The sequence below is a fragment of the Haliotis cracherodii genome, unplaced genomic scaffold (assembly GCF_022045235.1).
Source record: "Haliotis cracherodii isolate W230 unplaced genomic scaffold, xgHalCrac1.p SCAF_4, whole genome shotgun sequence".
NCBI lineage: Eukaryota > Metazoa > Mollusca > Gastropoda > Lepetellida > Haliotidae > Haliotis > Haliotis cracherodii.
Window position 1 is genome coordinate 67,079,137 of NW_027266297.1, and position 116,304 is coordinate 67,195,440.

Consider the following 116,304-nt stretch of genomic DNA (forward strand, 5'->3'; position numbering starts at 1 on the left):
GACTTCGCCTTATACCAAGCAAAAGTTAGAAATTTTACAACTATGGTATCGTCTACAAAACTGTGACAACATTCGAGTGAGTAGTAAAGTCCATCTATGGTCACGTAATTATCGTAAATCATGGACTAATAAGGTTTTTACACTTATCAAGTCGTGGCAACTACCTATTTTAGATATATTTAATTTAACACCCCCTGACATGGACTACATAAAGACTTGGCTTATATCCAATGATTACCACGACTGGCTACGTCAGCTGTGGAACGATCGAGGGCTTATGAACGGTAACAAACTTAGAACATATAGACTCTTTAAGGGCTCGCTTAACACTGAACCATATGTTCAACTTATAATGGACCGATCTTATCGAAGCACACTCGCCAAAATACGTACAGGAACTTTACCTCTTGAAATAGAGACCGGTAGATTTTCACGACCGATTGTCCCCTTGGAAGAAAGGATATGTAAAATGTGTGACTCTAAAGTAATCGAAGATGAAATCCACTTTCTAACTGAATGTACCTTTTATTCTGATTTAAGATATGATTTATGGAATTATATTACCTCCTTGGAGCCCTCCTTCCCAACCTTTTCTCCACTGCAACAGACCTGTTATCTTATGAATACTACATGTATAAGTAAATCCCTAGCCTCCCTTGTCTACAGAATGTACAGGCGTCGTAAACTTTATATAAACTGTTAGCTTTTATTTTAATTACTTTTTATCCCATCCATAATGTTATGCATTGTCTTATATATGCACGTAGGTGTGTAGGCGGGTGTGTTTATGTACGTTAGTACACAGTGCCTCTCATTTATATCATCTGTTGTATTTAATGTATGTTCATACTGTATTCAGTACGACACTTGTATGGCTGTATGTGTGTATGTATATATGGATCGATATGTGTATGGATGGATATAGGTATGGATGTATGGTTGTATGTGTGTTAGTATATTTGGATTGAGGTGTGTTTGAATAGATATAGGTATGGATGTGTGTTAGTATATTTGGATTGAGATGTGTTTGAACGGACTTAGGTATGGATGGACCTGTGTATGTTTAATACGGATTGATTTATGTTTGATGGATATAGGTATGTATGTAGGTTGGTATGTTTGTATGTATGCTGGTTATACATGTAGGTGAGTATACACGATTGATGAATTAAGTTGTGTGTATATGGATGCATATGTGTATAGATGTATGACATGTATGAGATTGCCGTGAGTGTTTTGTATGAGATTGCTGCGAGTGTTCTGAATGAGATTGTTCTGAGTGTTCTGTGTGAAATTGTTGTGAGTGTTCTGAATGAGATTGCTGTGAGTGTAATGTATGAGACTGCTGTGAGTGTCCTGTATGAGATTGCTGTGAGCGTCCTGTATGCTTACCTGTTTGTATGCTTACCTGTTTGAATGCTTTGAGCGGGATTTTAATGCGGATGTGTGTGTAGGTGTATCGGTGTGGGTGTGGGTGTGGGTGTGGGTGTAGTAATTTATAAAGTTGCAACTAATTTTTCCTTTCTTTTTTTTTAATATATTTTAAATGTACCATTATGTAAATAGTGTCTCGTAGGCCAACTGGCCGGGTGCTGTTTTTTTAATGAAATGTTTATATGTCCATATATTTAGTACTGCAGCATGTGACACTTTAATAAAATAATTTTCTTCTTCTTCTCTTCAATATCAAGATAATCTTGTTCCAAGGTATCAAATATTTCATTATAGAAATACTTACTATTGTCTGGGGGAATATATGCACAACATATTATGAGGTCATCAGTATCATGCATTAGAGTTTTTGATACTTTGCACCATAATGCGAAATCAAGGGATTTGTGAAGTAAGGAGATATGTTTAGCGAGTTCAGTTCTCACCGCGATCATTACTCCACCAGAAGCTCTCGCTAATACATTTTTGTGACGGTTATTTGTAAAAACATGAAAACCAGGTAGATCATTATCATCTATATCTGTTAGCTTTGTCTCCGTGAGGCAAAGAATGTCAGAGTGACTTAAATTCTGAATAAAATCAGGATTTAACAATCGAGATTTTATGCCACAGACATTGAGGGAGAGTACCTTAAGTTTACCACAGTCCACAGCATACTCACACTGCAAAAAAAATCCATATATACAAGCTTGTATATCCTTTGGAAAGATGATATTTCCAAAGGATATACAAGATTGGAAAGATGATATATACAAAATATACAAGTTTGTATATATGACATATACAAAATATACAAATTTGTATAGATGGTGTATCCAAATTTGTTTTGTTTGTATATATTGGTAAAGGGAGATAATTATTATGTATTTGTGTATAATTATTATATATGTGCAAATTGAAGTGTTTTAAGTTGAGCACTGTGTTTCTTTGTATATGTTGGTAAAGGAGGATAATTGCTATGTATTGCTCTATAAATGTTTTGTATGTGCAAAATAGTATCAGCAAGTTACAAAAAACTGATTTAGTGGCGGGTAACATTACTGGAAGGTTTAATTAGTACTCCACACTGTTAGCGGGAGTACATACTGTCCTTACAATGATATTGACGGGTGGGCGGTTGAGGCGTCTGGTACTTTTCCTGGCGCGGTTCTTGGTATGTGAGTAGACTTTATGGTCAAATGCACAGAGAGGATTAGCTGTCGGGGGCGATTGCTTTGGCGGTAACTTCTGTATTGAAAGTGTTTGAGCTTGGATTTGTTTTACGGGGAGGCCGCGATGTGTTTTGTAACATGCTCTCGTGCACATATGCCAACAGAGTGGATTGCACAGAGGATGAAAACTATTTTATAACTACTTAAAAGTGTTGAATTTGGTTTGTTCTGAGCTGTCGGTTTCATTGTAGATATACATTGTTATAATGTGAAATCTCGGCGGAAACGCGGAAAATCGCGTTTTGTAAAACGGTAGTCCTTGGAAACATCATCTACAAAATATTATCAAAGATTAGTTTTTAAAAATACTACGAAAATATTGTGTTTTCTTTGTATATATTGGTAAAGGGAGATAATTATTATGTATTTGTGTATAATTATTATATATGTGCAAATTGAAGTGTTTTAAGTTGAGCACTGTGTTTCTTTGTATATGTTGGTAAAGGAGGATAACTGCTATGTATTGCTCTATAAATGTTTTGTATGTGCAAAATGGTATCAGCAAGTTACAAAAAACTGATTTAGTGGCGGGTAACATTACTGGAAGGTTTAATTAGTACTCCACACTGTTAGCGGGAGTACATACTGTCCTTGCAATGATATTGACGGGTGGGCGGTCGAGGCGTCTGGTACTTTTCCTGGCGCGGTGCTTGGTATGTGAGTAGACTTTATGGTCAAATGCACAGAGAGGATTAGCTGTCGGGGGCGATTGCTTTGGCGGTAACTTCTGTATTGAAAGTGTTTGAGCTTTGATTCGTTTGTACGGGGAGGCCGCGATGTGTTTTGTAACATGCTCTCGTGCACATATGCCAACAGAGTGGATTGCACAGAGGATGAAAACTATTTTATCACTACTTAAAAGTGTTGAATTTGGTTTGTTCTGACCTGTCGGTTTCATTGTAGATATACATTGTTATAATGTGAAATCTCGGCGGAAACGCGGAAAATCGCGTTTTGTAAAACGGTAGTCCTTGGAAAAATCATCTACAAAATATTATCAAAGATTATTTTTTTAAAAATACTACGAAAATATTGTGTTTTCTTTGTATATATTGGTAAAGGGAGATAATTATTATGTATTTGTGTATAATTATTATATATGTGCAAATTGAAGTGTTTTAAGTTGAGCACTGTGTTTCTTTGTATATGTTGGTAAAGGAGGATAACTGCTATGTATTGCTCTATAATTGTTTTGTATGTGCAAAATAGTATCAGAAGTTACAAAAAAATGATATAGTGGCGGGTAACATTACTGGATGGTTTAATTAGTACTCCACACTGTTAGCGGGAGTACATACTGTCCTTGCAATGATATTGACGGGTGGGCGGTTGAGGCGTCTGGTACTTTTCCTGGCGCGGTGCTTGGTATGAGTAGACTTTATGGTTTAATGCACAGAGAGGATTAGCTGTCGGGGGCGATTGCATTGGCGGTGACTTCTGTTTTGAAAGTGTTGAAATCAATTTGTGCTGAGCTTGGATTCGTTTGTACGGGGAGGCCGCGATGTGATTTGTAACATGCTCTCGTGCAACAGTGTGGATTGCACAGAGGATGAAAACTATTTTATTATTAATTTAAAGTGTTGAATTTGGTTTGTTCTGAGGTGTCGGTTTAATTGTAGGGAAAACATTGTTATAATGTCAAATCTAGGCGGAACGCGGAAAATCGCGTTTTTTAAAAAAGGCAGTCCTTGGAAAAATCCTCTTCCAAATATAATGAAAGATATTTTTTTAGAAATACTCCAAAAATATCGTGTTGCCGGGGGGGGGAGGCGCCACACAGAAATTGTTAATAATCCAATAATGACTTTTTTAAAGATAAAGTTGTCTTTTATAAGTGAATGAGATGTTTTACAGTTGTTCATGTGAAAAAACTATGAATGTTTATTCAGCGTCCGAAAACCCATAACACGGGGATATATGTTGTATTAATGTTTTATGTTTTACAAAAGATAATAAGTACAAAGGTATGCTTTTCTCAATATGCTTCAACATGGGGAAAGGGACATTGCACGTTTGTGGCATACAAAATACGCAAAAATCAAATTCAAATTTATTCCGATAACCCTTAAGCAACGTGTCAGTATTATAGCTTGATGTATTAGAACAACACTATTTGGGAATGCCAGGTGCTACTGGTAGTGTTGGGTATGCTTACCCTTTTTGAAGATTCACTCTTTGTAATTCGACATCAAACGGATTACATCACACTCTGAGTAGACAATCTCATTTAACCCTTAATTAGTTAATTAATCTGCAGTATATTGTATCACTTAGTATGGCCTTAACGAGGAGTAATCCCTTGTCAGTTGTTGGTGAGTGATCAATTTATGTCTGGAGAAAGGGATTAGCCTTACTCACAATAAATTAACATTTCACACTGCAACAGAAGAGATTATCGATCATTATGCCTTTATAAGAAAGTGAGAAAGATAAAGATTGAATGATACATAAAGGGCCGTGCCTGCATTATATAGCCTGCAAGAATCGTCACTGTAAACTAATAGAGGATTAATTTCAATTTTACAGAATATTCAACTGCTAAGTATATGATAAAGTGTTGAAGTAGCATTAGATATGTTTGAGATTACAGTTTTCAATTAACTGTATAATGTAGCTTGCTGTCTTTGAGAGAGTCAGTATCTGTAGAGCTGGCTTGGTCTAATTGGTATTCAGTCCCTAGGACACAAATATTGTTTAATAGCATTGTTTTGTGAGCAGCCGGATGCGTAAATGATATGTAATATATTTCCGTATTATATTGTATAGTACTTGTTGTTTTAATATTGTTAACAACAGAGAGAACGAAGATTTTTTTTTGAAAAACCATAACAGCATGCATATGTTCTAGCAAAAGTAAACTTGATAAATATTCATTTTGCTTAATTTCTACTTTGGAAAACTTATTTGGAGCTCTGAAAGCTTGACGCCGTATAATTTGGGACGCGCATGGTTGGATGCAAACTAAATGTTCTCGCAAATTAAGACACCAGCGGCGGTATAGGAGCATATATCTAATGTCATTCAATACAGAATAATACATGAAGATGTTTCAATGTTAAGATTAAATATATCTAACGATATGGAAATTAAATCTTGATAACTGTTTTTAATCTTTGATCTTTTGGGAAAATAATAGTGGAACTGGTTGAGTGACTAACTTATTCTACATTAAAAAGTGACAGATACGTGATTTACATCATTAAAATTTAAAGTGATACAGTGATACAATTATAAGTGAGGGTTGTGATTTATTTAGGAACGAAGTCAGTATTTGGGGATTTAACTTGCGCTTTCCGACATTATGCGTATTTCGCACACGATTAAGAAAATAATGTAATTCATTTATTTATATGAAGTACAAATGCATCAATCCTAAATCACCCGACTTGTTGAATGTTATTTCGTGAATACACAAATTGCATAACACATTCCCTGAGGACAAACCCAAATGGCCCGTCCCTTTGTGACAGGTGTTAATTAGAGAATGTATTGCCACCACATTATGTCCCGGCACTTTTATGACATGTTATGAACCTAGTCGGTCCCTGAATCTGTAACAACAACATTGGTCTTATAAAATCAAAGTAGCATAAATGTTACGTAATTCGTATTAAAAAAATGACTGATAAATATAACATGAATATAATTGCCCTTTTGGGGATAACATAATATTGGGAAAATATACTTAAAAGTACATGATTAAAGAATTTCAGAATCAACTGTTTCTTGTATTTATGACCGACTTCACACAAACTGAATAATTAAACATATGTTTATATAGCTATAATTACATGCATGACACCTACATTATCATGAAATAATAATGTTGGTCATGTTTGTTAATTTGTACATTTCGCTGTTATTGGTATCCTGGGGATGTTGTCATTATACACGTGTTCTGATCTTATTTGACGTAGAATACATTAATTTGTACATTTCGTTGTTATTGGTATCCTGGGGATGTTGTAATTATACACGTGTTCTGATCTTATTTGACGTATAATACATGAAAAACGATTGGTCAACAGTTTGGTGCGGTCGATGGAAAGGTGTTCAATTACTAAGAAAAGCTATTTAACTGTTTAATACTGAATACGTGTCTTAAAATATGAATTAATTCTTAAGTTATAACATTAGTGCAAATTCACCCGAACGTAGGATGTACATGGACCGATTTCAAAATAGCTAAATTGACATATTGTTTCCCATAAACCACTGAATATAAACTCACTTAGCCTTTAGAATAGAAAGGCGAATCGTTTCTTAATATATTGTCTTTTAAGCCGATGGAAGTTTAAATCACTACAACCGAGTCCGAGGCGATAAAGGGTTATGTGACGAAATCTGGTATCATGGCTTAACTGTATATAAGTCACACTGTCCAAGTTTAATAATCCTCTATATCAAATGACTATTCCAATTATTAATGGTATCAGGTAGGAATAACTTGGCAAAGCATTCTGTTCTACAACATATAGCCTGTATATTGGTTTGATTTCTATAAATGTAATTACTAACAGCAAAGATGTTTTCCATCTTGTAAAAAGGTGTAATGGCTGGAAATACCAAATATACAAAATTGTATATTTTGTATATATGGGTATTTTTTCTTGTGTCATGCCTGTCCTATGTCGAGTCCATGGACCCCTGTGCTGGCCTCATAGCGTCGCGTCGGAACTCTTCTAGACTGTGATTTCTGGCGATAATTCTGGACATAGAACCTGGTATGGCCTTGCCTGGAATGTACAGGGTGTTATTAATAAAGAGTTTGTCTACACTCAGAGCCGCCCGGTCTCCTGCTTGCAATGCAGCACGTCTAATTGGGTAGAGAACCTTGCGTCTCTCTTCAATCTCTTTAGGGAATTGTTCATTAACAAAGAACTGTCTGTTACCCTTCAGATGATCGAAAGCTGCTTGCCTGACACTTTGTCTGTCTTTATAATCGTTAAACTTAGCGACAATAGGCCTAGGTCTGTTGTTTCGTCTTTGCCCTACCCTGTGCACTCTTGCAAACGGAATCTCACGCTCAATTTTCAAATGTTGACGAATGAAGTTTTTTATGAGATTCTCAGTATCTTCATCACGTGCTTCGTCTATGCCAATGAAAACCAGATTGTCTCTCATTGACCGTGCCTGTAGATCCAGTACAGTTTCTTTCAAAGTGTCAATCTCTATCTTACTTGTTTCGTTTGTGTTCCTCCTGAGTTTGTCCATCTCTTCCTTGTTGTTCTCGAGTGTGTTCTTCATATCTGTGAGCTCCTCCGACTGAAACTTTACACTTTCCTCAAGATCACCTGTTAAACTCCTTAATGAATTAACATCCTCTTCTATTCTGGTCATCCGAGTATCCATTAGGGACAGCTTTGTTTCAATCTTGTCGAGTGTAGCAAGTTTCCGATCAATATTCTCAATATTATTCTCCATTTTCCCAATTCTTTTAAGTAATTCTTCCACCCACGTCGGTCGTTCATATACTTGATTTGGGGGGGTAACAGGGGTGATATTCTGCACCGGGGTTGGTATGTTTGGGGGTGGCGGATTGTACGGTGATCCCGGGTACTGATTTAGTCCATGGCCGGGTATAGCGGCGCCATATCCATGTGCATACGCCATATTTCTGATCTCCAAACTTGCTACTCTGGTAGTATCTTCACATCGGTTTTTGGGCTGGGAGTCCGTTTGTGGGGGGCTGTCATTGTTCTTCTTTCTCTTAGGTTTCTTTTTGTTTGTCATTACATAATGTGTAATCTATGACCACTGTCCATTCATGGTAGGATGAACACTGGAACTCAGTCCGGTGCGTCCGCTCACTACGCCAGCCAGCTTACAATCTCGATGACACACGAACCTAAATAACCACCTAAAAAAACTTAAAAGACACACCACAGGCAACTGCCCCCACTGCAAACAACCCGAAACAACAGAACACGCACTCATCCACTGCACCCACTACCAAACACACAGAACCACACTACAAACCACCCTCAATCTAAATAAGGTTCCTACTCTAGAGGAAATACTAAACCCTCAAAATAAACTAGAAAACTTCAAGGACCTAAGCGTATTCCTAATCAAAACAGACCTAATTAAGCGCATCTAAAAACTAATTAATCTACCAATCCAAAATCCAAAAAACATACAAACACCCATCTCACCCGGCTCCCTTAGTTCCCTCCTCCACCCACCTCGGCATTTATTCCAAATTTTAAAATTCCAAAAATTCAATATAAGCAACCCCTAATAGCCCCCTCTTGGGTTGCACACACCACTTTCACCCTTTTCGGAATACACTAAATGGTCCGGCCAGGCCCGTGTGCGAAATACGCTACAGTCGGAAAGCGCACGTTAAATCTTCTATATCAGTCAGTTAATTCGCTGTACAGAGTTCGTTATGTACGTAATTTTTATATGATGATATATAAGAGATAAATCGGGGATTTTTTAACAGTTCATTGTATCCGTGTTCGCTCTATCCGTGTTCGTTATATCCATGTTCTACTGTAGTTTAAGAGTAATACGTTCAATAATAATAGTCAAACGATGGAAACAGCAAACCAACATATAGTGACGTAAGGAGGTATTTTAATAAAACTTGCGTCACTTCACAAAGAAGTAAAGTTATTTCTCAGGAGTCCTATTATCGTGAATTTGAAAATAAATAACACGTTTTCCGTGATATGTCTTTTTTCTCTCTTGTGAATTGTTATTATTCGTTATCGAATATTATGTATTATTCCAGCTACAAGTAGTACAAGAGTAATAAATTCATTTATATTCAGAACATTGTTAGGCTTATGTGTAAGGAATACCTACACTTCATAATGAGATTCATTGAATGATGAAATTTGATACTAATTGCCCGTAAGCATATGACATGTCGTGTTATACAAATCAATTATTTACCATGTGATGGCATTAATCTGCTGAGACAACTTTGCAAAAGGACAGATCAAAAATCGATGTAAGAAAAAACATTTAAAACCTATTTTCCTCATCCTAGAAATAATGTCATCACACATCTTATAGTAATGATATAACTTTTGTGTCGTGTTTGAACCGATTTTTCCGACTATTTTTCAAGTCAAATTAGCTACATCATTGATATCAACGATAGAAACAGCAAACCAACAAATAATGACGTAAGAAGGTATTTTAATATAAACTTACGACACTTCACAAAGAAGTCAAGTTAACATCTTGGGAAATATGTTCCGTTATCTGGTTGAATAAAATGCATAGACAGAAACAGCATACAATCGATCAAGGCCGTATGGTTATAATTTAGATAATAAACGCAAATGCAAACAATGCCTCGTTAATTGGTTGCACGGTTGGATGACACTCTATTGATATCACTCAAAAACGATTGATCATGTTGTCAGTGCATATTTTTAACGCAGACTGTACTGATGACAGCCTAAAGCTGCTTTTACAGTTTTAACATTTGTCACATCAAAATTGTTTCAGCCAAACGGCTTGAGAGTGACCCCTACCTGCGCAGTCGTTTCTAGTCTGGCTTCTACTGTTGCAACGGCATTGAGGAATGCCGTATGATCAGATATTTTCCAATGATGTTGATATTTTCTCCCATATTATCGTTGGGAGGCGTTTGCTTTGCAACATTCCTTTACGCTGACAATTGCTGGAGTAAATGAATGAATATGGTAAAATTCATTACAACTGAATAATTCATGTTTCGTCCACAATTCATGTGTCGAAACACAAGCACAACTAAGAGTCCAATCATATGGCGAGCTAACTTAAAAGCACGTGACGCATTCAAACTGTCTGCTTGTGGGTGACTCAGCTCTCAGATTTCAGATAGCAGTGTACATTCTGCTTAGTTCACTTGGATGGATGCAACGCCCACTGGGAAATCCAACTGAAGGCATCTGATTTGACAATTTAAGTAACAAAGAGAAACAGGTCAGCCACAAGCAGATGCAATGGTGTTGATGCAACAATATTAAGACTCGGCTTGGGTCTCTCGTGAGTCCCAGCCATTGGGTTCAAATCATACAAAACCCTGATATTTTGTGTAGATGTTACTTACTTACTTTCTTTGGAGATTTAACGTGCGCTTTCCGACTGATGCGTATTTCGCACACGGGCCCGGCCAGGCCATTTAATGTGTTTCCGAAAGGGGCGAAAGTGGTGTGTGCAACCCAAGAGGGAGCTTTAGGGGTTGCTTATATAGAATTTTGGCATTTTGAGATTTGGAATAGATGCCGATTGGGTTGGGGAGGAGAACTAAGGGAGCTGGGTATGGTGAATGTTTGTTTGTCTATGTAATTTTGATTTGGTAGATTATAGTGTTTTTAGATGCGTTTTATTAGTTCCGTTTTGATTAAGAATACGCCTAAGGCCTTGAAGTTTTCTAGTTTATTTTGTGGGTTTAGTTTTGCTTCTAGAGTGAGAGCCTTGTTTAGATTGAGGGTGGTTTGTAATGCGGTTCGATGTGTTAGGTAGTGTGTGCAGTGGATGAGTGCGTGTTCTGGGGTTTCTAGTTGTTTGCAGTGTGGGCAGTTACCTGTAGTATGTTTTTTTATTTTTTTTTCAGGTGGTTATTTAGGTTGGTGTGTCCTGTTTTGAGTTTAGTGATTACTCTGTGGATTTTTTTTGATGGATGGAGAATGTTTGGTTTGGTTAGTGGTTTGCTGAGTACTTTTTTGATTTGGCTATTTGAGTTTAGATATAGGTTATGCCATTTTTTGGTGGTTTTTTGCTTGTTTACACTTTTAATTTCTGATTTTGAGATGGGTAAGTTTAAGCTTATTTCTGGGATTTTGAGGGATAGTTTAGCTGCCTTATCGGCGTTTTCATTACCGTATATTCCTACGTGGGCGGGTATCCACAAGTAGGTTATTTGTTTGCCTGCCTTAGTTAGGTCGTTGGAGCTTTTAAGTATTTGATTTGTTATTTTAGGTCGGTTTTGGGTATTTTTGTTTTGGAGGGCTTGCAGTCCACTTAGGGAGTCGGTAAGTATTAGGATTTTTTTTGTGGTTTTTGTATTCTCACTATGGAGGGCTGAGGCCATGCCCATTAGTTGTTGGGGTGGGAACTGCATTTATACTGTTTATTAATTGGTATGTTAGTATGTATGCTGGTTATACATGTAGGTTAGTATACACGATTGATGAGTTAAGTTGTGTGTATATGGATGCATATGTGTATAGATGTATGACATGTATGAGATTGCCGTGAGTGTTTTGTATGAGATTGCTGCGAGTATTCTGTATGAGATTGTTGTGAGTGTTCTGTATGAGATTGCTGTGAGTGTTCTGTATGAGACTGCTGTGAGTGTTCTGTATGAGATTGCTGTGAGTGTTTTGTATGAGACTGCTGTGAATGTTCTGCGTGAGATTGCTGTATTTTGTATGAGATTGCTGTGAGCGTCCTGTATGCTTACCTGTTTGTATGCTTTGAGCGGGATTTTAATGCGGATGTGTGTGTGTGTGGGTGTGGGTGTGGTTGTAGTAATATACAAAGTTACAACAATTTTTTTTTTTTTTTTTTTTTTTTTTATATTTTAAATGTACCATTATGTAATTAGTGTCTCGTAGGTCAACTGGCCAGGTGCTGTTTTTTAATGAAATGTTTATATGTCCATATATTTTGTACTGCAGCATCTGACACTCTAATAAAACAATTTTCTTCTTCTTCTTCTTCTTATATATTAGACAGACAGATTTCAGTACAAATTTCAGTACAAAAACGCCAACTAGGACAAATTCCAAGAATTATGCAACCAAGCTAATCTAAACGATTTAAAAACAAAAGACCTCGAAACATTCTGTCAAAATCTAACTAACTTCATAATTAACGCAGCCAAATCCGCAATCCCCTTGAAATCATCCAACCCAGGAAAACCCACTGTCCCTTGGTCGGATGAGAAAATAGAGCTAACTAGACTAAAACGCAAATCAGCTTTCAACAGAGCTAAACGAGACCCCTCTCATCTCAAAACAGCCCATGAACTTAACCACCAAGTCCAAAACCTAGTTAAAACTGCTAAAACCAAAAACTGGAAAAAAATTATGTGAGGAGCTAAACCACCACACCAACGCTAGGAAGGTGTGGCGCAAAATTCACGCCATCAGAGGCATCAAACGGCACACAAAAAAGCCCCAATATAAACAACTCAACTAACCACACCCAAAAGGCCAACAACCTAGCCAAACACTTCTCTAAAGTTAGTAGCAACAGTAACTTCAGTAAGAAATTCCAAGATAAACTAAAAAAAAGAAAACAAATTCTCCAAAGAAAACAGACAAGACAACCTAGAAATAAACCAACCTTACACCATAGAAGAACTACATCACGTACTAAACAATAGAAAAAAAGGAACAGGCCCTGGCCTAGACCTCACCTCTTACCAAATAATCAAACACTTACCTACCAAACTACTCCAAACTTTACAACTATACAACCTAGTCTACCTAAACGGACAGGTCCCATCCTCTTGGAAGGAAGCTCTAGTAATCCCAATACCTAAACCAAATAAACCAGCAGATCAGCAGACCATAACAACATCATAAACCCCGACCAAAGCGGCTTCACTCCTGGCCGTTCAACTCTCGATAACCTCGCCCGACTAGAACAGGACATAATAAAACAGGACAGCTAAACAAGCAATACACCATAGACATATTCATCGACTTATCTAAAGCTTTCGATATGGTATGGCACCACGGGCTAATACAAAAACTAAAAAAAATAGGACTAAAAGGCCAAATAATAAACTTCATCCAAGATTTCCTAAACAATCGCAAAATAACCGTGGGTATAGAACATATGCTATCGGACCAGTGTCCCCTAGAAAATGGCACTCCTCAGGGCAGCATCCTCAGCCCAACCCTCTTCAATATAATGATAAACGATCTATTCGAGGGCTTATCCCCTAAACTAAACACTTCAAAATTTGCGGATGACGGAGCCCTATGGATCCGCACTAAAAGCATTAAAATGGCAGAAAACTTAATCCAAAAATCTCTAAATAAAATACAACAATGGGCAGACAAATGGGGCTTCTCCCTTAACTCAGATAAAACAAGAGGAGTAGTATTCAAACATAAAAACATGAAACCTGCCTTCCCAATCCTCCAGCTAAACAACCAAACAATTAAATTCCAAAAACAAACCAAATTCTTAGGACTCATTTTCGATCAACACCTCACCTGGGAGGCTCACGTCCAAAACGTAAAAACTAGATGCAGCAAAGACCTTAACACACTACGATGTCTCACTGGCTCTAACTGGGGAGCCTTCAAAGATACCCTCCTCTCACTCTATACAGCACTAATTAGATCAAAACTAGACTACGGCTGCGCCATATACAATACCCTAAACAACTCTCTATCTAAAAAACTTGACTCAATACAATACCAAGCCCTTAAACTAATTACACGCACCCAACATGGCACCTCCAACACCTCACTTCAGGCACTTACAGGGGAATGCCACTAGATCTACGCAGGGAACATCTAAGCCTTAATTTCTGGGCCGCGTCCCAAACAAACCCTCTCATCCAAAACTTTATTAAACAAACCATTAGCCCAAGAAACCAAGCTCTAGCTCGCAAACACCCCTTACTCACCCCAATATCCAAAAGAATAACTAACTACCTCAATGAACACCTAACTCAAAATCTTAAACAAAACTGCAAAAAATCAAATATCTTCACCCCTAAACTAAAATACCCAAAATAGACACAACGTTAGCTAACCAAATAAATAAACAAACTGACCCAAACATAGCTAAAACCACCACACTTGCATACATACACGAAAATTGGCCAAATTGGTGTCACATATACACTGACGGATCTTCAGAGCCGATCTCCAACAATACAGTCTTCGGAGTCCATACCACACAACCAGTTATATCCACACAATCTTACCGACTCCCTAACAACCAATCTATATTCACGGCCGAACTTATGGGCATGGCCTCAGCCCTGCATAACCAACAATCTAAAAACAACAATAAAATCCCCACCGACTCCCTTAGTGGACTACAAGCCCTCCAAAACAAAAATACCAAAAAACGACCTACATTAATAAACCAAATACTTAAAAGCTCCAACGACCTAACAAAAGCAGGCAAACAAATAACCTTCTTGTGGATACCCGCCCACGTAGGAATTTACGGCAACGAAAGCGCCGATAAAGCAGATAATTATCTCTCGAAATACCAGAAATAAGCCTTAACCTACCCATCTCAAAATCAGAAATTAAAAGTGTAAACAAAGAAAAAATAACCAAAAAATGGCATAATCAATATCAAAACTCAAATAGCCAAATCAAAAAAGTGCTCAGAAAACCACTAGCCAAACCTAAAATCCTACACCCCTCTAAAAAATTGACAGATTGATTACAAAACTTCAAACAGGACACACGAACCTAAATAACCACCTAAAAAAACTTAAAAGACACACCACAGGCAACTGCCCCCACTGCAAACAACCCGAAACAACAGAACACGCACTCATCCACTGCACCCACTACCAAACACACAGAGCCACCCTACAAACCACCCTCAATCTAAATAAGGTTCTTACTCTAGAGGAAATACTAAACACTCAAAATAAACTAGAAAACTTCAAGGACCTAAGCGTATTCCTAATCAAAACAGACCTAATTAAGCGCATCTAAAAACTAATTAATCTACCAATCCAAAATCCAATAAACATACAAACACCCATCTCACCCGGCTCCCTTAGTTCCCTCCTCCACCCACCTCGGCATTTATTCCAAATTTTAAAATTCCAAAAATTCAATATAAGCAACCCCTAATAGCCCCCTCTTGAGTTGCACACACCACTTTCACCCTTTTCGGAATACACTAAATGGTCCGGTCAGGCCCGTGTGCGAAATACGCTATAGTCGGAAAGCACATGTTAAATCTTCTATATCAGTCAGTCAGTCAGACATTTTATTATTCAACCAACCAACGGTGGTACATGAGAATTTGGATTATTTACATCATTTAACAAATATATACATGGCAAGTGACGGGACAGGATAATATGAATATTACCTTAACAAATTTTATAATATACTACTCAAAATTTGATAAGGATCGTAGATATTTTTCTTAATAAAAAAACAAAATAACTGCATAACTGGCAATATTGTGTTCAGGTGAAATCAAAAACGTCTCCAACACACGTGCACGTGCATTTCATGCCATGGGAAATGCGTTTCACATCACAGTTCATGCTTTTGCTACCATTGCACGATTTCCAATCAGGCAACGGTGTCTGATTCATTCTGAAACTGTAAACTCAATTGAGTGTTTACAATACGTTTATCTACGCAATGCCCCCTCAACGTGTAAGGCGTCGCCTGACGACAGAACAACTGGGCAGATGTATTGGAATGCTTGATGCTGGCTATTCACAACGTGACGTTGCCAATGCACTAAACGCCAACGCCAAGATCATTTTGTGGCTCTTCAGGCACGACGTCATCCCTTCTGGACAGCAACCAGCCTACGTAACGACCTCCTGAACGCCTCGGGGGTGAATGTGTCCACTCAGACGATACGGAATCGTCTTCACAATGCAGGTCTCTACTCGAGAAGGGCATGTGTCCGAATCCCCCTGACTGTTCGACACCGGCGGGAGCGATTGGAATGGGCTGAAGATCATGTCACTTGGACACGGAACGATTGGGTTCCAGTTCTGTTCACCGATGAGTCCAGGTATTGTTTGGACTTTACAGACAGGAGGCACCGGGTGTGGCGACGACAACGTGAACGTTTCCATGATGCCAACATCAGTGAACATGACCGTTATGCTGGTGGTTCCATCATGGTCTGGGGTGGAATCAACAGAGATGGAAGGACAGATCTTCATGTCCTGGAGAGAGGAACAATGACGGGGGTGAGGTACCGGGATGAGATCCTCGATGTGTACGTCAGACCCTACGCTGGTGCTGTTGGCCCTGAGTTCATCCTCATGGATGATAACGCCCGTCCTCATCGCGCCAGGGTGGTTGAGCAGTACCTTGAGCAGGGAGACAATTGTCAGCATGGATTGGCCAGCGCGCTCGCCGGACTTGAACCCGATTGAGCATGTCTGGAACATGCTGCAGGTTGCCCTTTCACGCCGTAGAGCACAACCCACGACTTTGGCAGAGCTCAGACATGCCCTCGTGGAAGAGTGGAACAACCTTCCCATTGGGAACATCCGGTCGCTTATTGACAGCATATCTCGACGTTGTCAGGCCGTCTTGATGCAAGGGGAGGTCATACTCGATATTGACACTTCATCGACGAAGTGTAATGATGGACTATCCCTCATAACTGTGTAATTCTTTCTTTTGTTTGCAGTTAACATTTTTTAATGAAATGCCTTTTGGTGTTTCCATATTGATACAAGTTCATGCCGTTCATGAATTTTCATTCATAACATGATTAAACACGTTTCTGAGTCAGAGTCATGTCTTTTGTTATGTTTGTGGTAACTTACACACATATCACCTAGTGATCCTTATCAAATTTTGAGTAGTATATATTCATATATGACTTAAGATTCTTTAAATCCTTCGTGGTTTTATTACAAAAGAGTTTTCTAATCATTGGATATTTTTGGAAATGACATATTTGTATCGAGAGGTAGGTATTTCGGTGTTGGAGAAGGGCTTCACACCAGAAGAGATAGTGAAACTCATCTCCAACAGCATTAGCATTACATAGTTTACATAATCTTTCTTCTTTTGGTATAGAATGCCATCGGCCGGTTTCAATAGGTAGATTATGGTTACTGGTTCTTAGTTTTAATATAGGAAAATATATGTCTTTTGGTAAATATAGGTATTTTTCAAAACATAGATTATATTTAAAACATTTATAGAATTGACCTTTTAAACTGCTTTCTCTTGAGCTACGCCAATGTTGTAGAAACTGATCTATTAGAATAGTCTCAACCTTTAAAACCAGCCATGACGTAGAGAAATAGTGTGGTTTGAAAAAACATTTGATAAACCACAATCGTTAAGTATTTTTTTAACTAAACGTATCCATCGAGGATGACAGCTAACACGTTAACAGCAATACTACTATATAGCAATGAGGAATATTGACAGTGTTGATTATTTGTTGCTAATTTATGCCAAAATGAGATAACCCGTTTGTATACTTTGATATATAGCGGTTCTCGACCAAACTCACCATACACCATAAAGTTTGGAGTCGAACTTCGAAGACCAACAGCAAGTTTAATAAATTTAAGATGTATTTTTTCAACAAGATTTAATTTTTCAAATCCCCATATTTCACAGCCGTGAAGCAGAATCGGACTTATCATAGCATCAAATGCTTTAAGGGTGCAATCAATTTGTAGGTTTAGATTTCTAGCCTTTTTTAAAAGCGCAAACACTCCAGTAATTGACCGTATTTGTAAATTATGTGAAATGAAAGATCTAAAATATTTCCGCTCAGAAAAAAGACTTTGTAAATACATGTACATATACTGATATCAAGAAAGCTGTTGAAGCCCCCGGCTAATCCTTTGTCCGCCTCACTATGTTATTTCTGTTTGTACCTCGTTTGCCGAGGTCCTCGGCCTGGGTGGAATAAAGTTTGGTTCTGTTCTGTAGAAAGGTGGTTGCTGAGTTCCGGCCTGTAATCTAACCAGTGAAAGCTCGAGAAATATATTCTACCAAAAAAAGTGAAAATCATTAAGCCATGTTCTGATCTATATGGTATTGGCAAATATGAAATGATATGATCATATCTGCTTGGGAGTAGGCGATCAGATTTAATGGGTTCTAATGGTTGGTGTAGTGAGATGGTGAGCACGTGCAGTATTATTTTGAAAGATGGAACGTTACACAACACATTGTGTATATGGCACAACGGCACCAAATTGTGCAAATGGCACCTCTGATATGGTCAAGATAGTGACCTGTCACTCTACCATGGATGCAACCCGATACCATTATGGACCCGCCTCCAAAATCATCCTGTACGACATTAATGTCCCTAAAACGTGATTGCTTTGATTATCGAAGTCGAGAGTTAACCTCGATTCATCAGAAAACATGACGATTATTCCAGTGATGACGCTCCTATACCACTGACGCCTCTGATTCAAATGACGTGTTTTTGGAAACGTTGCTGTTATTTTCTTACTTAATGATTAAATGTGTTTTATAAAGTATCATTGAGTGTTTGGTTCCAAGAAAACAATATGCGTCTGCTCACAACCGAGCCTCAGTGACCACCAGCATACCACCCCTTGCACGTGCTGTCCGACGTCACGTGCTTTATGGCTGTCACAATGTTGTGTTTGGGAGCTTGATTTCTTCGTAAATGTTCTTGCCAATAACATGAAATAGCTTGATAACATCGTTTTCGTGGAGTAACTTTCGACGGGTTTTCGTGGCAAAATCGAAAGCATCCAAAAAGCCTTGAATGTCGCCCAATGCCCATTTTCGAGAGAAAACGTGTTTGCCTTTGCAATGTGAGTGAATAAAGTTTTACACTGCTTTTAACAGTATTTCAGTTATGTTACAGTGTGAGCTTGGTGCTGACAAACCTAGAATCATAATCAGGGTGAATTGGGATTATAACTAAAACATAGGATCCTGGAATGTCTTCTCTCTCTCTCTCTCTCTCTCTCTCTCTCTCTCTCTCTCTCTCTCTCTCTCTCTCTCTCTCTCTCTCTCTCTCTCTCAGAAAACATACACATGATCTTGAATATTTTATTCAGCGCATGCCAATGCCATGTTTTAACGAAACTTACTCTCCATTTCATTGTTCTTGTCTGTAGTACACAGACCACTTAAAAGAGTGATATAATTATTTGTGACCTCAGTTTAGTTGTAACATTGCATACAGAGAATGGGTTTGGTTTAGGGGTGGTAGACTATTAACGTTTTATCACGGCGTGTCAGCAACATGTGAGGGGGAAGCCAAAAGTAACGCTGGGACTCTGACCTTTACCACATTGGTTAAGCCCACGACAACAGCTTTGTTACTGATAAATCAAAGATCTGGTTTTGAACCACGATCATCGTATAGTTGTACGACTCTGGCAAGTTTGTTGGTTGGTTTGTTGTTTAAGCCGCACTCAGCAACATTCCAGCAATATGACGGCGGTCTGTAAATAATTGATTCGGGACCAGACAATCCAGTGATTGACATCATGAACATCGCAATTTGGACACGATGACATGCATCAATCAAGTCAGCGAGCCTGACCTCTGGCAAGTAGTGCCCCCACTATATATAGAAAAAAAACATTATCAATCTTTACAAAAACGACATCCAAGTATTCTCTGTCTCTGTGGGGACTGTCTTTGCAAAACATTCAAACACATAGTTCATGCTGTCATTGTTGTCCCAGAACACAGCACTGCTGGTGGAATAGGAGATGGCGAATTCCAACCTGAATCCAACATCGAAGACTGCAGGTGCCACAATACTGAAGGAGAACCTGTCTGTAGGTCCGTCGCAGGAGTTCAGGACATAGGATGCTGCTATGTCATGAAAGGTGGCCCAGCTGTTGGTGCTGTAGCGCACTTGCACCAGTTTGTTAAAGGAAATGTTAGCCACCCGTATCACCCCCGTGATCGTCATCCCTTCAATCATTGCATTCTCCAAACACACCTTTTGAGCAAAAACTTTTTTTCTGAAATCATCTCTAGCCCCGGGCTGGGAAAAGCAGGCAGTTAGAAAGCTGCTTCCTGTTGCACGTCTGTCCTGTTCCAGTCCTACACGCAGGTCGGCCAGGGCAGACGCCGGCACTTTGGGCGGGATGTCTACGTTGCCAATGTTTTTCACAAAATTTAGATCTAAACCCATAGCGTCCGCGAAACGGACAACTTTCTTTTTGCTTCCCGGTGTTCCGGGTGGAGTCTTGTTTGTCTTAAGAGATGATGATTTTCTAAACTCACTCCGTGAAAAGTTACTTTCTGTATCTTTGCTTGCTGGACCTTTCGAGGACACAAATTTGAGAAAAGCTTCCAGCGTTGTGTAGTAGTCATCGACTTCATGTCCATCTTCTGTAGCTGCACTTGGAGTATCCGGCTCAATCACAGGTGTGCTATCATCATCCTGGTCCTCCGAAGACCTATTGGCCTCCGTTTCCTGTTTGCTCATAGCTTCCCCCTCCTCCACCATCGCTTGGAAAAGACGCACAAATTGCGGACGATCTTTTCTGGATTGACACACTTCTCGAGGGTTTTGTACGAATGCCGAACAGATACTATATTCGTCCGTGTAGCCCTCCTGCACATACGACAGACTACGTGGAAGGTAGTGAGCCATATCTTCTTCCCTGTCTCCGGTCATTGCGGATTGTGGATTGTGACCTAAAAATTAAAAAGACAGGCGAAGGTACGTACGAGGATTGTGCAAATATTGTCACATTTGTAAGAAGTACTGCACTGTGACTGTTCATCTAGTCCAGTAACATATATGCTACATAATATACATATGTTCAAAAGTAAATCTATCAAATGTAAATCTAAAGATCACTCATAATTGTATACATGATTAGTTTGCCAATTATATATATATATATATATATATATATATATATATATATATATATATATATATATATATATATATGTAATGTATATATATATATATATATATATATATAATGTATTTAGCATTAAACAGAAAATGTGTGTAGAAACAGAATACGTGTGTGAATATGTGTTTATTTTGTATGTATACATATAATATATGTTTTGAAAGCAAGCAGGCAAAGTCTGTGTGTGTGTGTGTGTGTGTTGGGGGGGGGGGGGGGTGGAGAGTTGTTCTGTTCGCAGGCCATCAGCCCGTTACAACTGTATTTTAGTCACATTTCATTTCATAATACATATACGATTCATAAGGTGTCACATCGTACATTCAAATACGCGATATAATATCACCACTAACCTGACACGCCGCATGCAATATATTTAAATCCTCCGTCCCGACACTATCGCTGACCCAGCTGACAGTCTCAAGGTCACATGGTTGGCGGCCGGGGCCTGCTCATGGATGTCGCGGCTCGCTTCGGCTGTCATGTTCCCCTGTCATACGCTCCATCCATTCACAAGGGTCACCACCTTCTATAGGGTATCACAATGGGAACCTCTACAGGCAAGGGAGAGCATGTTTCCCACAAAGTCACTCAAGGTTATTCGAATGGCCCACATTATACCTACGGTTATGCTACGTCACACAAGTTGAACTCCGGTAGGTCAGAAGTGCAAAGGGTACCATACGTAAACATTTCCACGTGTATGTGACGCTCTGTCGGCGGCTCAGTGTGAAGAGAGTTAATAATAACTGTGACAGCGCACTGAACAATATTCTGTTTCAGCGTTAGTATATAGTGCGACCGTATTATTTCGCTTGCACAGTTCATACAAACATGATTATAATGATAACAAGTAATAACGTGTCGTCCCATTAAAACCCCCATCCCTATCCCACTATTCTTTTTATAACATTTTTTACAATATATCTAATAGATTGTGCATTGTTTATCTCGTAGATCGCCCCAACTATAGACGTAGTCATGTGTGTGTGTGTGTGTGTGTGTGTGTGTGTGTGTGTGTGTGTGTGTGTGTGTGTGTGTGTGTGTGTGTGTGTGTGTGTATTCATGGATGCATTCATCGCGTCGGTTATTTGTTTGGTAAACAATCATGCTACTACCATAAAATCGACATCATTTGGTAATACGTTTACTAACATATATGTTCACTGTTTCTATCAAACTTAATCCCGGTCTACTTCTTTTATAATCCTCTCCAGGGGCGGTGGTCTAGTGCTTAAAGCGTTCGCTCGTCACGCCGAAGGGTCGGGTTCGATTCCCCTCATGGGTACATACTAATGTGTCAAGCCCATTTTTGGTGTCCCCCGCCGTGATAATTGCTGGAACTGGAATAGTGATGAATGACTGTCACCACGAGGCTGCTTGGGTCTTCGGGCGTCTTTTAATGCTCTCCTCCTTGTGTTGAATAATACGTTCTGATATTCTAGTCAGTCGTTGACAGCTCTTTTATATATATATAAATGTATCTTGTCACAATACGGTTTACTGCGTAGAATTCAATTAACTGTAAGGCAATGCAAAAGTACACTCATACAGGTTTGTTGTATATTCAAAGTGGATATTTTATGTTTCAATGTAGAATTCTATGCAGAACTGGTCCATAAAATATATAGACGATAGCAATCAGTTTTCAACTGGCAATATAATTATGTTTATAAAAAAGAGAAAATGTTTATTTCAGGGGAAATCCATAGAATGTTTAGATAAAATGGAAGGAGGTATTTTCCACGGTTCACGATCGCCTGATATCCCATTGAACATTTGTGGGATTTGTGTTGCACAGCCCAGGGGACGGCGAGTACAACGAGGGAACATTGAAGAAGCCCTGGGGGTGAAGCGTGATCCAGTGTTCGTCACCCGACACCTGACGGCACATTGCATGGTTCTATTGATAAGTGGGAGGGGGCAGGGTGGCCTTGTCGCCTGAGAACCCGCAATTCGCTATGCAGAGGTGCGTCCCTTGGGCACGTCAGAAACCTATAGATGATTGTGGGTTCGCCCCGATTATGTTTCTAGCTTTGTCAGCTAACTTACTCGTGGTCTTGGATTTCACCAAAGTGGTAAACATTTTAGACCTGCATTACGTCCGGCTTTATATGCCGTGATATAACTGAAATACTGTTCAAAGCGGCGTTAAACCCAACTCACACAATGATGCGCAAGGAGGACACACGCGAATTGCGAGCGGGCCACGCATGACTTAGATGAAACAGACAAAGACGTTTCTGAACGGTAAGATTTACACATGCAATAAGAAACTTGAGTTTATTACAGTGATACAGGTACTATAACATTTAAGACACTATCCAAATGACCATGCTAGAAAATACACTAAGCATTCACTCATTATTTATGTGGCCACCTGTCCATGTGCATGTTATGTGGGCTTCCCTCTGTCTGTATGTGTCTTCACCTGTCTGTGTGCCTTCTATGTGGGCTCCCCTCTGTCTGTATGTGTCTTCACCTGTCCGTGTGCACTCTATGTGGGCTTGCCTCTGGATGTATATGTGCTCACCTGTCCGTGTTTATTCTATGTTGGCTTCCCTCAGTGTATAAATGTGCTCACTTGTCCCCCTGTATGTATATGCTTTCCTGTTCATGTGTCTTCTATGTGGGCTTCCCTCTGTATATATGTGCTTTCCTGTCCATGTGTCTTCTATGTGGGCTTTCTTCTGTAAGTATGTGCTCACCTGTGCATGTGTCTTCTATGTGGGCTTCCCTCTGTATATATGTGCTTTCCTGTCCATGTGCCTTCTATGTGGGCTTGCCTCTGTATGAATGTGCTCACCTGTCCGTGTGCCTTCTGTGTGGGCTTCCCACTGTATGTACGTGCTCAGCTGTCCGTGTGCCTTCTATGTGGGCTTCCCTCAGTGTATAAATGTGCTCACCTGTCCGTGTGCCTTCTATGTGGGCTTCCCTCAGTGTATATATGTGCTCAGCTGTCCGTGTGCCTTCTATGTGGGCTTCCCTCAGTGTATATATGTGCTCAGCTGTCCGTGTGCCTTCTATGTGGGCTTCCCTCAGTGTATAAATGTGCTCAGCTGTCCCTGTGCCTTCTATATGGGCTTCCCTCTGTATGTATGTGCTCGCCTGTCCGTGTGTCTTCTATGTGGGCTTCCCTCAGTGTATATATGTGCTCACCTCTCCGTTTTTATTCTATGTGGGCTTCCCTCTGTATGTATGTGCTCGCCTGTCCGTGTGTCCTCTATGTGGGCTTCTCTCTGTATGTATATGTTCTCGCCTGTCCGTGTGCCTTCTATGTGGGCTTCCCTCAGTGCATATATGTGCTCACCTGTCCCTGTGCCTTCTATATGGGCTTCCCTCTGTATGCATGTGCTCGCCTGTCCGTGTGTCTTCTATGTGGGCTTCCCTCTGTATATATGTGCTTACCTGTCCGTGTGCCTTCTATGTGGGCTTCCCTCAGTGCATATATGTGCTCACCTGTCCGAGTGCCTTCTATGAGGGCTTCTCTCTGTATGTATGGGCTCGCCTGTCCGTGTGTATTCTATGAGGGCTTCTCTCTGTATGTATGGGCTCGCCTGTCCGTGTGTCTTCTATGTGGGCTTCTCTCTGTATGTATGGGCTCGCCTGTCCGTGTGTCTTCTATGTGGGCTTCTCTCTGTATGTATGGGCTCGCCTGTCCGTGTGACTTCTATGTGGGCTTCCCTCTGTATGTATGGGCTCGCCTGTCCGTGTGACTTCTATGTGGGCTTCCCTCTGTATGTATGGGCTCGCCTGTCCGTGTGACTTCTATGTGGGCTTCTCTCTGTATGTATTTGTGCTCACCTGTCCGTGTGCCTTCTATGAGGGCTTCCCTCAGTGTATACATGTGCTCACCTGTCCCTGTGCCTTCTATATGGGCTTTCCTCTGTATATATGTGCTCACCTGTCCGTGTGCCTTCTATGTGTGCTTCCTTCCGTATGTATGTGATCACCTGTCCGTGTGCCTTCTATGTGTGCTTCCATGCTCGCCTGTCAGTGTGCCTTCTATGTGTGCTTCCCTCTGTATGTGTGTGCTCGCCTGTCCGTGTGCCTTCTATGTGTGCTTCCCTCTGTATGTGTGTGCTCGCCTGTCAGTGTGCCTTCTATGTGTGCTTCCCTCTGTATGTGTGTGCTCGCCTGTCCGTGCGCATTCTATATGTGATTCCCTCTGTATGTATGTGCTCGCCTGTCCGTGTGCCTTCTATGAGGGCTTGCGTGCTCGCCTGTCCGTGTGCATTCTATGAGGGCTTGCGTGCTCGCCTGTCCGTGTGCATTCTATGAGGGCTTGCGTGCTCGCCTGTCCGGGTGCATTCTATGAGGGCTTCCCTCTGTATATATGTGCTCGCCTGTCCGTGCGCATTCTATATGTGATTCCCTCTGTATGTATGTGCTCGCCTGTCCGTGTGCATTCTATGAGGGCTTCCATGCTCGCCTGTCCGTGTGCATTCTATGAGGGCATATTCCTTGTTACCTCTGCATTCTATGAGGGCTTCCGTCAGTATATATGTGCTCACCTGTCCGTGTGCATTCTATGAGGGATTCCCTCTGTATATGTGTGCTCGCCTGTCCGTGTGCCTTCTATATGGGCTTCTCTCTGCATGCATGTGCTCACCTTTTCGTATGCGTTCTATGTGGTCTTCTCTACTGCCATAAGACGTAGGCCTGTAAAACGTCGAGTCTGGACAATAGTTTTTTTCAAATCTTATGTGAATTGCGTGCGACAGGATCTACCAATACAATACAAAGACACTATGACTATGACATCTCCACTGACTAAGGTATTACACAGGTAACGAAAAGGGAAGATTGGACTCGAAGAGGAATAACAGTCGATGTCTCTGTGAACTGCTGGGCAAAGAAAGTACACACCCATGTTCAATGGTGGCTAAAAATGAAACAAACGAGAAATGGTTATTCGATGGTGATGTATTTGATACGGATATCATATTTCATGCATTATATCAATGATAACGTCCAGGCATTTATCTCTATGTAAGTGGTCCGACTGTATGCATACATCACATGTGTTACTGTTAGAAATTCCGATGTGTGGCATGTAGCTCACAGACAGTCTTTGGTCCTTTGCCCGTGCACGTCTCTTCCCGAGGGGTCTGCGATGTGTTTATGGATTTGTGTGCGAACACAGCAAGTTTCCGGATGGGAGAAGGGATGCCTTACCCTGGACTCTATATGAAAAGAGTATGGATATTTTTACGACAGTCTAAAAGAAGCTTGTGTAATATGGCTGTGTATTCTATTGTTTAACAATGATTGTAACGCTGCTACATTGTTTTGATTGAGATTCGGTAGACACTCATTGTATTGTGTTTTGGCAGTGATTAGTCGTCAAGTATGTAGTACCATTTAATCTTAGCAGTCGTCAGGAAGTTACTATTTTTAAATGTTTATGTTCTATGTAAACTCCCGGTTACCGTGGACGATGATAGAATGTTGTGGAAATTACTTTAATGTTCTCGTGCCGATGGATTGGTGAGGGCAAGGTGAAACGTTCCGGTATCTGGTAAAACTGTACATATAGTGGGACAAGAGAGTGTTTATTGATCTCTCACACATTTCGTCTCTCACGCATGTTCATCACTTTTGTACCAGCTTCATGCGAGAATCGCTCATCATCCCTCATTTCCTGCCTAGCCCATCTTGGAAGCTTGACCACTGTCACCGGTGGGTGAATTTATATTATTATCACTGAGTTTTGCTGTCACCACTGTATTTATGTATTTGATAATGACCACTGCCATCACATCAGTTATTGTCATTGAATATTTTACTACCACTCTTTTGTTTACTACCATTTAAATTGCCGTGCAGTAATTTGTATAGGTTTGTAAACTTTTAAATTTTATTTTGCAATACATTTGTTGATTGTATACCAATTGTTGGTTGTTTTTTTGTTTCACAGTAGGTTCTTTTACGTACTGATTTCTGGGTTAAATATTGTTTCAATTTGGAACTCGACAGGTAACACGTGCCTGGCAATTTCCCGTGGCCTATGATGTCAGTCTCACGGTTTTTATTTCTCATTGTAGAGCAAAACGTACAGTACGTTTTGGTGTTTGACTTGATATTTCCATGCCCACATGGTTTTCGCCCAGGCGTTCACTGAAGCAAGTATGGTAATACGGTTGACAGATACATACAGCATTGTGGCTTGTTGTTTTGAGTGTGCTTGTGTGCACCGCCACCTCTGAGTGATATTACCTGCCTCTTTGTTTTTGAATCTAAGTACCCTCTTCCAGTCGGTGTGTCTCATCGCGTGTATTGTGTAAATGGTCGGGTAGTGTTCTCTATTGTGAGCGGCATTTGTTCACGTAGCCGGCGTCGACATATATACATATGTATATACATGATATGTTAATAAACTAATACGTGCATAGATTTATCTTTTGTATTTTATTTCATTATTAGTATTTGGGGGTTTAAAATAGAACCACTGCCTCGCACATGTGTGGTCACAAAACTGGTTTATCCAGCGAAAGTAAAAGGCTTACATTATAATCTCTGAGAAGAACTACGGAACTTACAACAGAACATGGCTCTGATATTCTCCAAGGTAACTTTGTACGTGATAGTGTCTATGGGCGACCTACCACATGAAGTTGGATAGCACAATTAAACGCAATGGCCACCTCCAAAAGAGGGCGAGATATGGCAGGTGGTTTGGGGAGAAAAGATACTGAAAATCGCCGTCAGAATTGTGACAAAATTCCGGAAATGCAAAACTTAACCACCTGCTCATAAAATAGTCTTGTCCAACATTGCCGCAATATCATAGTTAGACGACTCGTGATCGTTGTTTATCGTACAATAAAACACTGCAGGGACAATAAACCTCTTGGGGCGACCCCGCGAATGTCTTCCATGACATTGAAGAATACTTGATTCTGATTGGTTAAAAAGAGGTTTCCCTTTTTCTACGGAACCCCTTTTAAATATATTAAGTCTTTTCACAAATCTTTGTGCGTATGAATACATCGATATCCATTATACCGATCCATGAAAGATGGCAGCCAACAAACAATCGTTTGATATCAGATTGCTAACGGATGTCATTGGCGCCAATTTTGACATCCAAGAGGTTGACCCTGACTGGTTTGATGATGGGATGACAATGAATGAGACAATCGATCTGAGTGTACTATTTGTACCTAATTGTGGAATCTGACACAGATCTGAGAATCCGCCCACGGATCATATTCCTACCAAAGATGTACATCATAGTCCTACATATATATGACTCTACGCATTGGCGGCCATGTATTACGTGTCAATCAGACCAAAAAATTATTCATATCACATTCTGTGAGCTGCTCGGATAATTTATGGATGTGTTGCATGGCATACCTATCCCTTCTTTATGTTCACTGTTGCCTGTGTAACATGACATTATGATGTATAGTCTGATAAATGTGCACATCCTAACGAGCTGTAACAGACTTTACTACTGTTGAGATCGTCTCTTCCACCTTTGAAACCGCCTTTGTACAAGCTGCAAGGTAAGACGGGTTACCTGTAGATTTACAGTCCACTTGAACCGGGCTGCATCAATAGGAGGCATGTAATGTCTGGTGAGTTGCAGGTTGTATCCTACTGTATCATGCCCAATGCACTATGTTTCATAAGCTTTTCCCACTGTATCGCGAAATAGTATCTCGAATAGTTAACGATACCGCACAGGGACAAAATGCCGGGTACACAACAGTTTAGAACTGCTAACATTGGTTGCATCCCCTCTATCGGAATCGAAAATACGGATATATACTCGTTCTTTTTTAGAAATATGGTAGCGAGTCACGTCCATTAACAATATCAAGCTGTCATTGTTCATGTTCTTAACAATGGTGTATACCCGTATTGCTACAATCTGTTGGACATGCACGCTTTTTTGAACACTGGTGTCATCGCTGATTTTCCGTGATCCATTCATATAATTGTGTACAATGGTATATCTCGTGTAAACTATTAACCTAGAGTATTTGTCACTGCGGTTAAACCCTATCAATTGATTTGTGAATGAAAGCGGAAATTTGACAGATGGCGTTGGAGAATTACAATGTATATGCCTGCCGGGATATTGCTGGAATATTGCTAAAAGCAGCGTAAAACCATACTCAATCACTCACTTGAAATAGGACCAGTCAACTGGAGAAGTTTGGCTTGAGCTGTAAGAACACAAAAGAGATTTACCTCAAAATAGATCAACCCATATAGGCTTAATACCCTTAAACCTAAAATGAATCAGCCCTGTGTTGCAAAGGTATAGACCTTTTTATGAGGGATTCTTTCGGGATTTTACCTGGTAGGATGATGTATAAAACATAAATATATACATTGTAAACTGAGCACTAGGTTTGTGACTAAGCCCAAGGCGAAGTAGATGACCAACAGTATCGAGATACAGGAGTGTAGTCTTCTGTGCCTCTGATGCTCAGGAAGGACTGCAACTTCGGAAGCTGAGTATATGACTTGGTCTTCTTACAGCGTTGTTTCATCTTTTGCCTGTTTGCCTATTAAAGAAAATCTCCGACAGTCATGATTTACCGTTGCAGGTCTTGACTACACAATCTCCAGCGAGTGCAAGTCTTGTCTTTCGCGATAACAGTTGAACAGGTTACCAAATGAGAACAAACGAAATCGTAGAGCGTCATTGATAACAGGTTCTGGTGTATTGCATTGGCGATGTTTGACATATATTCTTAAACCGTTCTCAAGCCAGACTGAATAGAGTAGGAATCTACATCAATCTCACTAAAGCAATAAACAAGAAGTTGTTATCAATAAATTGTGCAGTTTCTTTTTTAATCAACAATTTCTAGAATGCCAATCAAACAGTTAGGTTACCAAATGTACCGTCATATTTACACCTTGCATTCTTGTATTGAGGATAAAACGTGAGCTGCAAGTAAATAATTTATGCATGGACAATCTTGAAGAAAAGCAAAAACTTGATCTGTAGTTTGAGTAAAGGAATACGGATAATCTGTGGTCACAGTTCACAACCTAGATATGTCAAGTGCACAAATCTGCAAATAACTTGTCACGGTACACCTCTCAGGATAAAGCACTCTGATTAGGGCTGTTCCATTACACCTGTGGGTAATGTCCTCATTGATGCCCTACCTCGCTTGCTGAGAATGTAACCTTGAGTGAATTAAATTCCATTCTGTTCTGATTGTCTAACTTAATAGGTGTCTATCTAATGAGATCATATCATATAGACCATACATTGCGATCTTACACTGCATTTATAAGGGGTGGACGTCACATTTGTATTAATCGTTGAGTAATTACACAGCAACATTAGAGCAAGGAACACATGTCAAGGATAAATAGACTGGAAACTAAGCAATGATGAGACTTAATGTGTATTCGGATGCTAAAATCATGTAAATTAGAAACATATTTTAGAAGACTTATAAAAGGTGAATAAGAAGTTATTGCGTGCGGTTACAGAATAATTATTGTACAAAACCAATCGTATTTAGACTTTACAGTATATGTACATGCAAAAGTGCAATTGCTCGATAAAGGTACTATCTTCTGTACGGATACGTCGCATTGAAAGAATAAAGAAGTGGAAACACACAAGTCAACATGCTCTTCACCAAAGGAATAATGACCTATGTGGCTTATTATTTTGCCTTAGGACTTTTAACAGTAACTTTTACATAAGATGGTACATGAGTTACTGTTTATCTGTTTGTCAGTAGTGACGTTTGATCATAATCCAAATCATCTAATAACTAGATAGCACCCCAAGCGTTAGATTGTATTATGGGGAAGAAGTTCATCGATGACAAAGAAGACGCATTAGGCAAAGAAATGACTGTTGCTTGACAACGGTATAAGGTTCTACGGCTAAACGTCGCTTTTATAGTAAAATAAAGATGTTGTTATCCATAATAAAAATAAATCAATTTTTGTCTAGATTGTCTGTTTGCTAAATTAATTGTTCGTTACCCATTCGCCAGTGGGTCAATTCAATTCAATTCAATTCCTTATTTATCTAAATCCTTACAGCTTATAGTATATAAATATACTGTGGAAAAATACAGTTTTGCTCCCTCATACAGATAAGTTGTGTAGGGTATTTGGTGATATATAAGCATATGTTACAAGTTTCAAATTTCAAATGGAGAATTCACATACTCATATGCTTAACTCACATCTGAACCTACTAGCATGATACACGACCTTTCCTAAATTACATAATTGTTTTACATTCTGTAACATAAGTAATTGGATAAGTTTGAATACAGAAGGTTTTCCAATAGAACGGTCTTATATATTTCTTTCTAAAATCCAAATATAATTGTGATTTCAGTATGACATGGAACTCATCTTCAACATCCAAACGACATTTTCTTTCAATAATATCTAAAACTTTGTATGCTCCAGGTTCTATATGTGAATTTGGCCGAAAATTATCTTAGAAGAAAAAGAAATGATTATAAAATTGTAATAAATGAGTATTATATAGGTGTGTTTACAAAGCACATTTTGGGGAATACATGAGATTAATGAATACATGAATAATAATAGGCAAAACATTTCTGCAATTCTTGTTTCATCTGGATAGCTCTGTAACCAATACTGTTTAATATCTTCATAACATAATTTGCCCAATTGCTAACATTTTCATATTCAGCTTTCATATGCAAAGCTTCATGACAGACTTTTAATATACAATTATCGGTATCCAAAAGTTTACACCAATCTAAAACCACATTCAACATTCTATTATACTGCAAACTACATCACCCAAATTTTGAACACAGTGTTTATTTTATTATTACATGTAGACCTCTTTATGTATGTTGGGGTTTTTTTCAATCAAGATAGACTGTTTCAATCTTATTAGCCTTATGCGAACCCCATACTTCAGAAGCATAACAAAGTTTACTACCAAAACGACAGTCAAATAATGATTACATGGTTTCAATATTAAGAAAGGATTTAATTATATAATATTGTGATATATAGACAAAATAATGCTTTCCATCCCGATACGCCAACTGTTTTGCAACACAAGTAAATATATTGGTATTAGTATTATTAAACATTTCCAAGCATGAAAATTATCAACCACCTCGATTGTTTTCATATTATAAAACCACTTTTCCGTACTCCTTATTGTACCACTTTTCGCCACATCATAATTTTTTCCACACTGACTCCTAAACTCCACACCACTCCACTGAGATACTGTCTCGGAGGCATTTTTATATGTGTGCTTAGCTCATTTGCATTAGTGATTGTTTTTTCCTCTGTTGGCGCACACACAAAGTCTGTTGTGTCCAGCCTGTTGTTCATGCATGATATGGAATAATTGATATGTGATTAGATATTGCATTCAGGAGCATCACAACAGTATTACAAATGTACACACACACATTTGTACGTGGGTGTACATGTTGACTTGTCTTCATAGATGATTGAGCTGCTACAACAGAGTATAACTGATACATGTGTGGAACAACGATACACTTTATGTCTCCATATAGCATCTTAATACACATAATATGTTCGCAGCGCCAATGGAGTCTCACACATTTGGAAAATGGGATTACACAGTGTTTGGTGTCATGGTGGCCGTCTCAGTGTTTATTGGCATATACCACGCCATAGTCGGCAGACATGGTAAACTGGAGGAGTACTTTCTGGCTGGGCGAAAACTGACCTTCTTCCCCGTCGCGATGTCGATAATGGCTACGTTGACGTCTAACATTAAATTGCTTGGGGCATCAGCAGAGGCATATGATTATGGCATCATGTGGATTCTCAGTGAAATAGCGATCTCCGTGGGAAAACTTCTGGAAATGTACCTTCTATTGTCCCTTCTGAAGAGACTGAACATATCAAGCCCATTTCAGGTAGTGTTGTATTTAATATTCTCGATGACCATGAACAGTCAGTCGCCAGGTAGTATCTTAGTTGTAGTGCACTCATTTGTCTGGCAAATGGGAGGTTATATTTCCATCTGCAATTATTATGAGAATAAAAGACGAGCTACGAGAAATTATGGTTCCTCATGTCATCTATGAAAAAATGAACCATAATTTCGAGTTTCTGGTTGGTTATTCTCTTTCTTACCCATAAACAAATTAACTGCAAACGACCCAGGATATCCAGTTCCTCACGACTTTTGACCTTTCTATTGGCTGAAACTCAAAACAAATGTTTCCCTTTGCAACAGTAACTGAAAACTTCGGATTGTGTAAAATAGCTCGCCATGGCCATTCAAATTTAGTTTATTTGTATCACTTAAAACTTGTACAAAAACAACATGCAAAGTAAAGTTGAATTTAATTTATTAACTTTCACATATGCAAGTTAACTTTCTTATGAGTCAACATCATCGAGAGCCAGAATTTCAGTTTAAGTGGGTCACACGTGTTGACTTAATGTTACAGCGGCTCTGTAAGCTAATTTTAAAGTTATCCCACACTACCAAGCTGATGCCAGAAATGCATACTGGGCGTTGGATGGAAGGATGGGTATGTAATATGTATCAAGCTGCAGTTATTTATTCAAAATCAGAATCCAGAATTATGCGACGTCTCGTTCCATATCAGCGTGACATGAATCAGATGATTGTTCAATTTATGCACATAACTTGACACGCCCAAAAAGTCAGTAGCCAAGCAACGGAGAGTAGGATTGAAACAAATTAGTTGATTGGTCTCCATAGTAAATATTTTTCAATTGCAAATCTTAATCTTGTCATTACCTTGTAGCATTTATATTTGTCAATACTTGTATCTTTTCCAGTATATCCAGGGCCGCTTCAAGTCCAGACTTCTCAGCCTCATAGTGATGGGAGCGTCTTGTGTCGAGAATGTAAGGCTCATGTGGACATTAAAAACCGATTTCTTGAGGCCAGAGACATAGCATTATTTGTTTAGTTGCATGATCTTTTTTTATTTTTCTTAAATAGTGTTGAGATTTTCTTTGGAAAAACATTCTTTATATCACCAAGGAATAAATAGAAAGCCGGATGAAAATTATTCCATTTACTTTGCAAATTCAAATTTGAAATACAGTCATGTTTTATCTGTTGTACAAATTCACTGGATTTATATTTTGCATAAGAAGTCTGTTTATCCTACTTTTTTGGGGTGTGTGTGGGGGGGGGGGGGGGGGGGCGGTCGTCGGGTAGCCGAGTGGTTAAAGCGTCGCTAGAAGACTCCGGGGTAGAATAGGCCTTCAGCATCCCATGCTTGCCGTAAAAGGTGACTATGCTTGTCGTAAAAGGCGACTAACGGGATCAGGTGGTCAGGCTCGCTGACTTGGTTGATGCATGTCATCGATCCCAATTGCGTGGATCGATGCTCATGAGATTAATCACTGGATTGTCTGGTCCAGACTCGATTGTTTACAGACCGCCGTCATACAGCTGGAATATTGCTGAGTGCGGCGTTAAACATCAAACCAACCAACCAACCAAATCGCTCGTCACGCCGAAGACCCGGGTTCGATTCCCGACATGGGTACAATGTGTGAAGCCCATTTCTGGTGTCCCCCCGCCGTGATATTGCTGGAATATTGCTAAGAGCGGCGTAAAACCAAACTCACTCACTCACTCAATTATCCTACTTTGATGAATGTTAATCATTTGCATTCATTATGAAATCCTCCAATAGTAAGTATATTGTAAAACTGTTAAATAGTTTTCAAAGTATGTTCCAATGACAATCATACTTGTTGAGGATCCTTGAGTCTGTAGTCTGCAGCCAAGACGTTTGTTAAACCTTTGAAATATGAATGGCGGCTAATAAAAGTTAATTTGACCACCTCTACTGACAAAACACTTCCCCCGCTCTTTTTGTTGCATACCTCGATCAAAAATCGCATCGCATTTTTCATTACACAATTGCTGTTCAAGATGACGTCATCACTAATGAAAGAAATGGGATGGATGAATAGGGGTTTTGTTTAATGCCGATTACATTCCAAACCTCATGAGAAAATAGTCAGGAAAGCTAGTTCGGGTTTTGGGTATGGATGTATTGAAATTATTGCCATAAATGATAAGAATCTGTTTGAGTGCGAGTGTTGTTTTGTGATTTAAAGGGGACATACTCCGACATGTATTGCACATTGGGCACCAGACTGTAAGAACGTAAAGAAAGACTTTTCAGATACATTGCATAACCATATACTGCAACTGTGAACATCTTGTTAAATGAGTGTGGTTTAAAGGATCGAATAATGTATATAAGTTTTGATAATCTGGCCAGCCGCTGGCCTGCTGTATGGCCATATCCCATATGGAAACCCATGTCGTGGGGTTAAAATTAATCGCTGTTACAAAACTATGTACTACACAGTGCCGCCTGTGCGGACGTCGCGGCTTCAATCCCGACAGATCTAAGACATTCAAAACAGGCAATACAATGAGTCAAATACGTTGCAGCAATAAGTAACAGGCACTGTTATTAATGAAAGTGCACTCATGAATGTCCAGAATTTTGTCATTTTTGAATGCCTTAAAAAATCCGAAACTAGTTGGCAGGTATTCGGAGTTTTCAGATAGGTATCGAACCTACACTTGGCAAGTAGAAAAGACGCAATGTAGGTCGTAAATGTCATCGAATCGCCCTCGTTGTAGCTGGTATATATACGTACAGCCAGCCTTCTAGAAAATGTCATAAAATTTCACGAACAAATATGTCCGCCATGTCCATAAACAAAAACCAGGGTAGGTAACTCTGAATTTCATTCACTCGACATTTTACCAATGCTTCAATCACGTAATAGTACTGACATTCACTACCATTAAACGTACAACAATCTCAACTGCCACAAAACGACAATAAACGTTGTCGCCTGTCCTCGTAGATACACATTTGTTACCAGTGACAGTATGGGTTGTTGGAGCTGATGGCTGGAACCAATTTCATGACTGGTTCGAATCCATATGTCTTGGCGACGGGTTGTCACTACGAGGGTGGTCGTCGAAGTGGTTGTTGATGCCGTCGCAATAAGTGCTGTAGGGTGTTCCATTGGACGTTTGAAGCCCTTTTTTGCAAAAAAGCATGTACTACCAGCGACACTTGTTTGACTGCAGTTCTACAACGTTGTTTTTCATAAACATTTTCCCGGGTTCATTGTTTTATCATTTTATCAAACAATCATATGTAGGTTCATAAGTAAGAGGGATTCCAATTCGAACGCCACAAGAACCTTCGTCTTGGTGTGTACTTTGAATGCAGCCGGACAAGCCAGCGAGATGTATCGATAGGATTATCATACTTTTGGCCTTAATTCATGCTGTTTAATACTTCTATCAATACTTTTAATGAGAATTTCTTACACAGTCCACCAACAACAACATGAGTGACTAATGTGTGGGCTCTTCGGCAATCTGGTGATACCCATAACTACCGTATCACACATGTATCATATGGAAGAAATGTTCTAGCTGTAATGCCGTGGAATGGGTAAACATACCATAACATGTTTTTTTCATGTTTATATAGACAATTATACTTACCAGTCAAGTTCACCGTCTTTATCATCATCGCGTTGTTTCAACTTTAGACTTCACTCCCAAGGAACCAGACACATAACGTGCGATGATGATCCTAGGTATTACAACCCCGACAACTTCCCCAGGGCTCTTACATATTTATTAGATATAGATATATATATATTCTTTATTGCGTATTTTTCAGGTCTTCTACATGAGCATAATCTTGTTTGGGCAGGGCATAGCATTACAAGCTGGTAAGATGGAAGAACGATATTTATTATAGACATCCTTTGTTGTGTATTGCGGAATTGACTGAACGAACTTGCAGAGAGTGGAAACATTCTACCCTGAACAACATACCTGTACAACCACTAACTCTACCAGAAACATACAACACTAACAATACCATAAAACCATACCCAGTACCAACACTGGCACCAAATCATCGATACCACGTGTTTACTGGTACACATTTTGTACTTATATCACACCTGCATAAAACAATGAACCACTCATGTTTCAAGTGACCGCCACATTTGTACATTTAAAGTTCGGACGCATTTTACTACCCAAGATGTAGTAAATTCTCTCCATCTATGATAGCAAATATACATTCAGAGACGTAGTGAGTTTGTACATTTGTAAATATTTTGACAGGGGCCTCTAATAACGTTTAATGTTGTATATTTCTCTTTTCCTGAAATTACGTTTAGTGCTTCGGCCAAAAACGTTATAGACTTTACCCAATGTATTTCTTTCCTACTTGTGTATTCTTACATAATATCCATATACAACACGTCTACACCCTCACAAGTGTGACTGTTTGTTATATATTCTTCACTCAGAAATATTCCAGTTACATGGCGGTCTGTAAATACTCGAATGTGGGCCAGACATTCCAGTAATTGACATCGTGAGCGTCGATCCGTGCATTTGAGACACTCACGTCAGACATACCAACAACCAAATCACCGAACCTGACCACCAATTAGTTGCCTCTAACGACAAGCATAGGTTGCCAAGAACCAATATTCTTACCCGGAATCCCCACTTGTGACGACTCATGACAAATTACATCTTGTGTACATGTTTCAGTGACAGGGTTCTCCGCGGTGGAGTCAATCCTTGTGACGTCAGCGGCAACTGTTCTCTACACAGCTATAGTGAGTTATTCTCAGGTCACGGTCTCAAATAATGCTGTGGAATTCCCTCGGATGTTTTGGGGGAACTGTGTTTAAAAAAAAAAACGGTTCTTGAAAAAAAATATTATTTGGCTATTCTGAGGAAAACATAGCATGTCTTGGAGCTGTGACTTCTCTCCCAACCCCTGAATATAATATCAAGTGGTCGGTCCCCGATTAGTTTGATTGTGTAAGCTTGATCAAATTCATTTGTTGATCCAGCGTATCTTGAAAACGTCTTATTTTTATATATAATATCTACTTACATTAAAAACTCACAATTTTAAATAACTTTAAGTCAGGCCTAGGCATACGTGTGACCTATAACTTGAGCAAGGATCCATTGGGCCACCCTTTGTTTGTACCTTATCCTTATTATTATTCCTTTCTTCGCAGAAATACTGGCAGTGACGTGGCATTGATAGAATTAGCATCGTTTATTTATTTATTTATTTATTTATTTTATTTTATTTTATCATGTATTTATTTGTTTGTTTGTTTGTTGTTTAACGCCACACTCAGCAATGTTCCATCGATATGACGGCGGTCTGTAAATAATTTAGTCTGGACCAGACAATCCAGTGATTGTCATCATGAGCATCGATCCAAGCAATTTGGACACAATGACGTGCAGCAACCAAGTCAGCGAGTCTGACCACTCGAGCCCGTTTGTCGCTCTTACGACAAGTCGCCTTTTTACGGAGAGCATGGGTTGCTGGAGACCTATTCTACCCCTTCTTCACGGGAGAGTTAGCATCGTGTATTCCTTGGTTTCGTATGTACCGAACGTCTATCTTTTGTAAATATCTAAACAACACATTGATCTTATTTTCATAAATGTATGAGATAGTTTCAATGTCTGGTGAAAACAAATTGTACAAGACAATCGTATATTGTTCGGAATATCAGGTCCAGGTTTTAAAATATGTTACATTTTACTTACATTGTTATCGATAATAATATAATTATTATGTTCCCAGGGTGGACTGAAAGCGGTGATATGGACAGATATGTTCCAGTACATGATAATGTTTGCTGGGATACTAGCTGTTACAATAAAGGTGAGAAGTAGTGCTTCACATGTAAGTAAAGAAACATTTTACATCAATTATCATATAACGGGTGGGTCTCTCTGCAGGATAAAGCCAACGGATAAAAACGGGGTCATATGCGGATAGAGATGCAAATATCAAAGGTCAAGTTGGGACTACTTTCACTGTTTACAAACATTCGGCGCATTCGGCGATCGAGTCAGAATTAACCATCGGGAATCTGGAGAAACTACTTGGATAATTGCTATCGTTATCAAACGAACTGTCCAATATACTGAGAATCGGTGTCTAACTGTGACGTAGCTAAGGCATTTTACAAGTTTGGGCAACATGGTGACATAAATTGCGAAACAATTTTGCGAGGGCACTAGTCCTAGCCAAGCGGGATCAGTAGCCTTATCTGTGCTCGTAGACCTCTGCGGCTTCGAACCTTTTCCACAATTAATATAGTTGGATTTGGCCGAAATGTGTTTGAATTGTTACCTTGTTTCGTTTTGTCGCTGTGTGTACATCTGACTGCACTTCGTAACGTTATGACAGGATAGACTGTCAACAACGTCTGACCGTGGCCGTGACGTCTCATAGAGTAGGGTTAGAGTAGCTTTCCTTTGACAAAGGGCAGGTACTCTAGCGGACAGACCGATGGATTGCCGCGAAAGGCAATTAAAAACAATTCGTGTATATGTTGTTTCGCCACTGTATAAAACAATGTTTCAGTTGGAACTATATTGGCTACTGTCACTGTCCGACTGACACATCACTAACCCTGTCACGTAATCACAGGGTTAGTGGACAGATCAGTGGACATTGGGTAGGCACGTGACACTCAAGGCCCGTGTTCGAATCCCCAAATGTGTATAAAGTATGAAGCCCATTTCTGGTGCCCTTCCTCCCTGCTATGATATTGCTTTCCTTGAATATTGTTGCAGCAAGCCTCTACTCTATTGTTAAATGGTAATTAAATCTTAAATTAAATAAAACAGGGAACCATTGACGTAGGATTGCAGGAGATATGGAGCAGGATAATGTCAGGAGGAAGACTTACTTTCATGTGAGTACTTGTGTTGTCGTTAGAATTGTGGATTTGCTCAGGCACATGTTGTGTACTTCGACCATGTACTTCGACCATGTGAAGGTCAGAACCGATTAATGCAAAAATAGAAGCTTTTTCAAATATCCCAGAACCGGCAAACAAAATAGAATTTATGAAATGCCTGGTTATGACTGGTCACTACATATATTTTGTCACCATCTCGCACTATTTTGGGATAACCAATGCCGGACTGCTTTAGTGAGAGTTAAAGTTATACTCATGAATGATCCAGTCTTCAAAGCACCAGACATTGAGAACATGTGCTATGTGAAACTGACATTGATGATGGTATTGGTGTTTTGTTTCAGGAAGATCCTAATGACATCAGTCTCCATGTTTGTTACTTTTTCAAAGCAATTTGACATGCAACAGAAACATTACTCTCACTATTGAGAAAGAAACTCCTACTAAAGTGTTCACAGATCACAATCCGCTGACTTTTCTTCATCTCTGAAGAACAAAATTCAGAGATTGGTGAGGTGGAGTTTTAATATAGTGGTAGGCAAGCCTAATTCAGAGCAGACTGTTGTGAACGTATTTGTAGCAATTGTCAGTGGCACCAAGTGATTGTAATGCTGGTAAAATGTCGAAGCCTGTTGTGGCCAGTTTGTCATAGCTATCAATGGCAACAAGAGGAATTTTACCGCTCTCAGCTGTTGGCATGATCGTATATATTACTCAAAGTTTGTTCAGGATTACCACTTTAAACAACGACAAATTGTGTGCATCTGTTGAAATAGCTCAAGATACTATTGCGTGAAGGCATTTAGAATAAACAAAAGTCCATTGTCATGTGCCACAAAAACCAACCAATAATGACTCAAAATCGCCCGTCAAAATGAGAGAATCTCACGAAAACTGAAACGTAAAAAGAGAACGAAAACAAATTTATTGTCAAAAAAAACCCTCTTAGTAGTGTGTATATGATCCACGTAATGCGATCATAGCCTGGTACATTCTCAAGCTCCCAATATGTGTCTCGTTGGTGTGGTTGAAAATATTACTCCATTCTTCAGTAAGAGCATTGCCGAGTTTCTCTGGTGGTGCTGTCAGTACAGGGTGTCGTGAGAGGGCGATATGCAGCTCCTTCCACATGTGTTCGATAGGGTTGAGGTCTGGTGACCGGGCTGGCCACTCCATGCGGACAATGGTGTCCTGCTCTAAGTAGGCATCAACGACCCTGGGGCAATGCGGTCGTGCGTTATCGTGCTTTACGATGAAGTCGGGTCCGATTGCACCATCATATGTTCTCATGTACACATCTAGAATATCGTCCCTGTAGCGCACACCTGCCCCGCTGTAGGACTAGAGATCAAATTCTTCCAGCTCTACTGATCCCATCCCAAATCAAGATTGAGTCCCCTCCATAGCGGCCATTTTCGGCTTGGTTAAGATCCTGATATCTTTCACTTTGTCTCAGCCACAATCGGGCATGATGACAGGTGAAATCTGCACAGCATCTCGATTCGATTCATGAGTGAAAAGTACTGGAGTCTGGTCAATTAACGTGATTTTTGGTCAAAATATCACTGGGTAGCTGATCAAAACTTCTGGTATCGATTTCATGTCCTGCTGATCACACTTTGGCTGGCACCGAACACATTGCGTTGACCCATTTTCATTCAGTTATTGAAATCCTCAGCAGCAAAACCTCTCTGATAATGAAGTGCTTCAATTCTGTCACCTTACATCCAAACACAGGTTTTCAAGCACCTAGTGCGCATTGTACCCATGGCGCAAGCATCTGTCCGTTCATCATGAAATTGGGGTCCTATCGGGTTTACCCAATCATTGTGTAGCAGGATATTTCAATCAGGTTTTACTTGATGATATTTTGATATCATCAAAACTTGATCCGTAGCAAAATTTGAGTAGTATATGTCCCAAAAGTCAAATTGCTGCCAGCTTCAAACGACAGTGCAGATTGGATACCTACCTACAAAAGTTTGTTCCCGCGTTTTCAGGTGAACAACTGACTTGCAAATGCATGTATTTGTGACCGGGGCCACCGGTGGGGGCGGGAAACGCCCATCTGTTTGCGAAACCTAATATCATCACTATTTCATAGTGATTCATAAACATATGCTCATTATATAGTCAGAATGGTTTAGCGGGAGGCTATCCTTCATATGAGAACACGGTTGGAGGACTGGAGTGGATCTGTAGCAGTGTTTGTTTAGGCAGGGATTAGCCTTCATATGACCTTAGTGGTTGGAGGATAAGGTAGGTCTGCAGTAGTCATATCATCATGCAACTGATCCAACCTAATTTGTCTGGTTACTATCGTTTCCGTTAGGATCATCAGTGGTCATCCGGTAACTAATACCACTGATACGATGGTAGGAACTCAACTGAGCTAACTTGCACAGGAAATACTGTTTTGGCCGATATAACAGGTGGGATTGTGATCAATAGCTATAATACTTACAGGGAAAGATATGCCATTTGGTTCATGGCCATAATGGAATGACCACTCACTTTGCTTGAGTTTTCAGATTTGACCTTGACCCGACAATCCGACATACCGTGTGGAATTTAGGAATTGCCAGAGTGTTTGTTGGAATGGGTTTACTTTTCCAACCTGCCTATCTTCAGCGTATTGCCGCCACGAAGTCCCTCACTGAAGCAAGAAGGCATGAACAATATTTTCAATTTCTTTTGTTTTCATAATCATATATTTTATATGTATCGTAACTGGAAGAGCCTGGTAGTTAAAGCCGTTGCTGATTTCAGTACAGCGCATTCTTTATCCATTGAGATCATTGGCATGGTTATTCTCTGGTGTTAACGTCTTCTACTAACACCTGCTGTACTAAATATACAGGATGCATAATTGTTTTGTGATACTCGAATATTTGGCTTGAATATTACTTTGACTTATGGTCACGTATTGTTATAATCTGGCTAGTTTGTCTATCTTCTTTCACGTTGATGAACGTGTCACAACAACTGCATGTTTTTCTTAAAGAGCGATACTAGTTGCGCTATTCTGCGGTCCTATATATGGAATTCTCTGCGTCATCAGTGGACTTGTGGCATATGGTTACTATGACTACAAGAGATGCAACCCTATAGCATCCAATCAGATCAACAATATTAATCAGGTACGATCACGATCTATGATATATCGTCAATGCAAAAGTTAAGCACCAAGCGGGTTACCCTAAAGAGTACAGTTAAGACCTCATCAGTTCAATTGGCTAGCGCTATTGAATTTTGATTTATTCATACATGCGTTGTATAAACGGGAAAACCTGTTGATATATGTTGACTAAGGAGTAAACACAGGGGTAAACGCTGTCCATACCAAACTGGATGTTGGTAGGTAGCAACTACCTTTTTCTCTCTAGACAGTAAAAGTTGTAATTTCACCCAAGAACATGGTGCATGGTGAAGGAACGTGTTTTTCCCTTTTCCTTAGGTATTTAAACTTAAGCTAACTTATATTATGCACCGAAGTGCTTCCGGACCACAATCGTTGTAGCATTAACATACATTCAAAAATAAGGTCAATATTTCTCACTTTACTTTTGGTGTCATCAGGCGTGACAGCGACAGCTGGAAACGAGGGGCCTTTCAGCGTAAAAGCGGCATAATTACTTCATACAAACGCTATTTTGTGTCAATTTCAGCTTTATTAGGTTATTTTAGTATCAATGTAATACCTTTGTTATTTTAGTATCAATGTAATACCTTTTGGTGAATAAATGAAGCAATAACGCATATACGCTCTCTCTTTGAATAAAAGCGACAAAAATATTTCCATGATCATAAAACATCTCTTCTAAAAGCATTGTCTATTGTACGATTCCAACCATATTTATTTATATATTTATATATTTGTTTGTTTGTTGATTAACCATGCACTTAGCAATATTTCAGCTGAATATTGTTCCAGGTTTTTCCAATATTCCAATATTCGTTTGTAAATATTATTACGATTGTTGTCCGGGTATTCCACTATTCTATTAGGAATATCCGGCATTATACATATTGTTTTCTCAATAAACTTTGATGACATTTGCTTTCATTTTAGACACATTGTACCGAACCTCTGAAGATAGAGCTGTAACTATGGTCCCCACGATCAGTGACGCATGCCCCATGGATAAAAAAATGAAGTGTTTTCTTAAGATTGTCATGTGGGATGTTTATATGAGAAAGTTCAAAATCAAAGGTTTTGACATTATTGAACTTTGTTCAGATTCAGGAAAATCATTGAACTTTTGGAGAATCCACATGGTATTAATTCCACTTGTCTCATATACTCTCTGTGTTGCGTGTTTTTGCAGATTTCATCCTCATTTATATGTTGGCGTTATCCTAGTACGTGGCATTATTTGATAGGTCACTTATACCAAGCTGTTTCATGCAACTTTAGTAACCAATTTCATATAATTAATTTTCTTTCAGAACCACGGACGCCGAGCAAATCATTCGTCATGTGTGTCATTTAACATCAGTGCCTTTGTTTTAAGCACCCATGTAAACAACATTATTTATTCTCTGAATCATGTCTGAACACGAACAGCCTAAATATGGCCAACCACTGCATGTGAAAAGAATTCACTGTAATCAGCATTAGCAATGAAGAACTGATTCTATGATCCTGGAATGATAAAGATCCTTGTGTATTTTGGCCTATCGGCTATCTGAATGGCAGGAACAAAGTTTAAATGACACAACAGTCAGCTCATATACAAAAACAACAAAGACAGTGTTTAACCGACTACAATCAACTCGAACAGTTGTTGTTTTGTTAAATATGTAGGAATATATACATCACAGAAATCGTAAAGCTAAAATTGACACAAATGTGCGCTGGAAAAGATTAATTATGTGGTTTGTACGCTGAAAAGCACCCTGTTTTCGACTCTTCGCTATCGCTTCAGATGACACCAAAAGTAAAGTGAGAAATATTGAACCTAATATTGAGTGTGGTATGTAAATACTATAAAGATTGTTGTCCGGAAGTCCTTGGTTGTATGATGTAAGTTAGACTTAGTTCAAATTCGTAAGTATAAGTTCTTAAACCATGCTTCATGTGCTCGGGTGAAATCAGAACTCTTACTGTCCAACGAGAAAATGGTCGTTGCAACCTACCAACATCCGGTTCGGCAGGGACAGCGCTAACGCCCTGTGGTAAAGATAGCCTTAAAATGCTTCAACGTAGATCTTTTGACGACTATTTAAATATCTAAGTTACAGGTGAGGGATTTTGGGAGGTGATTTTGCATCGTGTTTATTTGAAACCATGAGCCATGAGGGAAGGTGCATAAAACACATTCCTCTTACCCTCTTTCTCTTTCATTAATTCTCGCTCTTCCCAAGGTATTACCTTTCATGACGATCGACATTTTCCGTAACCTACCCGGAATGCCAGGACTGTTTCTTGCAGCACTCTACAGTGCGTCTCTCAGGTCAGTTTGGTTTGTTTTGTTTTATTTTAAATATATTTTATTGACATATATGGTCAACGGGATTGGGCAAAAGTTATCCAACTTAGGTGGCCCTTTCCCTACTCTATATGTACAGACATTGATTATACATATATATACACATATACATCCACACATACATAAACATACGTATACAGAAATACATACATATACACATAATCATATATACACATAATCATACATACTCATACATACATATACACATACTCATATATACACATAATCATACATACATACACATACTCATATACATTTGCACACATTACATTTATAGTAACAAAGAGAAATATATTTACACAAGTACATAAACATAATTTTTGCAAGAATAACATAGACATACATAAGAATTGCCTATATAAACACAATTTACTTGTATATACACATTAATCCAAAATACATGCAAGACTACATATATAATTACACAATCATACATACACTTATATACATGTACATATATGCACACATACACACACTACATACATACACATGTACCCTTGTATACGCATGCATACATATATAGTTTGGTCATATGAGATGTAGTTGTATCAGCTCATTGTACACGATCACGCCGAGGTACATCAACTTAGGATAGTTCCATAACGATTTACCTTACCACCAGCAAATGGAGACTGAGATGTCAATACGTCGTTTTATGTTGTTTAATAATATTTACCTGTAAGGTAAGAAAATTACTTATGAAACATGTATCCATCTATCAGCTATATCTTTGGATAACAGATTGTGCAAACGTTAACTTGACCTGGAATTAATAAACCTAAATATTGTAATGTTTTCAGTTCACTGTCATCAGGACTCTCAGCCCTCGCGAATATAACATGGGAGGATTTTGTAAAACCCTGTGTCTCTGCAATGTCGGAGTTTAAACAAATGGCTGTCGCAAAAGTATCAGGTATGACGGAGCAAAACGAGTTATTCTTTCTGAATTATTACATTTTGCATTCAAACAGATTGTTTATAATACAAAAAGTGACAAATTCATTTCTATAATCATTAATAATAAAGCAACAAAATCCCTTTCTATCATCATTAATAATAAAGCAACAAAATCCATTTCTATAATCATTGATAATAAAGGAACAAAATCCCTTTCCATAATCATTAATAATAAAGAAACAAAATCCCTTTCCATAATCATTAATACTAAAGCAACAAAATCCATTTCTATAATCATTAATAATAAAGCAACAAAATCCATTTCTATAATCATTAATAATAAAGCAACAAAATCCATTTCTATAATCATTAATAGTAAAGCAACAAAATCCATTTCTTTAATCATTAGAAATCTCTACTAAAAGCAGAATCCATTGTACGAATCCGACTATATCAAAGGCATGTGTCTCTGAAATAGCGTATCCTGCCCTACCGCCTACCTGTCACAAACACATGCAAGGGTAAATTAATTGCTAACCTGAGAAAACATGGATATACATATCATGGACCGAGTCAAACAAGGGAATTGCAACTGACATCCACATGTCTACCATAAAGTACTTGAAAGGCCTTGAATATTGTAACTTTGACTTTTGAGCAAGTCACTCTTTGAAATCTTCGTAGAAAGCGCCTGCTCGATTATACCTAAAAATGTGAAATATATAACACCAATGCTAGAATGAATGGAACGTTGACAATTGGAAAGTCAACCCTCTTGTCAATCTTGTGGATAGTTTTTTGGGTCGATCTTAACAGACAGATCCTTACAAGAACAAAAAGTATTAAAATAAAATAATATGCCACCTACAAACACACATATATACCGACCAAAAATACAGGAAGTGATGATTTGGATGTTGCTGTAGTAGGAGTGTACATTTGTGTGTTATACATCACCCAACAAGGTAAAATCATGACAGAATCCTTCATAGAAAAGGCCTGTACCTATACTACACAGTTTTGTGTCGCAGAGCTGATTCATTTTAGGTTTAAAGGTATTAAATCTATTTCGGCTGATCTAATTTGATGTAATTGTCTTTGGTATATATGTAAATTATACAGTAAATCATACAGCTCATCTTTGGACTTATCTATGGGGGCAACTGTGAACAACTGTTCCTGTTACGACCACTCTACCGTCTGCTTCTCTTTTCAGTGGTGGCGTGGGGAACTCTAATTTGTTGCGTGGCGATATGTGTGTCATCCATCAGATCAATCCCCCTACTCCAGGTGATAACAGGCTAAATCGTAATATTTGTTTCTAAACCTATCAAAGTATTTTTATTTGACAGTCAATGGATAATCATTTTCTTTTCAGTGGCACTTTGTATGAAATTCATCTTCGTAAACCAAGTGATACCGGCTCAAATCCAGTCTGAACGTATTGAATTATATTTGAAGTAATCAACCACATATTTTCTCTGGCTTTGAGTTTGAAATAGAGCCAAGAGGTAACTTTGTTTCAGATTTACAGCGCCAATGCAGTCGTGGCTGGACCAATAGTCAGTCTATTCTACCTCGGTGCCATGTTCCCGTTTGTCAATACAAGAGTATGTACATCGTCATGATATTTCACACATCAATTCACCAGAACTGTAAATAGGATTCTTCCCGGGTGTCGTCTGATCAGTCTTAGTTATATTTTATTTTGAGAAATTCTGATTCAAGAGAATCATATTAAAATTCATGCTGATGAATACATTTAGCATTTTGAAATTTCATCAAAAGCGTATGGTACAATATGCGGATAAATCCCTAAAACGTATGCAAATATCTTACTTAGTAGCCATTCTCTTCACTTAGAGCGCTATTGCGGCACTGCTAGTTGGGATCAGCTTCCTGACGTGGCTGGTGGTCGGTGCCAGTGTTTACCCGGAGGTGAGGAAGACGCCCCCTCTCCCGCCTGCCCCGACAGATCACTGCCTGAGTGTCAACCTAACTCTACCATACACCACGAACTCAACCAATGATGATCTACGCCAGTATACTGGGTAGCACTCGAGAAACTTTGTTATGTTAAACAAACAATAAGCAAGGTAGTATATGATGGTTAATACCGTTCAACTTGTACACGGAATTGCTTTTGAATTACATCATACTATTATATTCAACACGATATTTTTCGATTCATTGTTGATATTAGTTTTCAAAATATGCTAATAAGAAGGATGAAGCAAAAACGTCTGCACGCAGAAGGTTTTATGACACACGTCCCTAACCCTCTCATATGTTTCTTTATGCCAATCAAGATACTTAGTATTATTTGCTCTCAGGTCAGGTCTCGACGCCTTCTATAGCCTCTCCTACACTCTGTACTATGTGTTTGGATTCCTGATCGTACAGGTGGTGGGCGTTGTCCTCAGTCTGGCCACAGGTAAATGACAATGTAGCCACATAATATACTATCCTCATCCTTTCAGGCTGAATATGGTTCTCGTCACACTATTGTGTTTCATATTATATATAAATTTCATTTGACAACCTACGCATTTGAGGGAAACAAATTTAAACACCTCCATGAAAACACACATTTCTATGGAAGTTTATACTGCAGGTGGAAACAAGGATGGAGTTAACCCTATCTACGTCAGACAATTTGTTTTCTGGAGGAGTGAACCGGAAGAGGAACATGTGATGGTCAGTATCATGGACCAGAATCCAATATTGGTCCAATAATGCAATAAACCCACGTAGTTAGTAGTTATATGGTTGTTTGTTATTTAACACCTAACTAACCAAGATTCAAGATATATGATGGCGGCCTGTAAATAATCGAATCGTGCTTAACAAGTCAAACCAGTTGTTGATATAATCAAAGATCTATGAGACCACGCGATCAACAAAGTCTACCCACTTGATACATTAAGTCGCTCTAACGAGCAGCACGGGTTGCTGTGGATCAGATCTAGCCCAGATTCCAACTAGGATGATATCAGCATGTGTCAGATTCAATAATTTGCTTTGAAACCCTTTCTAGCTAATGGTTTCTGTGTCTATTAATCAACTGCAGGCCAAGTTTTTATCCTGTAGCCATACCCCGGTACAGTATTTTTAGGACTATGACTCACCACACCAAAAGCAAACAAATACAAGCAAATCATGTGAGCAATGCATACTGTCCCAATGTTTGGGACTTTCTGTTGTCTCCAACATATGCTTCTCTGTTTTTGTTGCAGACTTCAGGAAGGTTTGCCGACACATCAGATGCCCCGGTGGAAGGACCAATTGGCTCAAACGATGAGGAGCAAACAGAATCGTTCATCAGGAATTGAGTTTAATCATTATTTAAGACCTAGTGGGCAACATAAAAGATATTTCAAGATATTTGTGTATAACACGTATGCATGCTTCTCAATGAATGTATCTATAGCTTTCTTTAATTTCCATCAGCAAATTCACTCTTAGAGAAAGAGTTATGTCCTGATTGAAGAGACCCGTAAAGATCCGGGGTAGAATAGGTCTTCAGCAACCCATGCTTGCCGTAAAAGGTGACTATGTTTGTCGTAAGAGGCGGCTAACGGGATCGGGTTGTCAGGCTAGCTGGCTTGGTTGATGCATGTCATCGTATCCCAATTGCGTGGATCGAAGCTCATGGTATTAATCACTGGTTTGTCTGGTCCAGACTCGATTATTTACAGACCGCCGTCATACAGCTGGAATATTGCTGCGTGCGGCGTTAAACAAAAAAACCAACCAACCAACTTGCAAATCCTATTTGTACAGCATTCCCTTCATCAAAGCTGAGAGTGTAATAGTCTTAAGGCTGACATTATTAAGTGAGTTGGGTTTTATGAAAATCAGCAATGACAGCAAGTTTAAGCATGTCTTGCAGAATCAATTGAACAATTCCGATCATATGATGAGCATGTGTTTATTAATCACTATCAAATGGTGATGATCCTAGGTGTTTATGAAAAGGAGAACGTATCCGGCCCCACCGGCGGCACCTGTCACAACCATATGCAAAAGCAAGTCAATTGTTCACCTGGAAAAAAACTCCGGCACATGGGGAACTGTATCGGACAGCTGTCTTGTCACTGCTGCGTAAAATTGGGAAATGTCATCAACATATCTACCAAAAAACGTTTTGAAAGCTTTGCTGAGGCCTTGAATGTTGTAACTTTGATCAAACATCTTTTGAGTCGTATGAGGCTCTGTGAAATCTTGGTTTAAAGAATCGCAAAATGGACTGAAATTTGTTGTGGTTATATATAGGGGGTTGTCGCTTTTAATTCTTATGGTTATTTCTTTAAACTCATATGGTTTTAAGTTGGAAGCCTTTGGTTTTCTTGATGTCCTATCTTAAAATATATCAGGTAAACGTAATGGCAAAACAATTTGAAACATATGATTTATGAATCTAGATATAAATTCCGTTCTAACCATGCCTAGATTACGCACATTCTTTTTTTTATTTTAAAAGAAGGATTAAACACTTTTTACAGACTGGACACCCCGGAGACGCTTTCTAATATGGAGGGAAGTGTCCACAACTCACAAATAGTCATATATAACTTCATAATTTTCCTAACTGTTTTGCCTTTCCATTCTGTAGATAATCGATACTGAATATTCTCGGGCGTTGGCGTGTTATATTTAGACCTCTGATCATTAGATGAGATAATAAACAGGTTTCAGGTCCTATGAAAACAATTTGAATTCATAGTTTTGTATGAGTAAAAGATGCACTAGTATTTCATTTTGGGCGTATGAGTTAAGTCATACTTTAATATTTTCCTTGGCATGTTTTTTATAGTTGATATGCTATTCTCTCAGTATCTTTTGTTGACATTTCATGTATGTTCAATTTATGTTTGTCTTCACTTCACTTCACTTTATTTGAGTACTTGTAGGCCACGGGCCTTTGTGTACAGACGAAATACAATAATGTTTGTGAAACACGAGGACAAATGATTTTTTCCAGCTTTTCTGGTTAGAATATTTATTCTTTTTCAAAGCCAACCACACACCCCAGCCAGAATATCAAAAGGTCCTTCAAGGAAATAAGATTATTTATAATTATCATAAAACAGTTTAAGTGACATTTGTTCATACGACAGCTGTATAGGCATGTCATTATATAACATGATTCAAACCAATTGACAAACACTTGAAAATGTAGAGGAGGGTCCCCCATACGTTTTGCATCCTTAAAGGTTCACGTCATAATCACAACCATTACAATTTATCGCCTTCTTAAATTAAAAACTCGTTGTGACTTAATGCAGTGCGTCAATTCTGGGTTAAGAAATATCCTGCGTAAACAGGGAACGTCAGTGCTCTGTGGTAATGGGATGTGCACAGCAATATGGATCTCTTGGCCTGGTGTCACGAGTGTCCACATCACGTCACTGACTCGGTTGCTTCACGCTGACCAGCCTGAGCTGTTAATATAACTAAATATTACCATACCATTGGAATGCATGCTATGTTAAGTCAGTATGGCAATCCTACATTTACCTTTGAAAGAAAATTTAAGAGCGTATGAAACATAGAAGGTATCTAAAACCCGTCATACTAGATTTAACGGAATTTAAATCCGTGTCATATATTTACGATTATTGCCCACGCTAGAAAAGAGATGAAAACGATGTGCATGTATTTACACACCTCTGTAATATATGTTCATAGTGATTTGAATATTCTTATATTTTAACACCATATACAAAGTATATAGATATTGATAGCACTCGTTTTTCTTTGAAAAACGGAAATATTTGTAAAATAAAGTTGAAAGTGAATTACCAATGCATATGAGGTTGTGATACCAAATGAATAAAAAGAGGTCTGTAATGTATGAAATTAAGTCATATCGGTGGTGGACCATCCTACCTACCCTCCTGACCTGGTAACAGGAGACAGAGCGACACGCCCTAAAAGAGGGTCAATTAAAGATGTCAACATCGGGAGTGACGTAATAGGCGAGGCAGCGGCATGGAACAGACGATCCATTCAATAAAGACAGGATCCGATGTTGAGCTCAGTTCTTCAATGACCAGTAAAATACCTCCTTGATACAATGTCAACATTATCACAGTAAATACTTATGGATTCGAATGTATTTACATTCAATACAACAATCAATAAATCAACTGTAACTCATATAGCCAGTAACATCTACAATCATTTAGGTGATTGCAAGTTCCTGTTCATATTGGTTACACTGGTAAAGAACAAACACTATAACTTAATATCAAAATAACATTACAAGATACAAACCATTCACAAAATGTAAATGGCAAGTGACTGCTACATTACAACAGAAATATTAGCACGATGTCTTTTTATGTTTTAACTTTACCATATTAAGAATTAAATGACTTAAATATACACAACACTTAAAATTACAAACTATGAGCTGAACCACATGGTCTCGCGAGCAAGTCACCAACTGCCATTACATCCCACCTACAGTATATTGAATATACCTATTATGTGATTATATACATGTATGTGTGGCATGTTCACAGCATGAAAAGCGTGTGCATTAGTAAACCAATCCAAATGACCCTACTCAGTTCACAGAAACTTAAGCCAATCAAATGTGATGACACACATGAACAATGACGCTCTGTGTGGATTGGGGGCCCTTATTGTGTTGTGGGAAGCGTTCATTTACCTTGATAATACTAAATTAATTATTTTGAGCTTAAATTCCGCCACCAAATAAATTAAAAATAAAAGATATTTACAACACTGCTACACACTAGATAATTAAAAACAGGCTGGGGATAATTTTCCAAATGGCAACCAAATATTGACCGAATTGCAAACTGAGCTTGCGTTACCGGCTGATTCTGGTCCTACTGTAGGTTTCGTTCTTTCTCATCCCAGACATATTGCATAGGGGTGAGGTTTGGAGAACTGCTGCCCGTGGCAGTACAGCAATGTCATCCTGCCTCAACGAAGTGTCACAACACACGCAACATGTAGACGGATATTATCCTACTGAAACGTGACGTCACGTCCCTACATTCGCACAAAGGGTAGAACATGATCTGGAACGGTAGCGTACGCCATTCATATTGACATGAACATGGATGAGTTTTGTTATCCCATGATTTGTAATGCCACCCCATACCATTACGCTTCCATTCCCAAACTGACGACATTGGGTAACGCAAACGTCCCTAAAGCGTTCTCCTGAACGACTGTAGACCCTTGGACCACATGGAACCTTGACTTCTCTGTGAACTATATACTGTGGCAGTCTTGTCTTCTGTCTTCTGTCTTCTGTCTACTTAAAGCTAGATGTGACCTGGAAGCAAAATTGGGCGTATCTCTGGACGTCGGGGTCGATGTTGTGCTCTCACAACCGGTTGCGTACGGTTCTACCACTAATTGGTCCGAGCTGTTTCTGTGGCCATTTGGTATCGAATCCGTCGATGCACAAACCGAAGTGGTCTTGTTCACGCGACGTCACACGTTTACGACCGGCAAGTCATGAGTGTTGCCCTGCTGTAGATAATGTCTCTGAGGAGATGATGTTGTGTTTCGATGCACATTTAAATGTCTGCCAGCTTCATCATGCGCTCTTCCTGTTTACAGCATACACACGGCGAGTAGACGTTTCCTTTTCAGCACGCCATGGCATTGCGTAAGCGTAATTCACAGTTAAACAAACGTGTTTTATCAGCATCTGAACGATCAGCGTGTGGAGCTCACATTAAAAAATACCTGTGTGAGTATCCTACTCCGAACAAACATGCAAACATCCTAATTGTGCTCTGTGCATGAACATGCACGTGCAAACTGTGAATCACGACCATAAAGTCGAGGAAATATGTATTCAAAGATGCATTATTTAAATTAAGAATACATTTATATTCATTGAACTTTATATGAGGCACAGTTACTTTTTCCGTGAGTATATAAATAACATGAATTCAGTTTTATATATATTATCCTTCTTCTGATACTTAATATCATGTATTTCATGATATCGAAGTTATTATTGCGAAATCAAATATGTGCATACTATTCTGCCTAAATTACCCTCAATCTGGGAGCGGCAATATTCGAATGAAGGTGTGAATTAGGGCATACAGAATATTGGTTTATAGACATGCATTATTCACATTATACACAGTGGTAAACGTAGCATGAAAAATAATATAAAGTATGTTTGTCCAAGCTGTGTGTATCACTTTATCTACATTGTCGAAGCTTAGGGTTTATCAGGCGAATGTGAGGGATTTGCAGTCAGGCAGATTTCTTTGCTATAGCACATGACGTGTTTTATCAGCACCTAATCCTCCTGTCATTTAAGAGGTATAATGTCCGTCAGCACATTCGGACCATGGGACTACGCCGTGTTTGCACTGATGTTGACTGCTTCCATAGGTATTGGGGTTTACTACGCCGTTGCCTCTCGCAAACGACGCAGTACCTCCGAATATTTCGTCGCGGGCCAGTCCATGTCGTACATCCCAGTGGCGTTGTCTCTGATAGCGACGTTTGAGTCGTCGGTGATGATACTGGGGACACCAGCAGAGTCTTACGCATATGGCATCCAGTGGATACTTGGGGAACTTGGCAGCCTGACAGCGATGCTGATCGACATCTCCTTAGTCCTCGTGTTCATCCGGAGACTGAAGCTGTCTACTCCTTATGAGGTCAATGAAAACTGATAATATTTACATTGCTGCTTTACACATATTGTGCGCATGCCTGAACCATTATGCCGGTGTCCACTGTGAAATACGTGATTGGAACTTGTAACGATGTTGAGTCATGGAATACATTGTATATTACTCAAAAGAAGTTAAGGACCACCTGATTATTTCAAATTACTATAGTTAATTTCTCATGTCATGACAGATTAACTTAACCATTATGAAAGAATCGGGTGATCCTTAACTTCTTTTGAGTAGTATATGTATTACAATTAGCAGTTGTCATGTGATTTTGGTGATAACGCTTTTTGTGCAGTTTTGTGATCAGATGTATTGAGTAACGGCGGGTCAGCTCGATGAGAGCCGAAAATAGAAGTTGAACATTTTGGTGAACCCAGTATATATTGTATTTTGTATAATTTACTCATGTCAAAAATACTTGATAAAATGGTGTTTATATGTAATATATTACAGAAACGTATTTAGTGAAATCATTATTTCTTTATATGTTGGTTGACTATGATTTATATTTTTCAGTATCTCGAAAAACGCTTCCAGTCCCGGCCACTTCGTGTCCTCGCCAACGTTATGTCATGTCTACTTTATGTAAGTGAGAGTTTTGTCAAAATTAGTCGCACTTGGTCATTACCAAGTCATTAAGAAAATGTTTAGTATTCAAGGCAACGGTAGGCACTGAGTAGAGCTCTTGTGAAGGATTATCAATTAATTATTCGTAAAGATTGAAAGAACATAAAAAACATGTATATTTTTTTTTACAATTGTCAAAATGTATTTTTAGATATTCTAAGAAAGATATTTCGTCTACCAGCTCCAGTTTTTAACTTTTTAACGAATTCATGTTTCATTCCACGCTAAACACAACAACCGTCATTTATTAATGCCTCATTGTATGTACTAAGGTTTTTGCCTTATTTAAAATCAAACATTAGTTGACTACCAATAATACTGAGAAATCGCAGATTTGTTACTGGCAATGTATTCCTTCAACCTCTTTGCCTACTTGATTGAATATTGTATCATTCAGCTGCAATACACGAGCATTGTCCTGTACGGCCAGGCAATCGCGTTACAAGCAGGTATGTATATCATATATATGAAGCTTAATGTTGTCACACATTGTTATCACATTTCTGCGTTACTTTTCTTGAAGTATTCTATTCATTTCATCTAAAACATGATACAGAGAAACTTATACATAGGAACTCAACGGGAACTCACCACAGCGCACGTCTTATAATAAATTCAGAACATTAAGGCTGTATGTCACACAAACTATGTCATCATTCATTGCACAAGAACCCTGGACAGTGTTTTAATCTTGCAGTTTTGCATGAATGGTTCTTTTAATAATAATGTTATCAACTATGATCGTGAACATATCTGTGTGTTCCTTTCCGCTCTTTTTCCATGAATTGGTATATCAATATTCAACCACCCTATCTGCTATCATCGATTGTGGTTGATACTTTCAGTGACTGGGTTCTCAATGTATTCTTCAATAATGGTAACGGCTGGAGCTGTTGTCTTTTATACAACCCTTGTGAGTATTGTTTGCACAATCCCAATGTATACTTTATTCAGCCTCGTGAATGTTCTTAATAATACCATGTAAGTATACTGTTACGTGTCGATTCCTTAATTGCAACAATATGATAAATCCAGAAATATATACGTAAAAGAACCTAGTGTGAAACCAACACACAACAAACAGATAATTCAAATTACTACACAACAATTACAATGGAAGTACAGAATGGATTGGTAGTACAATATTTAATGGCAATACATAATATGATGACAGTGGTCAGTATCAAATAAAAAATACAGTGGTTATAGCAAAAGTCAGTGATAATCATATATATTCACCCAGCAGTGACAGTGGTCAAGCTTCCGAGGTGGGCTAGGCAAGGAATCAGGGATGATGAGCGATCGTCTCATGAAAGCTGGTCTTGACGTGAGACAAAATGTGTAAGAGATGCGAGAGGCATGCTCTTGTCCCTTGTATACCACCCAACTAGTTTCCAGAACTTTCTAGACAGTGCTGTAAGGCTCAGTACAATGCTGCACGGGTCTCGACATTTCCGGAAGTTACCACACCACTCTAGCATCTAAATATGCTTACTGACGACTGCTTACATTTACCAGTACCACATCGACTAATCACTGCTCAAAATACAATAATGCAACAAGGGTCTACCGAATCTCTACAGAAACAATGTAACACAGTTACAATCATTGTTAAACTATGAAATACACTGCTATATAAAAATACTATACAACTTTGGTGTGTAAAATCAAACTCACTCACTGACTCACTTGTGAGTATACAACATACAACCCTTGTCAGTAGACATTATAAACCCATTATGTGCATACCTTATAAACCCTTATACACTCTGTTGAGAATACTTTAAACCAACCCTGTTCATATATATACACCCATGACTTTACAAACATTTTGAACATATTCATACAATGTTTGAGAGTATATATTATACATTCATTGAGAGTATACCTTATATACCCATTATGTGTATACGTATACAACCCTTTTGATTATACTTCCTAAGACCATGAGTATAACTCATGAGTATAACGAAAGTGCGCAACTGTCTTTGCTGTTTCAGGGTGGTTTCAAGGCTGTTATCTGGACTGATGTTTTACAGTGCATCATCATGCTGATTGGGCTTTTTGCAGTGTCAATAAAGGTATGTTCACTTTTACCACCTCCTGTCTGACAAAATAAAGAACAGTAATATACACGTTTATAAAAATTCACGAAACTCATTTGTAGAATGGATGGCAATCTCTGGTATCGTGATGACTGTAACTGATTGTGTCTCACACACAGACACATGGACGTGAAACATGATACCCTCGAGTTTCCGGAAAGGCAAGAGTAAGGGCATACGAAGTGGCAATAATACGATTGTTTAGTCAGCACATTTTACAATGGCACCCATGAGGCTGTCAGAGACACTCTGTTGGCAAATTATTAGCACGCATGACACAGGTACGTCATACAGAGCCATTGCACGTCAACGTGGCTGTGACTTTACTGTCATTAGACAACACCGACAGACACGTGAAGTGATGGAACGTCCACGACCACGGCCACCCCGAACGACAACTGTACTGGAAGACAGGGCTCTAACACGTCTTGTGAGGCGACAAACCTTTGCAAAGAGTAAAGCTCTGAAAGAATAAGGGCTTCCAAACAGGCATCTGTCCACGAGAACTGTCTGATACCGGCTAAAATCATTTGGGATAAAGTCACCAAGAGTCATCAGACGTCCCTTGTTGACTGCTCATCATAGAGATTTCGATTGGCTCGACATCATTGGAATCTGAGGACGTGACGACAGATCCATTGTCAGATTCTTTCTGCACGCCACAGATCAGCGAATGCGGGTCTGGAGACACAGAAACACCACCTGTACCACTAGGAACATTGTACCAGCAGTCCCTTATGGTGGAGGCTTACTCGTGGTGTGGGGAACAATATCTCATGACTGTACACTGGACATCGGAAGGGTACGAGGCAATCTCAATTGCGATCTTATATCCAAGACATTCATAATCATGTTGTTGTGCCACATTATGACAATCATGCACTTACCAGTCGACCTGTGTTTATGGACAACGGTTGGTCCCATCGTTATCGTGCTGTGACTTGCATTTCTGCAAAGGCACGCTATTGACACTTTGCCTGTGTCCGCTATGAGTCCAGATAATCGTTTTTCTCTGACGTTGGCATGTTTGGATTTCCCAACTGATGCCACCAGCTTGTACTTCTTTGTAATTGTTGCTATACAAAAATCTACCAATAAACTGCACTATTAAGGCTTTTGATGTATTTATAATACCAGTACCGCTGCATGGCTGTGAAGTTTTGGGATTTGAAAATGTAGAAGTAATAGATCATTTTTCATTAAAGTTCCTCAAGATAGTAACTGGTTTTAAAAACTCACAATTTACCGACCGAGACTGGCAGATGGTGTGGTCTGCTCCCTGCGAACAGAACACGCAACTCTCCGTCAGATGATTTTCACAATCTATTTAAATATACATGCCATACCCTCATAGAATAATGTATTTACAGGAAAACACATTAATTTGGTAAAGCGTATTACAAAATAAACGTATTTTATGCACTACAGTGAGTGAGTGAGCATGGTTTTACGTCGCTTTTAGCACAACAATATCACGACTGGGGACAAATGGACTTCACACATTTTACCCATGTGGATATTCGAACACGGGCCATTGGCGTGACGAATGAACCTTTTAATCACTACCACTCTTATGTCCTGTGAGACTTTCTAATTGTATTTCGAATATTCGCATTACTGTTACAATTATGTTAAATATATAAAAGTAAATATGTGTGTGCCTTTCATCACGTGTAAATATGAACCCAGTAAATATTCTGTAAAATATGCTCTGGTACCACCGAGGGTGGTTTTGACAAAATATGTCTTGACTTGACTTAACAGTGGGAATCACTATTTAGATGAAAAGGCATTTCGCTACCTAAAGACAGTCATACTTACAAAGGTCCCTGTATATATCCAGTGGTGTCAGCTACTGATCGGGTGTCAACATTCAGGGTACGCATTCGGAATTGTGAATACATTTAGAAGCCCATGTCCTATCAGAAAATGAAATGCCGATCACCAACCATTATGCAAGCATAACTTCATTAATTGTTTGATAAAATGTATGTATCAAATAATACCACATATAAGGATTGCCAATCTCAGGAAAGAACCAAGTACAAATCTGTCACTATACACTACTGTTCTAAACAGAAAACTCGTAAGAGGCGACTAACAGGAATGGGTGGTCAGGCTCACCGACTTGGTTTATGCATGTCATCCTATCCCAATAGCGTGGATCGATGCGCATGATGTCAATCACTGAGTTTCCTGGTCCAGACTCGATTATTTACAGACGCCGTCATATAGCTGGGAGTGCGGCGTTTAACAACAAACAAACAAAAAGCAGCAAACTTATTTTCTTGATCCATAAGGCATTTGTCACAATCCACAATGGACATTCATATATAGATATACGTTCATCTCTGTCTTCAAAGGTTCATGAAAATTGGTAAACAATGAAAGCAAATGTCATCTGAGGTTCACTGAAAAAGTGATTTGTTAAATGATTGACTAATAGATAACATATGTGAGAAATTTAGGGATATGTCATAAGGCAAGAAGTAGGTATTCCCATGGGCTCCTTCGTGCGACTTTTGCACAAAGGATCAGGGTTACAGCTTTCAAAGTCATAAATCTTTCAATATGTTTATAGTACACATGTCCAAATTTGATGCATCAGTGACCAAAAAAATGTCTGATGCAATTTCCTATTTTGAGTTCGACATTATATTCCTGTGTTTTCATCAGGTGAACAATTTACTTGACTTTGCATGTGTTTGTTATATGTGCCATCGGTGGGGTACCATGGTGTCATCACTGTTTCATAGTGATCAACAAAAACTTGCTTATGATCAAAATCGTACAATGGATGCTAATTATTTCTCACTCTGGAAATCAATTGTACCGTGGAGATTTCCTATTATAATAGAAATGTTTTGTCAATTTTATGCATCATTATCAATATTATTTACAGATTAAAATTTTAAAAATCCAGCAAAGAGGGTTTGCATGATCCTGGCACAGTCTGGCTGGTTAGGCTCAGGGCACTCTCCCAATTTCAGTCAACAGATTGGGAGGTACCAAATCTAAGGCAGCGGGAACAATGGGAAGTCTGACAACTTGGTACATGGGATGCAAGCGTGACATTTCGAAAGCGAGGTCCGCATATTTGCCATGTTTTACCTCAATCTCGTCAATCACATTAGTCAATCACAAAACGGACAGAAAATTCAATGATATAAGTGATTTCATCAAAAAGGATAAAAAAAAAAGGACAAGATGAGGTTTGTTGGCCTGGATACATCTGAGGCTGCATTTCGGCCTAATCCAAAGAATTTTGCATTTAACATCTTCCATGACGCCCTCTACATATCATGGGTCGTACCATGGATGGACCTCTGTGTCAAAACCACAAGCATGGCGTAGACGGTAATAAAGTAATCGAGCTACACCGGCATATCGCTTAAGATAGTGTGTTTGTACCAAATATGAGCATCCACTGACAATGTGTTGGACAGTCTCATTAAATTCATTGCATAATCTACATTTCATGCATACATTTTGATGCAAAATCACACTTTGACGGTTTCGAGTGGGAAGTGACTGGTCCTGAGCAGCAAACAGAAAACCTTCATTTTGAACGCTTAAGCATTTTCAGTGCTGGGGTTCCAAAGAACACAATCTTCTGTTTTGATTTGATTACTCAAATGGTATTCAAACGAAATTAATGTGAATTCCGCCCTTTATATACTGCAGGGAACTATCGAAGCTGGAGGCATATTGGAGGTTTGGGGACGAGCCGCTGAATCTGGTAGGCTTGACTTCAGGTGAGTGGAACCCACTTACAATATATTTCACGTTTGAATCATGAAAAAATAAAACACTACCCAAGAGCAACCATCATTTCAAAATAAAAGTTATACCTACATAATAATTTCTTTCGTGTACGTTAACAACATACGTTATTTTCATAGGTAATATTACAGGGTAACATTGATACATAAACACCATCAAGGTAAGCAACTCATCGGGTGATGATATTCCCGACATTCCTGATATTCCTGACAATATACCTAAAGTTCACTTGTTCACGATAATGCCCCTCTCCCTCACTTATAGAAGTGTATGTATAGTATCAGTTTAACAAACGTTAGAAGACTCCCATGCTTTCTATGTAAACGCAAAGGGGAACGGTCAACACAGGGTACCACTTTAAGCCCTCTGAATACATGTGGTTCGTTCCATACTGTTTCTTTACAAATATTTATGTTTACAAGTGTTGGAAATGCTGACGTATTTTATTAAACGACTCTGTGTTTGTTCAACCCAATATTGTCCAAACGAGACATCAGACATACATTGCACCATAAGGAAATGAAGATTTCACAATGGTTGTGACATTAAGTTCAACCAATTGAAACAATATTACTTGATGAATCCCTTTAAATATCAGTTTAGATCCTGATCCGACCATACGCCACACGGTATGGAATCTCTACTTTGGCCAGCTCCTTGGAGGCTTTGGCTTTCTGTTTAATCCTGCTGTGTTGCAAAGGATCTCGTCAACCAAGTCCACCAAAGACAGCAGCAGGCGAGTCCATGCCATTGACTTAGAAAGAGAAATATGAGTAAATCATCACAAGCAAACATGCGATAACCGTAACGGCCGTAGAAAGTGCTGAGAAACAATCCTTCTTTACACACTCATTTATTTGTTTATTGACTATTTCTCAGAGAGTTTAAATCATCCGTTGCTCGTATCTTTATTTCCTTAAAAAGTGTATTATTGTTGTTTTTATCATACTCCATAACGATGACGAAGGGCATTGTTTTTCCTCGTTTTGGACATATATAATGCTAAAGAGAGTGTTTGCATTTATATTCTTCATTCGTGATGAAGTTTCCTTACATGCTTATATGATTGTACCTACTTTGAGGAATTTATTTTTAAACACTACCTAATTTCCTCTTCTACATTGGAATAAAAGTTTCTTAGGTTAACGCCATGTCCTTGCAAATGATTTCGGAAACACATTCAGAATGTATATTAAAAAAGTATATATCATATATCTCTGCAGAGCTCTTCTACTAACAATTCCTGGATATATGCTTACGGGTGTCATTTGCGTTGTGGAAGGAATTGTTGCATATGGCTACTACTATCACAAACGATGTGACCCAGTGGCGTCAAAACAACTGGAAAGTCCAAACCAGGTATATACAGATATTATGCGTGTGTGTGTGCGTGCGTGCGTGCGGCGCGCGTGTATGGGTGTGTAGGAGAGAGAGGGGGGGGATGCATTAGGGGCGGGATTTTTTAAAAGTACGTTTTGTCCTTGCAGTTTGTTTCACGCAGTGGCTCACATGCTTCTTATACATGCTTTACAGATTGTTCCCTTGTTGATCCTGGACCTATTCCGGAGTATGCCAGGGATGTCAGGCTTGTTCTTGGCAGCTCTGTCGAGTGCTGCTCTCAGGTAGGTGAAATAGAACCGTGTACCACAACGTCCCTCCATGTCGGTAGAGGAAGAGAGTCTGGTGGCTGAGGGCGCAATAGACTCTAAATTCTGTTTTTCTGAATTGGCGGGCAAAACTATGTCATTCCACCCTGTCCAAAAATATGTGAATAGTAGTTATAATAATGGACATCTGTGAGTATACCCAAAGAACAACAATGTACCAAACTATGAAAATTATATACAAAATAAGAATGAAGAGATGATAACTGTGGATTGATGAGACATAATGGACACTGTTGAACCAAATAGATGAGTTTTGAGTATAGATTCAAAGGAGTCCAGGGATGGAGCATTCCTTAATATGTGCAACATTGTATCATCACCATTTGATAGTGATTCATAAACGCATAAACGCATTCATAAACTCGTTATATAGTCGGAATCGTTCAATCGACTCTGCTGTCAGCAGAGATTTCTGCTGTCAGCAGATGAATATGGAAAGGGTTTTTGTCGCTTCTAATTTAAGAGAGTTGGTAGGCTGTTCCACGAGGTGGGGGCCCCAGAACCAAAAGAGCTTTAACCAACTATTTCAGCTTTGTACGAGGGATAGACAACATGTTCTGGTTTTCATATCTGAGGGTGCAGACAGGTTTTTAAGTAGAGATAAGTTCATTTAGGTTTGGCGGTGCAAGACCATGCTGACTTTTGAGTGTTAAGCACGGGGTCTTAAGCTGGATCCTGGCATCAACTGGCAACCAATGCAGATTTCCGGGCGTTCATTTGGTTCTTCTAGTAATTATTCTAGCTGCTGTGTCTTGGATTTTCTTGGACGCTTCAGAAAATTGTGTTTAATTACATAAAGGCAATTGTTATTCCTTGATTCCATTAAAACAAAAAATCGTTGGCATGTGGACTTCATCCAACAGATGAACTTTTGTCTGAAGTTACATTCCTGACATACAATTTCTTCTCTTGATCATCTCTTGAGAATATTACATTCGTTCACTATCTCCAAGGGAGTTTAAAGTAGAAGTGGAATCCCAAGGTGTAACTGCTATTAATAATTTCACAACAAAACAGGATGATAGCATTCTCAGAATCAATACGTGCTATTTACTTTTTCACTTCCTAATTTGCAAAACTGTATTAAATCAAAAATTCAAAATTGGAATGAAGGTATCTGTACCAAATCCAAATCCACTCTGGTTTCACAAATACCAAATCATGCACTCCTAAGAGTACCGAGTGCACAGATGCCATCATATGGACCCATCTAAATTCTGCCCTAATTCTGAAATTCATTCAATAATATTAAACATATCACTTTTCTGGAAGCCAAACCTATAGTTCAGTCTCAATCTCCAATTGCTTCAACTAAATTCTTCTCAAGTTATCAAAGTAATCTAAGTCTCACAGGCAAGTACACAATTCCAAACAGCCATTTCTTGAGTGAAGGGTCAACAGATGCCAGATGAATCAACTCAGACCTCTCAAAATAACACAATTATATCAACATCATCCTCAACTTCAGAATCAGAACATCAGAATCGAACATCAGAAACTGTTCAGGGGGATGAGCTAGTCCAAGAGAGTGGCTGTTCCTCTCACTCAAGATCTCCAGTTGAGCCTGCAATTAAAATTGAGCTTCCACACTGAAGTATATAAAACATATATACTGGTTGTTTTACTATCCTTTATTGACAGGATGTTATGTGATATAACGTCCATAAATGATCTAAGCACAATATGTCTGAAATAGTGCTGATGTGACTTACAATTTTACCACAATCACTTTCTTTTTCAGCACCATATCATCCTTCCTCTCAGCCGTGGCGAATATCATTTGGTATGATCTTGTGCAGCCATGCAGACCAAATATGTCTGAATTCAGAGGCGTTATTGTTGCAAAAATGACAGGTATTCAGTCCAAATTTGATACTATTACAGTGACTATTACTAAAACTGAAACATGCATGTTCCCACATATAATGAAGCCAATTTGTTCAAAATGTTCGACGGCAGCCATATTGTTAAACCTAATTACGGCCATTACTCAGTCAACTCTGGTGCAAATGACATGAACGGACGAGGTGGGATAAGGCCCTTTTTGGCCCACTGTTAACGTCAAATTGTAACGTTGCAAACAACATTGAAATATTTATCCGAACATAAACAGACAGACATGTTTATTCAGTAAAAGGCCAATGGCCCAAAATACAGACATGTTAGCATGACAATTACAGGGCACAGAATTTATCATTAATTATTTTGTGAGCATAATATAAGAATTTACAAACTAGAAATAATGTTTGCTCATTATAATTACAAAGAATATTTATTACATGAGAATTACTGTAATGAGTAGGCATAGGAAGATTAACAAGGTATTTTTGTCTTCGGGCAGAATATAAATTACAATTAAAGAGTACATGAAATTCATCCTCAATGACATTAACTCCCTTACTACTACAATAGTTACAGAATCTGAGTGAACGGTCTGTTTCACTATATCTGCCAGTTTCTAAAGCTATTTTAAATTTGAACTTCTGAATTTAGTAAAAACAATTCTTAAATGGGTAGGGAGTGGACATGACAAGTACCTTTCAACATTTAACATGGATTAAAAATGCTTATAGAGATCACATTTTGGAGAAGAGTTTACAGAAGCACTCCAGAATTGCTGTAAATTATCTTTGAGCCTTTGCTTAAAATGGAGAATAAAAGCTTTAGAGTCACCCACCTCTTGATTGAGCCATACAAAACCAAACCCAAATTGGAATAAAATATTTCTAACTTTAGTCGCCCAAGTTACCCGCCCAACTAAAGATTTAAGCATTTAATAGCATTGGGAAGGTAATCTGTGGGGTTGAAGATGTAAGAGCCTGCACCAATATTTAATTACTTTAGTCATGTAAGTGAGTTGTAAAGGAGACCTCCCACATAAACAGAAGGGTTCAAATGACTGACATCAAGCCTATTCTTTCTTACACTTGCAACTTTTGGACTCCTAAAATAGTTAAACTGAGTGAAAAAGGATGAGTTTACTAACTTTAAATGAACATCTCTGAATGAACCATAAGTCCATGACACGAGATGGGTTTTTAACCACATGTCTGTACTGGCTTTTTTCTACATCTCAAAGACCTGTCATTTTCATATAGTAGAAAACCGCTTCCTGAAAACCTCTAAAATCGTTTTCACACATGTTATCCTTAACTATGCATCAAGTGCTGTCACAAGTTCCACTCATGCAACTGTTGAAATACACACAGTATAGTTCGCATTCATATAAAAACGTCTGAACATTCTCATAACCATTTCTAAACATTTAGAAATTTTAAATTTAGAATTTAGAATTTTCAAATGATACAGATCCTGTAACTAATGTTATATTTGGGATAACACTTTCTTAGTAAAGTACAGATTCTAGTACTTTTTGGGGTTGAGTCCCGTCCGGGATTCGAACCCACGCCTGCCATGGTGAGGCCCTAATCGCCAGCACACAAAGTCAGCGATATAACCCACTCAGCCACCGAGCCTTCCACAAAATGAAAGTCCGACAACTGGTAGTCTAGATCACGTACTTTGAGTACCCCCTGACAAGTGTAAATTGACACGGCTCCCATGGCCGAAAGCTATGAATACACAGATCGCTGACTTTGTGTGCTGGCGATTAGGTGCCTCACCCTGGCAGGTGTGGGTTCGAATCCCGGACGGGACTCAACCCAAAAAAAGTACTAGAATCTGTACTTTACTAAGAAAGTGTTATCCCAAATATAACATTCGTTACATTTGACCACTTTCTAAATGGCATTGTCTATTCATATACAGATCCTGTTCGAGAAAATGACCCTATTTCCACCTCGTCCTTTGATACATGTGTAGTAAGAAAGGGGGGTCAACATATAAGTTAAAACTTCTTATGGACATTACTCATTATTTTCTTGTCAAATTATAATGACATTTGGTATATGTGCAGTTAGAAGCGGGTGTCAACACATACGGTTTCTTCTGTTCTTCGTAATATCTTAATTGTGATCTTTAATTTGATCTTGGCACCTTTGATGCTCCTGAATTATATCAAAATGCGTTTCCTTGCATTGTATACATTATCTCCTCAGAAAGCACTGGCTGAATGAAGCTGAAATGTCACATACTTGTTTCGCACCAATAATTACACCTGAATCAGCTCCATAGGTTTGAATCTTTGTTGTCAATATGGCCACGACAGCAGCGGTATAGAAAAATCTATCTATAGAATTACTCAGCCAATTTGTGAAAGTTTGTACATGTGTAGTTAGTTGTGATTCAAAATATATCTTCTTTTTTGGGCCATATGTTTTCACCTTGTTTTTAAAGGGTATATTATGCTCTTGAAACTTCCTGATAATTCCAGACTGGGGAGCAGTTTCTTCATATGATTAAATTGTAATGTTAGTTGTTATTCCTCGGTAATTGTGCAGAAATGATTTGAATATCAAACCTAACAATTGTCTTTTAAAGATCTTTGTTAATATTTTTTACTGTTGGCTACTTATTAAGGTGGGCTACAGTGCCATGGCACTATTCTTTAATTTCATGGTAGTTCTGAATTAAACTTTGGTATTTGAAAAGTTATATGTAGTTGTTTCTGAATGTCTATTTTCTGTTTTCAAGTGGTGTTTACCGGTGGTCTGAGCTGCCTAGCGGCAATTATTGTCTCATTCGTTGGAGCCAAAACACTCATTCAGGTACGGCCAGCTACCTGGGCGTTGTCCTTTCATCTATTAATAAATAATATAATGAGTATTTCAAAGGCAACAGGTACACACTGTTAATTGGTACCAAGTACTCACGGGATTATGAAATATATAAACTCTTTTTGTATTGCTGGTTGTTTTCGAATGACGACGGGCTTATCGTCCCTCTTCTACTGTTTCAGATTGCTAAAACATCCCTGGCTTTGACTAAGCAACCTTTGATTGGAGTTTTCTATTTAGGAGCACTATTTCCCTTTGTCAACACGAAGGTACGAAGAAATATGCCACACAATTCAAATAGGTCGAAGATCTAAAGTTACAACGATAATCCGTTTTCATGTTCGTGAGGAAACGAGAAATAAATCAAGTGAAAATAAGAATGTTTCTTTTCTCAGATAACATGGCAATATTCATGTCATGGATACTATAATGCATTACTTCATGCATGTATGTCTTTCAACAGGGAGCCATTATTGGACTTCTAACGGGTGTTGTGTTTATGGCCTGGCTGACCATAGGTTCAATGTTCTATGACAGTGGAGCACCATCTTCCTACCTCCCCTTGGCGCCAGTTGACCAATGTCCAAGTTTCAATCTGTCCATACCGTCCCTCAACATCACCAACATAAATAATTTCACCACAACCCTTGGTCCAGATTGCAGTTACGAAGGCGCTAATAACAAGTGAGTTATAGAAAATGGCATATTAAAGCTGACAGATAATTATATTTAATATTAATGTATTGATATAGCGCCAAACTACCACCTTGACCATTTCCTCAGCAGCTCTTGGAAAATATGTTGAATTTTTCAATGTCTAGAGTACTGCTGGCAGATTCAAGTGCTTGGGCGCACTTAGATAATCCAGGAATTGAGTTCTAAGGCATTGTCAAGCAACTGGAATTGTTTTGTGGTATCGCAAATCTTTGAAAAAAGTTACGTGTTACTGTTGTCGACCGACAATTCCTGATGTTGCAATATATATCAGACTTTTTAACATTTTAGTAAATATATAACGTCAACGCCAGAGAATAATCAGTCTCGATTTTCTTAATTTTCGCGTTTGCGTTTCAATTGGTACTTATTGTACATAGCACACAACTTCGTGGAAAGAAACATTATGTTATGTTAGACAAATACACTTTTCAATCAAATTTTCGGCATCAAAGGCCTGGTTTATTGATTCCAGAATGTTTATGGTAGACATGCAGAGGAATTTATCAAATGTGACACGTCAACATGATGCGCCATGCTATCTCATATTAAGATCTTCACGTGGAGCCTCCACAACTCCTTACTCACTGGCACTCACATTGTTTGAGAAAATGTGAGTGGTGGGTCTTACCGGTAGAGCAGGGCATGCCTACACTTTTCGCGAACACCTGGTGTCATCACTGATTTTCTGTGTTCCATCCCTATGTTGCCTCTTACGTTCGATGGATTTTGTTTCGCCAAATAATTCAAACTTATTATTTTCTGGCCTTGGCATTTTCAACATATATGCTATCAATACAGGTCCGCCATGGAGACAATGTACAACATTTCCTACACACTGTTCAGTGCCATTGCAATGATAGTCGTCATGCTGGTTGGGGTGTGTGCAAGTTTGATAACAGGTACATATCAAACTTATCAAATCAGATCTAGATCTACAATGGAATAGCTATTGTCGCTATGTAAGTGACCTAGCACTAATAAAACATTTGACTCATAAGATGCATAAAACTGAGGACCATTATTGTAAACCATTACTTTCTAAACTGATCTATGTGGCTAATTGGGAGTGCACAAATCAAACAGTTAGTTAAGATGAGCACCAGTCATTTTAAGCATGTTCAGGGTTTAGTTTAGTAATATAATGACGGTACTTTTGAACAGATGTTTGAAGTATAATCGACATATTGGCGGCAAATATATCCATGAATAAGTACCTGCTTTAGACTACGTGGAGAGTTCAAACTGACTGTAATGTCGAAATGAGTCGTTGGTTTTGGGTTGGTTGGTTAACGCCGCAATCAGCAATATTCCAGCTATATGACGGCGGTCTGTAAATAAACGAGTCTGGACCAGACAATCCAGTGATTAATAACATGAGCATCGGTGTTTCATTGAATTACAAAATTAATGAATAATTACTGTGGACTTTATTTGTTTTGCCATTAATAGAAACAAAACTTCTATAATCATTTCCTAGGTGGAAACAAAACCCCGGTTGACCCACAGTGGCTGCTACATCTTGAGGATATTCAGTTGCCGTGTATACCCAACAGGGTGAGGCAGTATTTCTGGCCGTCAAGAAAGTCAGGTCAGGCTTACAATGGGGTGAGTATTTGATTTGGCAATGTTCCTGTTGGGAATTCGTGGCAGAACATGTCAATATTAAAATTTCATGTTAAGAGTTGACTACTTAGATTTCATGCCCCTCTCCTTTTTGAAAATCACATATAGAATATCATGAGCCTAACAGTAATACCTTTGTCTTATTGAAATACAGAAATCATGTGGTGGCTTGGTAGTGTATGAGTGCCTGCAAGACGCCATTGTGCAGTTGTAGTTCAGCCTAGAGTGGCGTGAAACGGAAGTTATTCTACCAATCGCGTAATTTTCTTGCTTATATCAATCATATTTATTTCTGAATTACATTATGTTTTCTTGTTTGCAACATGAACGTTGATTGAGTGGCTATCTTGGTGATGGTCTATAAACCGAAATCACAAACTCTGCAATATGTTAATCAAATATACGATAATAATAGTTGTTCATGTATTCCGCAAATAATTGATCGAACCCAAAAGCATATATGGAGCCGTTAATCACATCATGTAAGCTCATGCCTATAAATCTTCTTCTTGTCCATATCGACTCTTAACGTCAATACCAGAGAGTAATGCGTCTCGAATATCTGCTGAAGCAGATTCATAAGGCAAAACAGGGAAGAAACTTATATAAATGAATCACTGAAAATCTGTGATAACTCCAGGTGTGCACGAAAAGGGTAAGCATGTCCTACTCTGCCGGTATATGCCCCGCCACTCATGCAATTGTCATGAAATATAGTAAGTGCAAGGCAGTTTAAAAAACAGCATGTGCAATCCAAGCTTCTTACCTGTCGTGACAGGCAGCCAAGGAGTCCAAAAGGTGTGGCTTGATTTCAACCATGCACGATACCGTCACGACCATGGTGCAAGCACAATGCATTCCCCTTTTGTTGAAGCAATAACTAATACCACAAGTACTCAATATCAGAATATCAATGGCATTGATTTCATCTTTCTGGTTATTTTCAGAGAAGGTTTTGATAAACAGGCAATGAATCCAACAACTTCATAAGACGTATTACGTTCCATGTTCCATGTTCCTCATTCATAGCGTTTGAATTTCAGGCACTAACCAAGGAAAGCCCCGAGTTTCAAGAACTTAGAGTTGAAGCCACAGAACTCATCAGAGTAGAATTGTAAAATGAATGGAAGTCTTTAAAAACATGCCATTCTGCTTGGCAAAATGAAACCACATTAATGAAATATTACGTTTGATCGATATATCAGAACAAATTGCATTTTTTTCAACATTCTGCTGACCGGACAGTTTCAGTTATCACGGAACCACATGATGTCATCTATTGTGGCATATAATTCCAACGTCATATCATAGCCTTAACATCACCTCTGTCTCACTGAGAGTTCACGAGCATAAAGAAAATACTGATAACGTTTCTATTTTGCAATGTTCCAAACATTGTGTTTTTAAACTGTTTTTAATATATTACAATAACAGTAATTCAGTATTCATTAAACGACAGATTGAAGAGATTCATACTTTTTAAGTGTTGTTTGTGGCAATATTTCGTGAGGAAACACACGTGACAAAAACACGGGAACGTATAGTACAAGTCAAAATAGGGAATTGCATCAAACATATTTTTGTCACTGGTGCGTCAAATTTGGATATGTCCTTCACATGTCCACCATACACCTTGATAAAACAACTTTTGAGCAAGAGTCGTGTAGCGCTTTTTGAAATCTTCGTTGAAATATCATGCTGGAATATTGCTCGAGATAAAGGACAAGTAGATTGATGGAAAGTTGAAGTCATCCCCCTTGTCATAGTGAGTGAGTGAGTATGGTTTTACGCCGCTTTTAGCAATATTCCAGCAATATCACGGCGGGGGACACCAGAAATGGGCTTCACACATTGTATCCATGTCGGGAATCGAACCCGGGTCTTCGGCGTGACGAGCCAACGCTTTAACCACTAGGCTACCCGACCGCCCCCACCCCCCCCCCCCCCCCCCCCCCCCCCCACCCCCACCAGTTTATTCATTAATTTAGGCATCAATAACCATAGTACTGTGCAGATTGCAGATTAACATTTGTCAGATGTACATGAATAGATTTTAAGTGAAGTTACACATTTCTCATTATAAAGACATGTTCAACCACTTTTCAATGGCAAATTGGAGAATGTAGTATGTAGAACGTAGTTTATTATGAACGACGCAAATCTGTTCTTATTAGTTTTATCAATATTTTACCTTTTACGCCCTATGGAATATGTTTCTGCTGAAAATAGTTACTTATTATTATTTGGCTTTGACGTCATATAGGAAATATGGTTGGTCAGGACTCTAAACGGAAGGGTCTTGAAGAGTCTTTCAAAATACTGCAATATGAACAAACATGTATGGCTTCGATGGTAAATAATGAAAACAATATAAGTTGCACTGGTAGATATTGTACGACATATGACCCATAACTTCCCGAAGCTAAATGACTTTTTTATATCACACAGAAGAAAATACTTTCAATCATTTCCAATCCTTTGTAGGGAAGTTAGCAAATCCTGCCTCCTTACAAAACAAGGCCACTGCGATGCGATTTTCAAATGCACTGCTTTGCTTGCTTATGTATGTATGTATGTATGTATGTATGTATGTATGTATGTATGTATGTATGTATGTATGTAGACGCTCGACGACTCATCATAACATAGGTACAGCAGGTAAGTAAGTATTACACACATACATGTGCATACACATACACACACCTAGACATATATTACACATTGTATGTTTACGGCATAGAGTCAAAAGTAAGAATTGCACACAGAACGTCTACTATAGTGAGTGTGTGTGGGGGGGGTGGGGGGGGTGGGTGGGTGTGGGTGTGTGTGTGTCTGATTGTACTAGTTCATCTAATTGCCGGTTTTATAGTTCTAGCCCTCTGAAATACCATGCCGCGGTTTAACATGGATACCCCACTAAGACGCAGTATACTCGGAACCGACCAGTAATTGTTTTAACGCCTTAATGTCCAGCGCCAAGCAGAATAGCAATTAGTACCATACTTTAACTTTTTGGGGTATATCACGGCCGGGCATCGAACCACCGATCTTCCGCTCTCCGGACACATGTTCTGTCAACAAGTCCACAGAGATAGTCCGAAACTGTGTATCTTAGTGCATATCTTTCATCAACACCCAAAAGTCTTTTCAGTAATAGTGAGTGAGTTAAGACTTAACGTCATATCGGCAGTATTTCAGCCATATCGTGATTTTTCAGTTATAAAATATAGTGATGAATAATTGCGTTACAAAAAAACCGAGTTCATATAAAATCGTATGTGCACTAGTGCAAATACCACTTTATGTTCACGAGTATTGTTTGACGTCACACTAATAACGTCATAGCAAAAGTTGGTTGACGTCATTCGACAATTGTGATTTTCTTAGACGGCGTTCGTGATTGGTGCATTTTTTCTAAGGGGGAGCTTAAAAAGAATAGTATAGGATAATAAAGAAATAACTACACTCGCATGTGTGCCATACTGGTTTTACGAAACTCGTGTAAAAATGTTTGTATTACCCTCGCTCTCGCTCGGTTAGTACAAGACTTCTGACACTCGTTTTGTAAAATCAGTACGACACATATGCTCATATGATAATCTCTGTATAATAGTCATGATAGCATGTATCATAGTCAAAGAAAAGGATCTATCCAGAACAAAACATTATGTTAATAGCATCGTGGATAACAAAACTATTAAATATATGTTCTTAATTTCCATCAAGAAATTGTATTGTTTCTGTCTTAGATAGTGGTGCCCCCTCGTGGTGCAGTTGCCGACGCCCAGCTTTTGCTGATTGTGACTGCAAAGATATAAAAATATGGATGAATTTTGACAATCAAATCCAATTCTATTTCATGAACGGATACATGTACCTCAGAGAGAATTTGGCTGACAAATGCAAAATGAACTCAGTTTTGTTTTCCTAAACGATATTCTCACCTGGAAATGTAGTCCACCTTTAGATATATATTTTCATCATAAATACGGACATTTTCGAAACAAGCATCTAAATGTTCATGTCAATGTTAATCCGCACCAATGAATGTACCATGTCATATTGTAATATTGTATAGTACTGTTGATTTAGATTGACTGTATTTGTTTCCAATTGTTTCTAAAAAGGTGAGCACCCACTTTTCCCAGAACGATTTCTGTAGACATGCCACTCAAACCCTTACCACTTCATTGCCTAACCTTTACGGTAGAGGTGTACCATGCATTTCATTCACCTATAGTAAACACTCCTTAGTTTTGGTATATGACATAAAGAGTAAAAATCCAAGCTACAGACCTTTAATCGCCACCAGTAGTTGAAATATATATGAAATCCTTAAGGTCCATATACCAAATGAAATGTGGCTTTTGCATCAATTGTCATCAACGGGATTTCATTAATTATTCAAATCATGGAACTACCACATGTATACTACATATTTTGTGCAGGAAAAGGCATGCATGCATTTGTTCAACTTATTACCTTTACAGATCCATTAAGCTTTTTTAATGATACCACTCAAGTTTTTGCGCTTGTCAGGTGTTCATGTATTAGGCAGCATATGCACTCTCCACATGATCTCGTTGGTTTAAGTGGGGTTTGTATGTTAATCTTTCGTTATTTTCAAAATACTGCCAGAACCAATATTTTGTGTATCGAACAAATTTCCCGCCGAATGATTCTTTAAACACAACCCACCAACGTGAAGCTCTGCCTGTCCGTGTCCCTTCCTGCCAAATACCGTCGGAGTCTGGCCGGTATGCAGTGTATATCGTCCAGGTGGATCAAACATTCGGGATCAACTGGGGTCTTGTTTCCACCTGCAGAAGTTGATAGTGGACAACTTTTCCTTCTGAGATACATTTCAATCACCAATCGTGCCACAGAAGACAGGCGTTTTGAACACGTGAAAGTTCTTGAAGTTAATTCAAGTGTATTTGCAGTTGTTCACTAATAATATGCTTGCATACCCGGATCCAGAGGGAACACACACACACACGCACGCACGCACGCACGCACGCACACACGCACGCACACACACACACAAGTTACCAATTCCTGAATTGAGAAGACGTGCGTTGCAAAGCTCCACCAAGTCGTCATCAATATCCGTAAATGTCTGTGATATTATTACCCATCACCCTCACACCACACCACACCACACCACACCACACCACACCACACCACACACCACACCACACCACACCACACAAAATACACACACACCACACACCACACACCACCTCCTTACGTACCCTCCAGACGTACAACAACATTTAGACCAGCCCCGTTGCAGTTATATTTCGTAACAAAGGAATATTCTTATTGTACAGGAATTGCCAAATCACAAAATGCACCCCTCTTTTCCAGAACGCTGTATCCGCGCGTATTGCTAACATCCAACCCTACAGCACAAACAATGTAATAGCCTACCTGTTATCCAGCTTGCGCAAATCCCAACAACAAGGACGAGTATCAGGCCCAGAGAATAGAACAGTGTATAGGAGAGGTTGTACAGTGTATCTAAGGCGGATCTGTTGTGATATACATGCGATACATATTATGTATGCAGTTGTTTAGTTTAAAAATATTTCATTCAGACTGAAATGGAATGGGAACAAGTTATCCAACTTAGGACTCTCTCTCCATGCAGATGTTAGCATATATGAATTGTGTGTACAATATGTCAAAAAAATAAATTCAATTTTGCTAACAAATTACGAAGTGCTTAATTATTAGCACAAATTAACACATCTACAAATACATTTGGTTGCTTTTCTGTTGGAATGCTTTTATTCTTGTGTTTGTAAACAAGATAGTGGCTAATGGCTAGATCAAATTTAAAGGCGCTGTAACTATGTTATTACACCGTAGTGAAACCACTGAGACATTAACATTCGCTTCACGTCCAATTTTAATGCTGAATGAGTCAAATTTGCATCACGGAGATAAAGCAACCGAGAGTTGTCTATATAAGTGTGTTTGTTATGCGAGGTAGAATTTTATCATTTCTGTACACAAAAGATATATACTACTCGTCGCATGAATCCGTGGAAAAATATAAGCTGAGAAATTTTCAAAGGAATGGGAAGGTATGAAAAAAGTTGATATCTGATTGCGACGTTGCGTGGTTCGTATTCAACGTCCTTAGTGATATATACACGTACATGTAAGTAATTATACTAGTTTTGTAATTTGCGAAATATGATTACACTAAAGCTCTTAATCTCTTTAAACTGTTTAGCTGTGACCTGATATCGAATTTCTTGATAATGTGCCTATTTATATTGCGCCGAGTACCATCTAGGTTAGTCATAGGGACTCAAACAGAAAAAAATATTTACAGAAACGTAAATTTAGGTACTGTGGCCCTGAACGGTGTGTCCATCTACGGATCTGCCTCATTCAATGTCTACATTTTCCAGTAGTTGTCTATTCACATGGGTATAGGTGTGTTTTCGATTCTCTGCGAAAGGCCCGAAGAGTGGCGCTGACTTTATGTGAATGTTATTGAAGGATATCAGGTCATCTATATACTTGTAACTGAACTTAAAATTCCTTTGTTTACATTACATGAATCAGATCAGCATGAAGGGGAACGCAGTTGGTGCCCTCCGTGCCAACTTCTTACTGAAATGTTCTGTTTCACATAGTTTTATTAATGAGGAAATGCAGCAGTTTCACAACTTGTTTTCTCAGTAACTTTCCGATTACATTTGCTTGCCCTTTTGATAAATTGTTCTGAACTTCTGAAGATAGTTAAGTAAATATTATACAACGGAGCCGTTTCGAAAACAAATGCATCATGGATCAAGGAATCATTGCAAACAGTCTATCAGTGTCCCCATATTAATAATTCCGCGTGCCTCAAATACATTCTGTGAATATTGAGACAGTCTTTCCTTGGTTGCATTAAAAGTTATTGTTATGATTAAGCCCCAGGAATGTATTAATCTTTGTTCATATTACTGATGCAGGGTTTCAGCAGATGTTTCCCGCAACAAACATATTGGCCTTACATATGGCATTAATTTTGATGTCACTTTGTTATTTTGATCAAACAATTAATGTTTTGATGTTCACATATAATGGCAATGTTATTTGAGGCCTTGTCAATGGGAACAACTACAATTTTCATTTAGAACAGCAAGACATCGGATAACAGCTGCCTGTTTTCCTGTTTGTGCTTGGAGTGAATGACAATATCACGCTATGACTTCAGATGAGAGCTGACTGGAACATTCATCTACCCATGGGGCATTTCTTACTAATCGTGGTTTTTATATACAGCTTTACCTTCAACGGTTCAGGACAATTTGTCAACAAGGAAGCAATGTTATCTGCCGTAAGCAAATTCCCTTCCACAGACTTACCTAACTGAACTGGAAAGTAAAGAGACCGGAAGGATTTCATCTTGTATCAGCGGTACCTCACCCAAAACACCAAATTTCAGTCTATAAATCTAGTAAGCTGCAAAATTGAAATATGCGTGACTCACCTATCCATTTCCATGGCCTGATGGGGAGAGGTTCAAATACGGTACCTTGTGTTGTTCCTGCTTCTTCTGTCTGTCTGGGTTACAAAGGTCGTGAGTTCTATTGTGTTGTTGAAAGATGTTGTGGACATGTTGAAGCCTGGACATTGGTCAACTGGTGCCGGGGGGAGGTAGGATGACGGTGCCCCACTGTCAGAGAATATAGAGCCAACACACAGCCACAGCATAAACCCAACACCAGTCACAAGCCCAGTGATGGCTCCCTGTTAAGTATTCCAGTGAGGAAGTTCCAGTTACATCAGTCTAATTCCAGGAACATTGTGACTTTACCAGGTTATTCGTTAATGTTATATAAAATCCAGTCGTTGAGAAACTCTACAGTATCAAGCAACATGTCACAGAGTTAATTTCAATACTAGTAAAAGAGCATTAAAAAGATCATATTATAACACGACTACACAATACCAAAATCTGGTTATTGATGTCTGCAACCAATATAAGACCACCATACCAGAGTCATATTTTTAGAATGGAAACATAAACAATGACGACTGCATAGATATATCGTAATAATAAAAAAATCAAATATGTTAAAGACATAATTATTGTTCCATTACATCATTCTTTATATAACATTACATCCTATTTTATCATGATGCACCAAACGCGTGCAGTTCATAAACATGACAAATTCAATATGGCTGTCTTAGCATTCACTTTAAACAGAGCATTCATGTGGTTTTGACCGTTGTTTTCCCTTCTGCGTCCTGTGGAATCTCTGTTTCGTAGGGTGATCGAGACTGGTTGTTCTCTGGCGTTGACGTTTTATATTTCATTGGCGATATCCAAAATTTAGAACTTTATAACGGATGACAGATTAATGCGTTATGGTGAACTTTGGTTAGGGAGAGCTAAACAGTATCTACATCTAGCTTCATTCAGTAAATACATTGTATCTCAAATTTAGAATGAATGTGTTTGATCAAAACACTGACATTGACCTCATTGTGATAAATGTCTTTGATATATATTTAACACTTGGTATACGAATACTGTATGTTCCCCAAAGAACTGGGTGATAACATGTGATGTGAAAAAGCCTCGGAAATTACCAGAAGGTCAAACAACTGTTGCCACAAAATATGTCCTTACGGCTTATTTTCTATTTCGGCTTCTGTATTTTTATGGAAGCATGTCACTTCGCAGATGATACCAAATGTTTTTTGTCAAAAAAAGGTTACGATTTAGGAAAGTGTTGTTTTATATCGAAATGTATAGTTAAATGTTCAAACATCATTTTCCATATGTGTATGACATTAACATACCTTTGTATTGACAAAAGGAAAAAAGGCTCCTAAAAAGAACATTGCCACTAGTGGAGGGTCAGTGGCAGACTTGAAGGTATATATTATCTGGAACATGAAGAAACGTTGATGTAGTGTCGAAGTAGTGTCTCAAAAGCCAGTGCTATGCATATATGTTAGTCAAAATCAAGCTTCATAAAATAAACAATGAATGCCAATACCATTATATACGATAAACGAGTGAATTATTAATGTCATTACGTTAACTGCAATCGAAACAATCGACGGTTTTATCATATGATTGTCCCTGAAACATTCATCCTTGAAGTTGTTCCCTTATTTGGTATTCTCATTATTCAGAATCTCAAGAAAAGGGAAGGAACTAAACGTTTGTTTATGCGAACATATGTAACATATATTTGTTCCAATACCACACACCTGGTTAAGTGTTCTACCTCCAAGCAATGACACAAGGATCGCAGCAAGGCAACCAAGAACACCAACCAACACCACTGAAAAACAAGAGCGAATAGTCGCAACAAGGGGTTATTTCATACTTATGCATACGTGTGTCTGAATATTATCTGAATATAATTATATAGTGCTTCATTTTTGATTTACATGACTAACGGAGCTTCTTTGTTGTGACTTCATATGTACATATTGCGACTAAAAATAATCAGACAAAGGTCCTAAATGAAATAAGCACAAAACAATGATACATGAATACATTAACCAATGTTCATTCTTGTCATGGTTGTTCGCCATTTGTTTCCATGTTTGGGAACACGTTTCCAGACACAACTGGCATGCCCTGACTAAAACATCAGCCCTAATGGTTATGGAAAGGGCTTTGTCAAGAGAAATATGAAAACTGTAATTTTACTAGGCTACAAAACGAAAACATGTGAAAAGGAGGTCAAACTAAATTAAGGTGCATATGTGAAGCTATTACACATGTCTCATGCTCATGTGCATACCAAATCTTAGTATTACAAACAGCAATTAATGTGATGATTCAAAATGACTTTATGGATGTCATGACGAAAACATAATTAAATTGGATCGGAATTCTATGAGCACTGTACACTACATGTTCTGTTTTCAGAACGGCGGTAAGGGTCAAAGCAGCAATACAACTTAATTACTCGCATGACACTCCTCATGGTAAATTAATGTAAAAAAGAAAGTATTCCAACCAAAATGTTTTCTACTATCAACTTCAAAAATTAATTCACTTAAGATATAAATGTGTCACAACCAAAAACAGCAAGGTGGTTTGTTTTGTGAAAATCGTGAATTTCGGCACATTTACTTTGGGCTACGATTAACGAAATGCACATGCAAAGTACCGTGTAAAACTAAGAAAAGTGGTATCAGAGCACGATGACCCTGCCGCGGAGTGATGTTAACATGTCAACACCGACAAAACACGTTGACATTGGCGAGTTGACTTCGAAGTTGGCAAGTGCGAGACTGGGAATGTTTTCAGATGAGCGATATTGCTTGTACAGAAATGACGGTCGGCAGGGAGTATACAGATTAGGTGAACGTTTAGCGCCAATTGTGTTCAGCACGTTCAACCTTTTGGAGGCGGTATCGTCAGGGTCTGCAGAGATATCTGCAGTGATGTCAAAACGATGTTGGTTATCATTTAGGGAAATGATTGCCATAAAGTTTTGAGACCCGTTGTGCAACCATTCATTCAGCAACAGCCACATGGCATTGTCTTCCAGCAAGACAATGTAAGACTTTCTAAACAGCGTGAACATTCACAGTTTACCCATGCCAGTGTGTTCTGATAGGAACCCCCATCGATCATTTATGGACACACCTTGACCAACAGATCAGGATGCAACTAGCAGCACCAATCAACCCGCCAAGACATGGAACAATATCTTCTTGAGAGACGTTTTACGTCACCTTGCGTCGTTACGTTCAGGTGTGCATTAATGCATATCAAGGTGGACATATTCTGTATGAAGTTGGTTTTGAATGTGCATTCAGAGATTTTAAAGCCATGTTCAACAAGTGTTGTGACAGTGATATTGTGAAATGTGTCGTTGTGTCTCAATCATAAAGATTTCTTTTTGATAAGATGAGCAGTTTCACACATTGTTTTACCACAACTCTAATTAAATATACACGTATTGACTTTCTACAAGCCTTTCATTTTCCTTCATAGTCTTTCAAAACTTTTAGTATACTTTTTTGGGATATTAGTGTAAAGATAATGTAGAGGTTGGCAGAATAGTTATTATCAAACAGATGTTACAACGTTCGCATATCTAATATCATACTTAATATGTCACATCATTATCTTTACTTCCCTTCTAAATTGGGTTATATTTATGGAAATGGTTTTGTCGCTTTTTTTACTGCATTTAAATTGAACAACTGCTCACACAAATAAGCCTGAGCCTATTTCAAAGAAGCTACCTGTCGTCTTTGCAACAATGACACCTTTGTTCTCTGACGTGTTCGGCCTCCACGGTTTGACAAGATCATACCAAATAATACTGGCCACGGCTGAGAGACAAGAGGAGATGGTGCTGGAACACAAGGCGCATGTAACAATAGTACATTGACAACATTGCATAGTCTTACTTTACCTGTACCTGTCTAAAGAAACATCTCCGGATCCATACCTTTATCTTGGCTTGTGTACTAAAACTGAGAAGAGAATTACAACAAATGTTAACATGAAGATGGTACTTTGATGGTTAATGATTTAGAATCACTACATTAAGTGATTATCAATGTCCTACCTGAGTGATGCACTGGCCAGGGCAGCCAAAAACAGCCCTGGCAAACCAGGCTGATTCCGGAACAGTTCCATGATCAGAAAGGGGATAATCTGTGAAATAATTAATGTGGACATATTTCTTTTTTTATCATAAAAAACGTTGGTACAACCTTTACAGATTGACCAGCTTAACAATTATGTCCCTCGTATTCTCCTATGTACCTGATTTGGAGTTTCAACTTGTTTGGACGCCACAGGATCGCATCGTTTGTGGTAGAAGTAGCCATATGCCACTATTCCTTCAGCTAAGGCAATGCCAATCAAGGTCGTAAATCCAGGAATCGTAAGCAGGAGTGCTCTGCGATGGAAAACGAATTGTGTGCTTATGCAAGAGAAGATAGAAAAACATGATCTAACATCTACTGTTGCATCCTAATTGAATGGACATTTGATATGTTGGGTGGTGGGGGTTGGGGGTTTGGGGTTTGGGGATGTATGCTGAAGATACTTCTTCTCTGAAAGGGGAAAACACTTTAAGGGTATATTCTTATATAAATAAAGGTAACAATTCAGCATTTGTCTGCTGTTGGTAGTAGGTGTCGGGTAAATATAAGCAAGTACTACCGTCACAAAATGGAATATGACGGACGGACAGAGCCCGTTTCTTCGTTGAGGGGGAGGGGGGGATATACAATGTCCCTTTTGACATATGTTTATGCTCTGTTAACTTACCTCCTGCATTCTTTGACAGATTTTGTCGCGGAAATTCTTTGCAATACAGCAGGACTAAACAAAAACCCAAAGCCTGTGAGGATTCGACCAAAGTACAGGTTCCATACTGTGTGTCGCACTGTTGGGTCAGGATCCAGGCTGAAGGAAATAATTAACTAAATCTCTTGAACTATAATAACGTCTGCATCTGTACCCAAAGTGAGGGTTCTGGGTCAGAAGAGTAAATAGGTGCCACAGGCTTGTCATAAAAGCTGTCTTGGATGGTTACGGTAGGTGCAATGGGTGGCCCAGAAAAGGTGTGTCATCGTACAGTGATGGCGTAGTTCATGCGATCAAACACAATAGTGCCTGGCTCTAACTCAATGATTTACAGGCCACCGTGGAAGGTTGCAGACTGACATCAACGTAATTGATCCCCTTGACAACCGAGGGGGCATCAGCAATGTGTTTGATATCCAGCAAACCAGTACTATGGTCTCAATGATATGGCTAAAATACTGCCGATGTGACTAAATATTAACTCACTCACTCAAACCAATGGCGAAAACCGATTCACTTCAAGGTCACGTACATCTTTTGTGATCATCCGTACCGGCCGCCTACATGTATGTATGTAGCCATTCGTTCTACCCACCTGTCAGCCTTGGAACAAAGTCACTAATAGTTCATGTAGTTCACCTTGATGTCCTCACCTGAAGTCCAGCCTGCCTGATTCCGCAGCTCGATTCCAGACCTTCAATACCCCTCCACCATCAATTGTTCCCTACACCCATAAGAAAACATATATACTAGTCATGCGCAATGATAAGTTTGCTGACTAGATTAAGTTAATTCTCAGAGGATGATGAATGGTTGTTTAAGGGAGGAAGGTCACATGTTTTACGTGTTACATTCTATGGGGGCTCGGCTTGGGTAGTATTTTATATTTTGTATCTTCAGTATGTGTGGAGAAACCAATGATGCCCATCACACCCCACCCAGCTGAAGAAGGCCACGCCTTTATTGCTGCCCTCAACAATCCAAAGATCATGATGATGAAAACTGATTATTTTTTAATATCACTTATGACGAGTGATTACATACGTTACTAGTGCATTTAACAATGTAGACCTCCACTGAGCTATCTGATTGGCAGTTGGCAGGCAGGTGTGGACGGGACACCATGACATCATTGTGTAAATGTGACATTCTTGCTTGTAAAATAACACTTGATCCAAAATGTGAGTGCTTTAAGCAACACACTTTTATTGATACTGCAAGCAGTCCGATGTTCATGATGATGAGCTGTAACACATCCGTCCAGATAACAGCCTTTAAACCGCCCTGAAATGAAGAAGTTAGTGTCTGTTATCATAGGAAGTTAGGGATCGTGAATATGTTTTTGGGATATCATTCTTGTGAAAAAATCAGTACTCAACTAACTTTTTTGTTTAGCATATACCACTTTTACCAAATCTTCATAAAATCCCCTAAAATGATAATCTATCATGAAAAATATACTTCCGACAAAAAGTAAGGGAACTTATGAAATGTGTGAAGATGACGACAAATGCTAATTTCGGGCTTGTAGATCAATATCTGGCGTGTCCATCACGTTGGGCAAGGCATTTCTTGATGGAATACTGTTAATTAACGTCCGTATGATTGCCCTTGGTATTGCCCGTCGTTCCGCCTGAAAAGCTAACCAAAGCTGGGCCATAATCGGTATAGACAAGGGCACGATTTGTTGCTGAACAAAATTGCTGCTCATAATTCTAACAAACAGGACAACAACAGGACGCAAAATGTAGTCAACATATTTATGATGTCCATTTAGATGTCCATTCACAATAACAAAATCAGTCCCCATTTCATGTGTGATGCCATCCCACAACACGACGCTGCCATCTACAGGTTGATTATGGTCAAGAATAGTTGTTCTGGTATGCCCCTCGCCGGTACGTTGCCAACTTCATTTTCTGCCATCTGTGAATTAAAACCTTGATTCTTCTGTAAACATGGTTTAATGCCCTTAGCGCACAAACCAACCCCTGGTGTTGCCTAGCACATCTCAATCTTTGCAACCTATGGAAGGCTGTTAGGGTCACACCCTACTTTCAGGTGGGCTGCATAGAGCCGGTTGCTTATCGTCTTCCTTTTATTGTACAGAATTCTATATTGATAACGGGACCATATTTGAATATATTGAGAAGTGGAATTAATGTAATGAGATGATCCTGTCTTGGTGTCAGGTTTTTAAGCCAGACACGCCCAGGCCTCATTGCAACTTTGTTTGAAGGTCCCACATTCGTCGAGAAATTACACGTTTTGCTTTGCAAACATTTGGGCAGCTTGGGGTATTGGCGACCCCCCTGTTCTGTTCAATGAGATACTGTCTCGGAGGCATTTTTAAGCATGTACTCAGCTCAGTTGCATTAATGATTGTGAGTTCCCCAACATTTGGCTTCTGTGTGTACCTGCAAACGCGTTGTCCATGCATGATGTGAAATTTCATTGTGATTAGATGATGCATTCAATTGCCACTTCACGGTATTATAAAAGTACACCTCAACGATAGCTACTTTCAAATCATTAGTTCCCTTTTTTGGCATTATTCACATATGTGTGTGTGTACATAAATATTGAACATATTTCGTTACAAATTTGATTTACAGTTGCTGACATAGCAAAATTATAAATAAGAACGACACATGCTTCTCATCTGACACGTTTATACTTACTATGGTTGTATAGATGACAGCCACTGTGGCTGTTGCCACAATAGATCCATACATTGAAAACCCAGTCACTGGTAATAAACAAACACTGATTAAGGAAACGCATCATTAAGAAATAATGATAATTAAATCTAATTTAATGCCAAAACGAAATATTTAAAACGTTTATGCAATAATACTTTATGGACAGTATTTATAGTAATACACAAAGCTCACATACTTGCTTGTAGGGCGATTGCCTGGCCATAAAGTACAATACTCATGTACTGCAGCTGAAACAAGTACCAAAACGTTGAACGTGTAATGATAGCAGTGACCAACCAAATACTTTGATTGTTATGGGTTATTTTACATTTTAGCTGCAGCACTGTCTCACAATGTTTGCCCTTGTTTGAAACTCTGGGTAAATGTGATCTCTTAAAAGGCGCTGAGTAATGATAGCATTGACCAAACAAAAACTTGGATTCTTAAGATGTTTTTTTCACATATTTTATCTGTGTTCTTGACAACAAATATCTGTCGTCGGGCCATATGTCTCTGGCTATAATCACACGTACAGCTGTAGATAGCCTTTGTATGAAACTCAAAAGAGGCACTGTGTATTGGTCTCAAGAACAAAACAACCCGATCCCTATTTAAAGTACTCTGGGTTTGAATCAGGGTTATTGTAATTTATTATTTGATTGATGGAGGCCTAAAATGATTACACTCTAATCATTAATATATACTCTTTCAAAATAAAGTAGGGGGTTGATGTGCCTTGCAAAAGGGACAACAAAGGGTGTCTGTATGTTGTCCTGATAGTAATGTACATTGACCCTTCCTTGCACAATATGGAGTGCGGTTCTGACAGTCATACTGATGCTACCCAACACCATCGGGTCCGTAGAGCCTGGTTTAGGATCAAGAGATCTTGTACTCTTTTCCCGCACCTGGGACGCCCTGAACGGGGTCAACATTTTTGGTTTTGTGCTACGTGTTTCATGGTTTGCTAAACATGAAACATTGAACGTGTGAGCAGTGCACGCTGACTTCTGCCATTTTCCAGCAGGCCAATAGCCCGTGGGCGCTCCATGCGTTGCAGACGCCGCATCGCTAGTTCATAAACAAGCAATGAAGGACATAAAGAAAATCACAACTGTATGATAAGCAGAATCCATTCGATTGACAGCCATAATGGTCCAAAGAGATTAATCGACCTTCCTTGAAATTGTCCAAATCAGGACTGACACCTATGCACCTTTTTGGCGCCACTACGTGAGACATGTTCAAACTAAATTATGTTTACAGACATCTTCCATGGGATCTTTGTCGTCAACACTGATGTCTGTTTGGTATTCTGTTGGTATTAACATTTATACTTCATGACCCCCTACCTTTTTTGTAGAGTATATAATATGAAAGATATGCAGCTTCAATCTTCCTCCTTCCTTTAACCCTTTTATTAGCCCGTTTCACATAACACTGCCTCGTTATATTTGTTTTTTTGCAGCATTCTTAAAACTAAACAAGATTGATTGAAAAGGAAATCAATAACTATTCAACGTCAGTTTTATCATCACTAGTAATGAATGGTACTTACAAAACTCAGACAGGAAATAAGATTGGCAAGAACTCTAAGCGGGCGGGACTTGAAGCGCCTTTCAAAATACTGAAATGGGAACAACCAGCTCATGCAAACATGTCAGTTGTCGGTATATGCAAAATACATAAAACGTGTACGTGAAAATTATTGATAGATTGTAAGATGTTTTACCTCAAAGGGCGTCGACAAATTCAGTCTCTTTAAAAAAACTAAAATTAAGAAAATGTTGATCAACATCCCGGTTTCGTTTCCTAATTCACTGAGTATCCACTGAATGCCATGGGAATAGGACTCTGCTGGTGTCCCCAACATCATCACCGACGATTCATATGTCGCCAGCAGAGACAAAGCCACAGGAAGAAACGACATGGACTGACCAGCGATGAAATATTCAGATGTACTACGTCGCTTACTGGCCATAATGGCGTAATATATCCCGATACTGACAGAAGCAGCCAGCATCAACCCGAAAACAAAGTAATCCCATGTTCCAAATGTTGCTGTTGACATTCTTCCTGTTTAGAACAGTATTGGAAATAATCATTGTGGCAGACGATGTCCTACTGATAAACGACAGAGCTTGTTTCACTGTGCCAGAGAAGTGAATGTAACCCTCCGTCAGTTTGACCATTCTTCACCACATTAGACTGATAGGTCGTGTTATACTACTCGAACTTTGCTAAGGATATTTTTTTATGATATCCAAAAATAATCCAACTAATACAGATTATAATATCCCGGTACTCAATTCCGGGGTAGGCCCTGTAGAACCTCAGTCTCATGATGAAGGGACAGAGGCATGCAGTGGTGCTTGAAAACCAGTGTTTGAGTGCATCGCGACAGAATCGTTGAACATCATTATCAGAGAGCACAACAACATTTCAAAACTTGAGGATTGCAACAACTGAATGCGCTTGTGAGCCCTCAACCTCAACGTCAAACAACGTCGTATGACGACCGAAGAATTAGGCAGCTGCATGGGCATGCTTGAAACTGGAACATCGCAACGTCACGTTGTTAACGTCTTTGAAGTCAGCCAAAGTGTGATCAGCAGGGCATGGGATGGATACCAAAAGTTTGGATCAGCTACCCAGCGACATGCAGGTGGTCGACGGCGTTCCACCACACAGCTGTTTGATTGCAGCAAGACGTCATCACTTCGTGACTGCCACCACATTCTAAAAGGACCTGCGGAACTTGTGGCGTTAACGTTTCTACTTGGTCCGTGCGTAATCGTCTTCGTCATAGTGGACTCCAGTGACGGAGTGAATCCATTGGCATACCACTTATCCTGTATCACAGGCAGGCACGTTTGGATAGGACCAAAACGTCAGTTGTACAGACCAGGGCTGGGCCCCAGATGAACTGAGATGGAAGAACCGATCTCCATGTCCTACAGCGATGACAGGTGTGCGCTAGAGGGATGATGTTCTAGATGTGTACCTGCTGGTGCAATCGGAACAGACTTCATCCTCATGGACGATAACGCACGTCACCAGACTTCAACCCTGTCGAACACATGTGGAACGACCTGCAGACCGCCCTCTCACGACTCACTGTCTTTCCGGTAACTCAACGGGAACTCGGCAATGATCTTACTGAAGAGTTGAACAATCTTCCCTTGGCAACTTTGCAGGCTATTATTGGGAGAATGGGACGCGGATCACTTACGCGCTACTGAGAATTCATTTTTGGACAATGAATTTGTGTCCGTTATTGTTTTGGTCAGATATTCTCCTTTTGACTAGTGATCTGACTGATTTGGTCTGTTTGTTGGCATTGTGTAGTACATGGTAGAGGACCTTTCTACGTTTAACATGTCGTTACGCAATTTCGTCTTTGGCTGTTTCAACAAATGAACACAATTTGACGTATTACATTTAAAAGTGGTGATCCTTAGCAAACTTTGAGTGGTATATAACGTTGTTTTGAAAATGTAGGTAACTTTGTAACATAAGCAGTTATAACTTAGAAAGTAATGGTTTTGTATTAATATGTATGGGTCCAGTTCGCGTTTCTCATTAGCATAGTGTCAGCATGGATAGCTATTAAAAACGTGGCTGGTTATGTTGGGATCATCTTTTGTCTGTTAAATGACGGCTAAAGAACCGTCGGAAATGTATGGAATACTCGAGATGTAATTTAGCCACAAATACATATTTACAGGTAAAACTGAGATAAACAGTGGTGTACCAGGGTGTATGAAAATAGACTATAATTTCAGGGTGACAATAACACTGCAGGGTCGTGTCACCTGACAGGTGCACTGATGACCGAGATAGAACCACAACAGACTCTCAAAAACTCAAATGCCAATATTTCATGCTGTGATGTAAATGAGAATGAAGATAGACAATATTAAGTTATCATTAGAAGGAGTGAGTGAGTGAGTGAGTGAGTACGGTTTTTTACGCTGCTTTTAGCAATATTCCAGCACGGCAGGGGACACCAGAAATGGGCTTCACACATTGTACCCATTGTGGGAATTGAACCCGAGTCTTCGGCGTGTAGAGCGAACGCTTAAACTACTAGGTTACCCGACAGCCCCTCATTAGAAAGAGTAGCCCTTGAAAACTGTTATCTTATCTTAATGATAGTATAACAGTATGTACTTGGAATGTTAAGTTACTGGTTCTGTCAGTAATATTGGATTTCATTTTGGAATACGCAATATTGTTTCAGTTTATTATTACGTAAATGCTCCAAGATATCGATAGATGATATCCACGTGTGATATGTAGAAAGCCAGTTAGCGTAAAATTAGCATAACACGTCTTGAAATATAGGGGCAGTTGGTTAGCAAAGTGGTTAAAGCACTCGCTGGTCATGCCGAAGGCCCCGGTTCGATTCTGGACATGGGTACAATGTGTGAAGCCTGTTTCTGCTGTCCCCCGCCTTTTGCATCTGAATTAGTCCCGATTCTCCCGTTCTCAATCCGAATCTGATCCAATTTACATCTTCCGCATGGTACAAAACGACCGAATCTGTCCCGACAGCGTCCCGATTATCCCGAATGCGATCCGACAGAGATCAGACAGTGACCGGACAGTGAACCGACAAAGACGGTTCGCATTCGGCAAGATCTGGACGCAATCTGGACTCAATCGACAAGAAATGGCAATGAACAATTTATCCAAATCATGCCCGTTCGTAACGATAGCGTCCCGATCGACAGGACATCGGCCAGACAACACAGGACATTGTTACGATTTTGATCCTACACAGCAGAATCTGTCACGACATAGTCACGATTGTGATCTGACTAGATTTTTCTGAATGTCACGGGACGCACCATATTGTATGGAGGGCTTGGCCGACCTCTCCGGAACTTTCCAGATCCGTAGGACTCTGTTACGAATGTATACATACGACTGCGTTCAGACAACGATAGGACATTCCAGGTCATTGAGGATAGTAATCAGACTTTTTCACTTTTCTTTTCGTAGCGCTGTCTCATCTAAAACGGGAGCCATAATCGACACTGTGCGAACGCAGCCAGGTTTTTCACCTGGTATCATCACTATTTCATAGTGATTCATAAACACATGTAATTGATATAGTCGGAAAGTACAATGGCCAGCTTATGATTACGGTCAGGTTTTTCGCGTTTTTGAAATATGGGTAGTGATATCATGCTAGAATGTATAATTAGAACCTGGATAATTTGAATCTTTATTCATAGCTCTAAATATCAACCAAATTGAGGCGGTTTTACTGGTCGCTTTTATTTCTAGACCAGGTGGTGCTTGTAATCGAGATAACAGTACTTCACGAGAAGTAGAAGATATTGGCGATGGACATGTGAAACCTCGACTGTAGCTCTCATTTTACAGATTTTCTACGACTACTTACCAGAGACCAGACCTATTGAAATCGACAATACTCGTGACTAGAATTAACACGAATGATTCAGAAGCACCAGTTACCGTAATGGAAGTGGTATGGGCTGTTGCACTTGCTACACGATGAAAAACAGTCTGTCGTTATTTAATATCCGCTGAAGCTTTGAATAACAACACATGTATTGAACATTCAGACAGACTGTTAACGGTTGGCTTCGATAATAATACATGTCCTGTTCCTTAATGCAAATCGCGACAGATCCCACGCGTGACCCAATACTATTTCCGTTGGAAGCGTAACACTCAAGTGTATGTGTGTCGTTTGTTATGATAGAAAGGTATCTCGGCAATCTCCATACCTGTCCATTAGCGATTCGATGAAAGCTGTGATCACTTCAACCGGCACTGTTTATGGTATAACTTAATTCCACTTGGAATAAATGGTCCACACAACTCATTCTATACAGCCGGACACCTGTGTCCGTGTTCACATTAACAATGGTTGTTTTGTGTAACCTCTGGTGTCAGACAGGGGTGTTTTTTGTCAACAATATTATTTTCAATTAACGTCAATGTTTTGACAAGTGAATTCAACAATGTGACAGTTCCACGTTATAGGTACGTATACTACTTTATTGTTGACGGTATTGCATTGATCGCTCCGGATGTATTATCATTGTAGCGACTGTGTAGCTAATTGGTTTGCACAGTGGCGCTGAAAACTAAATCTGAACATTAACTGAGTGAGGAAGAGAATATATGGATGTCAACTTCTTAATATTGAGGAACACAACGTTTCGGAGTGTATGCTTACTCCTTCATCGGGTGAATGAATGCCATGGGGCAGAGGGCATATATATGTACCCGTAAGGACAACAAAATGAATAATAATAATAATAATAATAATAATAATAATAATAAAGAAGTTGACATCCATATTTTCTCTTCCTTACGTTAATCACTTCTAAATGCCTTTCAAAGACCTATAAAAAGATCGGATTTTGCATTTATCATTGTTAATGATCTTATAGACTGCAGTAATACTTATAGATATGCTGGAGTTTGGCTACAGGAAAACCTTCACGTGAATTGTATTTTGTGAATTATAGTTATTTTGTACACAATTTCAAATACACAAATTGATTCAGTCAGTGGTGTGTTTATACTGTTAACTGTTTACTGATTTCTCAATGTTTACACAACTGTCTTGTTCAGCTCATGTTGTGCTGTGGGTCAGCAATTTGGTGTACGAAACAATTTAAATAAAATGTTATTACATACTGTACCATTCAGACTAGTTCAGAAGCATGTGTTTACGGTGAACTATTAAACAGTGATGATGGCAGGGCAAGGTGAGCGTATCCTGCGCCACTGGTGGCACCTATCACAAACACATGCAGTTGGTCACCAGACAAAGAACACGGGAACATATGCTACAAGTCAAAATAGTGAATTGATTGTGAAATGAAGACACCGAAGGCTGGAGCTGCTGGAATAATACCCGAATGTTGACTATCGGATATAGATAGATAGCTAGATAGATGCACTCAAGATCTTTCGGCACTGAACGGCTCTTCAGGTGTTATGAAAACTTTAACGCAGTCGTAGATGACGCACAACATAATGCCTTTGACGTAACACTTAGTGGCACTTGAGGGAGATTTAAAACGATGTTTTTGAAGTCATAATTCCTATGACGTCATAGTTAGTGAGTTGTAGATACCTTATGGTGTGAGTGCACACATTTGTAGGAATACATAGGAAAGTTTTGAAAATTATACTTTTGAATTAAGTTTAGGTTTCAAAAGCCTAAAATACATCTGTTTTTTCATTCGTAAATGTTTGTCATTGTTAAACAACAGAAACAGATACAGACACAGACATTCTTCCATTTACCTACAATCCTAATAACTGTAAAATGATGCCCCTTATAAAAGCCAATCTCCCAATTTTACAGCAAAGTAACACTATGAAAATGTTTATATAAGCCTTAACTTACACTCAGCACCAGACAGCCTAAAAATCTCAAACAATTTCTATGTCCATCTATTACTCACAAAATACAAATACCGTCTGTGTAACAAAATGTCACACACCTCGATCTGAACTTGCCCGATAATAATTGAGAGATTGCAAATTTCAATTTGGGGTAGATGACCTTTTTACTGTCAAACACATCATGAACTGCCGCAGTAAAGATGTTATATATGCTTTTAACGCGTGAGGGATGTGGTGAGCGTTAAATTGGAGAAACTGGTATGCAGCTGAAAGACCGAATCCCTGTACACAGACAGCAAAGTCGAGATACCCGTGTACGTTGTGTACATGTCAACAAACATATTGATGAATCCGGGAGTGACCACTTTACTTACTTTTTATTTTATAACTTGTTTAACAATGACACACACTTACGAATGGAAAAAGAACACTTGTTCAGTAGGCTTTTGAAACCTAAACTTATTGTTTGTTGTTCACATCCAGCAAGCATGTGTCTGCACCAAAGGATCGCCACCGAGTAAACGTTTCACGTCAAGGTCAAAGACATTCAAAGCAGGGCAGATCATTGAACCTTAACATAACAACTTTACAATCATCTTAAATACTCCCAACGTTGTAATGGTTCACGTATAACTTGAAATTCAGATGGATTTACAATAAATCCTATACAATAGTGTCATCCATTTCTAAAATTGTTTATAGGCAATGCGTATGTATATAATTCATCCTATGAAAAGACAATATTCAATGCATCAAATAGATATGTGAACTAGTCTCAGCTGGGTTATCTTTTGGACCGATTAGGCCCATCTGGTGTCATCTTGATTAATGATAGGCGTCAACATTGATTTGTTTGAAAAAGGTCATAAACATTTGATTTAGTAAAGCTACCTAATACATATCACTTTTAATTTGATTCAGTTTGCTGATGCAGCGATCCATCTGAACAAAAATCATCTTTTCTTTCTTATCTTGTTCTTTTTTTTCTTCTTTTTTTTGGAGTGTGGGGGTGGGGGGGGTGGGGTGGGGTGGGGCTGCGTGTGGATTCTGTGTAACTTCATGATACCAGTCGTGTTTTCGCATCCCCTCGCTCATCTCCCCGAGGCAAGAGAGTTAACTGACTATGACAGACCAGTTTCCACCCTTCCCTAAATAGGCTGGTATTATGGAGTTACATTTTGGCTGGACTAACGAGTCTAAGCAACGAAATCGAAATCCGGTTCGTAAACTGTATTGCAGATTTCAGTCGATTGCAGGATTTGCAAAGTATGTACACCGCCAACTCGTTGTAAACAGATATTTTCCGTTTTTTTATGTTTTTAATCAAGACAAGAGTTGTATGCACGAATGCAAAGCTGATGGTTCATGGCAGTAATCGCTAGTGATCGCTATTGATGTATGTCTGCAACAGGTGCTTGTGTCACCTGTATTCGAGGTGTATTTATCAATGCGAAAAGCCGTCTTTTGACCAGCTGAATATATTTCAAAAGGATCTATTTTTACATTTCGTTATTGTTTTCAGTTGGCACTCTTCTGTTTACAAGTAAGTCAGGCGAAAATTGGGATGTGAATGCGTGTCGGATTTTAATAAAGCGACAGCGTTACCGATTTCAATTATGAAGGTGCATGGTATGAACTACATTATTACTCACTACCTGAACGCGCAGCTCCTCGGCAACGTGTAAGTATTGTGGGGAGTGGTTTTCCATGTGCATTTAGAGTTGTATGTAGATAAGTATCAGTTCATGTTTGAAACCCGTGACCAACGATGTTCACATTTATTATGACGCTGAGTCAAAGGGACATTCGAAGTTTCCCAGCCTTGTTTGATAACAAAATGGGATCTGGGTACGTCTTTAGCTATTCGGTAGATTACATTGCTATTCCCTATTTTCTCTTCTTAAACCACGGGGGGCCCAGTCGTCTAAGGCGCCGCGATTCGCTGTGCAGAGTTGCGTCCCTTGGGCATGCCAGAAACCTATGATTGTGGGTTCGAATCCCGGTTCGCCCCAATTACGTTTCTAGGTTTGTCAGCACCATACCCGTGCTCGTGGGTTTCACCGAAGTGGTAAACGTCTGAGACCTGCATCACTTCGGGCTTTCCTCCCACAATAAGCTGACACGCCGCGATATAACTGGAATACTGTTAAAAAGCGGCGTTAAACCCAACTCACTCACTCACTCACTCACTCTTCTTGAACCAGTGGATGAGGCTGAAATCTCACATAACGGTTCCCATGAAATAACATACGGTTCTCCCCAGGAACTTGTAAACCTGTACTAGGATGTTTGAAATTATAGATTTAATTTTGTAAAATATATCAATAAAGGGGACTTTCGGAAGCAAATTTCAAAATTAAACTGTTTTGGCAAATGAATTTCGATGACCTTTAATTTCCAGTTTATTACCAATATATAGGAGTAATTCTCATGATGGTATTGGTTATTGGAGCTCAGCATTTGTGGGTTGTTGTCTTTTTTGTAAAGTATAGTTGGACTTGGACTAAACCCCTTATTTGCCAAAAATGATGAAGTAAGAAGCGGTCCTGCGTAACCATTGTAATATGGGGTCCGTTTGACTCGGAGCACACCGCATAGGGCACACTGGCAACAGCCGGTTGTGATTCTGCATCTATCAGTTATCAGGTGACGTTGTTCCGTCGCGCTGTTGTTAGTCGTGGCATGACTTCGCAGTTGAACAGTTAATAGTTTTGCAGCCGAGAGCCCCCTATTTTTACTTAAGAAATAAACGACGGATGGGAGTTGTGTATCGTAAAATATAACTCTGCAGTGAAAATAAACCACGAGGGCCGCATGAGAGTCGTCTATTTCTTATATGAAATATCAACATTAGATACAGCTTCTTTAAGGATTTTAATATAATGTACAATCTTTAAATATCCAGAAATGACGCGGAAAAAAAAAAAACACGCTTCGTTCTTTCATTGTTCTTTGCGATGTATCTTATATACAGCTATTCATTACGTTTCATTACATCAGTCCCGAGCATCAATCATTTCTGAAAATGGATTTTGTCGCTTTTATGTTCATGTGGTATTGATATTCCTTACTGTACTCATAATGTCTCGTTAGTCTGGGTTAGGCGCATTTATTAATGGGTCACCGCGATACCGCTGGCATAATGCTGATTGGCGTTAAAACAAACAAACTTAGAGTAGTACACAATATTTACGCATGGTCTTACTTATTCAGGATCATAGATAATCAGTATCTGCGTGGTTGTTTGAAAATATTTTATGAAGACTCTGAGAAGGTTTTTTTAAAGCAGATATATTTCATTTCATATATTCCTGAGCGAGGTTGTTACGGACATGGAAACAGGCATGGTACCTTATATTTCGTTTCCTACAGGTAATTAAATTAAGCAATTCAAACACACATGGACACACATGGACAAATGTGATATGAGGTCTAATTTACTACATGCCTCTCCGTTGTTTGTAGATATTTTTCCCTAGTGTTGGGTTTTGTATCCTGAACAAAAAGGTTAAGGATAGTTACAGTTTCGGGTGATATTCAAAACTGAGAACACCATTTTGTTCAGTATTTTATTCAACAAGAAAGCTGTTGGTACCCACTTGGTATCCAGAAGGAGTTATGGGTACATTCGGACCATGGGACTACGTGGTGTTCGGGCTGATGCTTGCTGGGTCCTCCAGCATCGGGGTTTACTACGCCGTGAAGACACGTAAACGACGCAGTACAAACGATTATCTTGTCGCGAGTCAGTCTATGACATTCCTTCCCGTGGCGTTGTCTCTAATAGCGACGTCAGAGTCTTCGGTGATGATGTTGGGGACGGCAGCGGAGTCATATGCCTTTGGAATCCAGCTGATTCTTAGTGAGTTCGGTAGTGCCGTTGGGACCATCATTGAAATCATCGTGACTCTCACCTTCCTCAAGAGACTGAATCTATCAACACCGTTTGAGGTAGGACTTCTAGTTCGTTGGTTGGTTGGTTGGTTGTTTAACGCCGCATTCAGCAATAATCCAGCTATATATCGGCGATCTTTAAATATTCGAGTCTGGACCAGACAATCCAGTGATTAATATTATGAGCATCGATCCACGCAATTGGGATTGATGACATACATCAACAAGGTCAGCGAGCCTAGTAGCACATTGAGAAGGCTTTGCCCGGTGCCATGTCTTGTAGATATCCATTTATTTATTTTGACATTAATCTTTCCTAGTTTTGTTTAAGATTTATCCATAATGGGTTGTGTCTCTTTCTGCTCATGTGTCCGAAATTCAGATGAAATATACATTGCTAAATATATTATCAGCCATCTATGGATAGAACCGTTTAGAACTTGTTTATTGTGTCGTGATACAAGTATATTGGTTTTCAAAACTTTTAAACCTTGTTTCTGTTGTAGTTCTTTGAAAGACGATTTCGTTCAAGGCCCCTTCGACTGGTAGCTAATGCAGTGTCGTGCCTAAATTATGTAAAATATATATACATATTCTGATCTACCATGTTTCTTTCATTCTTTAACTGCAATGAATAACGTATAATGACATCAAACTATTTATGTTAAACTATTCATATATCTTTATGTTTTTACATAAGTTACAGTTTCTTTCATAAACATATATATATATATATATATATGTGTGTGTGTGTGTGTGTGTGTGTGTGTGTGTGTGTGTGTGTGTTTATCCTGTAAATAACATCCAAATTGTGACAGTACATGTTTACAGTGAAAGAACACCAGTACATATCAACTGCACTTTATTTTTTTCATACAGTTGCAGTACATGAGCGTTGTCTTATACGGTCAGGCCATCGCTATACAAACAGGTATTTCAAGAACACGCCAATGGAAACTTTATAAGTATATGTCCTGTGCAGAATACTTGCCTCAACCAAGGAATATATGCACCACCTTGTTCTACATGTACCCCTAGGAAAACCACGTCGTAAATTCAGAGAATGGCATTTTGAATATTCTTGATATCAGTTAGATAATACTGGTGCTAATCTGTATTTTGTATCTTTATATATATATATATATATATATATATATATATATATATATATATATATATATATATATATATATATATATATTTGTTAATTTTTTTAGTTAAATCGAAATTAGATAAAGTTAAACTTAAGAAGAAAAAGCATTTTGTTAAACTTACCTTTTGCATTTGTATTATCAATTTTATATTAAATTCAAGCCATCAAAGGATATCATTCTTTTCAATGTCAGTGACGGGGTTGTCCATGTATGCTGCTTTGGCTGTGACTGCCTCCATTACTGTCATCTACACCTCCATTGTAAGTATGACATTCTACTCTCAGACATAGGTAGTACCTGCACATCTGCAGAAACTAAATAATGTTGTTAGGGAACACGCTATTTGAGTATTTAAAACAACAAGAATACAACTTACTATAGTTTTTAATTGCAATAACCCGTTGGTAATTCCGGATCAGAATTGGTCCCATGCAGCCGGATGGTTAAAATGGGTTACGTGGCACACAGTGTGTCATCGAGGTCCGATGGAGTGGATCTTTGCTCAGTCTCTCAACCCTGGTTACTCTGTCCGAATTCAAACTGTTTACAGGCCAAGTGATACACTTCGAACACTGCTGACTGTCATTTTTAACGACATTAACACGCTCATCTGAATGATGTCATGACATGTCAATGGGTAACTGTATCAAATACATAATAAAGCAAAACAGTGAATAGTTTGTTGAAAAATAAAATTATGTTTCTTCCAATGAAAAATATCTTTAACGATATACACTGACAGAACAATGTGACATATATGGGACCTGTTCCATACAAAGGGACCACATGTCGGTAATACTGATACCGTGGAAATCGCTCACCTTGAGCGCTACATTTGAAATTTGAGGTTTTTAGCCAATGGGATCCTTCAGACATCATTCTTGCCTGACCATGATGTTAAGGAATGAAACAAAGATCCCTTTTCATTGCCATTTTGTGAAAACATGCGCGAGGATAAAGGGTCCATAAGTCGGAAGTTAAAATTTGGACACTCTCCTATTGATTTCTTTGTGATAAAATTGTAAGATTTAATGAAAAAACGTATGTCATTTGTCATTTATATGAACATGGGTTTGTATTTTAGTTTAACATTCTCATTGGTATGGATTAAGTTGTAAGTGTATGAATACATAGACCATACAATGTGGTTTTGATCTCGACGAAGACGCTAACACATGTTCTTAATTACTGGCTCAGTATCTTAATTGTTACATAGGCATAGGCCCGTATGTGTTTTTAACAACATATAGCACACACATATAAAAATTGAAGTGAAACTGTTGTGAAGTAAAGAAATGACAATTCATACAAAATTATTTAAAAAACAAAGAGGTACCACAAGTCGGTAAAACTCATTCTACACTAAAAATAATAACGGACCACAAGTCGGTTTTAGAGTATGTTACACATAATAAAAGGAGCCAGATGTCGCATTACACATAAACGACTTTATATTGTTATTTCATGAATGGTAGAGTGATGTTTATTGATACTAAGATGTAATTGCAAATAATATTTTCAATCCCATGAGAAATATTATATAACAGCTTCAATTTCGTTTATTTTGTAATTACATGACGCTCAAGCTTCATGGATCACATGTCCGGAAGGGAAATAACTCTGCTGATTTTAACTTTTGTGTTCGTTCCTTATATGAGGCATTAGTTCCAAGTTCCAACCAGATACGATTGTTCTTTAATTATTTTATAGATGAATCTATTGGATTTGCCAGAAGCCGTACTTATATGCATACTCAAATATTTGGACATTCAAACGCCCGTGACAACAGTGTCCTATGTCCGCAAAAAAATACCAATCACATTTTATGGAGATATTACAATTGGCCTGGTGAACTCAAAGTAGATACATCAACACTTGAAAGAACTTTGAGCCACTCAGTAGCATTTAGAACAATAATGTTCAGTGAAGGTGCTCAAAGATACACAACTGATGTCACTGATAATCTGTTCCAATCATGCTCGAGGGTGAAACGATACACCGATATTCCGATGCATCGTGATACTTGACCAACGATACGATATACGATAGACGTGGGCCCATTTATCGATACGCCACAATACAGAACGCAAATCGCAGCGTTTCCTCGCAGTTGTGCCTTTCAATAAACCGCTAACTTTATTATAGCGTGCGGTAACACATGGCTCCCAAAAACGTACTTACATTTTTAATAAGCTCAGGTTTTACAATGGCAGATGTTTTTCCCCGTCTCAATCTGAACTGAAGTATGCAATTCAATACCATTATTATACTATCTTGTTATTAAAATGTGTTCCTTGTATATTTGGATTTGTGTTTGTAATATATTTTATTAATTTTATTCATATTGTTTTCATTAAGTTAGGTGAAATCGTGTCTGAAGAGATAGAGCAACCACGGGCAGATTACCGCTTTTGACGCTTTGAAACGAACTTTAATTGCTAGAGAATGGATACATAAATTAAAAATGCCATACTTTGACTCGTTACAAGTCATATTTGTGGCAACTTGGCTAATATACGTCAACATAACGTTTTCGCATACATACATGTTGCGCGGGAAGTCCCTACGGTGACTGGTCATATTGTTCCAAACATCCAAATATCCTGCAACAGCAATCACCAGAACCATAATGCTACGCTTGTGGTTCTTATAACTTTAAATATATATATAGTAAAAGATGTAACTAAAGTAACACGATATTGGAATAAAACAATAATTTCAGATACAATTTCTTCGACCATTGGATCAAAATTCTTTGAAGTCGTATCACTGGTGGAGAACATTAAGTATTTTCTGGTGTTTGAACTTTGAATTGTTTTGAAGGAAAGTTAGGGAAAGTTCCACTTTGAATGCTATTTTTATCATTGCCTATCGAGATACGTATCCTATCGTGACCAGGATATCGAGATGCGTATCGTTTTGTGACCTACCTGTAACGTTGCAGCCCTAATCATGCCTTACGAAAGCTAGACATCTCTATTGTTTGAGCATTAATGGAAAAGGTATTAGCAATTAGCCTTCCTTCACTCGCTACAAAACTTCCAACTGGTGCTGCTAGACAATTATATGGGTGTGGCGTGAATTACAATGGCTGCCAGTATTGCCTAAACTGGAGACACTTTATGCTGCATTTACTCACATGACATGTGATGTTTAGTGTGAAATTGCCGGGATGTGTGTTCTTTCAGATGTTGATGTCTCAGGATGTAAGTTTACATGTTCAAAATGTCAAAAGTAACATTATCCACCAAGATTGTGTTGTCCTGAAGTTTTGAAAGATTTGCATGGAATGTATGATTAAGAAACTTTACCTAACGTTGTCTTCCTCACCAGGAAATAAAAACTAGTTGGTGTTTATAATCTTGTTTCAAAACATCTTGTTTAACAAACCCATCCAACTTTGTGTTTCCTTTTACTTCTCGTGCAGGAAAATGGGTCACATGTCTATGGCAAACAAAATATCTTAAATAATTGGTGGCATACAAAGTAAAATGCATGAATATAAACCTCAAGCATTCATCTAGACGTGTTTCAAAACAAAAGATTAACGACGATATGGTACAGGGGAATCACTTGTTGAACCACAGGCCTTAATATAAACTGAAAATTCTCAAAATGGGGTGTTCTACCTATGCTTACTTCTAAGTACAATGGTAACATGAAACTATTGATCTTTTGAAATAGTTTAAATTTTAAAGTGTTCTTTGATACTATTTTGAATTGAAAATATGCATAACTTGTTTTCAATAGTCGACGACTTTTGGTTCCTCTTTATGGAACACGTCACATATAACGTCCTTTTGTGGACTCCTTTCTCAAAACGTAATGCGGATTATTGCCAATATATGAACTTCCCATCTTGACCTATCCCTCCAGGGCGGGTTGAAGGCTGTCATCTGGACTGATGTGCTGCAGTTCACAATCATGATGGCGGGAATGCTGGCAGTTATAGTTAAGGTAATATTGCATTCCGATTCACTAGATTCATTGGTGTATTTGATGAATCGTGTCACCTGTCTATTGGGATGGAGCAGAGAAGTGTAACAAATATCATGGACTATATCAAAAGACCATGAATTATAGAGATTCTTCAAGATTGCTTCATGCAAATGGCAGTCAAATTATTGATTAAAAAGTTATCCCAAGTAAACCTACCTTGTAGTTTTGGGGAATTGGTCTCAAATAAAAACATATACTGAAAGGCATCCAATATAAATCATGATAAGTATCAATGACTAAATTCAGGATGTGGTCTTTCAAGGGTGTCAAAGATGCTGCCACCTAGCTACTCAAAATCTTTGATGAAGAAACTATTCCTACATAGCAAGTAGATAATGTGTGGAATCCTATTATGGATGTGTTATCTCAATGAAAAGTGCGCATCTCTAGGGTACGCTGGATGCAGACGGGGTTGTGGAGCTTTGGGGCCGTGCAGCAGACACTGGGAGGTTGAACTTCAGGTGAGACTAGTTTCATACATTTATGATCTTTGTAGACAAGTACTATGATGTATATTTTCTTCTAACCCATCAACTTCCGTAAAATGTGTTAATATGAAATGAATATGGTGATAAAATAAATAAATATATGTCTACTTTATCCGACAACGAAGCCTTGACCTTGACCCAACAGTGCGTCACACCGTGTGGAATCTCTTCTTCGGGAGAATCATGGCGGGGTTTGGTTATCTGTTCATTCCGACTGTGCTGCAGCGTATCTCGTCCACCAGGTCACTCAGGGAGACCAGAAGGTGGGTACAGAAAGTGTTAAGGCGTTATCGCCTGCTGGTGATCGAAGGAGTTTGTAATTAAAGTACCTAATACATTCCTATTTCTATTCTCACTCTGATAACTCCGGTGATGTAATGCACTGCTTCAGACTGCTCTCATTTCGCATTGTTCAAGTCAGCTATATCCAATGGAAACGACCGTCGTGTTAAGAACATTTATTGCCGGATGATCCATGACAGTTGTTTGTCAAGGGTCAATTTACCTGTTTAAAGTTCGATCTTTAAACACTGAAGTTGCTTATTATTGCACTTGTTGCACATACAAGTCATTGCATATGGCACTAGTTCTACAGATATGTGAATGTACTCGGATATTAGTCAGGGTTTATTCTTGGTACTGATGAGGCCAATGGCCGAAGGTACATTGTCTCGGGCGTGTTACAAAGTCATTCATTTTCCCAGCTTCTTGATAAATGAACATAGATAAAGTTCTCACAGTTTCTGTACAATCACATGTCATTAATTTACAAACGCTGTACCCATTTGGGTTGTGGTAGAAAGATGTTGATCTTACATCAGTATATACTGGACATACTCATAAAAAGTGGTATTCAGTACAATCTGTTTTACAAATCCTACAAGGTCTATGTTCTCTTGCAATACCTACATATCTGCCTGTTTCACTAAATAGATCATGTGAGCTACAACGAAATCGAGAAAGAGCTGTTCTAAACTTATGGAAGTTTACACTAATGTTTTAGTAGTCTTAGATGTATAGTAATTTGCATTTCTAGAACTGGAAAAGGAACCATGCCATTTTTGGATGTACATATCTTTTAAGGTATTTGCCAAACGTCTGAAAAATGTTGTGGCATGTCTACATGTTGCTGTAACAAAATATATCCATATCCATATTCGTATAACAGGTTTATAATTTTTTATGCTGAATTTAGTTTCCCATGGCTATCCTAGAGAAGCATCACATTGTTACATCTGCTAGGGTATCATGTAGATGGTATATAATAACTTGACCCAATCATCAATAACATTTAAATAACTATAGATATACATGGGGGGGGGGGGGGGGGGGGGGGGGGGACCTTCCGCATTCAACATATACCCTTGTGTTTTGTGTGCTAGATTTTACACCCCAAAACGTTTTACTTGCATATAAATGTATCTTTTCAATAACATCCAAATGTACTGGGCCTCAAACTTTTGATTCATACAATAGATTCGGGTTCATTTTTGTATCAAATGTTTTAAAGCAAACATCATATGTAATATTGTCCAAAATTCTAATACGTTTTAAAATGCCAACAAAATATTCTTGGCATGCACTTTTTGACAAAGTTAATCTTTTCTCAGAATTTATAAAATAAAACAACTTCTACAGGTTTCCCTCTATAATGTCATATTACATTTCTGGATAGTTACCACCATTTTTTGAAAACTAAAACTTTGGTTTTATTGTGAGTCGTCGCAATAACGCTCTAATACATTATTTGCTTTTGCAAAGCCAGGTATTGTGTAAGAGAACATGACTATATCGTTTTCGAAAACAAGCAAACATAGCATATATAATTAATAGTTTCGGGGTGAGTTGTGAACCATCAATGAAAATATTCATGTATGAAAAAGGAAAATAGAAAGGGTCTTAACATACACCCTTGTCGGACACCAGTGTTACTTATAAAATTATCAGAAACAGCTCCATTGTTTCGAACACATACCTTTACATTTTTATACAACGAACGCAATAACTTTCCAGTTCTGCTACTTAGCCCATGTCTTTGAAAGAGGGACCACAAGTTAACCCTTTTGACCGAGGCAAAAGCTTTAGCAAAATCTAAAACTGTAGCATATAACTTCCCTCCTAATGATGATATATATGATTTTCATCATGAACATCGATCCACGCAATTGCGATCAATGACATGTATTAACCAAGTCAGCGAGCATCACCACCAGATCCCGTTAGTCGCCTTTTACGAGAAGTATAGTCGCCAAATTTAAAGGGATCATTGATGTGCGTATTGCGTGGTGTTGGGTCACTTACTTGAAGCGCACGTAAACTAGTCAAGCCTGGAAGGTGTGATGACTCGCCTCGAAACGTTTGGCAAAGCTATGGCACAAATCAAACAACTCGGACTAGGCAATAACACAATCCACCACACTCGCACCCTGGTTTCCTATAAAGTAAAATCTCCCACACCGGCGTCTGACCCGCACCTTCCGTTCATAATATGTATATTGACTATACTACATAAATCTAGTAATCTCTTACCAAAATTATTTTAAAATAAATCTATATAAAAAGTTAACCTGAAATTATCTAACAGAAATCCCTACACATAGTTATCATGTTCCTCGGGTTATTCAAGGATATTATCTTCTTTAAAATCAGATTCAGTGCCAGTTCTGGCATTCAAGTCTCCCCCTCTCCCAATCATCATACACACATCATCACAATGTGCTAATACATCAAGTTAGTCATTTGTAATATATGTATGCAATCTTCTATTGCCTTAAAAGGTTTGTGTACCAAGTTGAATATTCAGGGTGAACATAAACACATGTATATAGTATATATGTCTTACATCCAAAGCAGGTTTTAATCTAACAAAATAGAAATGCCACTGTCGTAAACTTTAGACAATTTCACATATTCAGCAAGCTGTTCTCTAACTAATTAGACAGTTTGAATCTTTTCAGCTTCTTTGATCCATAATTTGAATCCTGGAAATATCAAACTTATATCTATCTATATCTTGTATCCATGTTTCCGTTATGCCGATAAAGTCAAATGAGTTTAAGTAATCAGTAAAAGTCTGATCTATTAATTCAGAATTCAGTCCTGAAACATTACCGAAAACAAATGTTCTATATCAACAATCATCGACATCGTTTGTCGGATCAGCATGAGGCGCCCTACAATCATGCTCGGTCTCGTCGCACCCCAAGCAGGTTGTTGTCCTGTCCCAGGCCTATGAGTGAGAACTCAGAAGTCGTGGTCTGTGTGAGCCTCCCCGTCTGTGTTCTTGTGAGGGTGGAGTTCTGATGTCCTGGCTACCACTTCTCTCCCGTCTGTGTGCTGCAGTTCTCTCTGGAGTCTCCTGACTATCTCACATCTCTTCATTTCCCTTCATATCCTCCACAAGTTTGCCTCCTTTATAAACAATATCTTTTATCTGGATTTGAACTAGGTAACCTGCCTGGCTCATGTCGCTGGGAGTATGTTAAGTCATAAGCCACTCCATATCCCATTTCTCTCAGGGTGTTCCCAAGTCCAAATCTTTGGATTTTATAATCCTAGTGCGCTATTGTTACGATAAGTTGGCGGGGTAGATTTGTTGTTATGCTCGATATCCTGTATTCACGTTCCATGTCTTTATCAGCAAGTTCCTAATATGATATGTCTAGTATCCTTTCCTTGCACACTTTATAAGCTTACTCTATTGCCTCTGGTACCCCATATACAATCCACTTAATTTTTGTTCACTGTCTTCCCCGGAGTTCGACTCTAGACTCAAGGTCACTGATACTGTCAGACACTTCATTCACATCTCGTCTGAGAACAGCTTGTTCTTCCCTTTTTACACTGACTTCTGTTCTTATTTGACATACCTCTGCCTTGTTGGATGCACTTCTTCTGCCAAAGATCGTATGTCTCTTTATAATCTGTAATCTGATTTATGAAAGTTGATTCCAATCCTGCAAAGTCTCAACCAGTAGATCCCGGGTTCGATTCTATGTCACAATGCAACAAAAGGATGTCTCATAACTTCGTGGATACTGTCCAGTTTTGGATATGTAATCAAGGTTGCTTGGTCCTGTACATTCATAAATATATCACCTTTAAAACACGTTGGTGACACAAAAACCAAGGTAGACATCGCATATTCCATAGATGATGCAGAGAACGATCCCATAGTCCACATTGTGATGAGAGCAGGTGTACATAACAAAATCGTGTACACCATTGCTGTGCCCTCCGTCCAGTCGGACAAAGGGGTATAGGGGAAAATCTTTTCTACTTGCCTTTGGCCTCCCGGGAGCACACACTTGCCGCTCCAAGCTCTCCATGCTTCTACAAATATTCCCAAAGTACTGGATATGTTCTTCTTGATGTATATCTATACCACAAACTTGATTTTTATTATTTCCTCTCTGGATTTGAAACACACCCGTCTGTCAAGGGAGATAAGACACAGATACTCAGATATCAGTTGATACAGCACTAGTTGAACCCGAATGTTAGTGGATACAGCACTAGTTTTACACACAGACCAGAAGATATCACTTTAGTTCTACACAAAAGTCAATGGATATCACACGAGTTGAACAAAGAAGTCAGTGGATATAGCAGTAGTTTTACACTGGGCCAGAAGTTATGGCATTCGTCCTACACAGAAGTCAATGGATGTCACACAAGTTGAAAACAGAGATCGTTGATATGGCACTACCTGTGCACAGATGTCAGTGGAGAAAGCGCTAGTTGTACATTGGTTGGAAGAGACATCACGAGATACAATACTAATTAAACCTAAAGATGAATATCGGGGACTAGTTTAATTGTTGATTTTTTCCAGTTTCTTGGTCTATCTCTTGTGTTACGATGTACGAGCGTGTGCCAATTTAGCAGTGTATAATACCCTTATATACACAGACAATGCATACGTTTCACACATGTTCATAATTACAATTCTAGACCTCGGCAGAAAATGGGCCGCGTAGTGTAGTCTCCTGTTAAAGCATCGGTGTTTACATTCAGGGCTATCCTTGTTACCATCCCTGCTTTCCCTATTATCCTGCTGATGGGCCTAGCTCAGGGGATTGTCGCATACGGCTACTATGACCACAAACGATGCGATCCGGTGAAGTCAAAGCAAATCAGCTCTCTCAATCAGGTAGGTGTTCATTCATCTCACAGGAACAATACTTTATTTGTTGAATATATTCATGAAATTGTTTGACACATGACACATGTATTGTAAATTATTGAATTTCAGATACTCCCCTTTTTCACCTTGGACCTGTTCCACAATATACCCGGAATGTCAGGATTCTTCTTAGCAGCCCTTTCAAGTGCCTCCCTCAGGTAAACACATCAACACAAACGTTTTAGTTGCAGTAGTTTTCACTCTAATATGGGGGTGGGGAGTGGGGTTGGGGGTTGGGGGAGCAGCAGGGTAGGGAAGGAGCTAGAGCTTTGCACGTCACGCCTACGACCCAGGAGCGTATACTCACATACGTCCATCATGAAAACCCTATTTCTTCTTAAAATCTTAATTACTCATCCAGTCAATCATTGGTGTGTCTATGATTTAACTTCACGTATTTGAGCTATAATGAGCGCATAAAATAGTAGCCTGTGAAAGGATAATATGTATATTTTGTGAGTTGATAACATTTATCATTAACATTTCGTATAGTCATTATTCAAGAAAGGAAGATATGTAGATCTTAACTTGGAATACTTGTTACACTTAAAAAGATGTGGAATTCATCTTCAATTTAACCTCTGTCAGGTACAAACACTTTTAATAGCATCAATATCTTTCGATTTACGACACATATTTACATTGAAATTATGTAATGAGATTCTAAATTTACAAAAAGATTTTATTAATGACCTGTCTGGTAAGACAGATAAATATATTTCCTGTTAAAGATGTGACTTTAATAATGCGAAGTTAAAATAGTTTCGTACAGTTTTGTGCAAATATATTTTTCATTCGGTGCTTAATTATTCCCATAAACCCTTGAATGTTACCAATTTCCCGAGCAATCAGCACAAACGAAAAAACATGTGTAAATAATAGATTTCTTTCTTCAGATACCCAGTTATGTTTATCTTTATCATCAAACTGCCTTAATAATTTATAACATTAAATAGGGGATCTGCATTATTCCATTCTTAGCAACTTTATCCAGTATTTAACTACTCTTTCTTGGCTATGCACAAACATGTAGCAGCGTCGAGTTTCACCAAGAATTGCTTTATTTGAGGCATATTCACTACTACCAAAAAACGTTTGACGTGTGAGGTATGTACTTTTTCGATAGCAGCATAATATTTTGTTCCCCATATTTCCGAACCATATAGTAATATTGGTGCAGTTTTACAATCAAAAGTGTTGCATGCTATTAAAAATGATATAAACTTTTTTTGTTTAAACAATTTACACACATACATATTTGCTTTTGAAGTTTGAATAGCAAGTTGTTTTCATGCTACTGACCACAGTAATATAGAAGAAACAAATTAAAATAGTTACAGTAAGTTACAACCTTGACCGAAGCATTTCCAAAAGTCCATTTTCCCGGTAGCCCAGTCGTCTGAGGCGCCGCGAATCGCTGTGCAGAATTGCGTCCCTTGAGAACGCCAGAATCCTATGATTGTGGGTTCGAATCCCGCTTCGCCACGATTATGTTTCTAGGTTTGTCAGCATGACACCCGTTCTCGTTGGTTTCCACCGAAGTGGTAAACGTTTAAGACCTGCATCACTTCGGGCTTTCCTCCCACATTAAGCTGACACGCCGTGTTTTAACTGGAATATTGTTAAAAGCGGCGTTAAACACAACTCACTCACTCATTTCATTTCAAACAAAATGATTGTAATACATTTAATTGTTTTTGTAAACCACTTACTGCAAATGAAAACATTTCAATATCATCAGCAAACAATAGCATCAAAATATCAACAATATCTTGATGCACAAATATACCATAATAACATTGTTTATGAGTTTCAATAAGAAGTTCATAGATAAAGATACTGAACACAACGGGGCTCAAAATACATCCCTGTCTTACACCTCTTGACGTTGAAAAAAGTTTGTTTTACCCTTGTCAGTCATTATACATGCTTTTACTGGTGAATACATACTTTGCATAACATTAAACATTTTCCCATGACAACCCTTGATTACAAGTAAATACAATAACTTTTGCCTATTCATAAAATCGAAGGCTTTCTTAAAATCAACGAAAGCACAATAAACTTTTTTCCAGATTTGTATAATATTTGGATAATCATACCTAAGTTCATCAAAGAAGATAAAATACCTGTGTCAAATACTTTGTTATATAGTAATTTCAAAAAGGAAATGTGAAAAGGTCCCGCACCCTTAAAATCTCTGGCGGTAATCCGTCCTCTCCAGGTGCTTTGCGAGTTACAGATTGGAAATGGCTTCTTCTATCTTGTATGGAGTGATTGCGTGTGATAAATCATCAATAAAATATATACTACAATTTTCACAAGAATGGTCATCATGGAATTGGAAAACCGAATGATCAAATTCAGAACAATCTTCTGTAGTTGCAGGGTTCAATAAATTTATAAAATACAATGCCCAAACGTCAGGTGATATTGTATTACTGGAGTTCTTGTTTTGAAGAGCACCTGTAAGTGTAACCCAGAATCTGTTACAGTCATTGTGCCTTTGCTTCAATATATTTTTGCAAATGTGCACAGTTATATTTTCGTAACTTGTTCAGTAGTCCATATTGTTCAGATTTATATTGAACACAGTCATCATCAAAGCAAGAAGGTTGTGGTCTTCTAGTTTGCTTAGATGCTTTATCATAATCTCCTCCATTTACAGCACTGTGAATCATAATTTTGGATAATTTGTCAACGGCTTTGTTAATGTTATCACCTAATATCAGTGAGACGTTTCCATACATAATCTGACCCAAAGGTTTCAACTGGTAGAATATATTATTTGGGGCAACATTTTAAGAGCTTGTGAGAGTTTCATATGTGTTCGACGAGTGTGATATACGGATAATACCCCGATGTTGCAGCACCATATCATCCTGTCTGTCAGCTGTTGCCCATATCACATGGCACGACATCGTCAAACCCTGCAGGCCAAATATGTCAGAGTTCAGAGGAGTCCTAGTCGCCAAAACAACAGGTAATAGATACAGAATAGAAGTAAAATCACATCTCAACGTAGTGCGCTGAACAGAGTTCATTAAGCAGGCTCATTTGAAAGACGCGGGGTTTGTGTTTAGCAAATCATACTTAGGGAATATACATTTAAGAGTCAAGATTCATTGTGTCCACGTATGTGTGTATGTGTGTGTGTAGAAGTGAGTGAGTGAGTTAAAATTTTAAGTCACATTGGCAATGTTTCAGCCATATCGTGACTATCAATAGTTAAACAAAATACATAAAGTGAAACTTATATCAAAACCTGTCAACGAAGGACAGTAAAATAACTAGATTTATCACGGGAAAAGATATAAAACTAGTACGGAATAATAAAAGAGAATAGCACTATGCATTACGATACAAGATAAAAACGGGCTACAGATCGCCAGCAACTGAAGGTAGACCACCATACTGGGGACCGTGTGTGGAAGAGGGAGGATAATATTTAAGAAGACAGATGTTTTACATATCCAAGCAAACCGTTTCGAGTGACTCACCACTTTGTAGCTGGATGTCATACATGTCGTGATGCCAAACAAAGATGCCAAAATGAAGTGTTTACGTTTTGTGTGTTATATTACCAAACTCCTATAATTGACTGCTTAATTTATACCCAGTGGTGATGTGTGGCGTTCTCAGTTGCATATTGGCTGTTGTCGTCTCTGAAGCTGGAACGAAAACCCTGAACCAGGTTGGTCCACTGTCCACGTTAATCAACCTTATGGAAGATTTAATTAAAATTCTAATTTTAAACGATAATACAAAGATCGATCGCTTGACGCTTACAGTCATTATTAATTTTCCAACTAAATGTCATGTTCGTTAGGCTACTTGATCTAAGCTCATTATGTAATGTATATGTTTAAGACGTAAGGGACGGTTGGGTTAATAGTTAAAACTGGGTTAGAATAGGCAGTTGGGTTAGAATAGTTAAAACTACTGAGTTCGATTCCCAAAATGAGTACTATGGGAATGAACCCATTCATTCTTCTCTTTGCCTCTGTATAAGGAATATCTCTATACCCTATGCCCGTTTTCTCACTTTAAGACTTTGGGATAAATTGCTGTAACCCACATATGTCACACCAGAATACCAATTCAAATATGTGTTTAAATATTTGCCTCGGGTGCATATTCTGTTTCAGATCGTCTACACCCTATTGTCCATTGCCAGAAGTCCTTTAAATGCTCTGTTCTACCTAGGAGCTTTGTTTCCGTTTGTCAACACTAAGGTAAAACATATCCTTGTTTGCTATAAAATAAAAGAAATAAGTAGATAGTAAAGAATAAGGAGTTGTATGTGTTTTAGGGGTTGTCTTATAGCACAAGTTATGGCACAATATATATGTTCGTGAATGAACAGGGTGCCATCACAGGCCTGCTAGCAGGTGTCAGCCTCATGCTGTGGTTGTCCATAGGATCCATGTACTCCTCTGCCGGATCAGCCAGCACCTACCTTCCTTCGGCCCCAACAGACAACTGCCCAGGGTTCAATGTGACTTCATCATCCTTCGTCAATTTTACCTCCACCATCGTTCCGGAACAGAATGAAGTCGTCAAGAGCAGGTACCGTGTACCATTGTTGTGTGATGAGAAGAAGAATTCATTTCATCTTCAGTGTAGCCGTCAATTTTTGTAAAATAGTCATGAATATTTGAGTATTATTATGTAACATTCAAGAAATTGGACAAATCTTGTACATATACATGCCATAGGTTCTCTATGAAAAAGTCTAAAACAAATGAGAGTGCGTTAAATGGGAATCGAATCCCGTCAATATTTCGGACTTTTCACTGGGTATGAATAATTTTCTTCAGAAGAATCTTTTTTTCTCAATCTAAAATTTGAAAAAAACGTGTCATTTGGCTTGGCCAAATGGAAACCACGTGATTTAAATATTACGTTTCCACATTCTGCTAACCAGGCGAGTTCACGAATACTTGTGACGTCGTCCATTGTTTCACGACACCCTCGCATTCCAAGATGATGTAGCATTACAGAATGACATCATGTCTGTCTCACAACTAAGAGAGTTAACGTGGAGAGAATGTGTGCCAGTATGGTAACTGAGGACGAAATCTGCCAAAACCACGCAACAATAGAATCAACGTTTGATTTGGCTCTAAATCCCCTTTTGTACTGGATTCCAAAGCTCCATAAAAATCCGTACAACGAGAAATGATATTACTTGGGCCAGCACATGAATCACCGTCTGCCTTTCCCAAAGTTTAACCACATTCCCCAACACAATTATCATAAAACTCCTGCTCAAAGGTTGTTAGGGCCAGGATATCACCTTTTCGCGAACGCCTGGTGTCATCACTATTTGATTCATGATTCATGAACGCTTGCTTATGATTTAGTCGTGATCATACAATTGACTGTGCTTGCAATGTAGTAAATACATGTACTTCTTATGATTATGGAAAAAAACGTTTGACGCTTTTATTCAGAACATGACTGATAACGTTTGTATTTTACAATGTCGATAAACATATGGAATATACAATAGAACCCGAAAATCTGAAAACACCTAACGTTTATCTTCTAAATATAATATGGATATATAGACTCGTATTACTACTACGTAGCATGACCATATCGCTACAGATCTGACCTGGATACCCTGTACAACCTTTCCTACACTCTGTTCTCCACGATGGCTATTGGGACTGTATTGCTGGTCGGGTTGGTTACCAGTTTCCTGACAGGTGGGTGTGGTGTCCTTCATTCCACAATTGGTTGAAATGTTCAAATCTTTCATTTTTGTCCAATCCAACTATTTCACATTTTCATATTTTCTATTTACAGTTCATTCCATTTATTATTTGTATTTCTATTAAATATTTTATTATCATACATATAATTTGAAGATTTGGGGTGCCGTTTTCGTTTTACTTTGCCTGTTGTCTTGCCTTTTTCATGTTTGTTGTTTTTGTTTGTTGTTCTGTTTGTTTTGTGTTTGTGTGTTACTGCTATATAAAACCTTCCATTTCCGTCAATTTTAAACTCACTTGACTCCATAGACATTGTCTTGGAATAACACTGAATTGACAGTACTTTAAGTTGGGAAAAGTGCTCTTCTTACACTTCTAAATCTAGACCCTGAACACACACAATCTGTTGTAGGGGGCAACGAGAAGCCAATTGATCCCGACTGCCTCATCCGTCTGGAGGACATCCAGTGTTGGTGTGTACCCGACTCACTGAGGACAACGCCCAAACCCACAAGGTCGGGGGACTACGAACTGGTAAGTAAGGAAGGTACTGTATTATCAAGGCTATTCTATGAATATGGGCACATTACTGAATTCTCTCGATACTGCTGTGACTTTCTTCTGTAATGCGCAGAACATTAATCCATGATCAACACCAACACTCGCTCACTTAGAAGAACCAACCACCTCACCCACTGCAAACAAGCTTGAAAATTATATACATATTAAGTATACAGCGCACTTGTACGCAATCTTCTGTATGTGCATGATGTACTTATGAAAATGATTTGGTGAGATTCGTCCCTTGTCCAATGAGTTGTGGATGATAGAAGCACAAATTATCACAACCCACCTTTGGTTCTGTATCCAGTGATGAGATCATGTTTCTGTTGACTTTCAGACGCCAGTGGAAGGTGATCCTGTGCTTGGTGAAGACATTAGTGTGGACAAGAGGGTTCCTACGCGTTCCTTCAGTGCTACCGAAGCTGCACTGGCAGGGGACAGTAATATGTGACAACTGGATTATTAAACTGCTGCGAATTATACGTGTGTGTCTGATTCGTTGTTCATGTATAATAACTCGTATGAAAATATGCAGCTAATAAACAAATAACCTTCAAGTCCGTTAATTTACTCTTTTATCTAAACTTAAATGACATATTGTATCTGGTAAGTGTTAGACTGTCTTCCTTCCTGCAAACGACTGGCAGTCCTCGTAAATGCGTATACACCAAACGAGCTGATAAGTATTTACCCTATGCAACATTGACATGGGATCGAGAAAACATGAGAAAATAGGCTCGTTTTTGTTTTATAATATTTCAAACTGGTAGCCAAATGGTTTAAGGCAACGGAATTTGTTGTCCAAATATGACAATTATCCTGCCGGTGTCACTTTACCTGATGTGTTATCTTCAATTATACATGTGACCTTTTTTTGTAAGTTTCACATTCACTTTTCTCTGGTACTGATGTTCATGGAGGACGTAGCATCGGACCATGACTTCAGGAACTCTTACTTGACTCAGTGCACTAGTTTCCTTAATTCATCAAGTTAATCGTTAAGATGTTTTATTTAATTCTTCAACTAGGATAGGATAAGTACAGAATCTGTCATACAATGTTGCCTTTTTCAAGCAACTATAACACGTTTATCGAGGTTTTTTTAATGTCTAGACAATATGTGACAAGTTAATAAGCCTTCAAAATGTGTCTTTTCTCTTTGTCACAATCTAAAAAAAGCGACAAAACCCTTTTCATAATAATAGGAACTCACCGCATAAAGCAGAGTCCATTGTACGATTCCAATTATAGCATAAATATGTGTAAGTATCACGGGAACATAGGTGAAAATAGGGAAGTTTATTGGACATCATTTTTGTCACTGATGCCTCAACTTGGGAAAGGTCCTCCACATGTCTACCATAAAAGTATTTGAAATCTTTACTGGTGCTTTGAATATAGTAACCTTGATCAAACAACTTCTGAACAAGAGTCGTATGACGATCTTTGGAATCTTCGAAAAAAGAGCATCCTCGGCTGTACCTTACAAGCTGTGAAATGTAGACACCAAAGACTGGAGCTGCTGGGTTGGTGCTCGACATAAAAGTGAAAGTTGACTTTTGGAAAACTGAAGTCATCCCACTTGTCATACAGTATTGAGGAAAGCGTTTTGTCATCTAAATCTTTATGTATTGATCTAAATATGAAACAGATGAAGCGTTCTCATTGGTTTCTTTTATTTCTAGTTCAGGTTAGTTAATCTGTGGGAATTGGCTATTTGATAATTATTGGACGATATCAGATCATCGATATAGCGGAAGCTTAAGTTAATCTTCTCGGCCAAATTACCTTGTTTTGACTATCCCCAGCAGAAATTCTGATTCACATGCATGAAGAAATTAGTAACAAATAGTGCTCAATTCTTGCCTTAATGTCATACCGACACATGTTACATAGATGTTATCAATGTGGAAATCTCGTAGTCAAAGCTGATATTGCTTCTGACGACCGCTCATAACATTTATATTTAATGATACTCTACCTTTTGGGGAGTGATATATAGGAAGGTAGGTAGGTGTGTGTTTGTGTGTTTGTGTGCGTGCGTGCGTGCGTGCGTGCGTGCGTGCGTGCGTGCATTGTTCACAGCACAATGGTCTTACGAAGAATTCCTTTTGACAATGATGACACACAACGCTAACCATTAAAGATGAGTGATAATAACATACCTGGCGTGTTAGAAAAACCTGTACAAAATGCGAAGATACCTTAAATGGATGCTACGATCATATTTCTCTACGGTTCATTAATATACTACCTTGATGCAACGTCAAAATTAATGCAACGCTAATTAATAGGTTAATCCATAACAGTTTCCACTGAAATATTGTCATGTCCACATGCGTGATGCGCAACACGCATAGAACAATATCATTTGTTAATCAAAAGTGTGTGTGAAGTCTTTGATGGGCATTTAGAGTGAGTGAGTGAGTTGGGTTTAACGCTGCTTTTAACAGTATTACAGTCATATCGCGGCGTGTCAGCTTAATGTGGGAGGAAAGCCCGAAATGATGCAGGTCTCAGACATTAACCACTTCGGTGAAACCCACGAGCACGGGTATGGTGCTGCCAAACCTAGAAACATAATTAGGGCGAACCGGGATTCGAA

At 38.7% G+C, this 116,304-nt stretch overlaps 5 protein-coding genes across 5 annotated transcripts; 3 read left to right on the forward strand and 2 right to left on the reverse strand.

The window, feature by feature from the left end:
* Nucleotides 1–19,277: 19,277 nt before the first annotated feature.
* On the reverse strand, nucleotides 19,278–21,844 carry LOC139479279 (glycogen-binding subunit 76A-like). Its single transcript, XM_071262143.1, has 2 exons — nucleotides 21,564–21,844; nucleotides 19,278–20,983 (listed from the first exon to the last, which is right to left on the reverse strand). Exon 2 carries the CDS (start codon nucleotides 20,961–20,963, stop codon nucleotides 19,923–19,925), a length of 1,041 nt encoding a protein of 346 aa, XP_071118244.1. The 5' UTR covers nucleotides 20,964–20,983; nucleotides 21,564–21,844; the 3' UTR covers nucleotides 19,278–19,922.
* A 10,906-nt stretch (nucleotides 21,845–32,750) lies between these two features.
* Nucleotides 32,751–49,714, forward strand: LOC139480412 (sodium-coupled monocarboxylate transporter 2-like). Its single transcript, XM_071263476.1, has 16 exons — nucleotides 32,751–33,101; nucleotides 34,000–34,068; nucleotides 36,906–36,957; nucleotides 37,799–37,866; nucleotides 38,865–38,945; nucleotides 39,920–39,987; nucleotides 42,525–42,662; nucleotides 42,998–43,133; nucleotides 45,361–45,449; nucleotides 46,286–46,398; nucleotides 47,599–47,672; nucleotides 47,909–47,992; nucleotides 48,246–48,433; nucleotides 48,716–48,816; nucleotides 48,997–49,079; nucleotides 49,619–49,714. Exons 1-16 carry the CDS (start codon nucleotides 32,751–32,753, stop codon nucleotides 49,712–49,714), a joined length of 1,791 nt encoding a protein of 596 aa, XP_071119577.1.
* A 5,004-nt stretch (nucleotides 49,715–54,718) lies between these two features.
* On the forward strand, nucleotides 54,719–71,394 carry LOC139480535 (sodium-coupled monocarboxylate transporter 1-like). The gene is made up of 16 exons (XM_071263625.1): nucleotides 54,719–55,057; nucleotides 55,595–55,663; nucleotides 56,103–56,154; nucleotides 56,551–56,618; nucleotides 57,706–57,786; nucleotides 61,495–61,565; nucleotides 62,192–62,329; nucleotides 62,817–62,952; nucleotides 63,127–63,215; nucleotides 65,002–65,114; nucleotides 67,854–67,927; nucleotides 68,119–68,205; nucleotides 68,400–68,620; nucleotides 69,452–69,552; nucleotides 70,131–70,258; nucleotides 71,320–71,394. Exons 1-16 carry the CDS (start codon nucleotides 54,719–54,721, stop codon nucleotides 71,392–71,394), a joined length of 1,842 nt encoding a protein of 613 aa, XP_071119726.1.
* A 2,593-nt stretch (nucleotides 71,395–73,987) lies between these two features.
* On the reverse strand, nucleotides 73,988–87,365 carry LOC139480460 (sodium-coupled monocarboxylate transporter 1-like). The gene is made up of 16 exons (XM_071263537.1): nucleotides 87,027–87,365; nucleotides 86,853–86,921; nucleotides 85,491–85,542; nucleotides 85,274–85,341; nucleotides 83,796–83,876; nucleotides 83,246–83,316; nucleotides 82,554–82,691; nucleotides 82,044–82,179; nucleotides 81,844–81,932; nucleotides 81,515–81,627; nucleotides 79,514–79,587; nucleotides 79,097–79,183; nucleotides 77,820–78,034; nucleotides 75,710–75,810; nucleotides 74,975–75,096; nucleotides 73,988–74,080 (listed from the first exon to the last, which is right to left on the reverse strand). Exons 1-16 carry the CDS (start codon nucleotides 87,363–87,365, stop codon nucleotides 73,988–73,990), a joined length of 1,848 nt encoding a protein of 615 aa, XP_071119638.1.
* An 8,948-nt stretch (nucleotides 87,366–96,313) lies between these two features.
* Nucleotides 96,314–114,150, forward strand: LOC139479620 (sodium-coupled monocarboxylate transporter 2-like). Its single transcript, XM_071262460.1, has 16 exons — nucleotides 96,314–96,646; nucleotides 97,096–97,164; nucleotides 97,469–97,520; nucleotides 97,936–98,003; nucleotides 101,620–101,700; nucleotides 102,133–102,203; nucleotides 102,356–102,493; nucleotides 107,247–107,382; nucleotides 107,485–107,573; nucleotides 110,286–110,398; nucleotides 111,036–111,109; nucleotides 111,564–111,650; nucleotides 111,782–111,984; nucleotides 113,029–113,129; nucleotides 113,548–113,669; nucleotides 114,037–114,150. Exons 1-16 carry the CDS (start codon nucleotides 96,314–96,316, stop codon nucleotides 114,148–114,150), a joined length of 1,851 nt encoding a protein of 616 aa, XP_071118561.1.
* The last annotated feature ends 2,154 nt before the right edge of the window (nucleotides 114,151–116,304 follow it).

Bases quoted from the DNA above. Each gene is read 5' to 3' on its own strand.
- LOC139479279 (XM_071262143.1), bottom strand. From the start codon at position 20,963: ATGACCGGAGACAGGGAAGAAGATATGGCTCACTACCTTCCACGTAGT.
- LOC139480412 (XM_071263476.1), top strand. From the start codon at position 32,751: ATGTTCGCAGCGCCAATGGAGTCTCACACATTTGGAAAATGGGATTAC. The intron at 34,069-36,905 runs GTAAGGCTCATG...CGTATTTTTCAG, and splicing joins GAGCGTCTTGTGTCGAGAAT to GTCTTCTACATGAGCATAAT. The intron at 36,958-37,798 runs GTAAGATGGAAG...TACATGTTTCAG, and splicing joins GGGCATAGCATTACAAGCTG to TGACAGGGTTCTCCGCGGTG.
- LOC139480535 (XM_071263625.1), top strand. From the start codon at position 54,719: ATGTCCGTCAGCACATTCGGACCATGGGACTACGCCGTGTTTGCACTG. The intron at 57,787-61,494 runs GTATGTTCACTT...TATATACTGCAG, and splicing joins TTTTTGCAGTGTCAATAAAG to GGAACTATCGAAGCTGGAGG. The intron at 65,115-67,853 runs GTATTCAGTCCA...TCTGTTTTCAAG, and splicing joins TATTGTTGCAAAAATGACAG to TGGTGTTTACCGGTGGTCTG.
- LOC139480460 (XM_071263537.1), bottom strand. From the start codon at position 87,365: ATGTCAACAGCAACATTTGGAACATGGGATTACTTTGTTTTCGGGTTG. The intron at 85,543-86,852 runs GTAAGTACCATT...TACTTGTTTCAG, and splicing joins TTATTTCCTGTCTGAGTTTT to CTGCAGTACATGAGTATTGT. The intron at 74,081-74,974 runs GTGGGTTGTGTT...ATATCTTTGCAG, and splicing joins ACAGGCAGAGCTTCACGTTG to TCACAATCAGCAAAAGCTGG.
- LOC139479620 (XM_071262460.1), top strand. From the start codon at position 96,314: ATGGGTACATTCGGACCATGGGACTACGTGGTGTTCGGGCTGATGCTT. The intron at 102,204-102,355 runs GTGAGACTAGTT...CCGACAACGAAG, and splicing joins ACTGGGAGGTTGAACTTCAG to CCTTGACCTTGACCCAACAG. The intron at 111,110-111,563 runs GTTGGTCCACTG...ATTCTGTTTCAG, and splicing joins GAACGAAAACCCTGAACCAG to ATCGTCTACACCCTATTGTC.